Consider the following 125,497-nt stretch of genomic DNA (forward strand, 5'->3'; position numbering starts at 1 on the left):
GGACTTCCTGCAGACTTCCAGGGAGTCCGCTTGGGCTGCAGACTTCACTAGATTTCACTGATTTAACTACCCACAATTCATTGCAATACTGACGTGACATTGTAGAACTTATTATCTAAATATGTCTGTATTATGATGTGGTTGAATATAATTTCTAGCCTAAAGGATCCAAGTAACGTTATAATAAAATTATTGTTTCACACATTCATAGTACGTTCTACAATAGGCTCGTTCGAGATGAACTGCGCCTGACTGTGTGCTATTTATTATATGAATGTGGGCTATTTAGTCTCCACACAGAATGTATTCTGTTAACAGAATAGCCTAAACCTCCAAATTAGACAAATAAGATCAAAATCTCTCCAATTCAGCAAAAATAAAAAGTTTCAACAAAACGTCATGTAGCTGAGTCAACATCTAAGCCAATCAGCTGTTAGATCAGGTGAACGCCAGGCGTTTGCAGTTGGTGGGATAGGCTCGTTCGAGATGAGCCAGGCCTGCGCAGAATCGATCACCGGCGACCGATGAATGCATGCCAGATTTGTGTCCGATTTGATCCCGACTTGCTCTGACGTCATGCACGCGCCGGCAACGATAACCTCACGAGATCAAGGCGGCCGCAGCAGGCGCCGCAGTTGCTCTCCACCGACTGCAAGACCCCAGGGCATGATGGGAAACGCCTGGCTGTCGCCTGATCAAAGAGCTGATTGGCTCTTAGTTAGGACTACAAACACTACGTTTTGTCGAAATTCCTAATTTTCTGTGTAATTGTTATATTTAATGCTAGATTATATGAGGGTTGAATCTGTTAACAAACATATTTTGTGTGGTTGATAATAATAATAATAATAATAATAATAATAATAAAGGTTATTTATATAACACTTATCAAAACGAGCAATCAGTGCTTTACAAGGCAGACAAAAAGAACAAAGGATAGAATACAATGCCAGATACACACATATATAGGCCTACTGTACATAATTACATATATATATATGATCTCGAATGACCATTGTCCGGAGAGTTTACACTCTTTATTTTTTAGGGTTTATTGAGAAAGTGTGATCAGAGCGCAGGCAGGGTTAAACTGAGGCTTACTGGAATCTAACTACAAGGGAGTTTTGAAAATTGAAAGAAACACTGAACATATTCTAAGTAAACTCGTTCCCCTTTTTGTACTGTAATTTCAATATGTGTATTGCATTATGCATACATACATACATACATAATTATTTGTATCTTTTCACCCACTAGCTATAATGAACTAGGGACAGCCTTTGGTCCCGGTCTTGGTTAAGTGACACATGCTTAGCCTTTGATTTGGTTTCTGTTTCTGTAAAATGACAGTAGAGTATTAGAAGCCTAAAGGCCTGTAGTGTTACACATTGTAGGATACCTGTGGAGATTTTATATACCATGAAAAAAGATAGCCTTCTTTGAGATAATGTGCCACATGCCACTTGTGGAGAAACTCACAAAATATAGAGAAAGCATCCAGAAACATAATAATCCAATCATTCATCCATATTAAAAGTATGCCATAATGTTTTAGCAAAATATAATTTATTGATACAAAAATGTAAACAAAATGTACACAGTATTTACAGTACAATCGAATAGCCAACTGCAGATATAAGCATTGTGTTACCACATTCTATTCTGTCAAAGCATACACATTTCAGTTACAAGTGCAGTAAAAAAATAAAAAAGCTGATCATCTTAATATGTGAGCATGGTAATGGTGCTGGTGATATCGCCCACATTATAAATGCAGTATTTTCATAGCTCTGTCTCCTTTATCTCACATTTGGCTGAAGTTTGTCCCTCAGTTTGCTCTTTATTTACAGTCTCTGTTGCTGGCATCACAGTGGTGTTTATTACTGAGGTCATCACTGGTGGTTCTTCAACGATGTACTGTGTAAATGCCGTGTTGAAAAGCCCTGTGAAAAAGACAGAATTTTACAATCAATGACTGATCGCAGAAACAGGGTTTTTACACAGCAGTTATTGATCATTATTATTATTTAAGTCACAAAGCAGTCATGGGAGCAGGAGCAATTCAAGTCCTTGCAGTTGGATTACAGTCTCTGCGAGCACAAATGTTTTTCTGTACATTTATGTATTCCTTACGGTGGAAGCCTTTAAAGGAGTGCTGAGTCATCTGCCTACCTCTTCGCCTTTGTCCTTGGGAGTTCTTCTCTTCCTGGCTTGATTTGGATTTACTGCTCTCCTCAGATGGATCAGAGTCGTCATTCTCTGCAACAATAAAAAGGGTCATATGATTTGAAGTGCTTGGGGCTTTTTGTGTAACTACAAACCTGCAATAACAAAGTCTGTGTATTTTACTGTTCATTACAGCGTTTTCCAGCTATGGAAAGATAGTTCTGGACACGCATGAAGCCAGATTGAAACCATCACAAAAGTTTTGCATAAATGTATGACCCTGACTCAAGTTCAAACTGCAACAGTCTGATGTTGTTGGTTTGATTGTATGACATGCAGAAAATGGGACTATAGTCTGCTTACCTCTTTTCCAGGTGATGTGCGCTCTCCTCAACTTCATGGCAAAAAAAATTACCACCACCAGAAGACCACATATCAGGCATGTCACCAGTAAGACCAGTAAAGATGAATTTCCTTCGGTTCGTGTGTGCGTCTTTGGGCCATCAAACCTTCCTGGGAAGGCATGCTATAAATTAGTTCAGCAAAACCTTAAAGCCCATTGCACATTTCATGTGCATAAGAAAATACAGTTATCACATTATATTTTACACACTGGAGGAACAGAATTTTAGTCTCTACCATGCAGCCACAGGTACTGTTAACAGTGTGAATTTACCTGTTGTGTTTCCCTCTGTATGGTTATAGGATGTGATCACCTCTGTTGTCTCAGAGACTGATGTCCAGCCTTAAAAGCAATTATGAAGAAGGAAGATACAATGATTAACACAGACTTAAAAAAAAAAAAGAAATAAGCTGCTGCAGCCCAAGTCAATCCTGTTTTCTGTGGAGCAACTCAATTATAGTTGTTCAAGATTGCCACTAGATGGCACCAGTCATACTTCTCAATTATGGTTATGCATATAATCTTTCAGTACAAGAAGACTGGATATAATATCTGTTGTTTTTGTTGCATTGCTGATTGTGTCATTCCTACCCTGATTGAGTCTGATAGTACAGAGGCACTTGAGTTATCTACAAAAAAAAGACATTTTGAAAAATAAGCCTCATTAGAAAATAAAAGTCAAAAGGTAAAGGAAAAGCTTAATTCTCAAAGATTGCTTCTGTATTGCATGAAGACACACAGATTTTTTTTTAATCTCAAACAAATTGTTCTATTGTGTTTAAAGTCTAAAACCACTGGGTTCAAATATTTACATTTTCCAAGCTGGTATATCAAATATTTGATGATGCTCTGTATACATATGTGTCATTTACACTGGGGACATGTCCCCACCACTTTTAAAGTGGCCAATTTTGTCAACCCTTTTGAAAGCACAATTAAAAAAATGTCCTTAAAAAAAGCTAGCATCAAGAGATGTTACAAAATGAAATGAAATATATGTGTTTTAAAGACTTCTTTTAAACACAAGGTGATGCCCTTGTCTGTATATCTTGGAAATGCTCTTCACCAACATCAACCCTCACAATTCCACCACCAGAATTTATGAATAGGTTTCACATAACTGAGTTTCACACAATACTCTGAGACATCTGTCACAGGAAACAAACTTTGCGGTATCACAGCTAGTGTGTTGAAACACCTATCTAAATGCATTGTGAAAGCTGTGACACCCCTGGTTTGCATTCAAGGGGTGACATGTTATTTAATATATTAAACATTTAGTTTACAAAGCAATAGATAGGGCATGTAGCATAGAGTGAACCCATTTAAGGTTAATTCATCCCCATAATTGTATTAACGTCGTAGATATTCCTTTCTTCGATACTGTACATCTTTAAAGATTCATGTAGACATTACTATATGCAATCTGTTTTATGAGCATTGTATGTTTGAGGCATGATATCATTTAGAATTTTAACTGATGTGACATTTATTCTTCCATGTAACTTGTTAAAAAAACTTGTGGTTTAAAGGCAGCTTTTGTGCTGTTTGTCCCATCTCTGTACACGCCCATCTGACATGGAATATCTGTCACTTAAAGCCCATGTGCCATGAAAATCCCATACAAATGAAAACACTCACCACTAGTGCTGACATGTGAGCCTGTGGATGTAGCAGGGTTCACAGGTAATCCAGTGGATGCTGTAACCGTTGACACATTTTTGGAGCTCTCTGATGGAGACCCAGTCACATCTCTGGTTGTAAGGTATACTGTTGTTCTCCCATGTAACCAACTGGTTGTTGTTCTCTTCACCTCTGTTGGTCTTTGAGGCTGAGCTGTGGGTGAACTGGTTGTGGTTGTTTGGCTGGACTTTGTTGCTGTTACAGAGAGGGGCCTTACATTAATAATAAGTAGCGACAACATTCAGTTGATGGAACATATATGTAAAAATTCCTGCTGACCAATAAACAATCTGCAAATCACACTGTTTTTCAATCAGAATACAGGAAATCAGACTTTTTACAACATACAGAAAGAGGAAATAATACGTCTGTGTTTTTTTTGGTTGGTCAGTCTGGTGTTGTGAGTCATGGAGCAACTCTTGAGAAAAAACCCTCCTAGTGCATTCCCTGCCTCGTGACGACATAACTACGCTTTTTCACTGTTCCTCAAATATCTGCCTTTATACAGAAGTACTTCAAGTAAACAAGTTTTGGTTAATACATGGGGCATTTACATTTACTTCCTCTGCTGGTGAAAATATTCTGAAGTTATAGCCACAAAAACCACTTCGAGGAAGAGTGAGTGTGAGAGGGACAGAGATAATGAATTGTACTCACAGTTTTTTCCAATTTTGACAAAATCAATCAGAGGTTGTGAGTGCAGGGCTGGATGACGAACAAGGCATTCCACAGTGACTCTGTTCTCCACTGACTGAACACTTAACATAGCCTTCGAGATATATCTTTTTCCTTCCTGCAGGACTTGGGAATTAGCTGTGGAATGGAATAGATGTCATTAGTACCTTTTCTCAGCAGGTGTACCAGCTTCCCTCCGTAGTCAAAGAACAGTCATAACATGACATGGTTGAGCACTTTGATCTAATCACAATTTACATTTTTCAAAGATTTTTAACTACTATCTTCATCGTTAAAGGGGCTCTGTGGAGCTCCTGTGTTATGATGGATGCCGGTCATTAGTCTATGTCAGCAGACTCCATTGCTCTGTTAGTGGAGTGGAGAGAGGCACAGAGACGAGGCACTCGAGGAAGTGTATAGAGTCACATTCTTTGGACTGTCGTGGAAAATCAGACCATAAAGAAATCCACAGAACAGCAGCATTAAACAATTAATAAAATCATCCACAGACTTGTACACACAACCAAGAGACCGTGGAATTTCTTTACGATCTGCTCATATATGGCAAATAAAAAGTGATTACATTTCTACAAGTCTTCACAAGGAGTTCCTTTTAAGGACAATCAAAAACGACTTTTTTAAGGTTGTGGCTGTCATCAGGGCTTGAAATAACATCCGCCAAACCAAAAGCCCATCAAATGTCGGTAAAGATTAAAGTTAAAGTGGAGTGCAGTCCCAATGACCAGCATACATGATATTTTTGTTTTGTATGTATGTGCAACACAATATGCACAAACTTTGATAAAATGAAAAATCAATCAGAAGGTTGTTTCAGCTCTCTAACAGCCGTGACAGCCACAGTGCTACAAGACAAAAATGTCTCCTTACAAAGAGAGCTGAGTGCAGACCACCTTCTTTGAGTAAGAACTTTTTCCCCTGCTGGTTCAGAATAGTCATGCACAAGATACAGCTCCACAAACATGCATCAAAGAGGACAGGTGATACACTTTTGTTAGTCAGGTTATGTTAGACTACATGGCTGTCTTTGGTTTACTTCTTCATTACAATGTAGCTTTTGCTACATAGTTAATACCAACTTACCAAGAATTTCAGGCCCATGATCCAATTTCCAGGAGATCTGGGGAGGATGCTCGTTCCCCTCAGCAAGGCATTTTATGTCAAACCGTCCTCCACGCTTTACTTTGATCATTATGGGATTACCTTTGAAATAATGAACACCAGAGTAAATGTTATTAAAGTATTATGAAATGCTCATCCAACTAACAATGCAATGGTCATGACAAGTCATGGTGAAGGGTATAGCTCTGGCAATAAAGTTACTAAATCATATTCAACAGCATTTCTTTGCTGGTTTCAACAATGATATAATCTGTGACCCAGTCAATACTCACCCAACACCGTCACCTCTATTGTCTTCTCTGTTATATGGGTGTCATAGTGAAAGCATGTGTAGTTGCCTCCATCTTTGAAGGTGACATCAGATATACTGACAGTGAATTCTGACTCGGACAGTTCTTTGATGCTGTAGCGTTGATCCCTTACACCTTTGGACACTTCAGCTGAGGAGTGAAGGAAATTAAAGTAAAAAGTTTAATATCCTTGTTCACAAGTGAGATAATTCCTGCAATTGTGGCCCAAACATTAGATAATTTGCACTGCTACTCCAAGATATGTTGTCTTCACCTTGATTGTGCTTGAAGAACATAATATATCCTTCCGGGGTCTTCCAATCCACACTCTGGTGAGTGTTACTAATTGGGCAGCTTAAGTCGACTGTCTGACCTTTTGTCACAGTCACATGCTGCCGCACCGCAAGTGAAACTGCAAATCAAATAAATAGGAACATCAATTTCTTTCACACTGGGAGCACAATATCATTTCAATGCCATACAGTTTGGTAATACACTAAATATTTGATAAAACATTTTCATAAAATGACACCAGGCAGCTACCCCAATACCCTTTACAAACAGATGAGTAACTATCTTTGGCCTATCAAAAGGTCAAGTACTCCCTCCCTCATACACAGAGGTGTCAGAAGTTAAAAAGTGTTTCTGTGAGTGCATGCAGAGGTGGTGTGACAGGAAAACAAATGTTGTATTGTAGGTATAAAAGAAGCAGCCCCCTGTCACACATCTGATGCATTTCTGATGTGACAGGAAGTAATGTGGTCAGTGCTTTCATGGGGAAAGTGAAAGTAACAGCGAGTGTAAGAGCAAATACATATGCTATGTGGGTTGTTCACGGGGGCCTCGGGTGCTTTTTCTTTCCTATATGGTGAGAATGACGAGCTGTTTGGAAAACACAATTGTGTGGGCAAATTGACGCCAGCAGTAATGATGGTGGGCTTCAAGGACCAGAGGTCATCAAGACTTTTCACACGCGTTGGTTGAGCAAGATGTAAGATTACTTAAACTGAACATTGGAACAAATGACAAACCACTAAAACCAACTTAGATGCAAAACTTGTACTGTGTGGCAACATGTTTTTTAGTTTTCTTTAGACTTTGGTCAGTGGACATTTTTTTTTATTTCTAATGCCTGAAATATAAAGAACATTTCTTTCCACAGGAAACACTAAATGCAATATAAAATATATGCATCACTGACGCAAACAGAGGGGAGTATATACATATATAACTATGCATGCATTCATATATATATATACTGTACTCAAGAAGCAGAATTAAATTCCCTAATTCAATATAAAATCAATATTAAAAGGATAATAAAATATAAAATATAAAATACAACATGGGGAAATCAAATTATAATCCAAATTAGGTACTGATGATTGAATCAAAATTACATATAGAAATACAAATCTAATGTCTCAAATAACGAGCTCAGGCAACGATGCTTTTCATTGAAGACAAATGCAACCATCTGATGTGTCATAAGTTTTGTAATTTTGCCCTACTTTTCGCCAGTAGACATCAGATTTTGAAGCATCACACATTGCCATAGAAAGACGTTACTTTCAGTAGGTTCATTTGTCGGTTTTAGTGATTAGATTTGTTTAGATTTGTTTATCGTCTCAGTTCAGCATTATCTACCTTTCATAACAAAGTATGCCTGTCAACAAGTATTGAAAGTAAAGGACTCACCCTGTATAAGCAGCATGAAGATGCAGAGTGGCAGCTTCTGTTCCATCTCTGTCACTCACTAACGATCACACTTCAACTCTGCTGTGTTTCCTCATCACTTGATCTATTTGTACTGCACCGAGGGACCTTCCATGACATCACAGCCCTGTGGTTTCCACGGAAGTTTTCATTCAAGGGATTTTAATGTGATACCCGTATATAGTACAAGTACAAGGTTCAGTTCAGGTTCATACATTTAGGACTTATATTAGTTGTCTCTGAAACTGAATCGTGTTGTCACACTACCCCTGGCACATTTTAAGTTGTTTAATGACAGAGAGGAAGTGCCTAAAATCCAGTATCTTTATTTAACAACTTTCACAACAAAAAATATGCAGGTTTGTGTTTCATAGCTAAATGGAGGGAAGACATTATCATTGTTTTTTACATTTCTGCTTTTCCTGCTATCACAAGTCAACATGTTCTCCCTCTGACAGCTTAGTTACAACAGAAATACAGTCAAAAGTGAAAGTAAAAAAATATATAAAAAATATTATCAGGGAGCTTGTTTAGCTAAAACGTAATGCTTCAATACATAGAGCATAAAAGTAAACTCCTCTTTAACTTCAGGGTGAGAGGCTGTAATTGTAACCACTAAGCCACCTTGTCACTGAGGTCAACTGCTTTGCGCAGGAGAGGTCTACTTAGCAAAACATCACCTGTGTGAGCTGGAAAGCCTTGTGAAAGCAGAGAGGTGCTAAGGGAGAAACAGAGAGACTGTATTAATTGTTCAAAAAGAATTAATGTAAATGTATCTCATCTTGGGTATAAAATGACCCTTGCTGATGTTGCTCCAGGGATGACGATGTTGGTCATCCACCACTTTAGTCCAGAGACTTTCATGGTGCCCAGAGGATTTATTTGTTGATGTCACCTCTAGTGCCACCATGAGGTTGGCATTTTTGGTCTTTAGTGACAGTTGCTTTTTATTTTTTATTTTATTTTATTTTATTTTTTTCAGGGACAGTGCACACTGATCCACACTGTAATTTTCACTATCTACAAAATTCAATATATTGTCATGAAATTTGGTGCACATTTATGGTGCCCATAGGCCTCCCATCGTATAGACTCCCCCCTACCAGTAAATCAAATTTGAATTAATTTTCTAGGTCAAAGTATGTGGTACTGGTTAGGTGCCATTATATAAAACCCTGGAAACAAATGCCGTCTTGTCATGTAGTTTTACCAATGCATATTAGATATACAGTATACTCTATTCTTTGTAGCAACATTGGCTCAATGAGACTTTTGTCTCGAATCTTTGTCATGTGTACTGGTATGACTAACCTACATAGTCTCTTTGGGCCTACAGGTGACATATGTAGGTAAAGTTGAACCACTAATCCCCCCTTGGCACAACCTCTTGTCCTCCCCTCCCATATTATTTAGGTATATTGATGATTTCCTGACTTTATTGATGTACCGTAAACTTTGATATATATTTTTTGTATCTCATTGTCTTATGTAAAATGGTTATAGTTTTGTAAAGTGGAATTTTGGTCACTGTTGCCTATTGTTGTTGCCTTGCAGCCAAGAGAGAAGCCATGCTGTAGACAGGGTATCTTTAGTTATATGTTGTAAAACTCCTCTTAAGAAGAGCCTAAAAAACAAATGCTTTATCATACACAGACACAAATATACCACTGTTCATCTGAGGTTGACTAGCAACATAAACATTAATTTCAAACATATAAACATAACCTAAACTGAAGAGTACATGTTTTCTGGACCCTCTTGAGTGTTTACTACAACACTGGAAAATATACAGATATTTATCAAAAACACAAATCATTAGAAACCTAAAGTCTTTGATGTTTTACATTTTGAATTGGATAAATTATAGAGGAAACTTTGGAAACTACGTTTATAACTACATTTGGAAACCAAATATTCTTAAACCAATGTATATGTTTAATTTTAGGCAAAATGCACATCTGATTAATACATTTTAGATAGATTCAAGTTTATCTATCAGTTAAAATGTAGTATTATGTAATTAAATCAAATGATATGCTGACAGTGTCTATGCTTGTACTAGATGACAAGGACTACAATGTGTTATATAATTATGCTAATGCAGCAGCACTGTGCAGCTGCTGCTTTACTTGTGAAGTTGGGGTCAGATTAAACAGTTGTAGTTATTATCTATCTGACTTAACTTGTACCTCTGACCACAACACCTACACTAAGGAAAGCCCTAGAACTTTCTCCAGCTGTTTCTGTCTCTACTTTGTCTTGATTCTGAGCATTTTACAGCTGTCCAGGATTTAGCCAATCAGAGGACAACGGCTCAAAGGGAACGTGAAGGCTCATACAGAATGTGCTGGAAGCTTATTGCTGTTCTGCAAACTGATTGGCTAACAGACCACTGGGAAGCTTGTACAGAAGCAGTCAGGCCAGCATCCTCTGTCTGTGTTCATCTGGTGGACAGGGGAGTCAGACTGCAGCTGTCTGGAGCCACAGCATCATCCTGGTAGGACGAGTGTATCTCTCAATAGGACTGTTCATATTGTTCCCAGTCAGCGCTGATGTGCAGTTATGCTTCTTACTGTGAAATAAATCTGACTACACATTTTATGGTACTATAAGTTGTCAGTTGTACTAAAGAGAGTTTATAGTGACATTAATAAAGTTATACTTCCTTTCTATCACTATAATGTTCGTTAGGACACATATAGTGTGATTATGTATTTACTGTATCTGTATTTGCCTACTTCATTGTTGTGATGATGCTCACAAAAATTATAAAAGTGAAAATATGTATTTAAAGCATTAATAAACTGCAGTGGCATGTCAGTCTCACCATCCATACAACTCAGAGACGCAGAGATGTGGGATCAGCTGGATACTGCAGCAGGGGAACTTTGTCCTGCAGTCACAAGTGGTGGGGGCGTTATGAGTGCCTGTCTGTTCCAGATGGTCCTATGTTCAGCAGTTTGAGCATTCAAGTGTGATGCTGTAAAAAAATTACTTTATACCTTAACTATCCTGCTCTGCACAAAAATCTGCTTTATCAACTGAGTGTAGAATGCATGAGAAGTTTTGCTAGGATTCCCACTGATGGATGAGAACAAAGACTTTAAAACTGACTTTTTAATTAGTTGCCTAGACCCATACTCCAAACTGTCTCAGTTCAGGATATGTAGTGTTTCTACAGACTAAGATGGCTGCCTTCCACTGACATCAGATCTGTGCCCGACACTAGACTATTCTATTACACTACACTACAGCCGTCAACTGACAGGTTGCAAAGGCCATCATAGTCAGGGTTAAAGGAAAAATAGGCAGATTTTGTGTTTCCTAAGGCCCACATGAATGTTATATATCAAATGACATACTTACAATGATTGTGTTTAACTGATCAAAAATGTTTCAGGGGATATCTCATTAATCATACACCATTCTAAGGTATGACTTAGACTAAAGTTACTTAGCATAGTAACATACAGATAGACTTCACTGATCATTGAGTGTGATTGCCCCCTGTTGGAATAACATTAACAATGAATTGTTTTACTTTCTCAGAGCAATCATGTCCAAAGGGGCAGCAGTTGGTATTGATCTTGGGACCACCTACTCGTGTATTGGTGTGTTCCAGCATGGCAAAGTGGAAATCATTGCCAATGACCAGGGCAACAGGACCACACCCAGCTATGTTGCCTTCACAGATAGTGAGCGGCTGATTGGAGACGCAGCCAAGAATCAGGTTGCCATGAACCCAACCAACACAGTTTTCGGTGAGATTACACCAGCTTGAAGTGATATTATGTTATGAAATACTATTTTATTCTAATGATCTTGTGATGTGACTGCCAGATCACAGAATGAATACATTAATTATTGTCAAGATGTGACACATTTAAATCAACTACAAGTATCTGAATGAACATATATTATATATATCAAAACATATATTTCTTCCATTTTTCCTGGGGATTGCAGATGCTAAACGTTTGATTGGTAGACGATTTGAGGATCCAGTTGTTCAGTCTGACATGAAGCACTGGCCATTCAATATAATCAGTGATAGTGGACGCCCCAAAGTGGAGGTTGAATACAAAGGTGAAACCAAAACCTTCTACCCAGAAGAGATCTCCTCCATGGTGCTGACAAAGATGAAGGAGATTGCTGAAGCATACCTTGGGAAGGTAAGTTTACAAAATATTAACATGCTGAGCAACTATTCACAGTAGGCAAATGCCACAGTGTTCAAATCACTCTCTTCATTTTTTCAGTCTGTGTCGAATGCTGTTATCACAGTACCTGCATACTTTAATGACTCTCAACGTCAAGCAACCAAGGATGCTGGAACTATCTCTGGTCTGAATGTGTTAAGAATAATTAATGAGCCCACGGCAGCAGCTATTGCTTATGGCTTGGACAAGAAGGTGAGAATCAGGTCATAGTAGATGTGCCATGATTTATGACCAACCATGCATATCCAACTGTGCTCAAACTTTTTTTCTATCCCAGGTTGGGTCTGAAAGGAACGTTCTCATCTTCGATCTTGGTGGAGGCACCTTCGACGTGTCCATCTTGACCATTGAGGATGGTATCTTTGAGGTAAAGTCCACTGCTGGAGATACCCATCTTGGTGGGGAAGATTTCGACAACCGCATGGTCAACCACTTCATCGCAGAGTTCAAGCGCAAGTACAAGAAGGACATCAGCGACAACAAGAGAGCTGTCCGCCGTCTGCGCACCGCCTGTGAGAGGGCAAAGCGCACCCTGTCTTCCAGCACCCAGGCCAGCATTGAAATCGACTCTCTGTATGAGGGAGTTGACTTCTACACCTCAATCACCAGGGCTCGCTTTGAAGAGCTCAATGCTGACCTCTTCCGTGGCACCTTGGACCCCGTGGAGAAGTCTCTCCCTGACGCCAAGATGGATAAAGGGCTGATCCATGACATCGTGTTGGTCGGTGGCTCCACCCGAATCCCCAAGATCCAGAAGCTGCTCCAGGATTTCTTCAATGGAAAGGAGCTCAACAAGAGCATCAATCCAGATGAAGCTGTGGCCTACGGAGCTGGTAAGTGTCTTCAGCTAGATGATGGGCACATTTTATTCCCTTCATTATATGACCTAAACCTGAGTTTCAACTCATGACTTGTTTTTACAGCTGTCCAGGCGGCCATCCTGTCTGGTGACAAGTCTGAGAATGTGCAGGACTTGCTGCTTCTGGACGTCACCCCTCTGTCCCTGGGTATTGAGACCGCTGGAGGTGTCATGACTGTCCTTATCAAACGTAACACCACCATTCCTACCAAGCAGACCCAGACTTTTACCACCTACTCTGACAACCAGCCTGGTGTGCTCGTCCAGGTGAGGACTCTGGTGGACGGCATTCCGTTTTTTGTGCAGTTCATTGTTCTAGCAGATATTACATCCCTATCCGTGCATTTCTGGGACGTTTGAGGAGGTGGCCTACGACATTACTTATCACCCACCTACAATGCAGTACTGAGTTCCCTCCCCAGACAGCTATCAACCACTCACACCTGGGTTCTTCTAGCCCTAGCAACCCACATGAAGGCCGGTTGGGTCGCGATCCACAAGTGGCCCTAACAACTCTGAAAATCAGAGCTCACACGTGTCCTTAACGACTCTGTAAGGACACGCCCACACAGAGTTTAAAAGCCTGCAACTCTCCTCCAGTTAGCTAGAACTGAAGAAGCCTCTTGGATGAGAGGTGAAATGTCTTCAAGAAACTGAAACACGTCCAGTTGCCTACGATACAGCACTTAGAATTACCGTGACCTGGATGACTGAGAACCTTCATCAACAATATAGCTGAGCCTTTAAGTTCTTTGTTAAGTCTCTCCCTCCCCCTCCCTCTCCTTCTCTCTTTCTCCTTCTCTCTCTCCTTCTCTGTCATTCCCTCTCTCTCTCTCTCTCTCTCTCTCTCTCTCTCTCTCTCTCAATTCAATTCAATTCAATTCAATTCAATTCAAAGGGGCTTTATTGGCATGAAAGTTTTACAACAATGTTGCCAAAGCATCAAAACACAACTTGTCCAAACACTCGGGCATAACATAACAAATAACAACACCAAGATTGATTTACATAAATTATATATACAGTATATACAGTGTGTGTGTGTGTGTGTGTGATGTTGATGATCTCTCTCTCTCTCTCAACCCAACCTGTCAAGGCAGATGGCCGCCCACCATAGAGTCCGGTTCTGCTCCGAGGTTTCTGTCTGTTAAAAGGCAGTTTGTTCTCGCGACTGTCCCTACGTGATTGCTCAAGGGGGAAATGTTGGGTCTCTGTAAATACATTAATCAAGGAGTATGGTTTAGACCTGCCCAATTTGGAAAGTGTCATGAGATGACTTTTGTTGTGAATTGGCGCTCTACAATTAAAGATTGATTGATAGATTGAATGATTGATTGATTTAAGTCTATGTGTGACTGAAATTGGCCATATTTCGTAGGCCTAACTATAAAGTCAAATCTCTGAGTGCACTTTAATTTACATTCTTGAATCACATATGCCTACGCATTCCTTGTTCTTAGACTAAAATGAAAAGGCATAGAAAAATATATTTTTATCTTGTCATGTTCCGTGTATAACCAACAGGTCTATGAGGGTGAGCGTGCCATGACAAAGGACAACAACCTGCTGGGCAAGTTTGAGCTGACAGGCATCCCTCCTGCTCCTCGTGGTGTTCCCCAGATCGAGGTGACATTTGACATCGACGCCAATGGAATCCTTAATGTCTCTGCTGTAGACAAGAGCACTGGCAAGGAGAACAAGATCACAATCACCAATGACAAAGGTACAAAAAATTATAAAATACTGCTAAACTTAAATACAGCTGCAGCGTTATCCCAATAACAGATGATTAAATGCTAATCTTGCCTGTTTTATGACAGGTCGTCTCAGTAAGGAGGACATTGAACGCATGGTTCAGGAAGCTGAGAAGTACAAGGCTGAAGACGATGTCCAGCGTGACAAAGTGTCTGCTAAAAATGGCCTGGAGTCTTATGCTTTCAACATGAAGTCTACTGTGGAGGATGAAAAACTTGCTTGCAAAATCAGTGATGACGACAAGCAGAAGATTTTGGACAAATGCAACAAAGTCATCAGCTGGCTGGACAAGAACCAGGTTAGAATATGAGTTGATTTATCAAAGCAACATAGGTTTAAAAATATGAACAACATATGATTTTTTTCCCTTCCCTTGCATCTGAATGACGTGTGTGGATAACTTCCAGCATTGCGTCCGTCTGCCTCCGTTAGTGTAGTATAAGGTCAATATATTAAACTATATTAGTCTATTAGCAGGCAAGCTAAACCCTAAAATACATGCAATCAACAAACTGGGAATAGTAGTAAAATGTGAAGCTGTTGTGGTTCCAACAATCCAAATTTCATAGTTAATAACAATGTTCTAGTAAAACTCTGTAAATCCAGAGCTATAGCATTAACCTATTTATCCCCTGTCTTAAATCTGGGTCTATTCCATTTTATTTAAGTAACAGCAGATCACACGTCAGAGGTCATGTAGCTTCTCTAGGGAGGGGTGGCGACACGATTGGCTGCTTAGTTAGCAAAGAAATGTCAGTTGTCACATCCCATAGGTAAATGTATGTGTGGATTTTCACTTTTGGCCATCTGCCAAATTTTTACTCCTAACAAATAGGTGGCAGCTTATCATTACAGTACCTGTTAACTCAGACTCGGATGTTGGGAACACTTTAACCATATACGTGGCATTTATTAAATTCTTGTTAATTAAGCTTTAGTTAATGGTTATTTCACTGTTAACAACCAATGAAATGCTTTATTAACCATTTATTAAATAATTGTCCATTGTAAAGTCGCAACTGATGTTGACAATACTTTGTAAATGGTAAATACTGTCTTGTTCATCTATAAACATTAATTGGATGGCCATTTTAAAGTTGCAGCTGATGTTTACAAACCTTTACAATTGCTTAATAAATGGTTTATAAAGCATTTCCTATTTTGTGAAATAACCATTCACTAAAGTTTAATTAACTATACATTTTATATACACCATTTATTAACTATATGGTATAAAGTGTTACCCAGATGTTTTCAACATGTAAGAGGATAATAATAGGAAAAAAGCGGTCAAGTGGGTCTAGGATGTAGGAGGTTTAGACGTCTGCTAAGTCATATATTGTAGATATTTAATTCATGCCCTCAGAGAATGGTGATTTCATGTGTAGCCACTGGTGTTTTGTAGGGCTGCATTATCCTTATCTATGTTGCAACAATACCAGCTTAAACTGAACCTTTAAATTGTTCTGTCAAGTAATGTGAACTACTGAATGTGATTTGATTTCTTTGCACTAGACTGCAGAGAAGGATGAATATGAAGACCAGCAACAGGAGCTGGAAAAGGTGTGTAACCCTATCATCACTAAGCTGTACCAGAATGCTGGTGGCATGCCAGGAGGAATGCCCAGTGGAATGCCAGGCAGCTTCCCTACAGCTGGTGTTGCTCCCACCAGTGGAGGATCCTCTGGACCAACCATCGAGGAAGTTGATTAATTATTTTGCCTGGCTCATCCATACCCCTGAATACTAAATGACCATGAACATTCCCAAAGACCTAAAACATGAAGTCAGACTAAGGATAAATTATGTTTCTGTGTGAACAAATGAAGAATGTGAAGAAAACACTGTCTGTGCATTCTGTGTCATGTTTTATCCCAGAACATTAAATTATGACTGAAGCATGGGTCTTTAAAGTTGTGGTTTTTAACATTTCATGTTGCTTTGTGCTCATGTACTGAACACACATAGTTATCCACTGGATTTGAAGCTGCAATATGCAGGAATTTTAGATTAAACAATTAACTAAATTAACCAAAAGAATGTGAGAAATAACTGTTTTGACATTATGTCAAAGATGTGTATTTACTATGTTGCAGAGATATCTATTGAAGTTAGTAAGGGTGGAGCCGAACCCGAATACGGTATTCGGAAAGGCACAAATAACGTGTTTTTTACAAATACTTATTTCGAACAAATACTTTAAAAAATATTTGTATTCGGGAACAAGAAAAGCATCATATCAAAAAGCTACGTTTCCTCATGAGACCGCAGTACATGCCCGGATGAGTGAGTGAGTGACGTTCAGGAGTCGGAGGTGGGGGGGTGGAAACACCGCTGTTCCGACCCCCCCCCCGCCCCCGCAGCTGTCCATGGTGCTGCTGAACCAGGTGACGTTGTTGACACTCTGCGTTGTGGCTTGTCTGTGAAACGCGCGCTGCTCAGGGACTGGGCAGATCTGTCCCACTTGCTTTGTCCCTCACTCCGTTGGGAGATCTTCCACAGAGTAAAAGAAATACACATTGTTTCTCTCCCCCGCTCCGCTCGAGCGCGGCTGAACGCGGCTTGAGCCCACTTCACGGGCGCGAGGCTGCCGCAGCCGCCGACCCTGCTGACAGCAGACCGGGGGGGGAAAGTTTACTAAAAAGACCTGGGGTCCGTTTCACAAAGCAGGTTTAGTGAAAACTCTGAGTCTGTTAACCCTGAAATGAGGGAAACTCTGAGTTTTCCGTTTCACAAAGTGAGGTAACTCACACCAGAGAAAGAGGGGTAACTCTAGCCTGTTTCACAGAGAGAGGTAACTTAAGCTCTCGGTCAGTTACCATGGTAACATACTCTATGAACCTAACCTGGTCGGGACCAGGTTTTTTCTCAACAAACCTCGAGTTTCTCTCTGTCTCCGCCCTCTTTCAGCCACGCACGGTATTTGATTTCCTCATTCATTCAGTCAGCAGGCGAGTTTTGGCGTAATATAGTTCTGCCGTCTGTTTTTTGAGAAAATCATTGTAAAAATCAGTCAGTAGGCGACATTAGAGGTTATATTAGGTGGCGACTATTTTCACTACCATGGCATGTCCTTTTGATAATGATCCCGTGGATGAAGGTGCAGCATTACTGCGCAGAGAATTAAATATTCTTTTAATATTTTTAAATATTATTTTTATTCTGTCTGTTCAACGTCCTCCAACAAGGACGGGTGGTGGTGGGGTTCATAATGTTCACAATGATATTTTATTAGTTGTTGGTGTAACCATGGATGAGGTAATGGCTGTTATGTTATTTTCTTTTCAATGACATTCCTTGTTACATGTTCATTGCTGGATTTATGGAAAAACATCAACCAATATTGCATATCCATAATTATTATAATGGATAATTAAAGAATACTTACACTATAACGAAAATTAGAAGTGTAACTAAAAAAAAAAAAAAAAATGTACGCCTATTTCGAATTTTATTCGAATACAAATACAAATACTTTTCCCCCCTCAACAAATACAAATACAAATACAAATATCAGCTGCTCCGCACACCCCTAGAAGTTAGCATACTAACCAGCTGGCCCCTATCCATTTTGTAACTCATGAGGTGATAGTTCGATAGTAAACAAAACCAACACTTCTCTGGTGCTCCAAGCTTCCAGTGAGGGGAGAGTTGGCTAATATGACTAGCTAAAAGGTTAACTGAACTTCATAGATATCAGCAGCTACAGTCTGAAGTTATTCTGGTGATATGCTGCCCCCTAATTGTTTGATGGAGTGTGATTCGGCAGCTGGCCAATTCTTACCAATTGTAAGTTCTAAAGTTTGTTGTGAACATGTTGGGAATTCAACTCGCTGCCTCCAGTCATTTCAATGAGGTAAGAGCGGCAGAGGCGAAGCGGTTTCAACAACGGTGGTTGGACTGAGAAGCGGTTGCCGCCCATGTGAACTGCGCTAGCCTCATATAACAACCAGAAGAAAAACTGGGCATGGGACGACATTTATCAATTTCTGTTCTGCACATATATTTTAAGATTAGCATGGACATGTAGATCACACAAGGCATAAATAAACTGATTGAGAAAAAAATATCTGGTTGTTATGACATTGACTAAACACCCATCTGTAGGTTTGGTTAACGTTCCGATACCAGTACCCAATGGTACCTTTTTTTCAGTACTTTACTCTCTCTGTAATAACAAAAAATGTCATTTGAGTACTAACCAGTTAAATCATTCACCTCTCGATACAAAATATCATGAGTCATATTTCCAGTAACAATGCACATCACATCTCAGTCAGTCTTTCTAAGTTTTATTTTAGTAGCATCTGGCTATACTGCATATAAATCTGTAAAATAAAATACTTTTTGAATTAAACTGGAGCTTAGCTGTTCCTGCTCATTAACCTAGTGCTATAAGAATACATATAATAGAAAACATAAAGATGTGTATGTGCTGCCCTCTCCTGGCAAGCAACATCTCCACTAGTGGTGGCTGTATTTTAAACCGATTTTGAGTTTGTGTTTTGACCCCTAGAGCTTGCTGTAACGGCTCAGTGTTTCAGTGCTACAGCAGCAGATTGAGTCAACAATGTGAAGTCAGCAGTTATAATTTTGTTTCGGAAGCATATGAAATTATGCCTGTAAATATGAGAAGACTTGCTGCTTTATGTAAAGTATATGAATTAGAAAGTATTGTTTGTAAATATACTTTTTTCACAGTAGAAAATGTTAACCTCTGTTAGCGCGTTATTGAGAATTCCCATTAGATGTTAGCATCGAGCTAACGGGCTGAGTGCTCATTATATCAGATTGATTGGGGAATCAAAGAATTGGTACTGTAATATTTCCTCATAGACAGTGTGCAGTTCACATGCTATTGGTTTCACATACCAAGGTTTCAGACGTACTAACAAACACACTGTTTAGTAAACTAAACAGCATGTTGGTGAGGAATTTCGGACGCGGTGGCTGAGTTTTGGGGAGATGTCTCACTGTCTCTATCTCTCTATAACATTACTGTAAAGAGACAAATCTAAAACAAAGGCCAGATACATTTGACGGAATATGGGGTAATTTGATTGAACATTTGAATACAGCGGACATAGTTGATTGAAGGATCACACCAAAACTAGACGTAGTTGCTGACTAGAGAAATCTAACTATTTATATTTTATTTGACTTTTCCTTTGATCAATTTATCCATGTATTTTCACTATGTATTTTTCTTCGTGTTTTATTTTATTTTATTTTTTTTGCCTATTTTATGTTATGATCCTATTGTACTATAATTTGTATTTAAGTATATCTCTGTAGATATATATACCAGTAATGGGAAATGGGGGGAGGGAGCAGGAGAGAGGCTTGGGTTTAAAAATATGTTCACAATGAGTTACTCGAACACTTGTCTTGAATATGGAAAAATCCAATAAACAGAATGTTAAAAAAAAAAAAAAAAGACGTGTAGACAAAAAAAGAGATAAATAAAAGAAAAAAAACATTGAGACTTTCCAAAGCAGCCCCTGCTCATCATCCTCAGCAGAGGAGTGAAGAGACGTTACAGGACAAAAAAATGGGTTTACAGGTCGTTAATTACATAGTAATATGAAGAAATAGCTAAGTAATAACAAAAGTAAAATCAAGTATAATAACAAGAGTGTAATGAATGTAGAATAAAGAGGTTTGGTTGGAAATGTATTGGAAATTAAGCTAACATAGGCCTACTACTTTGGTAGTTCCTGAGTATTTAGCAGTTGTGTCCATTATAACATCATAAAGACAGGCTGTTAGTAGGTATTACCAAGTTGTGTGGTCTCATATCGCAACTGTCACCATAGTTAACCCATAACTGTCTTTCCACTGACTGTAAAGGGTAGTGCATTGTTTCTTTCAAACATAGGTAGTTTTAACATCGATCAGGGTATGGTATTAAGAACTTAAGCTGTAATTTCCAATGGTCTGTGTAGCCTGCACCATCACCCATTTGGATGAAATATGTAAATATTTTCAAAATACCAGGGGTGGAAGTAAGCAATTACAACTACTAGAATTACTGTAATTAAGTCTTCATTGGGCAGTACTTGTGCTTTTTTCAAGTCTGTAACTGTACTCGTACTTAAGTATACACCATGTAAATCACTTAGTTACTTTTAAAGTCATAATTGAGTACAGAGTACATTTTGAAACAATATCCAGACCTTTCATCTGCAATTCTGTGGCCAGTTAGGCTATCCAATCCCAAACAGGCCAATAAAATCCCTGACACATGGACAGAAGAGAACACCTCTGCAGCAGGCCCAGGTTTGGAGAGGTGACCATGACCACGGAGCAGAACATGCACAGAAGTTGTGACTAATTTAGACTGATGATTTGGAGAAACAGAAACTCTTTTAATTTAATCCCAGTTATTGATAATGCATTAAACACCAACGGTTAAAAAGTAACTAATACTCTAAGTTTAGGCAAGTATTACTTTAATACCAGTCATTTTAATTGTGATTGAGTAATATTTCAGTAATGTACTAATACTTGAACACAGATTTTCAGTTCTCTTTCCAGCACTGCCAAATACCAAATGAAGACAAGGCAGGTATCAAAAGATGCCACTGCTGTCACCTTTCCAAAGCCTGTAAAGTGTATCGTGAACTTTACTGGAACATGCATGTAATTCCCATAGAAAATGACGTAACTTTCACCTTAAATATAAAGTGTACAGTTTCACCCTGAAATGGTAAGTACAAATACATAAGGTTAATTTTGCTGAAGGTACCGATACTCAACTTTTGCAGCTGATGCCAATATTGGGGAGGGGGGGAGATTGAATATTGATATAGCTATATACTTATGCTGTACACACATACTTGCAACAATCCCTCAAATGTGGTTATCAACCACATGAAAGATACATTTGTAATGGAAGCAGGATATTTTAGTTTAACAATGAACTTCATTGTCCAAAATGATATCAGTGCACCAAAACCGTAAACTACACTGGGAATGTAATATTTATAAATTACCCTAAGTGTCTTTTTCTGCATCTTGCTCTGTAAAAAAAAAAAATCTCAGCACATTTCAGACAATATGCCAATACCGCTATATCTGTAAAAGGCCACTACTGGCCAATAATATCATCTAATCAATTAGCAGTTAGCTTCTACTGCTAACTTCAATGGAATTAGTGAATGAAAAAAAACAAATGTGATTGTGTGATTGAGCTACAAACAACACATCATAACACAACTGCCATAAACCTTGAGAAAAGGACTGCCATCATTTCCTTGAACTGAATTTATCCATGAAGGTGAATTAGTAAACCCTCCTGAAGATGAACTGAACCTTATGTGTAAAATGTAGCCTAATTTAACAAGGATCAATGCTTACAAATATGCATGAACTGCGCCTGTTTACAAACCATAATAGCTGCAGCCCATACATGCGCCCCTGTACCGTCTGTTCTCTCACAAAGACCGAGCGCCAAGTCCCCGGATGAAAACAACAAACATACAGACTAGATGGATTTGCCCTGTGCCGAAAGGCCACAGGACATTTATTGAAACAACATGAAACAATAACACATGTGCACGTTTCGTAGCAGCAACTAAAAACAACTTCAGAATTGGTCCACATGAACATGTGATGTTTTTTTTCACAGCCTTAATCATCCCGAGCCTTCACAATGCGACTCCATTTTCCAGAGCCAACGACCCAGCAGTGGCGACTGAGCAGTTTATAAATAGTCCCGATGAAAAGCGAGTTTATGTTGTCATTGTAGAAACAAACACGAAACAACCCCCCATTTGAAAAGTTGCTTATCCAAAAAATGAACACCGACATGAAAAACTGGCTGGCTCCGAGCTGAGCCCTTTGTCCCGGCTCTTTTCGGGCCTGTGGACAGTATTTTACTTGCTCTTCGCTGGTTTCTCCGTCTTCTTAGGGAGGAGGACAGCCTGGATGTTGGGTAGCACTCCTCCTTGAGCGATGGTCACTCCTCCCAGCAGCTTGTTGAGCTCCTCATCGTTGCGCACGGCCAGCTGGAGGTGCCGGGGGATGATCCTGGTCTTCTTGTTGTCCCTTGCTGCGTTGCCTGCTAGCTCCAGAATCTCAGCGGTCAGGTACTCCAGCACGGCCGCCAGATACACCGGAGCTCCAGCGCCGACGCGCTCCGCGTAGTTGCCCTTGCGTAGTAGCCTGTGGACTCGACCCACCGGGAACTGGAGTCCGGCCCGGGAGGAGCGGGATTTAGCCTTTGCTCGGGCTTTGCCTCCGGTTTTCCCTCTACCAGACATGGTTGTGAAATTTGTGTTTATTGACCGAGACGCAACGTTGTCAGACAGCGGATGGAAGAGATTGGACCTTTACGTAATTTGTGTGTGGAAAGGAATATAAACCGCAACGGCTTTTCCGATTGGTCGACTAAACCTGGAACACACAAGCCAATGGTGCAGCGCGTCTTCCCATAATGCCTGTCCTCTAGTGAACGGTGCTCCAATCGCAGAGAAGGAATGGCACACAGACATTTGCACAGCCACGTTATAAATTGGGGACTGGCGAGTGGGCGGTGTCCTGCGCCGTCTCTTCTTGTTGTCAAGTCGACGAAACGAAAGAGAAAATGCCTGATCCTGCAAAATCAGTCCCTGCTCCTAAGAAAGGCTCAAAAAAGGCTGTGACCAAAACCCAGAAGAAAGGAGACAAAAAGCGCCGCAAGACCAGAAAAGAAAGCTATGCTATTTACGTGTACAAGGTACTAAAGCAGGTGCACCCAGACACGGGGATATCTTCCAAGGCTATGGGCATCATGAACTCGTTTGTCAACGACATCTTCGAGCGCATCGCCGGGGAAGCGTCTCGTCTGGCGCACTACAACAAGAGATCCACCATCACCTCGAGGGAGATTCAGACTGCTGTCCGCCTGCTGCTGCCCGGCGAGCTGGCCAAGCACGCTGTGTCCGAGGGCACTAAGGCTGTGACCAAGTACACCAGCTCCAAATAAAGGCGAACAGAAGCTCCACACCAGGGGAACGACAGTCACCGAATCACCAACAAGACAATGTATAAACCACCTTCACTGTGCCAAGTGTTTCCCTACCAAAACTGCATTTGTGATTTTGCACCATCACCGGTTTTTGAAGAGAAATAATGCCGATTTATCCCAGGCCTTATGTTGAATGTCTTGATTCATAGAAACTGTAGCCTGCCATTGTGTTAACACTCAATCTTTCGTTGTTGATTTTTGAGCTGTAACATTTTTAGGAAGTAACTAATTTAATAAATTCAGAATGAATGTAAGTTGGAGCTCTTAAACTGTGAAGGTCTCTTTGCTTTGCACATGATATTTCTATATACAAGCCATTAATAAAATTACAATAGATGCTATTGTATGAACTGGCACAATGAACAAAGATAGAGCTAGCTAGTTAAAGCTGTGACAATAACAGTGAGTAATAATGTTTTTGTTTCATCAACTAAATATATTATAGAAATATAATATTCCCGGAGCTGCTGGAATACAGCGACCCCAGATGGTAGGTGGAGTTAATATGGACAAATGGTGCAGGTGCATGTAGGCTTATCTTGGGGCAAGTACATTTCATAGAATCAAAACTTGCTAAGTGAACATCAATATGGGTTCAGATGGAACTTACAGAAAAAATATCGTCAGCAATAGACAAAAAGGAATACACAGTAGGTGTTTTCATGGACTTACAAAAAGCATTTGACACCATTGATCATAATTTATTAATGAGGAAGCTGGAAAGATATGGGATCAGGGGCATAGCATATACATGATTAAAAAATTATTTAGATAATAGAAAATATGTGCAATTAAATGATGAAAAATCTGACTTGCTGAGGATTACATGTGGGGTCCCACAAGGTTCTGTGCTGGGTCCAAAATTATTTATTATGTACATTGATGATATCTGTAATGTGTCTAAGCTATTACATTTTGTTTTGTTTGCTGATGACACAAATTTACTTTGCTCTGGTAAAGATTTGAGGCACCTTCTGGACACAGTGGAGAGCGAACTTGGAACGATAAAAAGATGGTTTGACATTAATAAACTGTCACTTAACTTAAATAAAACTAAATATATAGTATTTGGATACCGCAAAAATTTAGATCAAACACAAATTAGGATAAATAATATTGAAATAGAAAGAGTTAATATAAATACATTTTTAGGAGTTATTATGGATGACAAACTAAGCTGGAAACCACATATAAATCATATAAAGAACAAAATATCAAAATCTATTACAATATTAAATAAAACAAAATACATCCTCAACAAATACTCATTACATTTATTGTACCAAACATTTGTTGAGCCATATATTACTTATTGCATAGAGGTCTGGGGGCATGCGTATAAAACAATTACAAAACCAATTTTCATATTACAAAAGAGAGCAATAAGGATAATCAACAGGGCTGATTATCGAGACTCAACAAACACATTTTTCATAAACCTACAGACCTTAAAATTCAATGATCTTGTGGACTATAAAACTGCTCAAATTATGTATAAAGTAAATAATAATATGCTTCCAGATGGTGTCCAGAGGATGTTTCAGACTCGAACCAGTAGATATGAACTAAAAGGGACTTATGTGTATACAAAAGCAAAGGTACGAACAAATGTGAAACAAAGATGTATATCAATTAAAGGACTCAATCAATGGAATAATCTAGAATTAGAAATCAAACTGTGCAGCACACTTAACAGATTCAAAAAGTTATTTAAAAATAATATTATTAATAAATATAAAACTGAATTATAAATACCATGTGCTCATAAACTGCTGTATGTAGAATATGCAGGTTTTATGTTCTGTCAAAATTTTTAAAATGAGTGAACGGAAAATGTTAATTTAATAAGGGTAGGCAACATAAGCTGATACTTCAGCCTACACCTTTTCAGTCAAAGTGCATTGTATTGCTTGTTGTGTTTTTGTTCTGATTTGTTCTGATTTGTTATGTTTTGTTATGTTATGTTATGTTATGTTATGTTATGTTATGTTATGTTATGTTATGTTTTGTTTTGTTTTGTATCTATACTTTTATATTTGTCTATTGTATTTGTTTTTTACAAGACCGAAATAAACACACTAAACTAAACTAAGTACTCATGATTTGAGTGTTTACCAAATAAACTCAAAAGCTAATATTGTGTCCAGTGTGCTTTACAACGCTTCTGTTGTGTGGAAGCTAATGCTCGTTTTTCTGTAAATTGATATTTTAAACATGATAATATGGTTTACCAACCTAATTCAAACGTCTTCTCACTACTTAAATGTATGGTACATCCCTTGCCAGTCGGTATTTCCATCTTCCAATCTAAAAGCGTTCCAGTGCATTTGCTCGGAAATACATGGAATCTCGCTGCAACTGTTGTCTGAGTGGAACGTCTGCAAACGTTCACAAGCAACTTCAGTGGGTGATTTAAAAGTTGAGGGCACTTTTTAAAGGGGGGGGGGGCAGGAGGAGTAGGCTCATAACCCACACTCTCAAACTCTCTTCTATTGAGCCAAGACCAACTGTGAAAGTGAAAAGGACAACTACAAAGTTGTATTTACTGTGCTATATAATTATAATTACAATTCAAACTTGAAGAGGTAAAAAGTAATTGTACACTATTTGCGCCGCCTTACTGCTGTGATACACGGATCTTGGCCGAGTTTTCTGACTTGGATGGCTGTTCCATTGCACTTTTCTGTGTTGGAGGGTGTTATATTAAATTCATGACCATTATCACCAGGGAAAGACGGTATTTGTTACAGTATGTTAGCGCACATGGAAGACACAAGACTTAAGTATTAGCATTATTCAATAAAATCTGGGACACGGAAAATTCCAGCAGTTAGGGACAATCAATCATTATCTCAAAACCCGGTAAAGATCCATCAGATCCTTCAAGTTATAGACCAATAGCACTTACCTCACAATTAGGAAAAACTATGGAATGAATGATAACTGAAAGAATAACATATTATCTCAAAAGCAAAGAGCTTTTCTCTCCTTTTCAGAGAGTATTTCGAAAAGGAAGAAGTACAATGGACCCCATCTTATGCTTAGATTCTGACATAAGGAAAGCTCAAGTCAACAAAGAAATAGTTGTAGCTGTATTCTTTGATATTGAAAAAGCAAATGACATGTTATGGAAGGAAGGTCTGTTGATTAAATTAGATGAGTTAGGAGTTGGTGGCAGGTTATATATCTGGGTGTTGGACTTCTTATTTGGAAGGACAGAGGTAAGGGTAGGGACAGAGCATTGTAAAGTTCATCAAGTAGAGAATGCAACCCCACAGGGTAGTGTCTGCAGTCCAGTGTTGTTTAATATTATGATTAATGATGTGTTTTAGCAGGTTGAAAGAGGGATAGGGAAATCACTATATGCGGATGACGGGGCCTCGTGATAAGGGGGTGTAATTTAAAGTATTTACAAAACAAAATGTAGGCTGCAGTTGATAAGGTGGAGGAGTGGGCAAATTAATTGGCTTTTAAACTAGCTGTTGCAAAGTCACAAGTTATATGCTTTTCTAAACGTCACAAGGAAATGCATTTAAAACTATATGGTCAAACACTTGAGCAGGTCATTGTGATTAGGTTTCTTGGAGTTTTATTTCATGAAAACCTGACTTAGAAGCATCATGTTGATAAAATCAAAGACAATTGTAATAATAACCTATTAAGATGCTTGTCACGACGAGAATGTAGAGCGACAGAGGATCATTGCTCAATATTTATCAGGCCTTTATGAGAGCCACGCTAGACTACGGATGTGTAGCTTACTCATCAGCAGCAGTGAGCCATCTCAAGCGTTTAGATGTGGAACAAGCACAAGGTGCAGGTGGAGCATTTAAATCATCACCAGTAGCAGCCATGCAAGTAGACGTTGAATCTGTAGAGCATCTCCTGTTTGAATCCAGGGGCTATGAGGGAGAAGGAGGGTACTGGTGTCAGCATTAAAGGGAGCTAAAGTCAGTTTCACTATAGAAAATCTGATTGGAGACGCATTACAGGGGAATATACAAACACTTGATAATATTTTCACTTGATAAAGGAAACAGGACTGACTGAACGGATGTAGTTGTCTTTTTATTTTGTCTTTTTTTCTTTCTTTCTTTCTTTCCTTTTCTCTTTCTTTGTCTGCCAATCGACTGCTCCACACTCCAGTCTGGTAGGTGGCTGTAATGCACCTTAAGCTGGTTTGCAAACAGCCATTCAAATCAAAAGAAGAAGAAGAACAAACATATAACAGCTTTCTGACAGATAACAGCCACCACAATGACAGATGAAAGCACATTGAAGTGTAAGTACTACGTTCTATGTTCTCCAAAAATATGTGCTGCAACGGATATAGGAGCAAGAGTGTCAAAGCTCAAGGCACACTGTCATGACGAAGTAGTATGTCAGTATGCATACTGCAGGCAACAGTATGTACTTTGCAAGGGCAGCTGTAGTACAGTACGTACTAGAAGGGGAGCTAGGTTAATTAGACAATTAATTTGGGGTAAGTACAGAGGTACTATTTGTAAATAAATATACATAAGAGTCTTCCCCTTCGAAATATAGTACATTTAAATTCTAAAGTAGTATCAGTTGGAAGTATCAAAGTAAAGTTCAGTCACTTATGATGATTTAGTACTCGTGTTGGCAATTTAGTTACCTTCCACCAAAAACAACATAACAGGTGTGAGCAATTCTTATGATGGCACAATCATCGTAGCCTTACGTTTGTGTATAATAAGGTACACTGACTATAGTGATACTGTAGAGATTCAGTGATAGATGACCCAACATCAAACATGAAAAAGTCTGATTTCCAAGTTCCAAATATGAAAGCTTGACAGAAAAGATATACTTTATGATCGCAAAGGTACATTTTGCTTGGCATCTGGTGACACAGTGTATACACCTACAATTAACTTCAAAACACAATACAGAACTGACAAAACAGTAGTATCCAAGACAATGGAAACACCAGAAACACAATGATAAGTTACATACACTTAAATAAACAGATGTAAATATATTGCACATCCTACACGTCCTGTGAGATTAAAACAAATAGGAATAAATATTTATAAATTAGATACCAATCATAAAAAATGGAAAACCATATAACAAACTAAGTGCAACAATGCTTCCTAGCATATAAACTATGTAAGAATTAATCTGAGATAAATCATGAGATTTAAAGTTTTTTAATGGTTAAGTGCTGATGAATTGAGGAGACTCACAGCTGCTCTGTCATGTGGTGGTATGGCAGTAAAACTTTGTCCAGACATTAGGTAAAACAAGAGACCATTTGGCAACACACAAACTTTTCATCATATCAGTGTGTATGGTGTATGGTGCAATTGGAGAAATAACAAGAGAGAAGTGAGTTTGGTAAAACAGGTCAACTGTACATGTTTAATGTCCATACCTTGTATCAAATAAGAAGAACATTTCATAAAAACACATATATGTGAACACTTAAAAGTTAACCATATGAGGATTGTTGGGCATATTGAATATATCTGCCACAGTTTACCTGTTTCTCCAAACTAACTTCTCTCTCATGACATGTGTTCTATAGCACCATACACACTGGGTTGGTGTCATGTCTGGCAAAATGCTCCCTAGTTAGACTTAAATTTGGCTACTTTTAGGCAAGCACAATAAACAAATACCAGATGCAGTATTTCTCCACCAGAATTCAATTTATGTGTGAGTATGGCTGTAAAATATTATTTCAAGGTTCAGTGTGGTTTATTTGTCATTATGTAACACTATGTTGTGTAATGACATAATGATCCAAAGACATGCAAAAAAGTTCGGTACTCTAAATTGTCCATAGGTGTGGATGTGAGCGTGAATGGTTGTTTGTCCCTATATGTCCGCCCTGTAAGACAGCCCTTGTAAGATAGACTTATGTGCTATGTTTGTGTAACATGAAGGCGTTACAAACCTTTCATGTCATTATGCAACCCTGTGTTGTATGATGACAAATGGGTTGCATAATGACAGGAGCTACAAACTTTCATGTCATTATGCAACCCATAATAACTCCTTCATGTTACACAAACATAGCACATAAGTCTATCTACAATTATTTCTGTACACACAGTATATATACACACATATACATCCAGGAAGTAGTTTTGAAGTGCATTGTTTTAAATTTGCGTCTCTATGACTGTAAACAGCACCAACAACATGGTGACATAATATGGTTTTCATCCTCACATTCAAGGCTCAACATCAGGTAAACACTGTCCATCCACTTTGACTGTGTGAGCACCCAGTATCATTGACGTCCACCTCTCCTCGTCCCACCAAGGTCCTGCCAACCATCCATCATCTGAAACAGCTTATCATTTTTAAAGGTCACAGGGGGCTGGAGCCGATCCCAGCTGACATTGGTTGATGGGAGGGTAGACCCTGGATAAGTTGCCAGTGCATCACATGGCTGACATATAGGGACAAACAACCATTCACGCTCACATCCACAGACAATTTAGAGTAACCTAACTATTTTGCAGGAGGAAGCTGGAATACCCAGGAATACCCAGAGAGAACCCCTGTAAACACAGGGAGAACATGCAAACTCCGCACCAGGTCCCGAACCCAGGACCTTTTTGCGCTAACCATTGCACTGCTGTACTGCCCAACTCAGTTCCTGTTGAGAAATAAAATAAAGCTTTCTTTGAGGGTCCATCATTTTGGACAAAATTCTGAAAACCTTACTTTAGTTAGAGTTTTGTAAGCTATGTGTGGTTTATAAGCAGTTGTTGATGTACGATTACATTTACAGAAAATACAAATAAACAGCTAACAGAGTAAAGGAAAAATACACATCTACCTTATTCTGCTTAATAAAAGGTACTAACATTGTATATCCATATTGTCCTTACTTGGCCAGCAAAGGAGCAGAATATGGTAGGATTTTTCAAGTACTGTAATTTGCATTCGATAAGTTATTTTTTTGTCGTATGCACGTTAAAGTCAGACACTGACAATCAAATGGCCAACATCTATTCAATTTATTGACTTGAATTAAGGACATAGGTGACATTAATTGATGGGTACTATTCAACAAAAGCAGAACAGCATTTTTGTGATATCATGTAGATCTTGCTACTGTGGTGTACAATCAACGGAGCAGCTCAGATCAGGAGTTTGGTTTTACTGATGAATGTAGCAGTTGCTCCAGATCTGAGTGAACCAAACATGATTCATGACGGAGGAATTTCTTGTGACATACAAACATCAATATGTTGTGTTTATGCAACATCATTTCCCCCTCAAGCTTTAGCACCCAGGATTAAGAAAAAGTAGATGTCGGAGGATACCTGTGGCTAACAACCAACTCAGATACACTTAGATTAGCAGTAAGTAGATGTGATACCTATCCTTTACATTCAGCAGCTATGTGTAGGCTCATCTCTAATCCATTGTTCTGAGTGGGTCTCATGGTTCCTGAATGGGATCTGGGGGGATTCGTGGTTCAGGTGACAGCTGTCTGAGGTGTTGTTTGTCAGGGCGTAGCTTTTCCTCTCAATGTAAGGTGGTGTGCAAGAGACCTAATTTCTCAACAAAGAGTGGTAGCCCCTGGCAGAAGTGGGGAGGGGGGACAAAAAAACAGCACTTCAATGGAGCAGAATTCATAACGTGGGCTTTTTTTTTAGATGTTCTTACGTCAAAATATGACTGAAACCATTCAGCAGGTATTAAAACATTGGTTAAGTAATGTCTTCAGGATAGGTTGTCTGAGCTTCCTGCTGATATTTGGGGGTTTCATAGTTTCCTGTGGATTTTGTTGTGATTGTATTTGCCTGGTTGTTGTTCTGTTTATTTTCTTATTACGTCTATAAAATACTGTGTTGTATAAAAACCTTCAAATAACTGTATTTTCTAGTCAATATAAAATGATAGTCACAGTCAATCAGTCCACAAGAAGACATAAAAGACTAGCAACAATAATCTTGTCTCAACCCAATGTTTTCCTCCAGATTTCCTTTTTATTATGACTTTTTCTTTAAGAAACAGTTGAGCTCATTGCTGAATAGTTAAATTAATAGCTACTTGACATAATCTTCCAACAAACCAAAGACACTCCGTATAGGTTCACCTATTGTTCCACGTCTGTCAGATGATCCAGCTGTCTTGCTCTCTTACCCTTCCCTTTCTTCTTAGTGGGCTTCCTGTGAACTCTTTTGAGCTGGAAAGGAGGTCAGTATAAATCGTGAAGTCATGAATGTAAGAGCAGACACAGAAAAGACACACTGAGGTACGGCAACACACTGTGGTGGTCCAAGGTAAGAAAGAACTCTGTTAAGCTTTGGGCACAGAGAGAAATCTCATAGCAAGCAATATCATGTTTTTAATTGGTTATAAGATAAATGGATTATAATGTTTTAACGGCCAGTTATAACTCTAATTGGAATTTGATATATTACACAGCCAACCCGCAAAAGTCCATAGTGCTGCCAACTATTGTTTCATTTTCTTTCATAAATATCTCATCCTATGTCAAGCTAAAAATGAACCTAAGAGATCATTTTGATTCCAGTGATGCATCAGAATGTCCTTTCAGGGTGAGTTAGTGTAAAACATTCAGGGCAATGAATGGATTAGTCCCATTTCACAGCATATGTTTCATCCAATGATGCTACACACAGATTCAGAGAAGTCAGTACCTTTGCAATAAGATGCTACAAGCTTTTGAGACTGTCGATTTAAATCACTTGTAGGGCTCATTCAGATATAATTGCACTTGAATGTAATATTTATTTCATCATGTTTATTCTTCTGGCTGATCAGTATCCTATGTTTGAGGAGCTGATATAGGATTTGAAATGTACGAAAGTGTTCGCAATTTGAGTGTTTAAAGTACAGTTTTAAAAGGGTGTTTTCTGAGGTATTGTATCAGTTTGGCATTACTCATGTCTGTAATGCAGTCTTTTTTTACATTAGGTTATAAAATACAGTATAATGTATTAGTAAATATGAAACCTGTGGTTGCCAACATTTTTGCCCTTTGCTTGTGGTTTTGGCTTACAAAGGACAGAACATTACAGCTTGTTGTCAGTTGAATCAAGTAAGTCTACACTTCTCGTATGGTTTGAATTGACTGAAACAACAGTGTGAGTCCTGAAGAGGTAAATTATCCTGTACTTCACAAAAAAAAAACAAATAGACAAAATGACCTAAAAATAAATATGCATTTGTGTATCAGAACTTTAATCATCTCACAACTCATATTTATCGTGTGACCCTATGGAGGTGCCAAACCCATAGGTTGGAAACTAAACTGGGTACCAAACTAGCTAACTGTATATAAATTCGTTAAGAATAGTTCCACCTTGAGCAGACTCAACATTAAAATGCTGCTCTAACAAAGATGCATCAGAATTAACAAATGATTATATCATTATACATTAATCAGTCACAGAATACATTTTACTGCTGAACAAGTGCATCTAATTTATAAACTAACTACAGCTATACTAGTATATAGTATAAGTACATTTTGTTGATAATACTGTGATATTGTCGTGGATTATTTTTACATTGTTGCATTGGTACCTTGTTAAAAGGATTTGAGTACCTCTTCCACCACTGCATCTCTGGGGTGATCAGTAATGGAGTTGGAGGTCTTATACAATTCAGAGAAGATCATGAACACTGTTGATTTATGTCATTTGTCGTTGTTTTTTTCAGCAGTTTGAAGACAATGTGGCTCGCCCTTCTTACGTTTCAACTTGCCAAACTCCTTCTTGCCCAAGGTCAAAATGCCTGCCTGGGACACTCCACATTCAGAAGTCCAGGTCAGTGAAACTATCAGTGCTCACTCTCTTCCTTTTCATCCACCTGCTGCTTTACATTCCCCTCCTCCCACCACTCTTCTTCCTTTCACAACACTCTTTCCCTTGCAACCCAGTAAGCACCTTCACAATTGCAACCTAGCTCTCTGAGGAAAGTGTCTTTATCACTGAGGTTAGGTGTGTTAAGGTTTGGTGTTGACAAAGCTTAACAGTAGAGGGTTAAAGAAGCTAACTTGAGGTATTATTTTCCTGCAGGTGGATTCCTCAAACAAAAAAACACAAAGTGGTTGGAAATGTAACTAATATTCTCAACTACATGCTACTGTAGCTGGATGTTTTCTCACTGTTTTGCATAACTGAAGTTATAATGCGAAGATAGAAATCACAGCAAGATGGGACAAACCTTCAACCCAAAGAAATGTAGATGTTTTGAGTTCATTTTTATGTCATGAAACGTTTATATGAAAATATATAAACATTTCAACTTTTTCAACATATATTCGTATTAAATGGTACACATAAAGCAGTTGATAAACAGAACAAATGTCATTGAAGGGATACTCCAGGGATATATTATTTTAAGCTCTGGAGCTATGTTGCTATAGCTATAAAATATTATGTGCATGTTTTTCAAAATGATGATCAAATCCTGGGAAACATTAATGTGCTTCTGGCATCTAATGTAGGATCCATCTGATAATTAACACTCGTGTTATAGCAGTACCTAGAACAGCTTTTGTGTCTAATCATATCATAATCAGCTGAGGTAATGACTGTTACTATAAGTAATTGTACACTACCACCAAAATAAAGCATTCAAAATGTGGGAGAACACAGCTCCTTTTACATTGTAGATGCTGTGTAATTTGCACTCCTCAACCTAAAGTAAATCTAACTGAACTATTACAGAGGAGCAATAGAAAGCATCCTGACTGGATAATTAAAACCCCACATGTCGTCATTGACAGCTGTCTACCAAGCATCAGTGATGTCAGTGAGATGATTTGCCCACGCAGAGCCCAAAGGATACTAAAAAACAAAACCACAACACGTGTATTGACAACATCCACCACAGCAACAGAAGTACTGTATCTGCTGCCGTACCACTAGACTACAGAACAGCTTCTTTCCCCGGGCTGTGAGACTGCCAAACACACCCTCTGTTTTCTGAGAAGCATAAACTGTACAAGGATACATAATATTAACCTTGTACCTTGTGACCTGTAAAGCAACCATGTCTTTTATAAAGTTGCAAAGTCATAAAGTGTGTTGGTTGGTTCCTGGTTGAAGTGTTTGGCCCATTAATACTCTCATTTCATATCCTTGGTAGAAACAGGACTCTCCTGGATGATGCAACAGTCTTATTGAATTAGTTACGACAATCAGTTCAACTTATTTTGTTTTGAAAAATAATGTTTGATTTTGGCAGACTGGTCTAAATACTACAATAACCATGAGCCTCTGCAGCTGTTGCTATGGAGGATGCCAGTCAAAAACGTGAATCGAGCGATAATGAAATCAAAACTTTGTTGTTGAATAAAACCCACCACTAAATTTGATTCAGATTCCAAAATCAAATGAATATAAACTGCAGATTCTATTGCCAGCTTTTCATGAAAAGTGTAATCTTTAGTTTCAAAGAACCTGATATTTTCTAACACACTTTTTTGTAGTAATCGTTAGTCGCATCACTCACAAAACATTGTCTATGAGTTCAGTTACTTTTACTTCCAAAAATTGATCCTCCTTCATAACTCAGTAAGCCTCCTAAATGCCCACTTCTCTCACCTCAACTCCTCACCTCCAGTTTGTAACGGCTTTTTGTTCAAAATATGTCTTGTGCCCGATCCATTTTTTTTCTTTTTTCTTTACTCAGATTTTAGCTCTTTCTGAGCACTTTAAGACATCATGTAAGTGTTTTTAGTTTTGGAGTAATCTGTCCCTCAGCGACAGTCATGAAAATTCTAAAATGTGACTCTGGTCTCATCCCCACTCTGTTTAGCTCCTTCAGACATTGAGGTGCACTGTGGATCTCAGACAGTGGACCTGGAGATCCTCCTGTGTCCCATCTATTTCAATGGATACAACGAGTCACTGCTGGCCCTCAACTCAGAGCACTCCAAACACCAGTGTAAAGGGACTACTGACTGGACGGTGGACCCGCCCGTTGTTAAATTCAATTTCTCCATCACAGAGGAGGCAATCTCTGCCTGCTCCAACCTGCTGACAGTAGGTCATCTAAACTTAAAAACTAATCAATCGATTAAAAATATTTAATTTAATCACGATTGTCCATAGTTAATCTGTGATTAATCGCAAATTAATGGCACACATTTTATCTGTTCTAAATGTACCTAAAAGGGATATTTCTCAAGTTCTTAATACTGTGATCAACATGAGAGTGGACAAATCTGTTTGCTTTATGCAAATGTATGTTTGTTATTATTGCAACAATCCAAAACAATGACAAATACTGTCCAGAATATTCTCCAGAATAACCTCAAAGGTACTGCATGCTCCAAAAAATATGCTGCTAGCAAAACATGGCAAACTCAAGCCCAACAAGCAACAACAGATGGGCATACTGACCTGAATGTAACATTCCTTAGTAATACTAACACAATGTAGTGTCCAACTTTACACTTGTAAAGGTTAACTAAACAATGTTCAATATTGACATTAAAAGCAAATAACTTTGTTCTTGTGGAGAGAACTGTCTGGCAGGGCTCTGAAGCTGAACTTGCCATTCGAAAAAAAAAACTTTTCTTTATCCATTTCTGCTCAATGAGGTTTGTTTCTGCTGCCATCCACAACGTTAGGCCGATTAACACACACACGTTAATCGCATGTCAAAAAAATTAACGACGTTAAGAGGAATTTGCGTTAACGCGTTACTATCATGTTAACTTTGACAGCCCTATTAAAGACACCCGGGAGATGCCACTAACATAACAGATTCTTCCACAAAAAATCTTTTCCTCAAAGGTCACTCAGGAGGCAGGAACTGGACAGTTTGCAGATTACTCCAACGTCCAGTACGTCACCATCTCAGGCATGGTGTGCTCTGAGGATCCCACCACAGGAGCCATCACCTATCATCAAGAGGTTATGTACAGGTTCTCCTGCCGCTACCCACTGCAGTACCTGGTCAACAATACTCAGATGGGCGTGTAAGTGTCTTTCACAGTTTAAAAGTGCATACTTAATTACTATTCTCAGTTTTTCTGTTCTCCCCATGGTATGCTCCAAAACTGTGCTCTTGCATTGCTAAGATAAATTTGGTTTGGTCCTTTGTTTGTGGGTGAAATTGTATTTCTTTCTCTATTTACATTTCAATACAGTATGCAAGAGTTTATATGTCTGTGTGCACTGTATTTCAATTTTCGTTTGACGTTCCCTCTGTGGGCAACAGCTAATGTTCTAGGGCTTGGCTACATGCAACCAAAGCCCAATGAAATGTGATTGTCAATACTACTTTGAATACAAATGGACTACAAACAGAAACCAGAATGCTTTAGATTCCCAAATCTTGTTCTGATAGATTACACAATCATATGCAGATATCTGTTCATAGAGATCACTTGGGTCCCCTACTGGCCAGTTAAGATGAGTGAGAAGTCAGCAGTCAATGGCATGTAGAACAGAGCAGTCAATAATTTACGTTTTTCAAAAATTATGAATCACTGCAACATAGGAGTTCCTTGGGCATGTAACACAAACACATGACCAAATGATGACCAAAGTAGCATGGGTCTGAAAGGTCCATAAGTCATGTTTCTGATTTCTTATTTTAAAACGTGCAGAAGTTGACTGTAGATGAATGAACCTTAGCTCAGCTTAACCGTGTGTAGGATGGTATCAAGTTATTGCCATGGACTGCCCTCCTCTCACCTCCATGCATATCAATACACCAAAGGCATGCCGTTTACATGGACCCTAGTTTTCATAAATGTTAATCAATAACCCCATGTTTACTTTGCACATCACAACAACTGTTTTCTCTTGATGTCGACATTTTTTTCTTATCAACATCATGCATCATGTTTTTCCTGTCATATTCTTCACTGTCACACTTGTCATATTTCAATATTTTTTGTTTGTTTGTTAGTTTTAAAGAAAGTATCAAGTTACCATATTTGGTTCTGTCTCATGTAGCCAGTGTCGTCAGAGGTGTCTGTTACTCTTGTGAATAGTTTTAGAAGGGCTTGAATCTCACCTTGCTGTGTTGTTCCCTCATGTATCAGATAAAAGATGACCTGTTTCTTGACGACTTGGGTTTTTCCCGTTACGAGTGTTCGTACATTTACTGAATGAATATTTTGTCTCTCCAACAGGTCCGGTGTCAGCCTGGCAGTCAGAGACAATAATGGCAGTTTTATCAGCACACTGAGCATGCAGCTGTACTCGGTATGAAGGGGGGGGATTAAGCTGCAAAAATGTGCAAAAACGCAGCTTAATCAAACCAGCACAATATATCCCACTTATTAACAGCAATAAAATAACTCTAATATGCAACAAAAAATATTATACTGTATACACTAGGGTGGTACGTTTGTGCTTTCTTGTTTAAATGTGTAAAGGATACACATTCCAGGTCCTGGTACCACAGAAGCAAGCGCTCAGTTTGTATTGTAGTCTCCAAGGCACAGAAAAACAAGGAACTATTATTTACATCAAAAAGGTTATCATCTGAATATTGCCCAGAGACAAATGGCCTTTTTTTATGAATTATATTTTGACATGTCATAGTGTATGTATAACCTTAATGATGCATGCCAGAATTCCATTTAGCTGCTTTAGTTTCAGGGTCCTGATATTGTGTGTGCTGGCTGGTTGTCACGCTGTCATGAACTATTGGGACAGTGAGGGAGCCATTGTTACTGTTATTAGTAGCACCTGTGCTTTTCCTACTCTGACAGGTCAAAATGTTTGACCAGAAAAAGGCCAATGAATATCTGATCTTCATTAGATGTTTTTTTTTTTCAGTCAAAATGGCTTCTTTAGTGGATTTTGTCAGGAATATATTTTGAATCTGAAGACGTCAGCAATTACTTGATCGAAGGAATGGTTCAAAATGTTAGGACTTTCTTGCCGAGAGTTACTTGAGAGATGGATACCATTCATCCTGTCTTCAAGCTGAATATGAAGCTGGATTAAGCTTATTTAAGATTAAAGACTTGCTAGCCTGATTCTGTCCAAAGGTAACAAAATCCACCTGCCAGCAGATTTGAAGCTTGCTTGTTAACACATTCTATCTCATTTGTTTAATCTGTACAAACCTCAAGGTGTAAAATGAACAACTCAGTTGTGGTTTAACAGGGAGTGATGTGCTGGACTATTTCTTGGAGAGCATAGTTACTTGCTTGTGTCTCTGGAATCTTCTCATTGAGCTCCTGGTATGAAAATGAATGAGCATATTTTCAAATACATCGAACAATCTTTCAGGCCAGAAATGCTTTTTTGTTCTCAGAAATTACTTTCTCTGTTAGTATAATATGAATTTTCAGCAATTTTTAGCTAACCCTGCCTTTAGCGATAATTCAGCCATGAAATGATCATAAAAATCACTGCTTTGAAATTGTCTTTATTTTGTAATTCAGTAATTACTTAGTAATTATTCAATAAAGAAACTAGGCTGAGATTCTTTCAATGAGTATTCATTTCAATATGAGTATTAATCTAAACATTCTTTCTCTTTCTGAAAGGATAATGATTACTCCTCCGCAATGCAGATCCCAGCAGGAGGCCTAGAGCTAAAGACAAGGATCTTTGTAGAAGTGAAGGCATCCAACCTCACTAACAGGTACTCCACACAAGTTTTAGCACTACAAGTATAAAGACGGTATGATTTTTTAAAATCTATAAACATTCATAAAGAACATAACGACATTTCAATTCTCTATATCTGACAGAAAATGTGCGCTCTCTTTTGAGCACATAGTGACTGAACTAAATAGGTCAATTATCAGCATTTCCTAAAACAACATAGATCACCGTCTGACTGTTGCAGCCTAAAAGCAACACACATACCTGACCTTTTTTTACTTTTACAGTTACCTTATGTATGTGATGTTACTTAACTATGTTAGTGAGTTGAATGAAAGTCCTGTGCTTGTTTAACCCAACCGTCCACCCCTTCCTCCTTTGTCAGCTAAATTTTTCAATATATAACACTTGTCTCACTTCGTCCTTTGCAGCTGTAATAATTACAACAGCCACTAGAGGTTATCACTTAACAACAAACATAGCCTACCTACTGTATATGTTTGTTCTAATTTTTCTGATGAGGATGGGCTCAGGCATACCTAATCAAAATTCTAAACAGGTACAAAACCCCACCTGTGCCAATAACCGTAGCAAAGATTATTCAGTCACTACATTTATTTGACAACTGTAGTTACTATTTACTTTGTAGATTACATGCTGCATCAGAGCCAAAGTGCACTTTTAAATGCATTTAAATGACTTTATTTTATCTGCAATTGTAAAAAACAACAACACTGGTATCTGATCTGATCAGCCAGACCAATAATCAGTCAAACCATAGTATACAGTCTGTATTGAACATACATGTAAATATTTGTATAATTTACTTTTACTTATACTTTGGATACTTAAGTATGTTTATTGACAGAAAATTACTTTCGGGTACATTCATACTTGAAGTACTTCACTTTGCCTTAAGGTACTTTTACTCTAGTACTATTTGTATGGGTGACTTTCACTTTTACCAAAGTAATTTTATAACATGATATCTTTACTTTTACTCGAGTATGACTTTTGGGTACTTTTTACAACACTCCTTCTTGCAGATTCAATGTACTCCTGGACCGATGTTACGCAACAGCCTCCCCTTTTCCCATCAACACCACATATCATGATCTCTTTGTTGGGTGAGTTATCAGCTTACAGACTCAGTTTTAGATAAAAATACAAAGCTTTTTGACACAGAGATAATATGGATGCACTCAATAGCTTTGAACAGTATTCAGCCACATCTCATGGTCTTCAATGATGAATTGGGCTGGCTCAGGTGTTGATTCTTTATGATATTTTCATCCACAGGAATTGGATTTGAAGTTTAGAAAATAAAATGTAATAGGTCAACTACCATTACAGATAGCTGCCTCATTTTTCATTATCCAAATGTGAAGTTCCCCGTGTAATTAGATTATGCATGATCAACTTTTAAAAGGAAGAGGGTCTCATTATCAAGTGGTAAAAGCGTCTGTGAACCAGGCCTATAAGTGTCCTGTCTCTTGGTCAGAATCTCTGAGTTGTTGTCAGACTAAAAGCTGGTAGAATACTCTGACGAACAGGACAAAACAATCCCCTTCTGTTTTCGTCAAGGTGTAACCGTGATGGCCAGACAGTAATGGGAATCAACGGACAGCAGCAGAAAGCTCGCTTCTCCTTTGAGGCTTTCCGCTTTGTCCAGTTCACAGGATCAACCCTCTCCACCTACTATGTTCACTGTGCCACCAGACTCTGTGTGAACTCCTTCTGCTCCACCCTCACTCAGGTCAGAATCTGCCTCCAGTGGCAACACACATCATAAATGCAATCCTTTTGCCCAACATCCAATGCCACTCGGTCTTTGCATTGGATGTACACATTGAGGTGCACATCAATCCATTATGGACATAATTGCTTGGGATAACAATCTGCACAAATTATTTCATGCTATGAATCTAGGGATACATTTTTATTGTACAGCGAGGCGCAATTTTGTGGAAAGCTGTGACAGAAATTAGAAGAGTTCTTCATTTTTACTGCTACTTCTCAAATAAAAATGTAATTTTAACTAGTGTTAACACTTTATTTGTAATTGTAACTAGGTTGCTTTATTTTTTCTTGGAAACTGTCTTAACCAAAATGACATGACCCAATTCACATGCAGAACTGCACCACTGGCTCAAGAAGACGCCGCAGCATCAACAACAACCAAGACACCACAGTGAGCGACATAGCCACCATCAGCTCAGGTCCCATCATTACTCGCCAAGACAATGGTAAGAATGTGATTAGTCTTTATAGGTTGACATTTCAGAATTCTGAGATACTCAAGTAATGAAGACAACATTTTTATACACTGCTCAAAAAAATAAAGTTTAACACCAAGTCAGTTAAACTTCAGGGATATCAATCTGTCCATTTAGGAAGCACAAGTGATTGTGAATCAATCATCTGCTTTGGTGCAAATGAAAGTGACAACAGGTGAAATGGAGAGACAAAAGCAAGACAACCCCCAAAAAGGGATTGGTTTTGGATGTGGTGGCCATAGACAATTGCTCTCTCCCGATCCTTCCCGGCTGTTTCTTCTGTGGTTCTGTGTTCTGCTAGTGTCCTTGTCACTACCAGTAGCATGAGGCGGAAGCTGCAGCCCAATCAGGTTGCACAGGTAGTCCAGCTCCTCCGGGATGGCACATCCATACATGCGGTCGCAAAATGGTTTGTTGTCACTCCCAGCACAGTCTCAAGAGCATGGAGGGGATACCAGGAGACCGGCCGTTAAACGAGGAGAGCTGGACAGAGCCATAGTAGGGCATCAACCCAGCAGTAGGACCGGTATCTGCTCCTTTGTGCAAGGAGAAGAAGGAGGAACACTGCCAGAGCCTTACAAAATGACCTCTAGCAGGCTACTGGTGTGCATGTTTCTGACCAAACTATCGGAAACAGACTCCATGTGGGTGCCACCAGAATTGGCAGGTCCTCCATTGGCGCCTCGTTCTCTTCACATATGAGAGTAGGTTCACACTGACCACAGGTTCACACTGACAGGCATGAAAGAGTCTGGAGATGCCATGCTGTATGTTATGCTGGCTGTAACATCATTCAGCATGACCGGTTTGGCGGTGGGTCTGTGATGGTCTGGGGAGGCATATCCTTGGAGGGTCGCACAGAGCTCCATGTCATAACCAACGGTACCCTGACTGCTGTTAGTTACTGTGATGAAATCCTCAGAGTTATTGTCAGACCTTACACTGCTGCAGTGGACCCTGGGTTCCTCCTAGTGCAGGACAATGCCCAGCCTCATGTGGGTATAGTGTGTAGGCAGTTCCTGGATGACGAAGGCATTGATGCCATTGACTGGCCCCTTCTGTTCACCTGACCTAAGTCCATTTAAGCACCTATGGGACATTATGTAGCGGTGCATCTGACACCGCCAAATACAGTCACAGGTGCTCACTGATGCCCTGATCCAGGTCTGGGAGGAGATCCCCCAGGACACCATTCACTCATCAAGATCTGATGTGTGATTAAAGTGTTCCCTTAATTTGTTTTAGCAGTGTATTTGCTGAGTTTGCTGGGTTTCTCTTGCTCTCTCACATGGTAACTGATGGCATCTGGAGGTATGCATATACTGCCAACATGAGTTAATTCCCTGTATTCCTCTATTTTTTGAACAAAACAGATGACAAGAATATGGGAGACAAAGTAAAAGTTACTAAGGCTCCCAGCGAATAATAGGTGAAGCATGTGTGAAACTGTCCAAAGTGAAGGGTCGGAAAAGGAATACTTACCTGGTACATGGAAACAAAATGTATTGACTATAATTTCTGTTATAAAGAAATGAGGTACACATACAGTATGGGATATCATGCCCCTGTGTGGCCTGATCGTGAAAACGTCTATTCACATTTTCAGGCAGATGACCCGCCGTGTCATCTGTGAGGCCCTGACTGCACATTTATACTTCAATCATTCCGGTTATCTCTCAGGTCACAATAGCTGCTGCTCTCAAGTTGCACAGCAAGGCAACCAAGTGTTAAATGTCGTGTAGTACTAGCCAGAACATGGCTTTTCAGAACTGGACCAAAATGTCTCAGAGCTAAGAACGTCACTGGCAGCTCCACGTACAGTACCAGTCAAAAGTTTGGACACACCTTCTCATTCAATGGTTTTTCTTTATTTTTATTATTTTCTACATTGTAAATTAATACTAAAGACATCAAAACTATGAAGGAACACATGGAATTATGTAGTAAACAAAAAAGTGTTAAACAAACCAGAATATGTTTTATATTTTATATTCTTCAAAGTAGTCACCTTTTGCTTTGATGACAGCTTTGCACACTCGGTGGTCGGTTGGGTGATTGTGGAGGCCAGGTCATCTGACGCAGCACTCCATCACTCTCCTTCTTGGTCAGATAGCCATTACGAAGCCTGGAGGTGTGTTTGGGGTCATTGTCCTGTTGAAAAACAAATGACAGTTCCACTCAGCGCAAATCAGATGGGATGGCATGTGCTGCAGAATGCTGTGGTACCCATGCTGGTTAAGTGCGCCTTGAATTTTGAATAAATCAGCAACAGTGTCATCACCCCCACACCATCACACATCCTACTCCATGCTTCATGGTGGGAACCACACATGTAGAAACCATCCGCTCACCTTTTCTGCGTCTGACAAAGACATGGCGGGTGGAACCAAAAATCTCAAATTTGGACACAGTACAGATTTCCACTGTTCTAATGTCCATTCCTTGTGTTTCTTGGCCCAAACACCTCTCTTCTTCTTCTTGTTATTCCTCAGTAGTGGCTTTTTTGCAGCAATTCGACCATGAAGGCCTGATTCACGCAGTCTCCTCTGAACAGTTGATGTTGATATATGTCTGCTACTTGTGGGCTCTAATCTGAGGTGCAGTTAATTTGCGGTCTCTGAGGCTGGTAACTCTAATGAACTTATCCTCTGCAGCAGAGGTAACTCTTGGTCTTCCTTTTCTGGGGCGGTCCTCATGAGAGCAAGTTTCATCATGTGTTTGATGGTTTTTGCGACTGCACATGAAAATACATTCAAAGTTCTTGAAATTTTCCAGATTGACTGACCTTCATGTCTTAAAGTAATGATGGGCTGTCGTTTCTCTTTACTTAGCTGAGTGGTTCTTGCCATAATATGGATTAGAACAGTAGTCAAATAGGGCTATTCACTGTATAGAACCGTGTACCAGCTCTTCTTCTGCGCAACACTTTGAAGAATATAAAATATAAAACATATTCTGGTTTGTTTAACACTTTTTTGTTTACTACATAATTCGATATGTGTTCTTTCTTAGTTTGGATGTTTTCATGTTAATCTACAATGTAGAAAATAATAAAAATAAAGAGAAAGCATTGAATGAGAAGGTGTGTCCAAACTTGACTGGTAGTGTAGCTGATGTTAAGGTTACATTGTGGAGACGTCCAGACCCCTCCAGCCATCATACAGAGCCCCCACATCTGTTTACACCAACTAGAGAAAAGACACCCTTCCGATAGGGAAGCCTGGCTTAGCAAACCAGGGTCCCTTCAAGGGAGGGAGTGCAACAGAACTAGCACCGTGCCACTGGCTGCTTTCTGGTTAAGGTGCAGGGGGTTAGAGACAGGCCAAATGGTAGCACCTGGTATCTGAAGGCTGTGCCTTTGAATGCAAACCAGAAACAACCTGTGTTTCACATGTATTGCTACATGAAGCTAAGCATCTACGAGATTGATTGTTGTCAACAAATCCCCCATAGCTGCTGGAGTGTTAACATTTTGATTTCATATATATTTAGGAATTTGTTTAGCACTCACGGATGTAGAATAGGCTGGACCAACTTCTGTACACCTCTGAAGCAGGAATAACTTGGACTGATGTCACAAGCTTTATAAAAGAGCATATTTGAAAAATATTGTTGCATAAGCTCATTAACTGCTACTTGCCACGATTGGGAGGGTTACTTTAATCATCAATTCCAATACCAATTACCTAAAAAAAAAAAAAAAAAAATGTAGTCTAACATAATGCAAGTATCACAATATGAAAGTAATGCAACTTGATTACTTTCAATTACTTTTGGATTACTTCAATACCAAACATATGCAAATAAAGACTAGCGAAGAGAAGTATCAATAAGATCATTTTCAATTCATATTAAAAACAAATATGTATTCTGTAAAAATACTACAAATCTGTGTATTTGGTAGACCAATGCGATGTTGTGTGGGACTCATGAAGTGTTGTAATGTGTGCACATGTGCATGTTTACAGACTTACATACCATTCTTTATTTCAAAATTGGAATCCTGTAAGTAATCCTCTTTTTTACTGAATGTATCTGAAATCTACTTAAATTTTTTTTCTGTAACTTGACTGGAATACAGATACCTTTTTTTGTATCCTGCTTAGGTAATCATGTTACATGTTTTCCATTACTCCCAAAGCCTGCCACTCGCACAACATAGGTCTTCATGCACAAATTCAGCTGCAAGCTAAAAACAAAGCATAGAAGGAGGCAAAAAATGGCACAGGTGTGTACAGAACTAAGTAGCAAGCATCGTGCATGTTTAAAAAGCACCGAGTGCTGCTGTAACTCTACCCTCGTAACTTGAGTTCTGCTTGCACGACTCAACCTGACTTTTAACAATCTGGTGAGGAAACCACTGGTAGTACAGGCCCTCATATGATTGGTCCTATTCAATGCAATCACACCCACATGGACCTCCTAATTGACAGATTCTGTTATCTGTCTATTTGCAGACAGCTTGGTCAGGAAACACAGTTAAATACATAAATGTTATACATATATAGCTTTCATCATGCTTATCAGTATAATACTGCTTTTTATGGTTTAATACTTGGTATCTCTTTCCTTTCCAGGTGTTCAGCAGACTCAAATGAACAGCAGCGTGGTGGCTGTTTCCGTTGTAGCAAGCATTGTTGGGTCCATCTGCCTTACTCTGGTGGCTTTCATTGTGCACCATATGTACAACTCTAAGATCAGTATCAACAAGACAACTCTGTCTTGATTCTGTCCTGTTTCATCCACTCATACAGTTTACAAGACCAGGGGAGTATTGTAATAAATGAGTCAGAGCTCTGACCTTTGCATTAACTATTGGTATTGTACAGTACTAGTTTCTTAATAAGGCATAAGCGAGGGAAAATATCAGTAAGTTGTGTCTTTTAATCTATCAATACAACCTTAAAGGGACACTTGACCCCCAAATCAAATGTTTTTCCTGTAGTGCCAATATTGGTTTAGATTGTTTTGTTGTGAATTGCTGAGCTTTGGAGATATTGTTTGTTGAGATGTCTGCTTTCTCTCAATTATGATGGAACTCAGCTTGTGGTGCCATCAATAATACATTTCATCCATCCATCCATTGTCTGTGACTGCTTATCCTTTTCAGGGTCACAGGGCGGCTGGAGCCGATCCCAGCTGACATTGGGCGGGCGGCAGGGTACACCCTGGATAAGTCGCCAGTTCATCACAGGGCTGACATATTAGGACAAACAACCATTCACGCTCAAAATCACACCTACGGACAATTTAGAGTAACCGATTAATTTGCATGTCTTTGGATTGTGGGAGGAAGCCAGAGTAAACCCACGCAGACACAGGGAGACCATGCAAACTCTGCACAGAATGGCCCTGCCTCAGCTAGGTCTCAAACCAAGGACCTTCTTGCTGTGGGGCAACAGCGCTAACCACTGTGCAAAATACATTTGAAAAACAGCAATGTCTCTTTCCAGAAATCATGTCCCAGTTACTCAAGATAATCCACAGACCTTGTTGTGAGCAGTTTCACAGAGGAACTATTTTCTTTTTACTTAACTACTCATGGACGAGAGGCTCATGCTCTTGACAGTGAGCAATGTGAACATCAAGGCATCCTCCTCAGCTGTAAGGTAAGCTAGAAAATAGGAAAGAAAAAGAAAGAAAGAAAGAAAGATAATAGTTCCTACAAGAAACAAAGCAAAGGTCTGTGGATTATTTTGAGTGACTGGTTCATGATTAACCATTAATATGAAATTAATACTAACACTGTAGGCAAACAGAATTGCCCCTCATATGAATTCCTGACCTGTTCTAACCCTGACAACTCCCCACGCCTCAGGCAAAGGGGACCTAACCTCCTCTCACATCCTGATATGTTCTAATCCATACATTGATTTCTAAATCTAAAACTTTTCCCACATAAGTCATACAGAAACAACAACACTGTACATGCATTCAAAAAGCCTTGGAACTGAGGGCATTGATCATTTGTAACTTAAATTCAGGTTTTTTCGGTTGTTTTTTTTATAATTCTATATCTATTGAAGGTTCAGAACTTTTTGTATTTCTATTGATTATGAAGGCATTAAACAAAAACATATATGGTTGTTATTATTTATGGTTTATAAGTGTTATGGTGCTTCTTTCTTTTTTTTCTTTGAGAATATGTCACAAAACTGATGTATGAAGCTACGGTACTGGACTTTTATATTGTTTTTTCAAATAAAAGTATGTTATTTTGTCTGCATGTTTCACACTTTTCGTACTAAGTGCGTACAGCTGCATTTGACATAATTATTTAAGAAAAACGTTTAAATTCCTTCAGTGCAGATAATTTGCTGTACAAGGAACTGATGTTCTCTGTAAAGCAGAGCTGGCCCTTGGCATAGGCTGTATAGGCAAATGCTAAGGGCGCCGTCATCCACGGGGGGTGCCGCAAATGGGGGGAGAAAAAAAAAAAATTACCAGTGCTATTACTACTATTATTTCGAAATATTATATAAGCCCACAGCGACATAACTTCATAGCAAAGCCTATTAAATAATGGAGAGGCCTTTTTTCTGGGTTCCTGGCTGGCTCGTTGCACTGTACCTGCCCTCTGTGAGGGTGGGGGGCGGGGTCGAGTAGCAGTAACATCAATGTGATGAAGTAAATGAAACTAATAGTTTAATGCATCGTAGTTACCGTTGTTGGAGCAGAGTGTTAACTTGCTAGCTTACTTCAGACGATAGTGGCATTGTTTAATAATCAGTAAATAGCTGAGTTGATGTAAGTTAATGTTACTCCACCTTAAATTCATCAGGGACATTTGGAAAGTTAACGTCAGGCCTGTTCAGGTGTTATTTTAACCTGTTGGCTGTGTTTTCCTGCTTGTATGTCAGTTAAAATGCTATTAGTTTTCCATCCCCTTTATAAGTAATAGGGCAGTTGACACAGTTTATGTTTGTTAAAGTTTACATCAGTGTTAAAGTGCAGTTTATTTCACTGCACTTTGCTGATTTTTGCACTCTGGTTGGACTGAATTGCATTGCAATGAAGATAAAATTGAATGAATCTCATCGTGTTTTCATTATTAGTCTATATTAGTCTTATGTATAGCACACACCAAGCATCTGTTTTTTTATTAAAATGTAACATCCAGTGGTCACATATACTTCTCCTCTCTCTTGAGATGCACTTTTAAAATATTGAATACGTATACAGTTTCTGTTAGAGTGTATGAAAATTGATTGTGAAATTGACTGCGATGCAAGGGGGCGCCAGCTAAAATCTTGCCTAGGGCACCAAATCTGTCAGGGCCGGCACCGCTGTAAAGCCTGGGTAAAGTCCTATTTTGTCAAGTGGACGTGTTTAGAAATCCATGATACACAGTCTGCTGTATATACATTAGCTGAGTGCCTGGTTCAGGGGTGCAGGTGGCCTGCTCAGTTGTGAAAACTACCTATACCCTAGTACTTAAGTGTAATTTTGACGTACTTTTAGATGTAATTTACCCATACTTATTAACCTACATTTGGTAAATGGAATTGCATTTCTATAGTGCTTATCCAGCCTGCTGACCACAGCCGCAGGCTGTGCCACAGCAGCCCCATTTCCACAGGCAATAGTATACTCGACTACAATTATTTGGCAGCTACATTTACCAGTTACTCTTCAGAAGCTTTTACATAAAAAAAATCATAAGTTTATAAAATACTGTTAGGTAATAATGATAAATCCACTGATTCCAAACCTTTTCAGCTTATGACCCCCCTAAGCCCTGTCTACTTCTGGGCTATTTTCACGTTTCAGAGGTCTGTTTGTTGTTAGTCCACAGCCACATATGGATTTGAAATATATCAAAGTTTGTATCTTCACGGCTCCAGTTTTAAAAAAGGGGGTTTCAAAAGGCATCATGTCTGTAACAAAGTGTCTCTCAGCCTCTGCAGAAAGGTGTGGTAACTGTGTCAACTATATTGTTCAGGGGGCCACATTTTCAGAAGGCTAAGGGCCGGGGGACGGATATTTCCCTGAGCAATTATTCTTATTATGTATGTACACTTGACACAATGCACCACCACATTTTTAAAACTTTTATTTTGCTATATTGCAAAGCTAGTGCAATCATAAGTTAAAGAATAACATAAATAGGCTTTCTTTTTAGTAATTACATCAAGTACTTATTTTTCTTTGTAAAAAGAAAAGCTGTAATATAGCCCCAAAAGTAAACACATATCTAAAACAAATGTATTCTACACCACATCGTGTCAGCCAATTGCTAAAATTGTTCAAGTCTGACATTTCTTACCTAGCTACATCACAAAAAAGAGTAACTGAACTTGTCAGTGTATTTGATGCCACACACTTAGTTACACGTCTATTCATACAGAGACAGGACAAAAAATGAGCTTGTGTGGCAGAAAGTGAGCGAGGAAGTTGGACTACCTGGCATTTTCTTTGCGTTTGGTCTGAACGTACCATCAGAGTTTGGATTTTCTGCTGGTGAACTTATGAACCCGCCAGATAAATTTCATCAAAGCTGGGGTGTTTTGTTTTGAAGTGCCTGTGGCAGGTTATAATCCAATGGAGGTGCACTCATTGCAGAGCAAACACATTGGCTTGCGCTCAGCAGCTTAGATGTACAAATATTTCCCAGCCTAGTCGCTGTTGGATTTCCGATTTTCGGCATCACCCTTCCTTAGAACGGACAGTGACAATATGCCATATTGGTTTTCTGGATACTCCTGCTAGCTAGCTACAATTCTGTGACAATAGCACAGTGCGCAAAGGCGGTCTTTCGTCATCAACAATGCAAATTTTTGATAGGCTTCTGATTATAGCACAGGACCATAGATCTTCTATATGACAGGAGCGCGTTGCTGGTTTGAGGGATTTATTGGGGCAAAAATGTCAATCATTCAAAATATTTTTTTTTTCAAGTTTAAAATTTTATATAATTGTAAATAGAATTGATCAGTGGGCCAGACTGATTTAATCAGATCATCAGGCTGCCAGTTGAATAGGCTTGCCTTAGGCTGGAAAGCAGGGTTTGGTAGAACACGGACCATCCACAGAAAGAGCACCCACCTCACTCACCTGCTTGGCTGAAGCAAAAGCCAATAGGAAAACAGTCTTCCAGCAAAGAAGTTGATTGTCAAGACTGGACATCGGCTCAAATGGGGGCAGACAAAGGGCTCTTAGAACCACCTGGAGGTCCTTGGAGGGCAGCAGAGGCTTTCGGGATGGGTGACTCTGCCTCATTCATATTTGAAATTGTGCAGCCAGGGGATGTGCTCCTGGAGCCATCGCACTTCTCATGAACAGCAGAAACTGTTGCAAGGTAACCCCTGGTAGTTGATTCTGCCCAACCCAGGGCAAAGAGGTGCTGGAGGAAGGAGAGTATTACAGAGATGTGACAAGCCAAGGGATCCTCCCCCTTAGCACAACATCAATCGCTAAACATCCTATACTTGACTTCTTCACTTTCCACTTGATTTCACTGTACTGCAGCCAAGTGGAGGGGGCCCGCAAGACCTGCAAGGTGTCCACCACCACCCTGTCTAGGCCAAGTGAGCGCAAACGCTGCTGCTCAAGAGCCACATGTGAAGTCTTTGGGTCCGGGGCTCCAAAGCCTGCCCTGCACCTGTAACAGCATATCGCGTCTGACTGGAGGACGCCACAGGTGGCCCTCCAGCATTTTGTGGATCTCTGCCATCCATGGTCTCTGTGGCAAAAGGCTCAGGGCGTTCATCCCCAGTGGTCCTGACGGGCCGTGCATAGACGACCACAGAGGACAGTGAGTGTTCTTCACTGTGGGATGGTCTACCTCCACCCGATCAAAGCATAGGTATATCTGGCCCACTATCTGTGGGTACAACCAGCACTTGCCAGGATGGGGACCTTCCCATGACAGCAGATCTGCTCTGCATTCGGGGGCCCCGGAAGATAGAATGTCCTAAGGACCAGACCCTTGGACTGAGCCCACAAAAGCATGTGCATGTGTTCCCTTTTGCATGCAGGGAATGTGACCTCAACCCACCCACGGTTGAGGTCTCTATCCCAGACAGCACAGCAGGTCACAGGTCACAGGTCCCTCCCCAGACTAAGTGGGAGGACGTGGTTTAGGGCTTTAAGTTTTAAGTAAACTGCCTCCATCTCAAGGAGTTTAACATGCCAACCTGCTATGCAGGACACAAGTGACCCTCAACAGACCTGCCCTCCTAGACTGTGCCCTAGCCTGACTGGGAGGCATCGGTTGTTATGGCCACCCTGCAGCCCCCCTGGCTCAGGGGAACACCCTCTCAGACATCATGTGACTGCCTCCACCATGTGAGGGCCGTGAGGCCTCCCTGGGACAAGGTAAGTGTTCCTTGGCAGGTAGACCTTTTGGTTGCAGCTGCTGCAAAGAGGCCCAACATCCTCTGGCACTGCATTACTGACACCGTCTTGTGTGAAATTTAGTCCATGATGCACTCCATGATTGCCGCCTTGAACAGGCTGTCCATGGTGGTCAAGTCCAGAGTGAGCCCCAAATACTTGATTGACCTGGTTAGGACCAGGTGGCTCTTCTCTGCATTTAGATGCAACCCTAGGGAAATCTGTGTGGCCTCGTGCCAGGCTCTCTGATGGTACACACACCAGCCAGTCATCCAGATAGTTGAAAACCTGAATGCCTTTCCTCTGCAGAGGAATAAGTGCAGTGTCTATGCATTTGTGAACCTTCAGGTTGACAGAGACCTCCAAAAGGGAGGACCTTGCAATTGAAAGCCCTACCCCGGATGGCGAACCAGAGGTTGTATTGCACCTTTCCCAAGAACAGCAGAACGACATTTGTCCTGTGCTCTTGTCTCAAGAACTCCTCGAATGCAAGGGGGGTGGAACCTGAACTGCAGGCAGTACCCAAACTGCAGAGTACTGATCACCCACGTGTAAGAGGTGCACTGACACCAAACAGAGTCACATTTGGTGTGCTCCTGAGAGCGGGGGCAGAAAAGCTGGTGGCCCTGCACCTGCTGCGGGGGAAACCCCTGCCTTATGTTCCCTGAACTCCAAAATGAGCCCTGTTCCACAAAGTGAGGTTGCTGGAGACTGCCTGCCTCTCTGGAGGTCCCTGACCCTCCACTGTTAGCCCAAACACCTCACCAGGAGGTCTATTGCGGCCTCCAAGACAGCCGCCTGGTCTGTATCTGCCAATCCAGACTGACTCAGCCAAATATGCTGCTGGGCCATGGTCAACTGTGCCAAGGAATGCCTCTGGCTCCTAGGATCACTGTCCAGTGCAGAGGATCTTGGTGGAAAAGGTGGTGAAGGAAGCCTGGCAGCCACTGCCGAGAGAGCAGAGCCTCAACAGAAAAAGCACCAGACTCAAGGCGTCCTTACCCACCTGAGAGTCAGTGCTAACCACATCATCCTGAGGCAGCAATGGATAAAGACATATATGGAGGAGCCTGGTGTGGCATATCCAACAAGTGGTGCTGAGTTGCAACCATGCATGGTCTTACACATATCCTCGCACTGCCTTTGCATCACAGATCTGGTCCTGATGTAGTTCACTGAGCTGTTTAACGCAAAACTAAATATATGATATTTTTAGGTATTTCACTTTAATAACGACAAACTGCGACTTCCTTGACTTGAAAATGTATCTTTAAAATTGACAAACATGATTTGTGTAGTTCATGGCGCAAATCATGCAGGATCAAAAAATTATTTGCCTTTGTCCATTCACTACCATACAAAGTTTTTCTGAAATAAGGTCCCATGGGGTCCACCGGAAGGGGCGTGACTTTGGCACTGTATAGGCTTGTTCAAGGGTACATTCCATTTAACCTAAATTGTATCCACAAGAGTTGAAGTAAAGTGATGTGCAGCGTGTGTAATGGTGTACCATTATAATTAATTTTGTGCAAACAAAGCTTCTGTTATACACATGAAACTTATTCTGGATTTTTTTCTAATTTATATATAACATATATTTGATATTTTATATATATCATACATATATTCATACCCACCACCATCCATTTCATAGACACCCCATCCATCACAGAAGGATGGCAATGGACTGTTATCAACAAGGGCATAAAAAGACACAGAGGGGAGAAGTGGCATTAGCATGTTACAAACGCAGGATCAGGAGATCCCAAAAGGACATAATATCTAAACTTGACACAACAGAGCAGGTGATGAGGAAAAAGAGACAATTGTTTGAACAAAATGATTGGAAACCCTGGGGGTTCCTGCTAGTGAACTAATTGATAAAAAAATAGTTGGTACTCCTTCATCAGGCAGCTGAAGAGTAGGATGTACAGTGCCAACCTGACTGTCTTAGCCATTCAGAGTCCTCCAGCAAATTGGCATTCTCTATTCCAACTTGAGGTGAGACATTGTCCTTGTTTAGATCCAATTGTTAGGTAAGGCCAGTATTTTGCTAACCATCCGCACATGGCTGAGGGCACACGATAGTATTGCAAGTTCTCTCACTATACATGGTATAATGCCAGTAGGACACTATATGACTGCATACAAATCAAGTTCTGGTAGCACTAAGATCACATTTAGAAAAAGAGAAACTGTGGTAGTTAATGATTTTCTTAAAGCTCCTGCGTATAAAGGCATACCTATTGGGATTTTTATTGGTTGTGTGGCAATAAGGCATTCAATTTCTAACCTCCAGGATGGTCTGGATGTTGTTATTTTGTTAACCTCACCATTACAAACTTAGCATCACTCCCTATAAACCTAAAACAACATTCAAAGCGTTGGTCACATTGACAAACGGGCATTGACACAGTTATCTAACATTGCATCTTACCACTGCCGTATTTCTTTAGGTGAAAAAAATGGGTATTGGTTTATTCACATGGTATGGTGTAACATTCCTGGCTGACCACATAAATAATGTAACTTATTCAGTGTCTGCTTTTGCGAAACGGTAAAGGGTTTCCAGTATTTAACTGCAAAAGATAAATCCCACAGATTAACTCTGTTAAAATATTAGATGGCGTTTGATTTTATTTTTTGGAAAAAAACAGAGGTCTACGCATGTCACTAAATTTTACTGGTGAGGCATGTGTCACACTCATCCCTGATAATTCAGACAATATTACCAGTGTGATCACAGCACTTTTTCTTTTAGTATGATTAGTTTTAGCGTGGTTTGTTGTATTTTTCTTTTTACTGTAACAAAGAGTCAGAATTTTGAGGTCAAATGAATTTTTTGATTTTTTGTTGTTGTTAATGGTTTTGTTTTATTGGAATTCTGAATGTAATTCCCAGAAATGTTGTGTTGAAACTAAAAAGGGAGGAATGTGGGAATTAAATAGTTTTGAATTCAGATATCAATGTATGGTAGAGAACATATCAGGATGTGAGAAGAGGGGAGATTCCCCTTCACCTAAGTTGTGGGGGTTTGTTAGTATTATAACAGGTCAGGAAGTCATGAGTGGCAATTCTCTCTGCCTGAGGTGTTACTGGAAGGTAGATAGGATGACATTTACTGTCCTAATGAAACATCAAAGGGTCACTGTCCTGGGAAAGGCATGATCACCCCAAACATCAGGGGGTCATTGTTTGGGGAAGGGATAATTACCAACTGTCGTAAAAGTATGTTACCCCTACTCTGTTGTATTTAAGTCAGAAACATTTGGACGACTGTAGAGAACACTGTGGGTCTTCTCACCATGCAGCATGTATTAAAGAGATCTGATTCATCATGCTGGGATTGTAATTCTTCAGAGAATTAGCAACTCTCTACCTCAACAAGGAGAATTTCCCTTACACCTGGCCAAAAGCATATAGTTACAATGTTTTATTCTTTATCATCTGACATATTTGGTCATATATTTAAGTGTGTGTAAAATTCAATGAATTTACTTTAAATATGTCATTCCTGGGCATAGGGAACTACAGGGAAACCTCAACTTACAAAGTACAAATATAAAGCTGAGCAGTACTAGCTTAAAGCCAGCAATTTACCTCTCTGTTGGCCCTGTTTAAAGCCATGCCAGGGGTTGGGTACTGTATATCTACAGACAATCCGATTGCCAGACTAAATGTTGGCAATGTATGTTTCTGCAAAAACCATGGATATTTTGAAACTTTACATTCCTTTTAGTTGCAAGCTTTACATTTTATGTTGTGCTCATGGTCTGGTTGTGTTTGGGCACAAAAAACACTTGGTTAAGATTAAGACTCAAAATACCTGTTTTGCTGCAACAAACACGGCTGGACATTATCCAGAAGTCTCTTTAAAAATATCCAGTGGTGTAATACAAATGTTGAAACATAGTGTCAAACTGTGGTCTGTGGCTTGGCAACCTTGATGCCAAACCCCACCACTATCCCCTCAACCTCCTGATATAAAAGTCAGGTCATAAACATGTAATGTAAACATGATATGACACATTTTGTAGAAATGTCAAGCCACAAACCAGTGGTTTGCAGAAACGTTAACTGCCAACATTTTTTTCTGGCGAGTGAAGAGCAGCATCTCGGGCAAGAGCAGTAACTAAGCACAAATGCTTGATCCTGGGTTGTGTGCTTCAAAGCACCAACACCAATGTATAATCTATTAACCATGTTGTTACATAAACAAAATATATAAATTAAAAACAAAAAGAACAATTTTTATTAACAGTTTAAAAACACATTGTTTTCATCTCCCATTCCTGACTTTTGTCTTCATCAGTTCCCCCTCCAAATAATCCCGAGTGCAGTGATGCAAACACAGAAGCACACAGCTGCCCCCCCAATCCCCATTTCAAGCAGAAAAATTGAGCCAACATCTGAGCAAGCATCACAGGCATGTTGAGGTAAAGAGCAGTGACAACACTAATACACCGCCTCTTCTATGATGTTTAGCAGCTTATGACACAAAATGATGGAGTTTGACCACTTTCACTAAAACGTCAGTCAGTCAGTAGAAAAAAATTATTCATGGGCCACTTTAGATCATCCAGCTGTATCAGAAGGATGAAGGGAAGCAGATATGTGGAGATGCAATATTGAAGTATCCCTATGTGACAGCTCAGTTTTATAACTAGTTCTCAGTATGCACATACAAGAGCACCTGAGCACTCTATCACCAGCATGAATTTCTACATGATAGACCCAAGCATTTCTTTTTTGAGCTGTCAGGAGAGGTACTCAGGTTTCTATAAAGCCAGTAATTGTAAAAAAAAAAAAAAAAAAAAGAACTTCAAGGGGTGCATAATGTCTTTTTGTAATGTTTTCTGCAAATATAGCAGCAAATTTTACAGCCAATAAAATCTGGATTGGAGGACTCTCCATGGATAGAGCCTTGTCTTCAAAGGACTGTAAACCTAACCATACCTTCTGCAAGGGCTGGGCAATATATTAGTATTATATCATTATCATGATATGCGACTACATATGGTGTTAGATTTTTGATATTGTTATATGGCATATGTTTTGTCTTTTCCTGGTTTCTAAAGCTGCTTTACAGTAAAGATGTCATTTCCTAACTAACCAGACTGTTCTAAAATACTTTATTCATATTACTGATGACTTTTTTTAATCAAAAAACTAATTGTGTACATATTTTGTTACAGCAATAATACTCATCCTTACAACATTGTTGCAATATTGTGATATTTTAATTTGTTGCCAAGTCCTAGCATTTATGAAGTGCTTTTGAAAAATATTTCAAAATAATGAGATGGATATTGTGTACCATGATACACGTGATATCACCATTATTTTGAGGCCATATTGCCCAGCCCTACCAAACGCTGAGGCCAACACCATTAGGTAGTGCACTTACTCAGTGGCCATGGGAAGTCAGTAAAACTGCAAGTGTTAGACAAACAGTGACTTTACAACAGCACACCATGACTGAGGATACAGTGCAGAGGACAAAGAAGGAAATAACATTTTCATGAATGACAAACCATGGTAAAACAGCATTCATCCTTGTCAAACATCCAGTTTTGTTTGCACTGTGTCGGTGTGTCACAGCACCATGCAGTCAGGGGCCTTAATTTTCTTGAACTGCTTCTCTTATTGGTATTTCAGTTTCTGTTGCTTACAGAATCCATGACAGTCAGAAGTGATAAATAGCACAGACGAAGAAAAGGGGCAAAATGAGTGGTCTTGAATTGTTATCCAATCTGCTTCCAGCAGTTCAATGAACAGGTAGAAAAAGAGAAAAAAAAAAAAAGAACAGAAAAAAACAGGGTGAGAAGAAACTTGAACATTTATACACTGTCAATAAATAGTGATTTTTCCCAGTTCCAGCTGTTATAATTCATCCCCTATGTGGTTTTCGGGTTGGGCCTTGTCTGTTGGCTCTGGAAATGAAGATAGAGAGGGGAAAAACATGAATACTTTGTGTATGTGGGATGATTTTCAAGTTCATTAGTACAAAAAAAGAACAAGCTCTATAGCAAGCATGTGTCCTCGCCAGTTTACAGCTACAATTGCTGAGTAACTCAAGCCCATGTTCACTGACTTAATGAGAAACACGAAAAGCTGTTGCTATGGCAAAGCCTGTTCGCTGAGACTGAATGGCTGTGACATTTGAAAAAGCCTTGGCTGGAAGGACAGGGGAAAAATCCAGACCTGGCTTGTCATCTTACCCACTCTGCTGACGTTAAAATACTCACATCATGCCATGTCTGATTGTCCCTTTGAGAAATACTTTTGTAGCCATTTTAAAGAAGTATTAGAATCATTCTTGAAATCTGATTATTTGTATTTTCCATTTTAAAGCTTGGGCAGTTACATTTCACATTTGAAATGTCAATGAGAGAAAACTGAGGTTCAACTTTGCGTTTATCAGTTTCAGCACCAGCAAAGTAGAAGACTGCTGCCTTCTCCTTCTATTACAGAATTCACCCAGTAAAAGCAAATTATGGAATTACTTTCAAATTGCAAATCATGATGCTTTGGATAGGTCTCGTGATTCTCAAAATCCAAGATTAAATCTTACTTTTGAATTTAAGGTCAAGATTCAATAAAATGTGCATTTTAAACTTTTTATTTTCAGCACTTAAAGAAAAAAACATTTTCTAATACTTCTTCAAAAGATAGGTTACATGGTGTCAAGTGTGATTTACCGTCCCATTTTTATTTTATTTCTTTTTTTAAACCACACTTATGGCCAGTTTTGGGGGTAACTTGTTAAGAAGTAATCCTTTAGAGTACTTGGATTACTTTTTTTTTTTTAATAACATAGTAGCAACGTAACGCGTTAGTTCTGCAATTCAAGTAATCCATTATTTAGTTTATTTCCCCCCCAAGTTATCCGTTACTGGAAAAAAATGCTGTTTTTCCTTTCCTTTTGTCATCACAAAAATAGAAGAGAATCCCTGAAGAATTTGCTGCGTGCCAGAGGAAGGTAAACCTACAGTTGTGTCAGTTAATTCAATGTGGCGAGATGGCAGAGAGAGGACAGCATTAACTTTGTGCAAATATTCCCATTATTTAGAATTTTTGGGCGAAAGGGACTAGAACAACAACACGGTGAAATGCAAGTTTAATTGTTTGTATGTGGGTATGTGTTTTGAAAACAAAAAAGCCCAAGTGGTTTCATCAGATTTGTGCTTTTATCGTTTCTACGTAAGCACTCATAGTTTACGGGTTCATTAGTTGCATTTTTAATCATCATTTACTAAGCTAAAGAGCCGTGTTGTAGTGTTTTCATGTAAACAGCTGTGCCTAATACTGTCTGCCTCTGTCTGCACAGTTCACTGTCAGATTGTTGGCTAAATAAAGAGCTGTAAATGTTATATTGTATCTGTCATTCCCATTAGGCTGCGGAGTTACAGATTGTGGGTCGTAAAGACAACAAAATGACGGTAATGACAGAGTCAATACAATAAAAGCTACATGTAAACTTGGCTACATGCCGTCAGGACAATATAACCGACATGCGCAACGAGTCAAAAAGGCATTTTACCATAACTTTTGGTAAATCTAAAGTACTCTAACGCGTTACTTTTATCAGTAGATAACACAGTAACATAAAAAGTTACTTTTTAATGGCAGTAATCTTTTAACGCAACGTTACCCAACACTGCTAACAGCATATATTAACAGTAATGTATAAGGATTAGAGTCAGGGGCAGGGTTAACCATACCCTAGATCCTGCTTTTGATTTCGATTATCGAAATTGAAGGCTAATTTTGATCAATTTTCAATGTAAAAATCAGCCCCTTGGCTGTTCTAAAATCACTGTGCCAACAGCCACGTGGGTGTATTGCTTTTATAGAATGGTTACAGCCTACACATGGAAAAGATTCATAAACTTACACACAGCAACAAAAATGCAATAATTTATTTATCAATCTTCTGCCAAGCAATATTTTTTTCAGCGACATTTTGCAGTAAGGTTGCCAAGCAACAAACAGATGCAGCAACAACACAGGCGCAGTGGTAAGCATGTTGAAGATTAGGGTGATTAATAAAAGGTGTACTTTGTAAAACATTACCAGAATTCAAAGGTAGCTTCAAAACTATGGGGGGCAGCATAACCACTTACTGCTGCTCACTATACACTTTGATGAGCGTCTAGCTGCCAATTAAGCTAGCTCAATTATCCACAGAGCTAAGTGGCCCCATTATCTTGCAGTAATAATGATGTAACGTGGTCACAGGTGAATATTTTACAATGGCTTTGAAAGCGGTTTGCTCAGCCAATCATAATCAAGGACCGGAACTATCAATTTTATAATTACAATTTTAAGTTCCTTATTTAAGAACAAAATTAATTTACTTTTTTCATGTGCAAATTACCATTATCTATTTACAGTAGTTTGCAGATAATTAAAAACCTCCTGAGGTTGGCCCACGACTTGGTAAAAGGTGCAAAGCTTTTAATGCTTAATGTAGCAGCTGAAGTTATAACACATCATGTGACAAAAATGGCACCCTAGAGGATGAAGGAGCTTATACTGTAGCTGTACACAAGGCTACATTTCACACATACTCATACCTCAACTGGACCTAACATTGTTACTGGACAAAGTAACAGAATGACTGACAAGTGAATGCGGTCCATTACAATGGTCTGGTAGTAATATAATGTTCAATTTCTGTTGAGACACTGAGTCAGCAAGGAGTTCACTCAGTTCAGTGGAGATTTCTGAGCATGTAGTTTAGTTTAGTTGTATTTAATGTGTTCCAATTATTTTGTCCACCCCCTAAAGTTCTCCAGCATCATCGACAACAGGTATGTCAGACAGACCTGTAGTTGTTCTTTCTTCTGTGGACTGTGATTGGCTGTCAGAGCTCTCTGTGTGTTCAGTGCTCTTGTCGGTGGGCGGGGCTTCACCCGGCTGCACTTCCTCTGGGCTTTCTGTGTTTGAATCAAAATACACATGACAAGTTTATTTAAGCCTTACAATTCTATTTTTTTTCATATTCACAAGGAAACAATAACAGTCACATGTGAGTTTTGCAGTTTGACGCACCACTCTTTGTGTCCTTGCTCTCCGTTGTGGGAGGAATGACTTTCTCCTCGGCTGTGCTGTTGGCCTTGCTGCTTTTATCAGAGCTGGTGCTATTCTTCGCTTTGGCCTTGGCCTTCGGCTTGGCAAACTTGGCTTTATTGAGCAGGTAGTTGACCTCTCGATCCAGCAGAGCCAGCTTGGACTCGAGGTCTTTGGAGAGTAGGATAGGTCGCTCCTTCGGAGAGCGTTTCTCCTGCTCTGCTACAGTCTCATTCTTCCATGTCTGGAGCAAACGGAGACAATTTAACACATGAACGTCAGTTAACTCAATTTGATAATAATTGGTCACCCCACACCCAACTTTACACAGTTGATCATCATCAAGGACCTCACTCACCCCCACAACAGCCAAGACTCCTCAACAAATAACACAATCCAACTATCAGTGCAATATCTGACCAATGAATGTACATCATGTGCCTTACTGCCACCATCGCTGCTGCACCTTCAATCAATCAATCAATCAATCAATCAATCAATCAATCAATACACATGATCACTTTTATTGCCGTTTTGCTTCATTTCTATCTTTGCACAACAATACACCCTGGTTGCTTTTCAATCTGTAATTACATTTGTGTCTCATGTAAACTGTCCGTTTACTCAAAGTTAACTAGTAGTAGTAGTAGAAGTAGTAGTAGTAGTAGTAGTATATAATATACACATGCACCTTATCCTTGCCGTCTATATTTTTATTCTGCATACATAATAATTATAATAATAATCAATCAATTTGTTTAATTTTATTGTGATATATACAATTTATTTACTAATTACTATTTACCATTACTGTAGTGGAGTCTTGAAGCAAAAGACTTTCACACAAGTGTACTTGTACAACCGGAGTGACAATTAACATCTTGAATCTTGAACATGGCCATTACACATATTGCAACCTCAATGGGAAACGTCATCACATATCCACTCAACATCCACCTCACCCCACTGCCCTCAGGGCCAAGGTATGGACCACTGAAGTGCAGAAGGGCTCACTTTGGGATAAAGCCTGATCCCTGTAGCCATAGCTGCCCTATGCAATAGGCCTAGCAGAACAGGCCAGAGTGTGCATTGTAACTGCTGTTTGGTATCGTTTGTTCTTACTGTGTGCCGTTTTATACTGTCTGTCTGATGGGTATGATGCTGTGAAAAGGAATTTCCACTTGCATTAACAAAGTTTAAATCTAATTTAAGGAGAACTACTCAGTGCTGGGTATCGCCACTGATTCCCCAAATTGATTTGATTCCAATTCAAGAGGGCCTAATTTAATTAGATCATTATTTGATTGATAGTCAATAATGAATAGAAAATCTATTATTGATGAAAGAGAAAACAGACACTGTACATTTTACAAGGATGATGATGCATTATGAAAAATACGAATGTTTACATAAAGAATTGAACAGTTTTGGAGATTTGTGGTTAAAACTTGTCTACGGGGAAAAAAGTGGAATATTGTCATGATTTTAGCTTTTGATTATTAAAAATAAGTAAAGGAAAATAAGAAAGAACATTGAAATTCTCCTGTTTTAAACATCCTCCATGGCCATTCGAGTATACATTTCTGAGTTAACTAGGTGCACTTGAATGGCTCAGTCCATGCAGTCCTTGTCCCTGTGCGGTGTGAATGAAATTTCAACACAGACAGTAGGAGGACAGCATAGCAGTGCGTCCATACATAAAATCAAAACATGGTATAGACTCCTAGCATAGTTTTTACTTACATGACTGTTTTGGTAAAAACCTTTATGCACCAGTGTGGCAGACAGCCTTCACAGATTAACTTGGAACATCTACCCACATTTGGTGCTTGCTAAGTATTAATATCAGACCCTCATCTACAGGAAAAGGCATATTGAAAGACCGATCTTGGGGGTTTCAGAATCAATATCAGATCATTCAAATGAAGACTGATTGTTTTTTTAAACCCAGCCCCACTACTCAGCCTATTAAAACAGTTATACCCATCTCTTTATGAACTCTGAAAGGAACTTTCTAAAGCCTGAGAAAATAACCCTGATGATGTCAAAGTTATGTCATCAGACTCATCTATAGACGATCACTACCCAGTTGGGAAATGCACGATCCAGATTTTTGGAATTTGACCCATACTAGAGACTAAAAGTCGGGATATCTAGGTTTCTGCTCATTCAATTTTGACAACTCTAATCTTCAATCTGTCTTTAGTAAGTTTCCCTTTAAGATAACAACCGTCATGCAAAGTAGTCTTCAGTGGTGTGATGACAGCGAGACAATGTTAATACTAGGGTTTAATGAGTACTCTGCTGAAACGAGTAACTGGTACAGATAATTTATTTTACAAGTATCATCTAAGTAAACGTGTTAATATCTGAACTCATGGTGAAGGAAACTCCTCAATGGGTCGCTGACTGAAGATTATTCATTCAAATTTATAAAATAATTCTCTTCCACTTGTCATCAAAAATATTGACTAGAAGCTCAATTCTGAGCCTGTTGTGCAAATAGTTTTATAATAAAAAATAAGTATGCTACTTTTGATCAACCCGTATCAATTTAAACGTCTAGTTAGTCCAAACTTAAGCTACACACATTTCCGCCTGGCCGCTCAGAGTACGGATACACATTATTTAAGTAGTTGGACATTTAGAAAACAAACAGACAATAGTGTACCTGCTCATCCCTACTTACTACAATGATCACCTACCATTGTTTCATTGATCACTTTTTCTAACATATTCAGCTCAACTTCAGTGAAGATTTGGTCATCCTCTGGAATCATTTTGGCACTCCTTTAAAAGAAAAATAACAATTAGTCTATACACAACTACTAACCCATCACAGAAGCCTTTTCTCTCCAACTTCTTTACACCTTCTTCTCAACACCCACCTCAAGAAGAAGCTGGAGGTGTTGAGCATACTGTCCAGAGCAGCCAGGCGGTCCGGCCACTTGCGTCTCTCCTCCACCCTGAAAAACATGTCCTTGCAGAGGCTCTTCAGCTGAGACAGCTTCTCTCTCAGCTGCTTCGTGGTGGCCCCGTAACCGTCTTCGTCCATCCACTCCGATACCTCTTTCAGCTTGGCGGAGATCTGCTCCATCTCCTCCTCCGACACCACCAGCTGGTAATCCTCCTGGTACAGCTTGTCCTGGAGAAAGAGCCAAAGTGTGTTTTACTCTTACTCATACTCTTTTCTGTCTTGCAGCATTCTTTCTGATTACAGTGGTCGGATCTTTACAGGATTAATGTTGGCTTCTTCTATTCCCTCTAAGCTGCATTTGCAACTCCAGTTTGCTTACTTAAAAACAAGGACAGAAAAAAAGATAAAACTGAAAATATAAAAACTTCAGAAGCCTCTGTTGCTTACCTGTGTCTCAAAAATAAAAGCTTCCAAACTGTTAAGTGTCTTTTCCCTTTCCTGTTTGGCCAGATCTCTGTCTGTCAAATCCTGCAACCTGAGAAGATACAAAGTTGTTTTAGACAATAAAACTGAGAACCAAACACCAATTGGACTGAAAAGAAACAAAAATTGCTGCTTTACTTCTTCTTAGAGGAAGTGACATCATCTGCAGTGGGATCCAGGATGTCATTGATGACAAGAGTCACTGTGATGTCTTCAGAGATCTTGCTCTTTTTCTGAGGTTTCGCCTTCTTCTCCACATCTTTCTCGGACTCAGCGTTTCCAGATTTTTCTCCATCCATTTCCTCCTTTACCAGCAGACATATGATGTTGATATAATTTGAACCGCTCAACCAACAGACTTCCTACATTAGCTTTAAATTCATACAACAGTGTTTCTCAGAGAGATTACGATGACAGATCTTACCTTGGCGTCCGTCTTGCCGTCTGCCTCCTCTGTCTTCTCCTGGCTTTTCTCTTCACCTTCACTTTTCTCTGAATCGCCTTGCTTGTTCTTGGCAGCTTCATCATTCTGGGCCTCTTCCTTACCATCCTTGCTCTCATCCTTGGTGTCCTTTCCAGACTCTGGAGGCACTTCCTCCTCGTCCTGGAAATGAAAAATCAGGGAACAATGTGGGCTATGATCTCAGGCCAGGCATGCATGGCCAATACTGCCCGACACTTGTGTGCACATTCAGTTTCATCAATTACTTTCTGTTACAGAAAAGCTACAGCATGAAGGTACAGCAGTTTATCCCAACGTTCATTCAGTTACTGTGTTTTCTTAATAAACATATCCCTAATTAAACTGCAAGTACCTGGACAGGTTCAGTTACATTCGGGGTGGGTTCTGATGATCCGCCACCAAACAAGGTGGAAATGGTGTTACCCAGCTCTGAAAGACAGCAAAGTGTTGGCTTAATTGTGTAATAATGAATACCTTACACTGTAGTACAGTTTGTAGTGTTGCAATTCACATTACATGTTTAATATGCAGCACTTTCACAGAGTTATCCATCTATAGACAAATGCAGACCACATTATACATTCTTATTATTACTTCTGCAAAGGAGGTCATGTTTTCACCCCATTTGTTTGCTGGTTGGTTGGTTTGTTAGCAGGATTACACAAAAACTACTGAACAAATATCCACAAAACTCAGTTGGAGGACGGGTCTCACCCCAGAATAGACCCAGTTAACTTTTGGTGCAGATGCAGGAATTTCTAACTTTCTTTAACATTGTAAGATAGTTTCATCTCAATTTGATCTCAATGGGACTAACCTGGTTAAATAAAGGCTAAATACATAAAAATGACATACCCTTCATTTCACCTGCTAAAAGAACATGAAAAACCCGACAGGCCCTCTCCAGGGCCAGTTTTTCGTATTTCCATTTTGGGCTACAATAGAAATATGGCAGTGCAACATGGCAAACTCTGTGGGAGAGGACCTGCTCACTCTGTAGATATAAAACGCTCATTCTAAGGTAACAAAACCAACCTTCTTAGTTTCAGGTGCCAATAGATTGAGCTAAATCCCACACACTGGACCTTTGCATCTACTGGTTCATTTACAGTTCAAGCATTACTAAAAGTTGCTGAGCATCTGCTCCAAGTATTAAGTAGCTCTTGCTGAACACGTGACTTTGTTTTGAGAAGATGTCTAAGAAAAATGCCCATATTCAAACAAAATACATACAACTCGCTTTGCGCTGCCTCATTTGAATGAACCTCCCCACCGGTTTCTTCCTCTCTTCCCACATGTGCACCATGCGCTGCACACCAAAATATCACACAGACAGGCAAAGCCAAGTTCAAGGTAGAGATAGAAGAAATGGTCAGAGCACTGGTTGTTGCGCCTTAACAAAAGCACAGCCTGAAGAAGCTGCACGTCATCGGGAAAAACTGACATTACCGTTTTCTTTTTCAATATATATTGTGAAATGGAAAAAAATACAGGAATTATAAGATATTATCAAGCAGAAATACAATAGCTCCAAAACAATGACGCAAACTGCAAGTAGCAATGTGTCTCAGGAGGTAGAGCGGTCTTCCACCCACTGGAAGCTTGTGGTTCAAGCTAGTGGAGATGTTGCTTGCCAGGAGAGGGCGGCACATATCTTTATGTTTCCTATTGTATTTACTGTATTCTTATAGCACTAGGTTGATGAGCAGGAACAGCTTAGTTCCAGTTTACTTCAAAAAGTATTTTATATGCAGTATAAACAGATGCTAGTGAAATAAAACTTAGAAAGATGGACTGACATATTATGTGCATTGTTACTGGAAATATGACTCATGATATTTTGTATCTAGAAGCAAATGATTTAACTGGTTAGAACTCAAATTACATTTCTTGTTATTATGGAGAGAGTAAAGTGCTGAAAAAAGGTACCGTTGGGTATTCCAGGTACCGGAACCGGAACCTTTATTTGTTCAAACGGGAAAGGTACCCAACCCTAGTAGGTAGAGCACTGGGAGCTATTCTTAATAAGGTTAAGTTAAGTAGGGATCTTGGTTATAAAACATATGCACAGTATTATACATCTTTTTTTCATCTGTGTCTGTCCTATTTCTGATTATGCTGCAGGGATGTGGGGTTATTGTAAGCTGTTCAGAACAGAGCTATACACTGTTTTCTGGGAGTTGTATAAACTTTCCCCAAAACTTGCAGTATGTGGTGACATGGGATGGGAGCCATTTGAAGTGTGACATAAGGATGATATGTACCCTATACAGTTCAGTTCCAAAAAAATGACAACTCAAGAGACTTCTCCAGATTTTACTGCAGATCCCCATAAAAACAGCTCAAGGTAACTTCTGAGGAAACTCAGACCAGGAAAAGACACACATCCATCATATTCCTCTTCCTCACACAGACTCCAGAGTCATGTCTTGTTTTTTACCATGAGCTGGCTACAGTGATGGAGACTAAAATGTGATATGATGCTGAGGACACCTGGCATATCTCTCCCTTACTGACCAAAGTTCACTGGTGGCTCGGCAGCACTTGTTGTGCATGCAGTATCAGCATGCCACTCATTAGGAACAAACACAATAATTCCATTAAATCAGATTAAATTATGATAGACTTCTCCTCCATTACTCAGAAAATCAGACCCATGCATTTTTTCCTTTTTGTATCAAGCAGCAAAATAGTTGTAGCAGGATGCATTTGACTTCAGCCTTTTTCTGAAGTGCACTCTTCTAACACCGATCATAGATTTTGGACACCGGAGGTTGCATATGTTTGCAAAACCTACTTGTTAATGTTGATTCCTCTTCTTTCTCCTCTACAATAGTTTCAAAGACAGACTCCACCTGTGGATGAAAATTACAACAAAGGATTGTTAATTTGACTGACGAAAAGTAAATCAATAAAACAAAGATCAGTTGATTTGAAATGTAGCCTCCTTTTTATTTGAGCTACAGCCCAATGCTTCTATAATGGTCATTATTTTCTGCTGAGTGTCTGCAAGTATGTGATGAATGTACCGACAGCCCGACTGCCTCATTGTGCAGCATACATGTATTGCTTAGCTGAGTTATTACTCAAAGCATCATGTTATGTTTGAGCCAAAAAATAACAAAGCTGTATTGCAAATGTTCTGTAAATTTGAAAATTGTGCAGGTTATTATGTGATTAGGTGCCCATAAATACTTAAGAGATTCATTTAGGTAAAAAACAATCATTTAACACTTAAGCACATTTTCTTGTAGTGTTTTTAGCTTGATTTCAGTAAGCCTTGCCGAGTTTGATTGAGGTTTGATTGTGTGAATGTTCAATAAGAAAGCTGAATAGGTAAAGTAGAACTGACACGATCCAGGAGGAGGACTCCACTTTCATCCATGTTGAAATGGGCTTTGATGCCTTTTGACTCTGCGTCTGCATGCTTCTCAAAGCTTCTGTCTACTCCAGACAGTTTGACTGTGGTCAGGTTCAAAGAGCCAAACACACTGAAAAGAGGAGAGGAGGACTTGCAGTCAAATACATTTAAATCATGAAGGAATACAGTGACACATCAATAAACAACTAGTCGCAGTAGCAGTGCCATTTAACATGTCTAATCCCTTTAGTGTCTGTCAAAATAATCTTGAAACCTTTCCAGCATAAACAATCATCCGATCAACCAAGTAGATGCAAGTGTAAAGTTTTTGACTATGTTCGAAATTTTGTGAGAGACTGAGGATTCGAACCACTGACCATGAGCTATGTGCTTTACCAATTCTACCACAGAGACACTGAAGAAGTGACCAATCAAAACCAATCATTCAATCAACCACCTGCATGTATGTGTTAAGTTTGTAACTACTTTAGAATTTCTTCTTAAAATGAGGGGCTGAGAAATCAAACCCCTGACCATTTGATTATGAGCCATGTGCTTTACCCATTTTTGCCAGAGAGTAGCAGAAGAAACTAAGGTAGGTGTAATCAGTCATATAATCAACCATGTGTATGCGTGTGCAAGTTTGCAAATATGTTGGAAATTATGCTTAAAGCAGGAAAAAGGGTACTCGAACCCACGGCCATGGCTTCATGAGCCACGGGGCAACAGGTGTCACACAGTCTGATCAGGGTCTGAAATAGGGCTGCTCCACTACTCATAATACTGCACAGCTCCACCAAACATGTTCATATTCAGTTCTTGTGAAAGCTGTAGTAGTGCTAGTAACTGTAGCAGTAGTTTAGCAGTAGCTGTAGAAGCAGTAGTAGTAGCAGTAGCCATAGCAGTAGTAGTACAAGTAGTAGCAGTAGTAGTTTCAAGGCTGTACTAGTAGTAGTCGCAGTAGCAGTAGTCATAGTTAAGGTTGTAGTAATAGCCAGAGGCAGGATTCGAACAGCCAGCCTTGCCATCATGTGCCTCTCCTCATTCTCTATGGCAAAATTTTGTTGAAAAAAGCTTAATATTTCAAAAAGTATATTAGGTATAAAGTTAAGTGTAAAGTACACAACTCCTTAAATTTGAACATTTTGATATTTCAATGGTTTCTGTAGCTGAAAGCACGCAGTAGTTGAAAACTGCCAAAAACGTACCGAATTGGAATAATAACTGCGAAATACAGTGTGAATGCTGACAGCCGATCTGAGTCCGAAAATACAGCTAAAAAGCCAGAAATGTGAAATGAATTGCTAGAAACATCATAAAACTAATGTGCATTGCACTACACTGCTGAATAACCCTCAAGTCAAACTGCTTTAGCTGGAGAAGGTAAGAGATGAAAACGCATTGCTTGAAGCTGGGAGGTAACTGTAATAATGTCAAAGCTGGAAATTCAAATGAGGTACCTAAGAACGCCAAAACTGAAGGAAAGAAGAATAAGTTCAACAAAGCTTAATATTTTAAAAAGAATAAAAGGAAGAAAATGTGTAATAGTTATAGTAGTAGTACTGGCAATATTAGTAGTAGTAGTGGGACCAGTAGTAGTAGTAGGAGTAATATATATAATATATAAAAAAAACACCTCCCAAATTCCTGCTTGTGTTGAAAATACTGTAATGGCTATTGCCTATTACTCACATCATGAGTGAAAGGAGAACCTGCTGAACGTGTTGATGTATATTTTATTTTTGTGAGTAAAAAATGAGGGAATGAAAGAGAGTTAGAACACTGTTGCTGTCTGCTTTCCAAATGAAATGTAAGCTCAAAATCAACCATGGACCTTATGAGGTAGTTGGCTGGAGTCCTTGACTCTTGAAAGCTTATACAGCCAAAAGTGTCCAAAAGTCCTATTTCTATAACAAGTACATTTGCTAAAAGATTTTCCAACAGTTGTATGTTTAAATGTGTAAAATTGAGGAATGGACAAAGTTAAAAAAAAAATTTCAAAAAAGAAAGTTTCAGTGTGCAGCATTACAGGTGTTGTGAATCACCTTAACGAAAGCAATACACACCCATTATGAAATCTGAAAAGGAGTTTTAAAAAAAAGCATAAAACTAAAACAGTAATATTTCAAAAACTGTAAAAGATTTGAGAAAGCTGAATACAAGTTTAATAATTTAAAGTCATGTGACCTGTTTAAAGTTTAAATGACTTATGTAGCTCAAACTATGTTAAAGCAGTAGTACCTCAAAGTGGGGTGGGTTTAAAGAGGATTTGAAGATTTCTCCATTTACTTCCATTGTACATTCATTGTTAAAAATCTTCATATTTTAAAAAAGTATCAAATGTAGAAACTTTTAGTGAAAAGTAATAGCCACCATCTCTTTAAAGAGCTGAAAATTTTGATATTTAAATGGTTTCTGTAGCCTGAGGGCGTTGAAAAGTGCTAAAAAAATAAATCATTCCAGAAGAATGGTGTGAATGCTAGATCAGCATTCACATTAACAATAAAGATTAGAATAACTGGAGTGTGAATGTGTCCACATTTACACAAATTAATTGAAAGCCATCACATTTAAGTCAAATGCCATAATGCAAATTTTCTGTAAACTTTGGTTTCTCCTACTTAACATTTTATTATCAGTCCAGAGATATCATTAACACTCTTCTAGTGATTTCATTTCTGCACAGAAAATCTTTCTCAAGAACTCCAGCAAGCACAAAAAAAAAAAAAAAGGAAAGAAAAAAAGCAAGCCGCTGTCTAACCTGATCTCATCCTGACTCAGGAAGCTGAGGTCGCCGTAGTTGATGTCGAAAGCAAAGTCAGCATTGTAGCGGTTGAATGTAATGACCTTGCGCTGGGGGTAGGGCGCCATCCTCTGGAAGAGGATACGCTTGTTGTGTTTCAGAGTCTTCAACCCCTCTTCCTCCGCCTCACGGGTGAACTCCACCTTATGGATTGAAAGAACATGTAGCTAGGGTTATCATGGCTTATGTTCAGGCTTTATTTTTACATCTAATTTTGCAACAGTTAACAATGGCATCCTATTTTGATTTTAGTCCTGCTCAAAAATTCTTCACAACAGAGTAAAAATTAGGGACACTAAATGGAAAACACCTTATATCCATTTTGGACACACACAGCTAAGTGTTGTCGACATAGAGACACCACCAGTTTCCTCACCAAGGATTAATCTTCTATCAGCAAAGCTGTTAGAAAGTTCCAATGATTTTCTACAGTGATGTTATTTAAGTAAGTAAGTATAAGTAAGTAGTAAGTTAAGTATGGAGGACCACAGTGTGTCACAGAAATAGTAACAAAACCTTGAACTTGTTGTACAATAAATGTAGGCATTAATAAATTAGTTTACAAATTAAAGTATTAATCTATTAATAAATAGACTAAATTGCTAAGTAATTCATTATTTGATATTTTAATGGCCAATAAAAAGAGGAATTATAAATACAATTAACAAATTAAATATATCCATCAATAAATAGTTCAAATTAAAATGGGATTTTCAAAAACAACATTAAACAGTCAATATGTACATCATTTAAAAATACAATAATGAATTCATAGATAAAAAATGGAATTTAAAAATCTATTTGAAAATACAGTTTAAAAAGAGAAATAAATGGCTGGATTCACAAATTGAATTAAGAAAAGGGATTTTAATCAGGCATTTAAAAGGGCAATTTCCTTTTCTATCTGCATTTCCATTTAGCTGCTGCTTTCCCTTTATTACTATTTCCATGACACTTGTGGTCCTCCATACATAAGGCAGTAAAATGACCTGCACTGACCTGAATGGGGAAGACGGCTGCATCTCGGACCAGGAAAGGTTTGACCTTAAAGGCCTTACTGAGGGCAGCAGCCTGGTACACGGCACCCATGGCTGCTGCCTCATCTGCATTGATGTTCTTCCCCAGCTCCTCTCTGCATCGAAAAAAAAATGTGAAAATTACAACTGCAGGTCTCCTCAGTCCAGCCAAACCCACTGAACTAAAACTCAAATTTCTCTAGTGACAATGTGGAATCAAAGTACAAATTGTGGAAGAATGTAGTTCATTTTTTTGAAATTGAGACATATTCAAATGACAGCGACATCTCTGTGGTTGACACTTACTTCCCAACAGCTTTGAGCAGCACTTCCTGAACCTTGGGGACACGGATGGAGCCACCCACCAAAATCACCTGTTCAATTTCATCCTGTTGGCAGAAATATAAGAACTCCGATTCACTGTTGTGATGATTTATGTATAGTCACTGCTCATACCATGAATAATAACAATGATAACAATACCAATTTTTGGTATAGCTTCAAAGGAAGCTGCATGAAAAGTGATACATTTGCTACTCAATTGGTGTTTTTGCATTGTGGGTAATGTAGGAACGATGTTTTAAAAAGGAAGAAAAATGTGTTGATTAAAAAAGGTGATATCTCTGGTTCTGCTGAATCAACTTGATCAACTTTTTTTTTTTTTTTTTTTAAATATTGGGCATGTTAGCGCAATGCATTCTCGCTGTAATTCAAAACTTTAGAAATGATTTCCAATTCTAAGACCTCCTCCATTCACAAAAGTGTTTTGCTGATTGTTTGGTCACTGTGATGTTTGAGCCTGTGCAGGATGACAGGTGTGCAGTTATTCTGTCCTCATCTTAAACCCCAGTTTAACATTTTGGTTGTGATTCACAAAATCTGTTTGTACATCAGTCTGGAAGCCAAAAAAAACACAAAACTTTCAGTGCACATACACTGAGAATGGACTTCTAGTTTACTGTTGACATGACTTGCTGGTCTATCCAGCTTTTATGTTTCCTGCATCTGCAGAGACCTACAGCCAAACTTCTCCACAGGGATCATTAAAGTTTCAGGGTATCCTTGAGTCTCACAATAAGAATACTGACCAGCTTCATTTCTGCGGCAGTGAGGGCATCCTGCACAGGGCGAGGCACTCTTTGGAAAAGATCAGCACACAGCTCTTCAAACTCAGTCCTGGTCACCTTAGATTTAAAGTCAATGTCATCCATCAAACCTTCCACCTGAAAAAGAAAAACAAAAAACACATTTATCACTGCAATGGTACTGCATCCAAGATTATCTGCACAGGGGTCTGTATTCCTGATGTGATTTCTTAGAAATACCATAAAACTGCAACATTTCTCAGAATTTTACATTTTAAAAAACAATCTTAACATTTTAAGTCATTTTCATGGTGCTGCAGATGGTTTATCACTTTGGTTTTAGTTGTGACATACATCATTACTGTTAAACGTACAACCAGCAGGATAGACTGAGGGCTTCAGGTTCACGTCCCTGGACTCACCTGAGCCATGAACTCCATGTTTGCACTAAGCACTGTCTTGAGCCTCTGAGCCTCTTTGAGGAGCTTGGCCATGGCCCGGTGGTTCTCCCTCACATCCTTCTTGCTCTTCTTCTGCTCATTGAACAGTTTGGCCAGGTGGTCCCGGAGCCGCAGGTCCATCTCAAAGCCCCCCAATCCACGGTCAAACCTACAGCCAAAACAAGAGAAGGACAACTCACTCTGATTTTACAATTTTAAAATGTGGTTTGGTGTTTTAAATCATCTGACAATCAAAAGCAGGATGCATTTAATAAATTTTATATTATTTTATATTATTATAACACTTCAGGGTAATAAAAACCCAACATGAAGTGTATTTAACACTTTATTTGCGGATATTATGAGCTTTAACGCCTCAGGCAGGAAGAGCCATTAAAACTCTCACCTATCAAGAAAAAGAAATGAAGAAATTACAAACAAAACAGGTTTTATCATTAAAACCTGACAATCATTCCATTACACTTTTACACCTTTACTTAGAACTATGCTAAGGGCATTAAATTACCGCATTGGCTAGACCAGCTATTTTCTTGTTTATTTGTTCATGTATATATTGTGCACTATTAATTCTTACAATTTTTTGTTATTTCATCATATCAAATTCATTCAATAAATAACACTTCAGGAGTTAGTATACTAAAGACATAGGTAACTTTAAAAAAGGTGCTATATGTGAGAATTGGCTCCCTGTCAAATTCATACTCTAAACAAATTGAGGACAGCATATTACAAAATAACCTGTAGCTGCTGTACTGGTCTAACTGAATTAACTAGCTATTCAGTTAGCCATGCAGCTAGCGGTCCTATATGACTTGGCTCTGATTAGGAGCTCGGAGCACCTGTGTTGGTTTTTACACTACAAGCACACAAGGTTTGGGCAACCAGTAGGAAGTGGTTTTCTGGTTTGTGCCGGACAGACACGGCAGGGAATGTAAGTGGGGAATGGCACCATAATTGGCAACAGAGCCAACTGGCAAAGGAGCCCTCTCCCTATGAATACGGCCAGACTGGGACCGGCCAGACTGGGACCAAACACAGCCCCCCCCCCCCCCCCCACCCCAGCCACTACCGATCCCCTGTTAGCTTACCGAGGTGATTTGATGGACAGAGGTCATACTGTACACTATAATGACCAACAGTGGCAAGGGCTAGCTGGTTAGAATGCTAACGGCAGTATAATGCACCTTTAAAATACATTATACAAATGTGCACACCTAAAACTGACCTCTTATGTGCACATCATCAAGTTTTGACATATTTTAGAATGTCTTTCTGAAACCCGTTAGTGAGACGCTGGTCTCTCTGTACCATTAGACAGAATCAACACTTTACTGATAGAACCATTCTCTGTGGCAAAGTCACTTCATACATCAGTGGACTCACCCAACACCTCTTATCTGCAACTGGGGCTGGGTGCCAGACTCCTTGGTTTTGACTGTCTGATAAGAGACGATGGTGGCAGTTGTGCTGCCGGACCCCATGTCATAAAACATCACATTCTGAAAGAGAACAAGATCACAATTTCAGGAAATTGTAGTCACTTATTAGTGAATCATTAATCATGTTAATCGATCATTCATATAGTCTAAATATAATGCGGCTTTAAACAGTCTAAACAATATCAAATACAAGATTCTTAACAAGTGCTCAACTAGTACATGGTACAATACATTTAAGGACAGAGCTGTCAATCTTCTATATATCTGTTATAGTCAACTTATCTTTTTAAAAGACCACACCCAACAATGTGTTAGTCCACCTCTGAATACTCTGATTTCCCTAACTTGTCTGTGGAATCCAACTCTAAGGTGAAGATGTGATTCTGAAAAGGATTTCATTTGATTTCCTAAAAGAGCTGGTTACTGTAATTTGTAAACAAACGTAACTCAAACGGGAGGAAATAGCACATCCACATTTGATGCTTTAGTAAGTATTTAAGCTATCAATGTGGTTTATGCAGGATTGAGTCAAAACAAACTACAGCGTCAGTAGGTTCATGATAACAGATAGGAACTAATTTTTGGACAACAAAAGAGCTTTTTGGCACAGAGGAAAAAGATACATCAGCGTTTAAATAAACACAAAATATTTGTTAGCAGGAATGGGGACATGACTAGGGTTGGTTACCCAACTGTGTACTTTTAAGGGCACCGACCAAAGTTCCCCGTTTGCGGCACTAATAAAGGAAATTCTGATTCTGAAATAAAACTTAGACAGACTGACAGGTGAGGTGCATTGTTACCAGAAATATGACTCATGATATATTGCTTTAGTGCAATATATTCACAGCAGCTTTGTAGCAAATCAGTGCAATATGCTCTTGTGATCTTGCAAATCCAGTTGCCTCATAATATGATTTGAGCAGTAGGACTGCCCACCAAACTTTTACATGATGAGAGAGCAACAGTTGTGGTGGTGATGAGCATTTCAGCTGGTTTGACAACTGCTGCAGATGATGAGTGACAAGATAACATGGAAGAGACTGAAATTGTAAATACAGCACAGGAGGCATTAAAGCATCTATTTTGAAAGAATGTCAGTTTTACTGTTCTGAGTCTTTTGTTTTCAAGTCAAATGTCTCATGTGAGGCAAATGTTTTTTTCTGCATGGAAGTTCCACATATAAGAAGAAAATAATCAAATGTGATGAGGTACGGAACAGGATGGTTATTTTTAATGCAGCGTGATATCTTCCATTTCCATTATATAAAATTACACATCCAATGATGGAAGATTTTGGCCATATTGTCCACCCCTACATGTAAGTGCTATACAATCATGGTTACTTGGGTCTGCACATGGGATACCTGGATAATAAGATAGGTAAATATAAAAAATAATAATAAAAAATATAGATATACAATAAAATACATATAGAATATAACCAGACTTATTCTTTAAAATGTGTATTTGGGAGTAATGCTGGATGTGCACCTTAGGTGTGCTGTCTATATCTTTCCTCCTGAAGACTCCGTAGTTCAAGGCCACAGCAGTGTTGTCATTAATGAGTTGAAGAACCTTTAGACCTGCCATTTGCGCAGCCTGCAGGACTGCCCTGCGCTCTGCCTGGTTGAAGAAGGCTGGGACAGTTATCACTGCATCTTTGATTGGTTGTTCTGTCAGTTGCAAAGATTGGAAGGAGGAAGAAACAAATTAATATGCTTCACATACTCGAACATACCACACAACAATGCACCTTCTTTCACAAGCAGACTGACCTGCAAAGTCCTGAGCCAGTCCACAAGAATAATTAAGAACCATCCCAAGGAGCTCTTCAGGCATGTACTGCATTTCCCTGGTAGGAAAAAGGCAGACAGACAGGTCAGCTGTCCCTGTCTACAATAGTGTTTCTTCCTATATTCTATTGATTTTGTTTTTGCAGGTGGTACTCTGATTCTGATGTTTCCATGACAACATGCTCCCAAAGGAAAGCTTCAGTACCTCATCATTTGACATGTTATTAGAAAAGATCTGTGATTATCAGCAATGAAAAACACCCTTTTCTTTTTAATTATCACGTCTGCATGGTAAGGAACACAACCAGATAGCATATTACTGCAAATACTGTTTAGAGACTCAATGATAAACAAACAACTCCTTGTGACTTTGAGGTCAGGGAGATCACATGCAAACTACTCAATATTACAAATAATGTAAATATTAGGAAATTGGAAGAATGAGGCAGGGAACAAATAAAGAGACTCACTCTGAGTTTTTAAAGGAAACTGTGCCTCTAACTGGGTCCTCCTGAAGCTGATGCTCAGGAAAATGTTTCTGGTAGTGTGCCACCTGGAGATTGTTGTGCTTTTTACCCAGGAGGCTTTGGAGGCGTCTATAAACAGTCTTGGGGTTTTTCACAGACTGAAATGTACACAATTTGTGATTGTTAATAGCATACAAGTAAAAGATTTACATTATTTGTTAGGTCATTTTGATATTTGAATAGTCCATTTACTGTGCAAATGATATTCATCAGATTACTATGGTATTTGAAAAGAAGTCATACCACTCCTAATGCACCGTCTCCAAAAAGTCTTTCATTATCTTTGAGACATACAGCCGTGGGTGTTTTCCTCCTCGACTCCCTGAAGAAAAAGACAATACAAACATAGTTCAGAGTTCAATTCTGAAATGTAGCTACCTCCACCAAGGACGTTATGTTTTCACCAGTGTTCATTTGTTTGTTGGTTGGTTTGTCGGTTTGTCAGCAGGATTACACAAGAAACTACTAACAGATTTCTGCCAAACTTGGATGGAGGATGGGTCTCTGACCAGAATAGACACCACTGACTTTTGATGTGGATCCAATGACTTTTGGTGTAGATGCAGATAAAGGGACAGATCAAGGAATTTTTTCTCAACATTTTCATTCATTTCTCAGGGAATAATACATTGATCTTGATGAAAAAAGTCAAGTGTATGTAGGTGGTATCTATGAGTGAGTACAATTTGATGCAGATCCTAGATCTGGTAAGCTTAAATTATTGTTAAGCAGTTATGGGTGGTTTAAACTTTTGAGTGATACAGGGGTATCAAGTTTGATATTGGATTAGGTTTGACTGGAAAAGGGGAATGTTGGGCGTTAACAAGGTATGTGCTCTACTGAGTACAATTCTATGGGGCTTTTAGACGTGCCAAGTCATACAGTGCAGTGCTGATTTGCTGTTCCACTACCAGTTTTACTGTGCCGAGCCGCACCACATCCGAAATGGACCTTTTCCAGAGTGCTGGCAAAAGTCTGCCAACCCATGACAAGGCCCTGCGTCCCCCTAAAACAAGCCTGTGTTTTGCGATACTCAACTCATGTCTGTTTATGAGAAAGGGGTTTTGAAAAGTCTGTGTTCGACTCCTGCCTTCCAATTTAATATCTTAAATTGCTCTCCTGCGTCCCCGTTTCTCATTTCAGATATCTGCTGTATTTTACCGTTTCATCATTTTCACCTTTAGCTGTTTTGGAAGTCGTGTCAAGTTACCGCTGGGGAAAACAACAACATCTCCTGATTTTGCTGCTTCATAATACAAGCTTTTATAAAACCTAAATTAAATGTGTTTACAACCGAACTAGCAGAGCTTTGTTAGCAGCTATTCTGTGATAGTACTGCCGGGAGGAAGTGTTTACAGCTGCTCCTGTGGCCACTAACCAAGTACATCATCTGTTAAAGACACACCTTCAACTAGACAGCTCTCTTGTAATGGAGATGCAAATCCCTGCCATACTGGGCCGACATGATAAGTCAAACAGAGTCAAGTCGAGCAAGCCAACCAGCACATATGGAAAAGCCCCATTAGTTTCCCGTTGTATACATTTCAGTTTCTTTTGTATTTCGATTGTTCATTAATTGAGCATGCTCTTAAAGTAAAAAACTGTGCACACTCACTATTATACCTGCTTGTATACTCACTTGTTGAGAACAATCTCCATTGGCACACCAGGTTTCACTATTGCTATTTTCATCCACTCACTGCCCAAGTCCACTGACATGACAGCTACAGTCACTGCAAACACAAAGACATGCGTTACATAAGCTGGTATGGTAAGATCCTGAGGTGCAGTAGTGTTCCATTATTGACCTAGGTCATCTTTTTCCAAACACCAATCATTAACAGCTGTATGTATTTATCAGTATGGCTGTAAAACTAGGCTATAGCTAAACAGTCAGCATGTCTTTACCAGATAAATCTTTTTGGTTAACAGGACTGCTCATCACAACAACTACAGCTTAATTTTAGAAAAATATGTAAGTATATGTTGATTACCTGTGTGAGAAGGCAACATTGCCAGGACAAGGCAGAAGAGAGCAATCAGCACCAGCTTCCTGTCCCCCATGATGAGCTGTAAAGACGAACAAATAAAAAACACTTAAAATCGTCTGAGTGGGTCATTCCTGTCCTAACCTTGTTCATATATGGCCAGCATACCAAATCCTCAGCTTTGAGCCTTCTCTTACAGTAACCTCATCACACAGCACCATCAATACCGAACACCTTTTATGTCCTGCTCATCTTTGTCCATCCACCTGCAGCGCACTGTAAAGAAGCTGTTTTTGTCCAGTGGTGTTACTTGTTCTCTTCATTCACCGTATGGGAGCAGGTTTAACCTCCACACTGTCATTTGATAAATGTCCAATCACCATTAATGTTTCTTCAGTGCTAATGTGACTGCAATTACCCTAGAGCAGGATCAGTTTACCACCAGGTAATGGCATTTGCCCAAGGATATGCAAATCGTCTAATACACCAGACCCACCCACACAGGTACACACAGTTTGCAAACACGTGGCGTTACTACCATTGTCAAACTTTAATATTTGCCTAAAATCTTACCATTTTCAAGTAACCACCCTGCACTCAGAAAAGAGAATGCGTCTTGTTAAGAACAGGGAAAACTCATATTGTAGCTTTACAATTCAGATTGAGTCCATTAAAAATCCAAAACACTGTTTGTGTTTGAGGGAGAGAACAACAGGCATCTGCGCAGAGACCTCTAGCCCCAGTTGAGGCAGTGACGCATGAATGCAAAATGGATGCACAACTCAAACCCTCATCATTCAGCACAGATGTTTTAGCCTCCAAAAATCACTTGGATGACCTGGCTAGTCAAAGGATACGTTGCTAATGTGTATTAGCGATATAGCTAAGTTAGCTACAACAAATCATTTTAGCGTTACACCATTAACGATTCAATTCAAAACAACTGGGAAATGTGGACCATCTTTGGACCTTTATAATTAAAATTCTAGCACTATGAAGAAAAAGCTCTTTTATAAGTTGACAGCTACTGTTTGCTAGCTCACTGACAACCATCAATATAAAAGCATGATTGACACACTGTGCTGTGGGATGAACTTACCTTTTCTTCAGCCGGCACAAACTTAGAAGGGGCTACCAACCGACTGTGCTTCTCCGGTCAAGTTGTGGGAATAGTGTCCCTGATTTTGTCTTAACCCTCTTTGTTGTCACACTTGGTAGTTTCTAGTTCCCCTTATTACCGGCTTGCTCTCGGCAGTCGGCCCCGGAACGCGGCGTCACCTCATTGGATCTACTCAAGCCGCTACTGGGAGAGGAAACCACTGTCAAGGTAGCAACAACCGAATATACTGTTTCCGGCTAGCATTTAAGAGCAAAACATACCGTAGACGAAAGGACAGGTGTGAAAGACTATCAGTTATTTTTGACTGAGTATCAAATTGACGATAAATAAACATGTGAATACGGCTCTTAAAAAATAAAATGTGTAAAGCACTTAAACATAATAAAATGCTGTGACTGTAATTTCAAATGAATAAAATTCAGAATTGTGCTGTAGTAACTTCATCTGGCCCAAAGGAAAAACAAACACTAATCAGGGAGACATGTTCAAGACTGTGCGGTAAAGGCATGCCGTCTTGGATATGCCATTTCAGAACTACAGCAAAACTGTTAGCAATACACGACAACAACCAAACTACTAGCTATGTACGTGCTCTTGTTTTGAAGGGTGGACTCCCTTGCTTCCGCAAATTAACTACGGTTGCTGTGACGCCTGGTGCAACTCCAAGCCGCTCCACGCACTGCCCCATGATTGGTCCACGTGAGGTGAGTGACGTCGAAAGCGACTTCTGTCTACATCCAATTGGTCCACGTCCAGATAGTGGGCGTAAATTAAATGACGACATTTCCAGGTAAAGTCTGAGCAAACCGTATGTTTTACCTAGAATGAGATGATTTCGTTAATTGTTTTTTCACTCACTTTATTTTGATTGAACCCAACGTTACTTCCATTAACAGTGTATGTTGTTTACTGTAAAATCGAAAGTATTTTCGGTATAAAGCATTTCTCCTGACTTATATATTTAGGTCTATTTCTGCATTTTTAAGGTGAGAAAAATGCTGAAAAGTAGAAATATCTTTTGTTTAAGCTCTAAATCGATGCAAAATTAATGTTCCACTTTTAAAAAGTTAATTGCAGCAAAACTGTTCTTTATATTAATATGACTTTTTGAAAGGAGAAACAGATATGACTGATAAATGGTCAGTCATATCCATGAGGCTTTTCATTTAGATTCAGTCCGTGTCTCCTTTCAAGAAGTCATATTAATATTAGTATTACAGTGAAAATGTGAATAGGGTTCTGAACACGAAGGCGTTTGTGTTCTGAGGATACACAGCAGTCAGCCACAACCTTGAAACTACGGACACTTCAAGTGAATAACATTAGTCAGCTTGTTACAATGCAACATTCTGCCCAGAAACCTTGGGTCCTGGCATTCATGTGGTTGCCACTTGACATGCACCACCCAGCCAAACATTGTCGCAGACGAAGTACATCCCTCATTTGCAACGGCACTCCCCAGGTCCTGCCTCACTGCAAAAACTGCTCAGGGATGACCAGAGGAATGTGACATAGAGCTGAAGACGTCAACCCTGACTCCAATTTCCTCAGATTCCAGTCCAATCAAGAATCAGTAGGAAGTGGTGCAACAAGTCGCATGAATGCCCCACCTCACACCCCAAAGGGCACAATGATCTGCCAGGGTTGTCCTGTGGTACCAGACACCACAGGACAACCCCAGAGGTCCTGTTTCCATGCCGACAGGTCAGAACCAAGTCTGATCCACAATGGGGTCTCCATGGATCAGGCTTATTTTGGGACGACCCACAGATGCTCAATCGGATTGGCATTTGGCAAATTTGGAGACTAGAGCACATTCCTGAGCATTTTTTATGGTGTGGCAGGGCGCACTGTCCAACTCAGGGTGTCACTGCCATTGTGGAGTGCTGTTGTGTGCTTGGTCTGCGACAATGTTTGGGTGAGTGCTGGTGTCAGGTGGCATCCACATGAATGTCAGGACCCAAGATTTCCCAGCAGAACATTGCATTGTAACAACATTATCATTATTCACTTCACATGTCAGTGGTTTTAATGTAGTGGCTGATTGGTGTATTGCACCTGTGTAAATAACACTGCTAAAGTGCATATACTGAGTGTTATATTTTACAAATAGACACCATGTAATGCTGTATGATTTGATATGATAATCATATAGTAATGCAATATATGATGTCATCATATGAAAAGTTAAGTTTATTTTTAAAGGGCCCCACTGACAGAAGACACAAAGGCAAACCCCATCAAGTCCACAGACAAATCTACATCAAGAAAATGCACTTAATGACTTTATTAATAATTTCAATCCTCAAGGTGGAGTGACAGACATCAAATACTTTGATTAATGACAGACAGTTTAACTATATGTGCAAGTTCGCATCAAGAGTACAAGCAAACACACTAAAGCAAAATTCTCCAAGGTGTAATTCAGCAAGGTTTTAGTACAAAGTATTGTATGTGTTAAGCTTAAGTGCATTTAAAGAGTTCCCACTGAATTGTGTCTTCGAATAGGAACACAAATAGGTCCATCACAGTTGCTAAAAGCATGAAGTTGCATTTGCTGTTGTATAAAGTGGCACCCCCTGCAACAAAGCATGTGTTTGAGAGCCAGGTTTGATGTGAAGCTGATCACAAAGTTTCTGCTCAGGTAGAATTCAGACCATAATCGCAAGATGAGGCTTCTAGCAGTTTCTCTTGGTGTGGATTAGAAGGTCTCGCTGCAGGTTAACTTCTAGACTTCCAACAGTTTTGCTCCCAGGCAGGTCGGTGACCAGAGTCAGTTTGTTAAACACTCCTCGACCAAAATAGTCAGCCACGACAGAGAAGCCATCATTCGAGCTGCGTAACTGAAATCCATAGAAAAGACACAAGAACTTGCATTTACCAACATACCTGTGGAGTTAAGGATGTGACATGCACAGCAGACAACTGGTAAAAGAAAACAGTATGAGCTAATTACGCCCATGGAGGTACGTAAAGTAGACTATCGATTGGATTAAAACAGATGATGAAAAATCATGATGCATGAAAAAAATTGAATGATTCAACACAGGCCCTCACAAATAAATTATGCAAGTAAATAAAAATACCACCAGCTAGCTATCCTGTCCTTCTTTATTCACAATTTACGCTCCATCAGCAGATTTCTGAAGGGCTTATATTATATAAGCCAGCCAGTAGTGGAGCTTCTGGGGTATCAGCTCTACTACTGGCTGGCTTATATAAGTGAGTCATAGTTGCCCTGATAATCACAGCAACCAATTTGGCTGTTGCAAGTACAGTGTCTCTGGGCTCTGAGGTAGAGCAAACAGGCCAGGTGGCAGAGTAGTGACAGGGCCCTGCAGACAGCTGGCCTGTCCACTCTCCCTAATGAGCCCAGAGACAGTCCTGCAGCGAAGAGCAGCTCTAGAGGATGAGTGACCCCAAAGAGGAGTAGCAGAATACTGGGGCAGAGGCCAAAGAGCTAGGTGTGTTTACCAGTGAAACTACAGCTCATAAACTGCCTTGTTAGACCGCAAGAAAAGCAGACATTACCAAAGCTACTGTGTAAGTTAACAGTTTTACAGGCGGTATATATTAAATGAGCCAGGGCACAGGTGGGATTTGTCTGTTAAATGCTGCTCACGTGTCGCTAGTAGCACGCTCCATTATGAAGGGATATGACAGGGTGTATTCGTTGTGTGTGTATGTGCTTTGCATTTAATGCATACACATGAAACTACTGAACATTTTATCAAACTATTGTGTTATTGGTATCGATGACATGGCTATCGCTGATACATATACATAACTTCTATTGTTTCCTTCTCATTAAAGCTTAAGTACTGTTACCTGTCTGTTGAAGTGGTCATGCAGGTCCCGTTTCTGGTCCTGTGCACGCAGCATGTCCATGACTTTGCGGTTCTCTGGAGTGCAAGTTGGGCACTCAGCCTCACTCTCAGCGTAGCTTTCAAAGCAGTGTTGGTGGAAGGAGTGGCTGCACAGGAAATGAACAGATGGCAACTCCAGGGGGCTGTTGCACATGTTACACTTGGTCTTCTGGAATATCTTGGCACTGTGTGGAAATATTGGGCTAAAGATTTAAACTCATACAAAAAAGCAATTTTATTCATAATTGACTTCTGCAGGTCACATCAGCTCAAATTGTTTGCTAGCCCTCGTCCAATGGGCTGCAGTGCCTATAACTGACAGAAGCAACATTACATCAAAAATTAGGATGACAGAATTGCAGTGAGAACCTAATAAACCTGGTGGTTAAGTAAATTTCATGGAAAATCCCCCTTTCATACAACTCACCTCGTTTTGAGCTCCTGGATCTCAGAGCGAAGGTTGGCAGTTTCTTCACGGTACTGGCGGATTTTGCGTTCATCATCCTCAATCTGCTGGCTCTCCCTCTGCAGCTTGTTGATGAGGTAGTCCTTGATGACGGACAGAGTGGCTGTCGAGTTGTGTGCCAGTGTCTGCACCACTATGGCAGATTGTAAAAAGAAAAATCATGGATTTAATGCTGTGGTTCCTTTCAATAATTATCCTACTGATGCTAAGAGTTCTAAACGTGAGTCACTAAACCCTTTTCTAGCCTCTCAAACTGTCCCTTCTTGGCACTGTGATGTATGTATTATGAGTACTGACATCATCTGAGTGAAATAATGAATACATCCCATCTGTAATATAAATTATAAAAAATAAAATAAAATATATATAGATCCTATTAATCATATCCTACATGTAGAGGGGGCTTTACAAAAAACATTCAGAACACTGCAGTTTTCACACTGTATATGTCTGAGCCTCATCTTATCACTGTTCACACTATATAATAAACACAGTCCTGACATGTTCTAATAAAAACAATGTGTCTAAACTAAAGTAACTGCCCTGCCACACCTTTGTCTTTTTAGGAGCAGAATTCCAGTCCAGCCACCCCCAGTGATGAATTACCACCCTGCCCTTTATTCTCAACTGCAGGTGGTCTCAGTGGATGTCTGTCTCTCCAGTGGATGTCTCATACATTACATCTGCTGACATCTTTGACCATCATCCCATGAGATATATTTCCTATACTGTGAACTTTTGCACATTCTATGATGAAGAGGTTTGCACACAACTGTATAGCTTTGTGAGTCTAAAACATACACACTAGCTATAGTATTTGTTATAGCATTTCCTTTTATTCTTATTGTAATTTTTCTGTGCTCTATATTTATGTTCTTGACTGTTGCAGTAATTGGCTTGCATTTATAATGCACCAGACACAAAGGGAATTCCTTCCTCTCTAAAGTATGTTAGTCTTCACTATTGCACTGATATTTTTGTAAATGTTGTTAACTTTGTAATAAATGGCAAAACATGAAAGGCTGTTTGTGTTGACAATAACTGAAATGAAACATTCCAACCTGCTGGAAAGGCTTTTGTGCCAGCTAAACAAATGTGGGTTACAGGAGTTATTTAGTATACCTGCCAACACAGATCTGTATTTGTTACATTAGAATGAGCTGATCTCAGAATTTTATATCACTGTATTCCTCCAAGTTCTATTTAGCACTTATTGTGTAACAAAAGAATACAACTGAGAAATGTTGAATATATGGGTAAATAAATATATACATCGTAGTAGTTATTTTGGTCTTTACAAATTGAACAGTGTGCAATAATGAATTTGCATGGAAACAAATTAAATATATAACATAAATGGCAAAAAGGGTTTGACCTAAATTTTGAGAAAGGGGGAAATACTGCTGCCCATTCGTTTGAAGCTGGTGGCTGGAATTTATAGGTCCTTTAGAGGCAGCTTTTTAAAAAAAAATAAAAATTTAATGCTGGTATGTTTGTAGCTGTTTTTTAAAATGAAATTGAGAATTGCAACAATAGTTATGATTTTTGTTTGTTTGTTTTTAATCACACACACATACTGTCTATCTCTGATTTCATTAAACATCATACTTGGTATTTTAAATAAAACTTTCATACAATGTTTAAAAGAGTTTTATTCATAAACTATTCTCTTTATCACATCCACTTGTTCCTCAACAATGTTGCAGTGCAAAACAGTTTACCCTAGCTATTCCATTATGCAGAACATCAGGGAATGGCTTTGAAAAGTCTTTAATATTTGGTGAATGTGAGACATGCCTGTCATGTCTGCATCTTAACAACCAGAACCAAGGAATTTCCATGGAAGTCCATGAATGACTCAATGTTTTTGTATTCCTCAAACTCGCAGTGCAATTGGTCAAATTTGTGGAGATGTTTGTGCAGAATTCAAACAGATTGGTTGAATTTGTGTTTATTGCTGAGAAGGCAACATTACAGCTTCCCAGATGAACTGCTAATATTTTTGCTTAAAATCCAAACAAGCATGCATTAAGTATTAAATAGCTCACCAAGTAATGGAGGCATGAGGTTGTTTTGGTCAATGTGATGTAGGACCTCACTGATGTAGGCCTTGCAGTCCTCTTCTTTTCTGGCAAAGTATCCCAGTGCCTGCTCCCAAAGACAACCCTCTTGGTCCCCATAGCGCTTGCAGGCCTCTATCACTTTCCCGTATTCCTCATTCTGCATGTGGTAGTGCATTATCTGTTGGTACCTGCCCACAAACACAAATCATGTCAAATTTGAATCCACAGTGATGTTATTCAAACTTTACGTATGTTGGATCAAATTTTGTAGCTCAACGGCTAGAGGAACTGAAAAACCAAACTATTTCATATATTTCTCTGTCACACATACATTTATGAGTTGACTTGGGCACCACAAGCCTTTATAGTAAAAATGTAAGGGACAATATCAAATGAAGTTATCAGTTATGACATTAATTCCTGATTATGGACACCTCGCAGGGCATTATCCCGCTTCAACCATGGTCACTTGCCAGAAAAAAAAAAAAAAAGACTATTACTTTATATTTTCATGCATTTTGTGATCAAAATATAAAGTTTTTATTTGCCATAACTCCGTTTCCCTGGCAACAACTGGTTGTTTGACTAACAGCTGGAACAATCATTATAATCCCATAAGGTTCTTGTGGTTTTTCACGACTCCACTGTAACTTTAGATACGACTTAGCAACACAAGATAAACTATTCAGCTCTGCTCATAGAACCCTTTGACTCGGCCTTTAGCCACATAGCTAATATTATGATGAAAAGAATCAAAGTAAATAACTCTGAATATAATTGACAAAGAGTATGTGCAAGTATGTTTAAAATTAAGTCTAGCTTCCCAGCCATGTCATTGTCATAAAATCAATATCAATATTTTCAAGAGCAAATGATAGTCCATGTTTACTGTCGGCGGCAGCCTGAAGTCATGAGTTGAATAGTGAACAGGATGTGAGATGATTACTTGTGATCAGGGTCCCTCTACTTCTTATGCGACTTCCTGCAGCTGTGTGTTAGAGGCGCCATCCTGTGGTGTTCAGAGGATGATGCACTGAAGGACCACAGTCAGTGTTGTAATTTATTTCTAATGATGAGGTGTCTGCAGCCAGCTGATGCTAATACCTCCCATTTTAGATACAGGCTGAATCAAAGCACACCGATTTCAAATAGTGAACAGTTTCGCTCCTGAGGTGTCCACATATCAGGATTTAATTTAACATCCTGTAGCCAATTAGAGTAGTATTTACCCAGACCATTGTGTATGAAACTATAAATGAGTTGATGGATTCACCTGAACATTTTTAATGGTCCAATAAAGACATTCATTTGATTAAAGACTTAGTCTTAATTAAACAAACCTATATCATTCATCATCTGTTACCTATTTATCACCATTAAAGTTTGCACCAGTGTGAATGCATATTAATCATCTATCATCATGATCAATCAATATCATTAACAATCAACAGACTAATGACAGGGTTCCCACTCTTTTAATGAGATGATTTTCAAGGACTTTTCCGAGACATTTTCAGTGACGATCTAGCTACTATGACAGACAGGCGGCTCCGATCAGTGAAGAGCATCGCTGAACTTACAATAAACATCACAATCTCATGACACCACTGAAAATGCCCAGAGTCATAACCTACAGGATTCCACTCAATCAAGGCAAGAGCATCGATTTTTAAATCAGTCGTTCCGTGTCAAACTGTGTTGCACTTGAGTGAAACCCAGAGCACATCTGTCTTGTCTTTTCCGTGCTGCTCAGCATCGAGATTTAGGAAATCAATAATATAAAAATAACAAAGATGGTAAAACTGTATTTCACTATATGATGGTTAAAAAACGTAACTTCGACTCTGAAGTTTGTGTCGAGTTTGCTTAGAGTATGAACTGCAACTGACTGATCAGTTTAACAAAACATACTTCAACCCCTTTACTAATTATATTAGGTGGACTCTTTAATGAGGCACCCACCCACCAACTATGAGACGCCGCTACAAAAGTTAAACATTTCATACCATGCTACGTTCCATTTACCGTAACAGTGCAGCATTATATTTGAAGAGACAATACTAGCAAAGTGAAAAAGTAGCATTAGCTAGTACTATGCCAGTATTTGACATGCATATACTGCCATTCATAATTTTAACCCCGGCGTCCCATTCATCAACATCAAACTCTCTGAACAATGCCATTGCTCCTAGCCAGAGTTGAATATCAAACCTTAAACCTTTGCAGGCAAAACAAGCTAGCACGCATGCAGCCTACTCAAAGTACTCTTGTCCATAAACAAACGTTACCATTTGAACGTTAATATGATCCTTAATTTAGCCCTTTCAGATGACATGTCATCCGTTTTGGGGAGCTCTGATAGAATATTGGAAAAACAGTTTAAATACATTTCTAGGACAACACAAGATTTTCCAGGACATTTTGCTTTTTCTCTGTTTTCCATGAATGGAAAGTTTGCCTACTATTTTCCAGGTTTTCCAGGACGCATGGGAACCCTGAAAGTGCTTTTTTATCGCATCAACTGTCTTCATACATATTCAGACACTGTTCTTTGTCTCCCACACTTACAGTTTGCCCTTCTCATAAAGGTAGAGAATGCCTTCTTTGAAGTTGTGCATCTGGCATAGGACCAGGGCCTTATCAAACACAGTGTTGTCACTCCGCAACAGCGACACAGCCTCGCCCTGCAGGACCTTTTTTCTCTGCCAAACATAGGAATTAGAGAAAAAAAAAAGATAAATTATTTTTCCCTTGTTAAATAAAAGTTTGTGACAAAATCGCACAGCAACCTTTGTCTACTGCAAACCATTTTATATATTTACTCTGTAAAGAGTCATAGCTAGTCTGTGTGTGACTGACCTCAGGGTCCTGTTCATGTGCCCAATCTTGCAGCCGGAGCTCCAGTAGTGTGTCATATACACCTTGAGGAGAATGAGAGTCCACCTCAATCATGTGTTCCAAGAAGGCTTTCAGCTCCCGTGGGTTGTTGGCAAAAATTGGGATGAATTCCTCAGAGTTGGCCTTAAACCAAAACAAATATGGACAGTCATTTATAAGGAAATCTTATAAATCTGATTATTCTGGTAATTTTAGGATCAAAAGCCTATCACACCATCATGTGAAAATTAGTTAGTCTTTCACAGAAACAAGATGAAATGTTCTGAAGACTGACCTTATTGATCTGACCCCTATCCAGGCTCTCTTTTTCAGCAGTGTCTCTGCTGGGTAGGTAGTTGGTGCACAAGCCCTTCAGGAGAAGTGTGGTACCTTCAGGAACATGGTGCATCAGTGTCTTGCCGTAACGTTTCATGTTGCTCTCAGCTTGTTCGAAAGGCAGACGTCCAATGTAACGCAGCCCTTCCTGATAGTTCTGGGTTTTGGAGAGAAACAAGGTGAAACTCATTTCAGACATAATTCATAAATGGCTAACCGTGGAAGTGGTAATGATGCTTGTACATGTGTGCCTCGATCCACAGTGACTGAAATGTATCAAATGGAACCATGCGTATGTGCTACTCTATAAATCTGACAAACAAAATGCATATGTATATCAACATCTTTGTGTGTACAAACAGCAGTGGACAAAGACTTTTGTCTGTTCTCCAAGAGGCTGCATCAGGGATCGATTTTAAAACTGCTGTCAAAGCCTAACTAATGACCACTTCTTACAGTAAACCTACCAATTTATTTTTCACATGAACGGCGTTATTTACCATTATTAGAGAGCAAATACCGTCTGTCTGCCTGTTTTACAATATCCAATAGTGCACAAGCACTTAATGACAGGGTACCATGTTTGGACTCTCCTTTCATCCCGTTTTCTTACAGGGTATATGAAGCGTTTTGCTGGATATTCAATTATTCAGCCACCCAGTTGACCTACAGTTGAGATCAAAAGTTTACATACACTTGTAAAGAAAATGTATAGGTGTATGTCAAAACATTTTGATATCATGGAAAAGTTTTTTTTTTTTCTTAATCTAATTCAAAAAGTGAAACTTTCATATATTCTACATTCATCACACATAAAGTGAACTATTAACTACTATTATTCATGCAAAAGGAGCCAAGGACCAAGTACTGAGTGCATAAATGAACATACTTTTCAGAAAGTCGACATTTCTGTATTATAAATCCCTTTTTGTTTGTTCCTGGGAACAGCAAAGGAAATGTCCAGTACAGATAAACAACTACACAATATTGTTTAGGTTTGCAAGATTCAAGTTTTTGCAGAGTTTTTCTGTATAAAAACTGCAAATACTGTGTTCTTGGCCAATTCTCCTCGAGATGAGTCCATATGGATATGTCTGATTCTTGGAATCAGGATAAATCTTTGGAAAGTCAAGACCCCATGAACATGGGTCCTTTCTCACCTATTGTTGTCTTAAAAACTGGAACAACAGTGTAAATGATGATGAGTTGGGGTATCCAATTACTTGGATTACACTGGACAAGCTGTGTGCAGTTCTTTGGTTGTTTTTTACGTTTTAAGTAAAAGTCCCCAACTACTTCAGTTGTTTAGGAAAATTCTGCAACACTATTTTGTCCTGAAGCTCCAGAAACGTTTTGTGGAGCACGAAACTTCACATGACTTTCCACTAGCATGGGAGTGAGAAGATAATGACAGTATTTTCATTTTTGGATGAACTGTTGCTTTAATCTCTTTTGTCTCAGTCACACCATGAGGTCAGTCTTATCGACTGATCTGATCAGAAAAGAATGAGGCTCCTCAGCAACTTAAAATTGACTTTCACAGTGTTTCATAGTTTATTAAACTGATTTTTATTACATTTATTACATTGATATTAGAAGATGATACCAGACACACTCTATGTGCGCATGTTTTACCTTTTGTTGCAGCAACCTTTACGTTACTCTAACATTGTTCTCACGTGATTCTGGCATCAATCATACTTGTGCCGTGTTACAAACATGTTGTCATGTCCTACCTAGTAAGGCTATTGCCATGACTTTTATGTAAAAGTAACCAGGCATGAGGCGCCCCAGTAGCTCAGTTGGTAGAGCACATGCCCCATGTACAGAGGCTATGTCCTCGCTACTGCAGCCCAGGGTTGGAATCAGAACTGTGGCTCTTGGATGCCTATCTCCCCCTCATCTCTCCCCCCCCATTCTACCCATGTTAGAGAATTGACTTTATAATTCTACTGTTGGTTAATAAAACAGGCATAGGGCCAAAATACATTTCAGATCTGCCACCTCCCACCTTCTTCAGTCTCCACAGTCAAAATTACACTTGGAGAAGCAGCATCAAGTTTTTATGCAACACATTTCTGAAACAAACTTCAGATCTGCTCCAACTATCAGTTATTTTAAATCTGGTCTGAAGAGTCTTTTGTTTGCCACTGCATTACATGAAATCATTTCTGGGACTTATTCATATCTATCACTGCAATGTAACTATATAGGACTTTTATTCTACTGTTTAATCTGTCTAATTCTATTTAAGCGTATTTTTATTTTCCATTTTACTCTGTATTAATCCTTGGAAATCATTTATATGCATGTCTGTTTATATTGTCTTTTATATTGCATTGTTTTTCTTTAATGGCTGTCTTAACCCCCCCCCTGAAACCCTGTGTCCTTACATGGGGACATTACATTTTGGGTATTCTGCACCTTATACTTAATTCTGCTTAACCTTTGGTTGAAACTACTTTATGTGGGATAAAAATGGGATAATTAATTAGCAGGCTAGGATGGATCTGAATAGAAAGTGCTCATTAAAGGTCATTGGGATCTTATTATCGTTCACATAAAGTGAAAGTAAAAGAAAGATAACAGCTTGGGTAGATTTGTGAAGAAATCAACAGTTTACAAGAGTATAAATTGTTTTTGCATGAAGTACAAATATTGATTTGTATTTCTTTATTGCCAAGTGATTTATTTATATTGTATTTTTCTCTGTCAAGAGCAGAAAGATAGCTGAATGCATCAGTAGGACAAAACTCAGAGGTGAGAGATTTGTGATGGTGATGCTGATGTGGAACAACTAAGTGATCAAAATTATAAATGACAATGAGCAGTTTTATATTTGTTTATACTGTTACACACAGGTAACTTTGAAAAGCGATGTATTCCTATGCATTGCAATGTAAACGCATCTGTTTTTGCAGCATTTCAGACAGGCCAATAGATGTTACGAACTGTTCCGATACACAAAAAGGACATTTTTTATTCTCATTCTTAAGACTTTATTATGTTTTACAGTAAAATAAAGCCATTGTCCACATATGAGGACATCATACTTTCCGGTTTAAGGATGATGCTTACATTTACCCTACTAATTCCAAAAAGGAAATTAAAGATGCATACAAGACAAGAGCTCCAGTCTCAGGAGGTTAATGCTTTTATGTTTTATGTAAAGCATTTGAATTGTCTTGTCATTGAAAGGTGCAATAAAAATACATTTGCATTGCCCTGCACAACAAATCTGGCGAAAACTGCTTAAAAAGGTTTTTAGGATGATACTCACTGAATGTCTGAATATTAAACTTTGAGCTATCTGCATCTGTATGTTTTGACCTACAGCCGACATTTTGGTGAACCTGCATCATGGAAAGTCCTGCTGCTTGGTCTACTAGCTGTTCCTGTTCAAACTGTACCAACAACAATAACCTGATGATTATGAGACAACAGAAGTGTAATAAGTTGCCCCTTTGCTCCATGATTTTAAACAGATTTATGAAAGTTTGTCCCCAATAGATATCAGATATGACGTTTGTGTGTTTAGTTTTGGGTTGAGTTATGTGGTGTGACATTTGGGGGCATACTGTGACGGGGGGAAGAAACTATTTTACAGCACAAAGTTGGATGCGACTGTATTTGTAACGATTCAGAGCGCATTATCTGTTCATAGGAAAATACTGTATTTGTATTTGTTTATAACCCTAGTGGGTGCATTCTTTAGAGTATGGGAGAATAACAAGTGCACACCTAGAGCACCAGTAACATCTTTCAGCCTGTCAAGATAGTTAACAGATTATTCAAGGACAGTCAAACAGGTTCTCAACAGCCCTAGGATCTGATTTTGACCAGATCTTCCTCTAATGGTGATCTAGATACAGTACATCTAACACGGGTCTGTACATCAGCTTTTACCTTGAGGTCTTCCAGCTGGATTTTTAGGTACCATTCATGGTGCATGTGTTTCTCAGCCAAAAAAACAGCATGGCTGTGGTAGCCGGCCTGTCGAAGAACCTTGATGGCGATCTCAACATCAAAGTGGACTTCACTTTCACTGCTCTGTTCAGTGCAGGGGGAGAGTGGTGTTAGAATATGGCAGCCATTGGTGAACTGTTCATAATGAAACTTAGTCTTTAAATTATCTGTTGTACTGTTCCTGAGACTTATCTTTCTTTCACCACTTAATTGTTTCCCTACCGTCATGGTAAAATAAATAAATAATTTCGTATTTTTACAGTAGGATCCCCTTCACTATTTTATTTGCAATTAACACTAAAATCCATCAGCACTTACTTTTACCCATCACTCACCTTAATGAACTCTTCCAGCTTGGAGCTGTCCTTCAGCTTGGTGTAACAGTTGAGCAGCAGTGTGGTATGGTCTGCATTGGCCAGCGATTGCCTGTGCAGGGCTTGCAGATATGCTGTTAGGTTGTGGATCCTCTGAGCGTCCAGGAATTTCCTGATGACGTACGATGGCTCCAGTTTCCCAATGGTGCTGTGGGAAAATATAGTCATATTTTTGGAGTAGTTGTTATTAATGGAGAGACCGATCAGCAGTCAAGTCTATCAAAGCTCGCTTTTCTCTGGCATATCTTTAACATTTCTACATGGGATTAAAGTAAGTAAAACACTCACAGTATAACACTCCAATCAAAGACAACAACATGACTATATGGCAAATATAATACAGTCTATTACTGTATATAACGCATATATACAATATAAGGCAAATGTTTTGAATGTTTAAAGTGATGTCATTACCGAATGTACTGCTGGATGGCGCCATCATGATCTCCCTTCAGGTAAAGGTGATCACCGTACTGTCTGAAGATCTCAGACAGTCCGTCACTGTCCAAGTGCTGGCTCTTAGCCAGGTTTATCGCCATCACAAACAGGTTCTTCTTAAACAGCATCTAAACAAAAAAAAAAAACAAGGAGGTGACGACCCTGATCCACAGTAATAATAGTCAGTGAACTGATCTTTAATAAAGTTATTAATCAGCAGTTAAAGGCAGTTAGCCTATGGACTCACTTCCAGTTTGGTCTGTGTGTCTTTCTCCTGAAGAACAAACATTTTCCCATCTCTGGTCAGGATGTAGAAGGAGCCCCACTCTGCCACCACATCAATGACATCATCAAAAGCGGCACTGTAGGCGATGAACTTGTTGTCCAGATCATATATGGTCAGAAGCTGTTTGTCTGATGGAAAGCTCTCCCTGCTGCCAAACTCTGTCCTGATTAGAAAAGTAACACCAACAGTCAGGACATTAGTTTTTCACTGAGACTTTGGTAAGCTGCTATTAATTACTTGGACTAAACCTGGATAAACACACTTGATTTTGAGAAATAAAATACTGGCACAGCCATACCTGCTGCACTGCTCTCAATGGGGTAAAACTTTAAAGCACATTAGCACTTGTGTTTACAGGCCAGAATGTGATGCACAGCGCATTTTCTGCTCGATGCAGTGTCCCCAATGTAAAGGTATCAGTAAGATATCAGTAACAGGCATTTGCAAAATGTGACATTAGTCATTGCAATACAACAGAGAACATGACTGCCACAAATACAGATACAAGCCAATACATTAAGAAGTAAAAGAAAACATGTCTCAAGGATTTTAAAAAGCCAGCCAATTCATTGTAAATACTTGAATCACATGAGCGGATCATAAAAACTTGAGTAAACAATATTTTGCCAGCAGAATCAAATTATTTACAGGATATTGAACCTTTTCTTTATTACAATATGTTTGACTTTGACCAAATTATTTACTTCTTTCTTCACAAGGATTGTATAATAGTGATAAATTATGTTCATGAACGGACATGGGTTTACAATTCATCACAATTCCTCCTCGGCATTGAGGCGCTGTAAAGCAGAGCCATGGATCGAACAAGGGATACAGCTTCGGAGGTGGAGCCCCATTCATTCCAATGAAAGTTGCTCAGTAGCGAATGAGGCCTGAAAACGCTCCACTTCCTTGGTATAAAATAACCTGGGGTACATCCCTTTCTCCCTTATTTATTCGCTCTTAATTGCTCACTTGAACCATTAGTCCTTCTTGTCCTCCATCTTGCAGGCTGTCCCAAAGCTCTTATTTGTGCTCCAAAGAGCAAGGAGTGACCCTGAGGAGCAATGAGCGAGGACAAATGAGTTTTACATTTTGTTTATTTTCTGATTCACTACTGAGTTTAATGTTCCAGCCTGATTGTACCAAAGGACCATAAACATTCTTCATTCATTAGAAACATTTTTCTTGTCATGGTTTTGAACATCTGAGGCTGATCATTCCTGAGCATCAGGTTTGGTATGTTACATCATTCAATTTTCCCTGAAACATTTAGCTCAAAAATTGTTTACAGTGTTCAAAAGACACCATAATTACATTCTGGGCTATTAAATGATGATTTCACAATCAGAATATCAAGGAACACAGATGCAAATATTGAATAAATAGTATAATATAATATAATATAATACAATATAATATAGGTTTTCAGTCTCCTTGATTTCTAATAATTGGTATTGGCGCCGAAAAAGCCATATCAGTTGACCCCTAAACTTAAGTTCAACATCCAGAAAAACACTGTCCACCAACTTTTTGCACCAATCATTGTTGTAAGCCAACCTTGCCTCATCCCTCTGTGGTGGAGACAGGTCTCTGTGGGCACAACAGTCCCTGATTCCCCGTTGTTTTGCCAGCCTGAGTCCGATTGTGTCCATTTCCTTTTCCTGTGACCATTAGCCACTAGCAGCCTTAAACCAAACTGGATTAGCATGGCTCTTATTCTGACTCTATTCTTCCCTGGGGTGGTCCAAACGGTTGGGTTGGTGGGTGGGCCGTGATGGTCTCAAAGTCTGCTGCTCTAAATCCAAAACATCTGCTTCCTTCTCCAATGATGATGACAGTATTTCCGCCATTGGCATTATGTGTTTTAGCAATACGATTTTAGGAGAAGCTGCTATGATGTTATGCTACTAGCATGCTGGTCTAGCTACTAGTGATAGTTTGTCCACATCAACAATAACAGTAAACAACCAGGATGCGAGGCAGATCATTATGGTGTGTTTTTTAAAATGGGGCACAAGATCAAGCCTAGTGAAACATAAGGCTATACACAAAGAAACATCCATTGTGTTCCCTCTGCAGCATTAAGCCATGCTAAATAGCAGCTATGTTCTGATCTGCAGGTCATGCCTCTGACAGTGTAGGTTAAGCATGCTGGACCTACAGTGATCGACAGCATCCACAGATGGAAAAAAAAAAAAGTATTTCAAAATGGTGCACAATGCTAAAGAGTTAACACACATGACACATTATGTTAAACTCCACTGTGGTTTTAGTCATTCATGCTGCTAGTCCAATTGCTGGAGACTGTCCACTGCAACATGACGCCGGGCTGCGTTTCTCCAAAAGTTTAGTCTATTTCAACTTTTTCACCACAGCTGGCTGCCTTTTTTTCCCCAGGCCCCCTGCGGAAAGCTCCACAGCAGCCAAACGCACTACCCTCATTCAAATGAATGAAGACCTGCATTTTTGCCGCAACGGCAGATTTGGAGTGAATTAGCCTAAGACACAAGGAATAGATGCAAGTGAGGGAAACATGGATGCATTTTAGGTGAAATGGGATGTATCAATGGATCTTCCACACGGTGGGGCCCATGTAGCGTATGCAATAGCGACCATCAGCTGAGCTGGCTAATTTGAGGAAAAAATTATTTAATCATTCTGGACTTTCCAAATGTTATGGCAGTGAAAAGAGTCATTTCACGGGGGTTGTAGTGCTAAAAAAAATGTCATCCAACATTTTTACAGCTGCTTCTTTTACAATGTAAGCTTACGGGAAAAAGTCTTATTGGGCCCTTGTGCGTCATCTGATGTTGTAATTACATGGTTTGGCCACTATGTAAAACTCACGGACAGTCTTTGGCGTTTATATGGCTGGCCCCACTTTGCAGCGTTCAGACCAAAGACAGCGTTTAACAACACTGCAATGCACAGTGTGCCATGCCACTAACAGCCAGGGTATGTTTTACCGAAACTGCTGCAAATTACCTTTGCTGGAATCTTGCATCACCGCAAATTTTCAATTTTGCAATCATTAATTAAGATTATGGATGTAAATGAGCCAAGCTGCAGTTGATTTGATTAGCATTAAATGACACTAAATAAGCTCTGATACGATTGACATGTAACCAAAACCTTTTACTGAATTTCCATGACCAAAAGAAATTATTTTATCTCAATGGGACCACCAAAAACTAATTATCGTAACACTAAGTAAAATTAGGTTTACATTTGAAATGTATGGTGCCTCTCTAAACAAAAACACGCCAGACAGGCACACTTAGATACATTTTCTCATATTTTAATTCCAACGGTTTTTTGTCAATGTCTCAAGAGATAAAAATGCCATCACATTTTCTGTCAGAGATAAACAGAGAGAAATAGTGCATTGGGGTAGGAGTGCCAGTGCTAAGTCATTACCCAGTAATCAGTACGTCATGGGTCAGTGTCTTTTGCCAGCCATAATTGGTATTTATCCTTAAAAAGCCATGTATTATTGAAGCTGCACTTCCCTGGCATTTTGTCGGCATTGTCCGTTTGCTAGCAGAAGCAACTCCAGGCTAGTGGGTGGGCCTGCAGTTCCTACACGCTTTGCATGCTGCATGCCCAGTAACACAGACTGAGCCAGATTGAATAAACTTTACACAGCACCAAAATATCATGACGGTCCGTGGCAATTTACATTTTATTACGACACATCGATTTTGTTTGGAGTAATTGCTGAAACTTTAAATATATTTCCATGACTTTTCCAAAACTTCTGAAAAAATATTATTTTCCATAACTTTTCCAGGGCCTGGAAATTGCATTTTAAAATTCCATGACTTTTCCAGGTTTTTCATGACCGTAAGAACCCTGTAGTAATAGGTAAATAGGTTAGATAACTTATTTTGATGGTTAAGCACCTACAGAAGCACTCGAATCCTTACTAAATATCCCCCTTGAACTATGGTATGTGTATCTGTACATATTTTGCCATTAACTGAAGATATTACCATGTGAGCATATAAAGTGACACAAACACAGCTTCAATTTTGTCAATAAACTCACTCCACCACTATTTTATCCAATGATGAGCTCTTTTCATTTATTCAATGCTGTCTTGGGCCTGCACAAAATGCTAAAAAAGTCGTACTGAAATTATGTTGAAAGATATTGAAATATGATTTGCAGTTAGTGGGGATGATCATTTTGCATAACAATTTTCATTAGCACAAACAAACATGTTTTCTTACATTTGGAGAACAAGCTTTTAAGCCACGACATCTCCGCAGCACTACAGTACTGCTTTGTAATGCTGTTTGTCAAACAGTTCATCTTTTTCTAAAAATTGCATCTTCTCAATTTTTATATTGCACTTGACCATATTGCAATCTCGATAATACATCGATTAATTGGATAGCCCAATGGTTGTCCTTACTTGTTGGGTGACTTGGCGTCCCTGATGAGTAAAAACAGATATCCACGGTGCCAGTGGGCCAACAGCTTGTGTCCTTCGAAGGCAAAGCAAGGACCACGTTCATCAGGTTGGTACAGGTACACGCATTCATCACCAGCTACAATGAATTGGGAATCCTGGGAGGGATCTGCCAAGGAGGAGCAGCACAGTGCACATCCGTGTGTATCCAACTCTACTTTAGGATACTCCTTGATGGACAGCGTGTAGCACTGAGCAAGGGGAGACAAGAGGGCAGTGAGTAGGAGTACAAAACGGCAGCCTCTAAAACAGAGTCATAGACTACAATTACCACATAATATATCTTACTAGAATTAATAAATGCAGATCAGACTAAGTAATTTCACAAAAAGGAATGCATTTTGTGACTTGACGCAGAATTCAAAAACTTCCCACTAGACCAAGGGTCTCAAACTCCCAGCCCCCGGGCCATTTCCCTACAGGTTGCAGGCCAGGTATCCATCTGGCCCGCAACCTGATGTCAAAAATATATTGTAATCCAGCCCACAGAATTATTTTTTTAACATGATTATTTTTTGAGTTGTTCAACACCAATTTGGGGTGCAGTCACACTTGGCCCAGTTGCTTTGTACGATTGGCCCTCCTCCCACGTCCCCCGCTGGCCTGTACTCACACTGCTCCAGCCGCAAACGGGTCTGAGCCCAGTTACCTATTGTACATACGTCATAACATTGTAGCGAGGTCGTGGTACAATGGAGAACATCACAGAGAACATGACTAACTTTACTGACTTTTTTGTAGCTTATTTAGTGTGGTTTTGGTCCCAGACTGCCCTCTCACATTCCTGGATTTCTTGATTATGCAAGGCAGCGTAATACGCATGATTATACTTCATGTCCACGTTGCGCACCTGTGCTTGTGCTCGTGCATGAACAACCGTACCGTGCCTAAGCACACCTCTTCCAACCGTGCCAGGGCCAAGAGAGTGTACCATGCTTGAGCACGGTACAGAGCGCTCACACAAGTCAACTGAGGGTCAAATGTGCTTGGGCACGGTATGGATTGCCTAGTGTGAGTTTGCCCTCAAACTGCCCCTTCATATGCAATTGAAATAAAAAAAGAAAACAACTGTATTTTAAAAAATGTATTTAACGTGAAGTAAATATGTAAAGGCAAGCTGCACAGGTGCCCGCACATGTCCATGCAGTTTCTGATGAGAAGAAAGACGGCTCGGAGTTGTACTTGTTTGGCTATAAAAACCAAAGTTATGTGGTGGGTGAATTAATTGCCAAAGTGGGAAAGCCATTTACCGAAGGGCCGTTTCAGAAGGATTGCATGTTGCAATCACTGATATTCTATGTCCAAAAAAGAAGAACTTGTTTAACAGTATCTCTCCATCGGCAAACACAGTGGCAGAGCAGATTAACTTGTTATCAAGTGACATTTATGAACAGTTACGTGACAATGCCAGAAGTTTTACTGCGTACTCTGTGCCCCATGATGAAAGCACAGGCCAGACCAGAAATGTACAGCTAGCCATTTTCATCAGGGTTATTAACAACAACAACAACACGAGGTGATGGAAAAGCTGCTGAATTTGTGAGCTAAAGACTAAATTCAGAGAGGCGCAAGGAAAAGCAGACATGACTGGACAATTTCTGAGAGAACTCCCTCTATCCTCCCCAGAGCTGTCCAAAGTGTTGAGTTGGATAATGTGCCTTTTTGGAAGCACATATCTGTGTGAGAAACTGTTCTCATCTATGAACTTTAATAAACACAAGTACAGTTCCAGGCTGACTGATGCTCATCTTGAAGCTGTACTTGGGGTTTCAACAGTGACCTCCGTAAAAGTATACATAATGGTGATTGCATTTTAGTATTATTCTGTTAATGACAGAAATAACACAAAATGTTCAGAAATATTGCGCTTTCTTGTAGTACCAGAACGCTGAAGTGGCCCTCCTACGAGATAACAATACCAGCTGTGGCCCCGAGCTCATTTGAGTTTGAGACCCCTGCATTAGACATTCCTGCGATACTGCATTTATGAGAACGGGATGTAGATAAGTGCCTCTGGACATGGCTGTTGCTGGTGCAGAGGCATAAAAAAACCTCCTAACTTCAGCTCCAATACTATACAGTATGGTCATCTACAGGCTGAGAAAATGCTGTCATTAGGTTCTCTTTAAAACTTGCTGGATGAACTAACAAATGACGGTTAAGCTGAAAGTAAGGCTCCAGCAGTTAAGAGGGTTTATGTTCTGCACATACCCGAATATTCTGGGAGTGACCAGACTTACATGGACTTTCTCCAGAGTGGCAACAAACAGATGTGTGACCTTTGCCACTTGGCGGAAAGCGAGGCCAGTGACTGGGCTGGTTCCCTCATGCAAAGTCAGAGTTTTACTGTGACGATCTCTGGTGATGTCACCTTTTGTCAAAACCACACTGCCATCTGTGAAGCCTGTCAAGAAACACAGCATCTATTATAAACAGGGAAGAGAAAACTCTATGTAAACTAATGGGCAAAAAATAAGCCCTTTCTTTGCGTCTTACCTATGGCCATGAAGTTGAGGTTTTCATGTACACAGAGGCAAGACACTTCAGTCGGTTTGTTGCCAGGAATGGCGGGGAAAATCCTAGTGCAGAGAGGATTTCCACTGTCTCTTTTGTCGAGGTTCCAGACCTTTACCTGAAAAGAGTGTAGTTATGGTCCATTAAAAATCTCTTACACAATTGTGATTGTTTGGTCTTTTCAGAGGCGCTGCACACTTACTAGAGGGTTTATTCCGTGTTCATCCTGCCCCACTGACACAAGGATGCTGTGCTGCTTCAGCTGGTAGAGGTGTGTTACGCGCAACTTGTAAGCCTGAAAAGATGTCAACTGCAGGGAGCGTGTCAAAAGCCAGATCCTGCCATCCATATGTAACATTCTGGAAGTTAAGAACAACTATATACAGTTGTTGTAAGAGAAGGAGTAGGCAGGGCATGTATGCCAGTTCTAGAGTGGTTATTCCTATAGTAGTTTTAGATATGGGAATCATAATTCAATTCTAACCATTCTCATCAATTATATAATAGTATTTCTGTAAGGTAGAGTTGTATAAAGGTCTTTAGCGGTGTTTTATGTGCTCTAAATATACAAAAGCTGTGCATGCATGTTCACCCAAAAATGTCTGAATTGTCAACTCACCCCTAGGCTGATGGAGAGTAGGATAAAGTTTCATAGTCCACAAAACATTTCTGGTGCTTGACAGCAAAACAGGGCTCCAAGCATTCTCATTAACAACTGAAGCAGCTGGGGACTTGTTTTAAAACATAAAACACAACAGAATTTTTTTTTTATATATATATAAAATGGCTCTACACAGCTTGTCCTGTGTAATCAAAGTCTCCAGGAGCCGCGAGATACCAAATAGATTTAAAAAGATGTTATTAACACCCTTTTTTAACCCAAAATCTTCACTGTAGCCTATAAACTAAAAGCATTAGCGTGCACCACATACGAAGTGATGTTGAGGGTGTAAATATTGTCTTTTCAAATCAATTTGGGATCTAGGGGCTCTCAAACACTTGGATTATGCTGGACGAGCTGTATGGAGCCATTCTATGTTTAGGTTTGTTTTACATTTTTAAAAAATTCCACAGCTACTTCAGTTGTTTTGGAGAATGCTACAACGCCGTTTTGCTGTGAATCTCCAGAAATGTTTTGTGGACAATGAAACCTCACTTGATTTTCCACAGGGTTGAGTATATAATGACTGAATTTTCACTTCTGGGTGAACTGTTCCTTTAATTAAGTCCGTCTGTGAATAAACTGTAACTTGTATATTCACTCTAACATAAATCTCCATGTTAATTACTTTCTTGTTCATACGCTCCATACACTTAGTAGGTAATTCACCTAGTGTATGCTTGCTTATCACGTAATAATACTGCCACACCTAAACCTCGGACATAGACTGGTTACTGGAAAACTCAACACACAGACGACCCCAAAAGCAGAATTATCATTTCAATAAAAGGTCCACCTTTAACCTGGATCACGCGGTTCGATCGCCTGCCTGGAGTTGGAAAGTTTGCCAATTTAGCGTTACAATGGAGGCAGCTTAGCGGACTTTTGAGTATCAATAGTCACCCCTTAGCTTACTATTTTACTGTTCAGTGTATAGATTCAGAAAATGGAAAGTACCTCCCAACCACACACAAAGTGAAACGTCAAGTAATTACTCTCAGTCCACACTTAATTGATAGATTGTTTTAACAGCTTGGAGTGACGCTATGTCCAATATCAGAAACCGAAACATAGCCCGAAGCTACCGTTCAGTCTTCAACTTGTTGTTTCGATTAACTGTTAAGGTAAAGTTATTACAGGTACCGAATTACATCAGGTTTGCTTTCACATTTGCTGAGTCGGGGCTAGCATTAGCTGTCAGTAACCTGGAATAACATTAGCTCAGCTAGCTAATTAGCATAGTGCTGTTAAAGGATATCTCCCAGAACAATATGACCTCGACCAGAGTCACAAGCCGATATTCCGCTTGGAAGAGCGAAGTTTTTCCCAGTATCCACCGGATCCTTCACCGTGTCTTTATCAAAGAAGACAAATTTTCTCCACTGTAAGAACGCTGCCATTTTGTTAGCGTTAGCACTGCAACTACAACAGGGCGTTGTCATGTGACACAAAAGTCACGTGAACAAACCGGCTTCAACTGTGGGTACACACACACACACACACACACACACACGTATATATATATATATATATATACACACACACACACACACACACACACACACATACACTTTCAATGGTCAATACTTTAGACATTCCTGGACAAAACTGTACAGATGTCCCAGTTTATATAACATTGTTTTGAAGTACCAGCCCTTTATCTTTCTTAACATTTTTCTACTTACTGTGTTTATTGTTATGCACCAAAACACAAATTCAAATGGAGGAAAACTGCTTGGCAAAAAATGTGATTCTGATTAGGGCACTTGTGTGTCCAAGTTACATGCCTGGTCAATATACTGTACAAACACAAATAGTTGTAGGTGGTGTTTATCAGGAAAAAAAGCACCAGTAATGTTCTACTTTAGATGCTGACCTGCTCATGTGCAATCCTTTGAACAACTGCTCCTTGACCTGTCGCACTCCCACATCCACGTCCAAGGCCTCTGCCTCACTCGGACACTGCTGGTTGCCCTCCTGTCGTCCTCTGACGCTCTGGCATGTCCTCGTCATCAGAGTCAACTATACTCTCATCGTGGAAGATCTGACATGCAAAACATCATATCATCATGAGTCCAATACAACAGTTCATCTGTGAATCACTGAGGGAAACAAAAAAAACAGTAGAAATACACAGTAGAAATACGCAGCACATAGCAGAAATACACAAAAGAAACACACAGTAGAAACACACAGGAGAAATACACAAAAACACAGTAGAGACACACAGCACACAGTAGAAATACACATCACACAGTAGAAATACTCAAAAGAAACACAGTAGAGACACACAGCACACAGTAGAAATACACATCACACAGTAGAAATACACAAAAGAAACACAGTAGAGACACACAGCATACAGTAGAAATACACAATAGGAATACACGGCACACAGCAGAAATTCCCAAAAGAAACACACAGTAGAAATACACATCACACAGTAGAAATACACCAAAAAAAACACAGTAGAAACACACACCACACAACAGAAATACACAAGAAACACACAGTAGAAACACACAGCACACAGTAGAAATACACAACAGAAACACACATCACACAGTAGAAATACACATCACACAGTAGAAATACAATGTAGAAATACACATCACACAGTAGAAATACACAGCAGAAATGCACAGTAGAAATACACAGCACACAGTAGAAATACACAAGAAACACACATCACACAGTAGAAATACACAAGAAATACACAGTAGAAATACGCAGCACATAGCAGAAATACACAAAAGAAACACAGTAGAGACACACAGCACACAGTAGAAATACACATCACACAGTAGAAATACACAAAAGAAACACAGTAGAGACACACAGCATACAGTAGAAATACACAACCAACACACCAACTAGAATCAACAAAAATAAAAATGGAGGATCATCATCTAAATGTATAGATCTCTTTTTTACTAATAGGCCTGAACAGTGCTCTAAAGCAGTGTCAGTTGTGCTTGGTTTTAGCGATCACAATTTAATTGCACTAAAAAGGAAAACAAAGGTTCCCAAAACAGCTGGTAGGATTATATATAAAAGAGCATATAAGCACTTTCAGCAGGAGCATTTTGTGGAGGATGTAAAGAACACTAACTGGTCAACTGTGTGTAATGAGGAGGACCCAGATTCAGCATTGAGTATTTTCATGAGATTATTTATGCCAATAGCACACAAACATGTACCTTTGACAAAGACAACTGTAAGGGCAAAAGGTGCACCATGGATAAATTGTGAATTAAAAAATCAAATGGCTCAACAGAATGCAGCTAAAAGAGTGGCTGATTCAAGTGGCTTGACATGTGATCGAGAGAATAGATGCAAAAAGAAAGAATATTACCAAAGAAAAATTAATGACTCTAAAAATGACAGTAAAATACTATGGAAAACATTGAATGAGATAATGGGAAGGTCTTCACACCAGACAAATTCATTTATAGAAAATAACAGTGTTTTCTTAACAAAACCTGTTGAAATTGCAAATTATTTTAATAATTATTTTCTAAGCAAGGTTGGTCTCAGGAAAGGCTTAATGCCAAGCGATGGCTCCTCCTCATGTACACTAATTGAGAAATGTATGATGAAGAATAAAAACTGTAAATGTTTCTTTGCACAGACTGCTGTCCCTGGCATAAATAAACTATTACTATCCCTACCAATTGAAAAACCTGCTAGTACAGACAACCTAGACGGTAAACTGCTACGACTTGCAGCTGCTCACAGATCAGCTCCGATTTGTCACATCTTTAATAGATGTTTAACTAACGGGGTTTGTCCAAAGATTTGGAAAGAGGCTAAGATAATTCCAATACCAAATGACAATAAATCTAACTTGACAGGTGCAAACAGCCGTCCAATAAGCGTGCTTCCGGTTTTGAGCAAATTATTAGAAAATATAGTTTTTAAGCAAATCCAAAATTACTTTATTACAAATAATTTGACTACAAGTGCACAGCATGCATACAGAGAGTGTCATTCAACCACCACAGCTCTAGCCCAGCTAACTGATGACTGGCTGAAACATATGGATAATGGGGAAATGGTAGGCAGAGTCCTACTTGATTTCAGTGCTGCTTTTGATGTATTAGATCACAACATATTGATCACTAAATTAGACAGATATGGATTTAGCCATACAGCACTCTCTTGGATGATCAGTTATCTATCTGAGAGATCACAGAGAGTCTTTTTTAATGGTAGCCTTTCGGACTCTAAGAAGATTAGCTGTGGAGTTCCACAAGGGAGCTGCCTTGGCCCTTTACTCTACTCTACTCTATTTACACAAACGATCTACCTCTTGCAATACAAAAGTCCACTGTGGTTATGTACGCGGATGATACAACTCTGTACAGCACTGCTTCAACCATAAATGAACTAGAAACCATGGTGAATCAGGATCTAGAGAGGGTATCTAGCTGGGTGAAAAATAACAAACTGGTCCTAAACATCTCTAAAACAAAATGTATTCTTTTTGGCTCGAGAAGTATGCTTATTGGTGGCCCACAGCTACATCTATCAATATCAGGTACGGCAATAGAGCAGGTCAAGAAAACTAAACTACTTGGTGTAATGCTGGATGAACAGTTGTCATGGTCTGATCACATTGATAGTACTGTGTCCAAAATGGGAAGAGGCCTAGCATCGATTAGAAAATGCTCTCATTATTTGTCATCCTCTCTGATTAGTCAGGTAATACAGTCCTTGGTTTTCTGTCATCTGCAATACTGTTCTGTTATATGGTCTGCAGCAGCTAAGAAAGAAATACATAAATTGCAACTGGTTCAAAACAGAGCTGCCAGACTGGCACTTCACTGCTCAACACGTACAAATATAGCTTATATGCACTTCCGACTTTCCTAGTTCACAGTTGAAGTTAAACTCAGCTACGACATTCTGATCTTTTTTAGAAACATCATATTCAATCAGACACCTGCATATTTTCTTTACCAATTATTGAAGACTAGAGACAGACATAACCATTACACCAGAAATGCCAGCTCTGGTTGCCTGATACTTCCAACTCCGAGAACTAATCTACGCAAACACTATGTGATCTATCATTCAATAATGTCCTGGAACTCTACCTCCTCATATATATCTCACTCACAAAACAACTTAACCTTTAAAAAACTACTCAAGGCTCACCTAATGCAGCTGACCATATGACTGGGAATTCATTATTGGTATTACAATTAGGATTATTATGAAAGTAGTGACAGAAATTATATTACAAATGTAGGGCATTAATATATGATATATATTAATTATGATGTCTTTGATATATTGTGGTAGTATGCATGTATAAGTGTTTATTATATGTGAAGTGTAGTTATGATTGGAATGTATGACTGTATGTATTGATGTCTGGGTACATCATTGATGTTACACTGTACTATGTACCCTATGGACCCCAGGAAGATTAGTGGTCGCCAAGGCGGCAGTTAATGGGGATCCTTCTAATAAACAAACAAACAATAAACAAACAGTAGAAATACACATCACACTGTAGAACTACACAACAGAAACACACAGCAAACAGTAGAAGTACACATCACACAATAGAAATACAATGTAGAAATACACATCACACAGTAAACTGTAGAAATACACACACAGTAGAACCACACAGCAGAAATGCACAGTAGAAATACACAGCACACAGCAGAAATGCACAGTAGAAATACACATTACACAGTAGAAATACACAGAAGAAATACACAGCACAAATACACATCACACTGTAGAACTACACAACAGAAACACACGGCAGAAATACACATCACACAATAGAAATACAATGTAGGATTACAGCGATGGGTCGGTCCGGGCTATTTTTGGCAAATTTAGGCAACTCTGAGGCTGAGCAACAAAGTGTAGAACAGGAAGACAGACAGTTGACATCATAATGTTCATTTTGCATTAGTTGAGGCTTGAACTCACAACCTTTGACACCTAAGTCCATCTTCTATCTCACTTAGTTAACTGGCTAGTGACAGATCATGTGAGGCTTCACAAAGTGAGTAAGCTATACACTGTCATGCAGGCATATTTGTAACCACTGTAAAAATAAAAAAAATCTCTGCCTCCACATTTCCTGTCTCTCACTGTATTATCCATATAGGCAAAAATGCCCCCCAAAAAGATTGGTTTGAAATACTGCTCTCTTGATTTAATCTTTGTTTTGCTGTGATTTTTTTATATATATGTTTCCCACTCACTGAACTAGATCACTGATCCTGTCTCCTACTCTCAGCTGGATCAACTTTAAGTGATTCTCCTTCTTCAGTTTAAATGGAGGGTGTCAATCAGCATTAAAGCACATTACCGCCACCTATGTTTGGACTGGAATTACATCACCACAAAACAAACACAAAGTAATAAAAAATTCAGTTATTAGGAAAAAAATCTGAAAATACACATATTGCATCTAGACAGCATGGAGATGTTGGTAATTTGTTTTTAAAAATGATTGATTTGCTCCATAAGTGAATAACTGATGTTTAGCTATGTCATTACTGCATTGACTCCAATTGTTCACATGAAAGAAAAATTTAAAATGCTGTGAAAAATTTAGTTTTTGAGGCTCAATTTTTCATAAATCAAAGGAGGAGAGAGGAAATAGGTTTAAGAAGTTTTACAGTTTTTGAAAAAAAACTGAGTGATGTACTTCATGATTTTTAATAGGTTTAAATGTACAAAAGTTTCTTCAATATTGAGTTCTGAAGCTGCAGCAAGTATGGTTGATTTGTTATGATTTTTCAAAGTTTTGAACTTTAGACGCTTGCTGTAGCACCACCATCAGGACTATTGGCTTGGGTTTACAGCTGAGGTAATCTGGCATGAGACTGGACCTTTGTGCAAAATCGGTTAGCTTTCATCCATGGTCCAGTCCAAGCTATTTGTTTTTATTTAATTTAGAGGCTTGCTGTGATGCCACCGTCAGGACAATTGTCTTGTGTTTCATGTTGAGGACATCTGATATTTTGATCTGTCATCATCATCATCCTTGCTGGTTCTTGAACCCACAACCCCTGACACCAAGCACCAGCTCCTAACTCACTGAGCTAATTGGCTGGAAGTGAGACCTGCTGTGTGGCTTCATTTGTCGACTCAGGGAGTCACTGTCCGGGCAGCTGTTGTCAAGGCAGATTTCAAAAATGGTCAAAATGTCAGAAATTCTGTTACCTGAACAAAAATCTGATAATACATAAATTGCATCTTGACAGCATGGAAATGTTGGTGATTTGTTTTTAACCTAAAGTGTTTTGCTACATAAGAGAAAATCTGATGTTTAAAAATGCCACTCTTACATTGACTCCAGTTGTTCCCATGAGAGCAGAATTCAAAATGTTCTCAAAAATTCAGTTTTTGAGATAAAATTCTGATTTTTGCCAAACTCCATCAACCATGACTGGAAAATATTCTCAATTTTTTTCAGGAAGATAGATAGAAAGAAAGATAGAAAGATAGAAAGAAAGAAAGAAAGAAAGAAATCCTAGGAATACAATAGTGTCCTGGCAGCTTAGCTGCCCGGACCTTAAATACACATCACACAGTAGAAATACACAGCAGAAATACACAGCACAAAGTAGAAATACACAAGAAACACACATCACACAGAAGAAATACACATCACACAGTAGAACTACACAGCAGAAATGCACAGTAGAAATACACAGCACACAGCAGAAATACACAGTAGAAATACACAGCAGAAATACACAAGAAACACACATCACACAGTAGAAATACACAATAAACACACTAGAAACACAGCACACAGTAGACATGCACATCACACAATAGGAATACAATGTAGAAATACACATCACACAGTAGAAATTTACTGTAGAAGTACACACAGTAGAAATACACAGCAGAAGTGCACAGTAGAAATACACATCACACAGTAGAAATACTCAGTAGAAATACACAAAAGAAACAGTAGAAACACACATCACACAGAAGAAATACACAGTAGAAATACACATCACACAGTAGAAATACACAAGAAACACACAGTAGAAATACACAACAGAAACACACAGCACACAGTAGAAATACACAGCACACAGTAGAAATACACAAGAAACACACGTCACACAGTAGAAATACACAGCAGAGATGCACAGCAGAAATACACCACACAGTAGAAATACTCAGTAGAAATACACAGCACACAGTAGAAATACACATCACACAGTAGAAATACACAGTAGAAATACACATCACACAGTAGAAACACAGCACACAGTAGAAATACACAGTAGAAACACACATCACACAGTAGAAATACACAGCAGAGATGCACAGTAGAAATACACAAGAAACACACATCACACAGTAGAACTACACAACAGAAACACACAGCAGAAATACACCACACAGTAGAAATACTCAGTAGAAATACACAGCACACAGTAGAAATACACAGTAGAAATACACATCACACAGTAGAAATACACAAGAAACACACAGTAGAAACACAGCACACAGTAGAAATACACAGTAGAAACACACATCACACAGTAGAAATACAATGTAGAAATACACAAGAAACACACATCACACATTAGAAATACACAGCAGAAATGCACAGTAGAAATAAACAGCACACAGTAGAAATACACAAGAAACACACATCACACAGTAGAAATACACAAGAAACACACAATAGAAATACACAACAGAAACACACATCACACAGTGGAAATACACAACAGAAACACAGTAGAAACACACAATAAACACACACAGTAGAAATACACAAGAAGAAACACACAGTAGAAACACACAGCACTCACTAGAAATATACAAGACACGCAAAATAGAAACACAAAGCACACAGTAGAAATACACATACAGTAGAAACACACAGCAGAAATACACATCACACAGTAGAAATACACAAAAGAAAAACAGTAGAAACACATTACACTGTAGAAATACACAAAAGAAACATAGTAGAAATACACAGCAAGCACACACAGTAGAAATACACAGCACAGCAGAAATACACAGTAGAAATACACGTCACAGTAGAAATACACACAGTAGAAACACACAAAAGAAACACAGTAGAAATACACATCACATAGTAGAAACACACAAAAGGAACACAGTAGAGACACAGAGCACAGAAGAAATACACAGTAGAAATACACATCACACGGTAGAAATACACAAGAAACACATCACACAGTAGAAATACACAAGAAACACAGTAGAAACACAGCACACAGTAGAAATACACAACAGAAACACACATCACACAGTAGAAATGCACAACAGAAACACACATCACACAGTAGAAATGCACAACAGAAACACACATCACACAGTAGAAATGCACATCACACTGTAGAACTATGCAACAGAAACACACAGCAAACAGTAGAAATACACATCACACAATAGAAATATACTGTAGAAATAGACACACAGTAGAAATACACAGCAGAAATGCACAGTAGAAATACACATCACACAGTAGAAATATACTGTAGAAATAGACATAGAGTAGAAATACACAGCAGAAATGCACAGTAGAAATACACATCACACAGTAGAAATACACAGTAAAAATACACATCACACAGTAGAAATACACAAGAAACACACAATAGAAAATACTCAGTAGAAAGAAAGCCAGTGTCACAGAGGAGTTATGTTCAAAAGTAGCATTATTTTTTCTTCAGAAGGGGAACAAGGCCAACACAACAAACAAAATAATCTGTTAACCCTAACTGCCTGCAGCAAATCAAAAATATAAACAAAAGACAAAATACCGGATCTGAGTTACTTACAACTGGTATACGTCACAAGCAGAAACACTAGTCAAACTAGACACTGGTCCATGTTGGAAGTGGAAGATTGGTGGAGCGGAAGATTGCAGTCAGCTGGCGGTTCAAAAAGGGCTCCTCTCCTCCCTCTGACCAATCCAGTGTGAGCAATCAAGCTGAGCAAGCCAATGAGCAGGTCCAACCTGCTCTCAATCAGAAACATACACACACACACACACACACACACACACACACACTCAGAAAGAGACTGATCACAAACTACATTGAGGAGGAGAGACAGATCAGCAGCAAATATAAACACAATAATGACTCAGGGTCATAACAATAAACAGCAAAAATATACAGTACACAATATTAATACACAGTACACAGTATAAATACACAGTTTAAATACACAGTACACAGTATAAATACACAGCACACAGTATAAATACACAGTACACAGTATAAATACACTGTACACAGTATGAATACACATGTAGCCCTGGCTAAAATACATGTAGACATCTGGAGATAAACAATTAATGAAGACACATCAGCATTAAAAATAGTTTAAAAAATGTTTAAATATGGTTAAAACATAAATAAAGTTTTAGAATTTAACTTCAAAGGTTTAAAAATATGTAGAAATATAAGAGTCTTAATCTTTATTAGTCAAAGTTTGTAGTTCATGCAAAGTAGCATAGTTTGTTTGAAATGTAAGAGTCAGTGAGCCTGCACGTGTTTTAAACCTTACAGTCTAACTTGCTTTACAACCCAATATGTCAATCTTGTGTTTTATTTATTTTAATTTGAATGTCCTAAAACAAACAGCCAACCCAATTCCATTCTCAGGTAGAGGGGCGGGGCTTAGTCGTAGCTGCTAGGTCTTGGGTCTTGGGTTTTGGAGAGATGCAGAAGCTGATTATCACCGCAGAGTGAACAGGAAAATTAACGAGAGTCATAACATCTACAAACTGCAGGGATTGACGACCAGTTATCCTAAGGGTTTTGATGTTAATGATCTACAAGAGGTAACTATGAGTGTTTGTATGGTTTTATAAACTGTGACTACATGTTATGGTGTAAAACGATGTGTGTCACTAATCACAATTAGCCATTAGCCTAGCATAACTGTCAATAGTTTTGCTTTCAAACTGTTAGCTTTGCATTTTAAGAAATTGGTTAAAACAAGCTACTGTAAAATCGCCAAGAAATGGCATATGGACTTGTTGCTTAGCTGATTCAGGTGATTCAGGACACGGACAGTTGTGACTGTGCGAGGACCAGGATAGCTCCTCTGGACCACTGTGGAGAACAGTTTCCCTCCTGCTGGTGTGCGCTGCTGCTGTGGAATGTCGCTGCTGTTTTCTTCTATGGAGGTTTTTCTTCTGACGGGTTTATTCTGCTGAGCGGGTTTTCATCTGCGCTCTACTGGACATCCATTATCCTGTTCCCCATTCCTACCTTGACTATTACTGGATTCGTGAGTGCCTATATTGACAAGACAAAAATATCAAACAAAAGGTATACTATAGTATATATTTTTTATCTAATTGGAGGCACCGGTTGTTTTAATTGTTGCCGTTTTAACTCTTTAAAGCACTTTGCGCTACATTATGATGTATGAAAAGGGCTCTACAAATAAAGTCACAAAATAAAGATTTGATGAAAATATGCGATTGCGATTATTGTGGACTATATTGCGATTTGCAATTGCGATTACGATATTATAAATAAATGGTGTCATGAGTCTACTTGCTTGAATATCCAGGACAACACAGAGAATTACAATAGTTAATATATTTCTCAACTCAAACCATACAAATATGACACAAAAAATACAAAACCTGAAGTTTACAGCACTGTATTTTTCCCCAAATAACTTAATATCAAAAAATAAATAAAAGTTTGAAAATAAAGGTATTTCTGCAAATTGCACAATGTCATTATTGTAAACTCAAATGCTTTTCTGCTGGCATTTATGTAAGTAAGTACTACTGAAAAAAAAAATTCCTTGTGTCTTTTCGAGGTATTTTCGTATGGTTTGACACTTGCAAATGTATCCATAATTGTGCATTGTTGTGGTCGTTTCAGGCGTTTGTGAAATGCATCCCAGGGGCCAGAGCGGGCGACATCGAATCAAATTTGAAACTGCTGGCTAAAGCTAAACGTAAATATAGTAAGATCATAATACATGTCAGCGGTAATGACTCCCGGCTACGCCAGTCGGAAGTCACTAAGATTAATGTTGAGTCGGTGTGTAACTAAAACAATGTCGGACTCCGTAGTTTTCTCTGGGCCCCTGCCAAACCTAACCAGTGATGACATGTTTAGCCGCATGTCATCATTCAACCGCTGGCTGTCGAGGTGGTGTCCAGCAAACGATGTGGGCTTTGTTGATAATTGGCGGACTTTCTGGGGAAAACCTGGTCTGATTAGGAGATACGGCATCCATCCCACTTTGGACGGAGCGGCTCTCATCTCTAGAAATTTAACCCATTTCATTAGCCAACAACCAGCCTGACAACCCAGAGTTGAGACCAGGAGGCAGAGCTGCACTCTTTCACATACTTCTCTGAGCTTCCATTAGATCAGTTGCACACCCAAAACTTCATTGAGACTGTGTCTGCCCCCCAACCACCTAAATTAATTAAATGAATCAAATCAAAAGTCCACAGAAGAGGAGTTGTGTATGAAAATCTAATAAAAATTAACAGCAACTCTGCAATTTCAAAACAAGACAAGAGAATTAAATGTGGACTCCTAAACATCAGATCCCTGTCATCGAAAGCTGTATTAGTAAATGACTTAATTTCAGATTGTAATATTGATTTATTCTGTTTTACTGAAACCTGGCTGCATCCTGAAGAATATGTCAGCCTGAATGAATCCACTCCCCCTAGTCATATTAATACTCACATTCCTCGAGGCTCCGGCCGAGGAGGTGGTGTTGCAGCTATTTATGACTTAAGTCTGTCAATCAATCCTAAACCTAAATTAAATTATAACTCATTTGAAAGCCTTGTTCTTAGTCTTTCACATCCAACGTGGAAAACTGACAGCCAGTTCTATTTGTTGTAGTGTATCGAGCACCTGGTCCTTACTCAGAATTTTTATCTGAATTCCCTGAGTTTTTATCAAGTCTAGTCCTCAAATCAGATAAAGTAATTATTGTAGGTGATTTTAATATTCATGTGGATGTCGTTAATGATAGCCTTAGTAGTGCATTTATCACATTATTAGACTCTATTGGCTTCTCTCAGTGTGTACATAAACCAACTCACTGTTTTGACCACACCCTTGACCTTGTTCTAGCTTATGGTATCGAGATTGACACAGTTGAACAGTTTCTCCACAGAATCCTCTTTTATCAGACCATCACTTAATAACTTTTGAAGTTCTGTTACTGGACTACACACCATTAGGCAAAAACTCCTTCACTAGATGTCTATCTGATAGTGCTGTAGCTAAATTTAAGGAAATTATACCGCTGGCACTAAATTCAATGCCATGTCTTAATATAATAGAGGACTCCTCCGCTAACCTCAGTTCCTCACAAATTGATCATCTTGTTGATAGCACTGCAGGCTCATTGCGAACAACACTGGACTCTATTGCCCCTCTGAAAAAGAAACCTATAAAACACAGGAGGTTAGCACCCTGGTATAACTCGGATACCTGCAAATTGAAGCAAACATCACGGAAATTTGAAAGGAAATGGCGTTCCACTAATTTGGAAGAATCCCGCTTAGCCTGGAAAGATAGCCTTAAAATATATAGGAAGGCCCTCCGCAATGCCAGAGCAAGCTATTACTCGTCATTAATAGAGGAAAACAAAAACAACACCAGGTTTCTTTTCAGCACTGTAGCCAGGCTGACAGAAAGTCACAGCTCTACTGAACCATGTATTCCTACAACGCTCAGTAGTAATGACTTCATGAGCTTCTTTAATGATAAAATTTTAACTATTAGAGACAAAATCCATCATCGCTTGCCCTCAACTGGCACTATTGTATCTTTAAACACAGGAACCTCAGAAACAGTTGTACATTCTGACTTATATTTAGACTGCTTCTCTCCCATTGACCTCCACCAACTAACTTCGATGGTTTCTTCATCTAGACCAACAACTTGTCTCCTAGACCCCATCCCAACTAGGTTGCTGAAAGAAACTTTACCTTTTATTAGCACATCTCTACTAGAAATGATCAACCTGTCTCTATTAACAGGATACATACCACAGTCCTTTAAACTAGCTGTAATTAGACCGCTTCTTAAAAAGCCTAATCTTGATCCAGAAGCTTTAGCCAACTATAGACCTATATCCAACCTCCCTTTCCTCTCCAAGATCCTTGAGAAAGCAGTCGCCAACCAGCTATGTGACTTTCTTCATAACAATAGTTTATATGAGGATTTTCAATCAGGTTTTAGAACACATCATAGCACAGAGACGGCACTGGTGAAAGTTAAAAATGACCTCCTAATCGCTTCTGACAAAGGACTTGTCTCTGTCCTGGTCTTACTAGATCTTAGTGCTGCATTTGATACCATTGATCATCACATTCTACTACAGAGACTGGAACACTTAATTGGCAATAAAGGACCCGCATTAAACTGGTTTAAGTCCTATTTATCGGATCGATTTCAGTTTGTACATGTTAATGATGAGATGATACATCCCTGTATACCAAGGTTAGTCATGGTGTTCCTCAAGGCTCCGTGCTTGGACCCATACTATTCACATTATATATGCTCCCTCTAGGAAATATAATTCGGAAACACTCCATAAACTTTCATTGTTATGCAGATGATACCCAGTTATACCTATCAATAAAGCCAGATGAAACTAATCAGCTTACTAAACTCCATGCATGTCTCAAGGACATTAAGACCTGGATGACCTGCAATTTTCTGCTGTTAAATTCAGATAAAACCGAAGTTATAGTACTTGGTCCTAAACACCTTAGAGATGCATTATCTAATGATATAGCTAGTTTGGATGGCATTAACTTGGCAACTCACCTCGATAACGATAAATGAACGATAAGTCCAAATCCCCCCCCCCCCCCCCCCGACGCCTAAAAAAAAAGGTAGTGTCACTTGTAAACAAATAATAAATAATGTAATGAACAATAATGTCAATAAAACACTGACAAAACTATTGCAAATAACACTGCTATGTGACAGGTGACAACTTTAAACTCTTTTAAACAAATAAGAGCACTGATGATTAAGAATAAGAGGGGCTTGAACAGGGCACTTCAAAGAGGAGCAGCAGACTTGGTATCCTGACCTGTTTACTCAGACTAGTGTTGTAGATGTGAGTCTGACTCATGGTTGCATGTGATCACTCTACTCTACACACTAGTGTTTACTCCAGGTTCTTGCTAAGAAACACTAGCATGTTTACCATTTCAGGTTTCAGGCAGGATCTGAGGCATGTAACAATGTTCCTGAAAAAGCCACTTTTAAGATTCACCGTAGTTTCGTTTCCAGGTCAAACTCATTTACAATGGAGGTGCACGGGTCAACTTTTCTGTAGCATCAAAATCACTATTTTTAAAACACTAAGAAGACTCGACACAACATGAAACTTTGCTCGTAGTATCACCAGGGTCCCTACACCTGAACACGAGCATTGAGAACATCGTTTGTGGACACAAAGTTTGCTAAAAAGAAGGTTTTTGAACAACTCACGTTAGCATTAGCAGTAGCAGTCCTGCCAGTCGCGATGCGTCGATCCCCGAGTGCGGCGTAACATGAAGGAGAAAGCTCCATGTTACATCGGGGATCGGGGATCGACGCATCTCGACTGGCAGGACGGCTAAGCTAACGCGAATTGTTCAAAAACCTTCTTTTTAGCAAACTTTGTGTCCACAAACGATGTTCTCAATGCTCGTGTTCAGGTGTAGAGACCCTGGTGATGCTACGAGCAGAGTTTCATGTTGTGTCGAGTCTTCTTAGTGATTTAAAAATGGCGATTTTGATGCTACAGAAAAGTTGACCCGTGCACCTCCATTGTAAATGAGTTTGACCTGGAAACGAAACTACGGTGAATCTTAAAAGTGGCTTTTTCGTCGTAATTATGCTTTTACACAAAGGTTTGACTCGTGTTCATTCACAAAATAAGCCGAGGTTGCATTTTGGCAACAGTTACACATGAATATACCAGTAGCCTACCCACACACACACACAGCCAAACAAGACAAAAACGACTTTTTTTTTTTTTTTTTTTACACACCGAATATACCGACATGGGCAAAATGACGTCGGTTATCGTCGTAAATTTCGGTATCGGTAAATTTTCGGTTTATCGCCCAGGCCTACTTCAGCACCACCGTCAGGAATCTGGGAGTTATCTTTGATCAAGATATGTCCTTCAACTCCCACATAAAACAAATGTCGAGGTCTGCATTTTGTCATCTATGTAACATTGCAAAAATCAGGCCCATCCTGTCTCAAAAAGACGCAGAAAAGCTTGTCCATGCATTTGTTACTTCCAGGCTGGACTATTGTAATTCTCTATTATCAGGCTGCCCTAACAAGTCTCTAAAGAGTCTCCAGCTGGTCCAGAATGCTGCAGCACATGTACTGACAGGAACTAAGAAAAGAGATCATATTACTCCTGTATTGGCCTCTCTGCACTGGCTCCCTGTAAAATCAAGAATAGAGTTTAAAATCCTTCTCCTCACTTACAAAGCTATTAATGGTCAGGCACCATCATATCTCCAGGAGCTCATACTACCCTATCACCCAACTAGAGCATTACGCTCCCAGTACGCAGGATTACTTGTAGTTCCTAAAGTCTCCAAAAGCAGAATGGGAGCCAGAGCCTTCAGTTATCAAGCTCCTCTTCTGTGGAACCATCTTCCTGTTTTGGTCCGGGAGGCGGACACCCTCTCTACCTTTAAGAGTAGACTTAAGACCTTCCTTTTCGATAGAGCTTATAGTTAGGGCTGGCCCAGGCCTGTCTTGGACCAGCTCTTAGTTATGCTGCTATAGGCCCAGTCCGGGGGCAAATGACACACTGAGCTTCTCTCTCCTCCTCTCCTCTCCATCTGTATACATTATGCCTGTATACATGCCCCATCTCTGCATGTCACTGACTTCACTTCTTCCCCGGAGTCCTTGTGCTTTCTAGTCCTACAGGCTCTCATGGATCCTGGCCGCGCCCGGGTCGTGGATCGTGGATGCGCCTACTGCTATGGCCCTGCCTGATCATGGATGCGCCTACTGCCATGGCCCTGCCTGACACCCACCACTACTGTCGCTAATATTAGTCATATCTCTGTTACATACGTTCCACTACTATTATTGTAATGCATTACTACATACTATCTTTACCGTTAACCACTACTACTGTTATCACTAGTAATCACATTTCCATGTGCATTTCATTATTATTGCTGTAATACCTCTTTATGTACTTTCATTCCTGTCAACCATCCATTATAATTGTATACATTGTGATCTCGTTGATCTGCTCTGTACATGCGACATCTATTGCACGTCTGTCCGTCCTAGGAGAGGGATCCCTCCTCTGTGGCTCTTCCTGAGGTTTCTTCCGCATTTTTTTTTTCCCTGTTAAAAGGGCTTTTTTTTGGGGCAAGTTTTTCCTCACTTGAATCGAGGGTCGAAGGACAAAGGGTGTCGTCTCTGTACAGATTGTAAAGCCCTCTGAGGCAAACTGTGATTTGTGAATTTGGGCTATACAAATAAAATTTGATTTGATTTGATTTGAATTTGATTTTCAGTTGTATCTTTCACGTTACTTTGTTGGGCTTTCATTTGAATGCATTCTTCGTATTTTTCTTTGTGGTGTTTCAAGTGTTGATATAGATTGGTCGTATTGCCGCGGGACGTAGTGACTTTAGCTTTGCATGTTTTACATAGCACATCTTGCTGTTCAGTGTCGTCGTACCTGAATCCAAAGTATCGCCATATAATAGAAGTTGCATTTTTTTTTCGGCACCAACTGAGCTTGTCCCTCCTCGAGTTCCTCTTTGGCGTCCATGTCGGCTGCTCTGCTCTGCTGAAAGCCGTGTAGTCACGTGACTATACCTGCAGCTGCAGCTGCACACAGTGTGGATGTGGCGTCACCGTGCGGGAGATAGTCCTGTTCATTGTAATATTTGTACTGATATGACTCTATTTTCATGTAGGCTACATGTTGAATGTCTGTATTTTTCAAAATGTTAGATAAAGATTTTCATTAAAAAAGAGAGAGAGAGTCCTGTTCACAGGCACACACATGCACATTTGTTTACATTAAATCGCAAATCGCAGTCTTCATCTGTGGCTATATTTGTAAATAAATAGCCTATCAATTAACTCAGTTCCTCTAAAACTACACTCATAAAGTAAATAACAAGGTTTTTTGAACATTTGACTTGTATTTTTCAAAGACACAAGTATTTTATTTTATGACTATGTAAACATTTGCACTTTGACCTACTTAACTTTGACCAGGGAAAGCTCCACTTGCAGGAGAGCCCCCTCTATTGGCGGAAAACACTGAAAACAGTCAAGCCCTGGCAGTCAAGCCCCAAGCCCCTTTAATGAGGCGTAAACATGTGACGTGACGTGGCGTGAAGCACGAAGTTGGGCAGTGATCAGTGACAACAAAGTTGTCTTCAAAATAAGAGCTTTACATTGCACCCCATTGCATTTTAGAACTGGGTTCTTAGCGGGGGGCTTTTAATTTGAAAGTAGCGACCGTTCGTAGCTTGCCGCTACACAACAGCTGACTGTCAGCAGCCACTAGCTGTTTGGTTGTGTCCGCTAGCTGTCAGCTACAGAGACCGAGGAGACGGTAGCATCTCCCGGATCTCAGCGGCTTTCCAGTTGCTCATCTTGACATCCGTGGATAAAGTGATGAACTGACTGCTGTGATCAGCTGTTTCCTGGTTTTAAAACTCCCGGCTGCGGGTCGCACAACAGTGCACGTTATCGACACCTCCGCCCATGTCCCGCAATTGCCGGCACATTGACGCCTCGGATTTAGATAGCAATGGAGGCGGCAGTAAGTGTACCCTCAGAGGCGTCAAATTCGCGGACCAAAACAGACCGCCAATTCACCGCCTTCTGTCTAAATGCGCGGACCTAGCAAAGCATCGACGTTAATTAATCGATGCCGAATCGTCACGTGAAGCATCGCGATGCATCGCCACATCGATGAATTGCACCCACCTCTACCCAGTACACAGTATAAATGCACAGCATGCAGAATAAATACACTGTACACAATATAAATAACAGTACACAGTATAAATACACTGTACAGAGTATAAAAACAGTACACAGTATAAATACACATTACACAGTATAAAGACACAGTACACAGTATAAATTACCATTACACAGATTAAATACACAGTATACATACACAGCACACAGTATAAATACACAGTATACATAGACATTACACAGTATACACAGTACACAGTATAAATACACAGTACAGAGTTTAAATATCCCTGATGCTGACAGACAGCAGGACTAAATCTGGACGACAGACAGCAGGACTCCAGCTGGATGAGGAGAGGCTGACTCTGGGTTCACATGTCTGGCACCATGGCATTTTATAGTGGATCCTCTGGGTCCTGTATGTTGGGGGGTGGGGCCTCCATGGGTCAGACCTGCTCCAGCACGTCTTACAGATGCTCGATCAGATTGGGATCTGGGGAATTTGGAGGCCCGGTCAACACCTTGGGCCCTTTATTGTGTTCCTCGAGCTGTTCCTGAGCAGTGTTTGTGTGTGTCAGGGCACATTGTCCTGCTGGGGGGCCACTGCCATCGGGTAGTGTTGTTGTGATGAGGGGGTGTACTTGGTCCACAACAGTGTTTGGTTGGCTGGTGCGTGTCAAGTGTCATTCACATGAATGCCAGCACCCAAGGTTTCCCAGCAGAACATCGCATTGTGATGATATTATCAATGTTATTCACGTCACCTGTCAGTGGTTTTAATGTTGTGGCAGATCAGTGTATATATCTCTATATATATGTGTATATATTAGGGCTGTCAAAATTAACGTGTTAACACGAGATGATTCATTTGTGGATTTAACGCGATAACTTTTTTAATGCATTAACGAATGCGCAGAATGACCCGCCCCATATATCCCATAATTCATCCAACTCCGTTCACTCGTCGTCGCTCTAAAGTTATGGCTGATTGTGACCTGAACGAGATGGAGGAATCCGAAGAACCTGTTGGCCCTTTGGATGGAAAGTTCGAGTATAAGAAAAACAAAGATGGAACAATCAATAAACACGTTGTGATTTGCACACACTGCAGGGAGGAGTTTTCGTTTCACCGTAGCACCTCAAGCTTAAAGTATCATCTCAACGCCAAGCATGTATTTGTCGGGGCTTCAATCTTCAGGTGTAACGCCTGGCTTGCGGCAGACCACCCTCACCGAACACAGGGCATTAAGTAAGTCTACCTCTGACAAGTTGACTGACACGATTGCCAAATGGATTGCCAAGGACTGTAGACCGATTAATGTTGACTAACTGTCGAGGACATGGGCTTTAGAGAAGTTCTGAAAGTTGCAACTCTCAAAGCATTCTACAAGCCACTAGTGGTGCAACGGATCATCATTGATCCGTGATCCGTTCGGATCAATATCTTCGGTTCGGCACACACGTGATCCGCAGATTGATTTATGAAAAAAAAAAAGTTGTGCGCATGTTCAATCCACACACTTGTGCAGTGTGGTCATGGCGAGCGGAGGAATGGAGGAGCTTGAACGCCCCGCGTCATTTAAATCCCCTGTATGGGAGCATTTTGGCTTCCCTGTCAAATATAATGATGAAGGAAAGAGGTCAGGGCCGTAGCCACCATTGAGGACACCGAGGTCATGTCCTCGGTATTTTTTTCCTTAAGTTTCGTTTCATTAAAACCGAAAGTAAACACGGTCGCGATGTGACTGCAGGTCTATTTTTTAGAACGGCAATTAAATGAATCACGCAAAGATGCAACGTAGTGGTAAGAGGCTGCATCAATCCAAGTTATCATTTGTTGCAGCAAGAAAGGCAGAGGATGATCAGGCAAAGAGGGACAATTCTCACCTTCAGAGAAGGTGAGAATTGTAATAAGCTAAGAGAATGAGAAAAATAGTGAACGAGCCTACAGATGCAACAGATAGCCAATAGAGATGCTAAACTGTAACCTACTGTAAATGTAGCCTAGGCTGAAAAATGAAAGGACATGCAATGAATCAGAATATTTTAAGGCCATGTTCAGTCACAGTATGAATTATCCATCAATAATAATATTTGGATGTTTGGATGGATAAGTAATAATGTGACTAAACATGGCATTAAAATATTAGGTCAAATTATAGTTATCATGACTCAGTAGTATACTTAGACTTTTCATTTTAAAAATTCAACAGAGGATGAGACAGGAGAGAGAGATGAAGAGGTTGAAGGGACAGAGACAGGAGGAGAGGAGAGAGAATTACATAATAAACGAAAGAGAAAGTTATGTTTATTTGTCTTGTCTTTTTTTTTTTGCTGATCCGAAAAATCCGCCCCTACAAGCCACCGTCAAGAGGCACAGTAATGACTAAAATCCACTATGAAGCTAAAAAGAAAACTAAGGAAGAGGATTTGGCTTCAGCGGATTATGTCGCCCTGACAGGAGACCACTGGACCTCTATGAGTAACAATAATTATCTGGGTGTAACTGCACATCACATCACTTAAAACCTGGGAACTGAAGTCTTCTGCACTAACCTTAATGAAAACAGAAGAGCGTCACTTTGCAGAGGCATGTACAGAACAGTTTCAAACAGTGGAGAGGCCTACGTCTCCTGGTCAGTAGTACTGCCTGCCCTCTGCCACTTGCGTCATGTAATGGAAGTCTCTGATGAAGACCCTGCATATGTGGTGAGATTTAAGACGACATTCAAGGAAGACCTAGCCTCCCGCCAAGAAAATACCAACAATGCATGGCTCAAGCTTGCAACGGTGCTGGATCCACGCTTCAAAGACTCGAAGAGCCTGCCTAAGAGTGAAAGAGAAGAGGTGTGGACCACACTTGGAGGCATGCTGCATGAACAATCACCCAGAAGGTCCCTGCAGACCTCTCAAGATGGGCCACCCTGAAAGAAAATGAGCCTTCTACAGATGGGCTCAGATTCAGAATCAGATGAAGAGGTGCAGCCTGACAGAGCCATACACAGGTACAGAACAGAGCCGAGCATCAGTATGGAGGACTGCCCCTTGCAGTGGTGGCCTGCTCATTCAGGCGCCCATGACAAGCTGGTCCTGCTTGCCCGCAAATATCTAGCCACTCCTGCATCCAAGGTTCCATGTGAAAGACTCTTCTCAGTTGCAGGCCACATTGTTCACAAGAAACGGTCAGCTTTACATTTAGAAACTGTTAACCAGTTAGTTTGCCTCAGCAACTGGCTAAAAGAAGAATAGGAAAAAGGGCCACATTTAATTGTGTGAAAGTGCAGTTGTTTGTTCAAAAAAAAAGAAAAAAGTTTCATCCATCCATCCTATATTTGCTAAAAAAAACAGAGCAATGGCTAAGATGCCCAAATTGTTTAGAATTAAGGTTATCTTTTAGTTTGATTAAAAAAAATGTAAAAAAATCTGAATAACACATCCTGTATTCGCTAAGATGCATAGGAGAAAGCCAAACTGAGTTATTTTTCAATCTCAATAATAACATCATTTGGATTTGTTATAAATAAAAAACAAATGTTAAACATATATATCCGCCTCCTGTCATTTATCTTTCCGT

At 39.4% G+C, this 125,497-nt stretch overlaps 7 protein-coding genes across 10 annotated transcripts; 3 read left to right on the forward strand and 4 right to left on the reverse strand.

Annotated features, from left to right (window-relative positions):
• Positions 1 to 1,610: 1,610 nt before the first annotated feature.
• crtam (cytotoxic and regulatory T cell molecule) lies at positions 1,611 to 8,143 on the reverse strand. The gene is made up of 10 exons (XM_084373582.1): positions 8,056 to 8,143; positions 6,632 to 6,769; positions 6,340 to 6,507; positions 6,029 to 6,148; positions 4,910 to 5,065; positions 4,211 to 4,447; positions 2,843 to 2,911; positions 2,530 to 2,679; positions 2,173 to 2,259; positions 1,611 to 1,943 (listed from the first exon to the last, which is right to left on the reverse strand). The coding sequence occupies exons 1-10, from the start codon at positions 8,099 to 8,101 to the stop codon at positions 1,783 to 1,785; spliced, it is 1,332 nt and encodes a 443-aa protein (XP_084229708.1). The 5' UTR covers positions 8,102 to 8,143; the 3' UTR covers positions 1,611 to 1,782.
• A 3,479-nt stretch (positions 8,144 to 11,622) lies between these two features.
• On the forward strand, positions 11,623 to 16,635 carry LOC311269579 (heat shock cognate 71 kDa protein-like). The gene is made up of 8 exons (XM_084373793.1): positions 11,623 to 11,834; positions 12,040 to 12,245; positions 12,333 to 12,485; positions 12,571 to 13,126; positions 13,217 to 13,419; positions 14,677 to 14,875; positions 14,973 to 15,205; positions 16,423 to 16,635. Exons 1-8 carry the CDS (start codon positions 11,630 to 11,632, stop codon positions 16,618 to 16,620), a joined length of 1,953 nt encoding a protein of 650 aa, XP_084229919.1. The 5' UTR covers positions 11,623 to 11,629; the 3' UTR covers positions 16,621 to 16,635.
• Positions 16,636 to 17,746: 1,111 nt separating this feature from the next.
• On the forward strand, positions 17,747 to 47,966 carry LOC311269414 (zona pellucida-like domain-containing protein 1). 4 transcript variants are annotated; one of them, XM_084373551.1, is made up of 11 exons: positions 17,747 to 17,826; positions 32,072 to 32,193; positions 33,599 to 33,705; positions 35,705 to 35,931; positions 36,688 to 36,872; positions 38,037 to 38,109; positions 39,408 to 39,505; positions 40,515 to 40,595; positions 41,053 to 41,224; positions 41,603 to 41,714; positions 46,322 to 47,966. In XM_084373551.1, exons 3-11 carry the CDS (start codon positions 33,612 to 33,614, stop codon positions 46,468 to 46,470), a joined length of 1,191 nt encoding a protein of 396 aa, XP_084229677.1. In that variant the 5' UTR covers positions 17,747 to 17,826; positions 32,072 to 32,193; positions 33,599 to 33,611; the 3' UTR covers positions 46,471 to 47,966. The 4 variants fall into 4 exon arrangements, with proteins under 4 accessions (XP_084229677.1, XP_084229679.1, XP_084229680.1 ...); XM_084373552.1 differs by lacking the exon at positions 17,747 to 17,826 and adding an exon at positions 28,061 to 28,199; XM_084373553.1 differs by lacking the exon at positions 32,072 to 32,193.
• Positions 22,399 to 23,273, reverse strand: h2ax1 (H2A.X variant histone family member 1). Its single transcript, XM_084372872.1, has one exon. It carries the CDS (start codon positions 23,169 to 23,171, stop codon positions 22,785 to 22,787), a length of 387 nt encoding a protein of 128 aa, XP_084228998.1. The 5' UTR covers positions 23,172 to 23,273; the 3' UTR covers positions 22,399 to 22,784.
• hist2h2l (histone 2, H2, like) lies at positions 23,374 to 24,177 on the forward strand. Its single transcript, XM_084372873.1, has one exon. The coding sequence runs from the start codon at positions 23,495 to 23,497 to the stop codon at positions 23,873 to 23,875; it is 381 nt and encodes a 126-aa protein (XP_084228999.1). The 5' UTR covers positions 23,374 to 23,494; the 3' UTR covers positions 23,876 to 24,177.
• An 8,338-nt stretch (positions 47,967 to 56,304) lies between the features above and the next one.
• hyou1 (hypoxia up-regulated 1) lies at positions 56,305 to 80,811 on the reverse strand. The gene is made up of 24 exons (XM_084374634.1): positions 80,593 to 80,811; positions 79,500 to 79,575; positions 79,145 to 79,238; positions 77,749 to 77,827; positions 77,449 to 77,603; positions 76,961 to 77,037; positions 76,677 to 76,858; positions 75,127 to 75,242; positions 73,705 to 73,891; positions 73,286 to 73,420; positions 72,504 to 72,586; positions 72,181 to 72,313; positions 71,140 to 71,324; positions 68,370 to 68,508; positions 67,815 to 67,872; positions 65,370 to 65,446; positions 64,979 to 65,158; positions 64,693 to 64,859; positions 64,519 to 64,606; positions 64,043 to 64,299; positions 63,860 to 63,944; positions 61,137 to 61,398; positions 60,911 to 61,021; positions 56,305 to 58,012 (listed from the first exon to the last, which is right to left on the reverse strand). The coding sequence occupies exons 2-24, from the start codon at positions 79,567 to 79,569 to the stop codon at positions 57,963 to 57,965; spliced, it is 2,970 nt and encodes a 989-aa protein (XP_084230760.1). The 5' UTR covers positions 79,570 to 79,575; positions 80,593 to 80,811; the 3' UTR covers positions 56,305 to 57,962.
• A 2,074-nt stretch (positions 80,812 to 82,885) lies between these two features.
• vps11 (VPS11 core subunit of CORVET and HOPS complexes) lies at positions 82,886 to 104,965 on the reverse strand. The gene is made up of 16 exons (XM_084373330.1): positions 104,814 to 104,965; positions 102,479 to 102,635; positions 102,259 to 102,394; positions 102,003 to 102,166; positions 99,706 to 99,953; positions 95,247 to 95,448; positions 94,976 to 95,127; positions 94,523 to 94,709; positions 94,128 to 94,271; positions 90,181 to 90,378; positions 89,868 to 90,029; positions 89,577 to 89,710; positions 86,994 to 87,196; positions 84,907 to 85,078; positions 84,442 to 84,664; positions 82,886 to 83,456 (listed from the first exon to the last, which is right to left on the reverse strand). The coding sequence occupies exons 1-16, from the start codon at positions 104,948 to 104,950 to the stop codon at positions 83,292 to 83,294; spliced, it is 2,784 nt and encodes a 927-aa protein (XP_084229456.1). The 5' UTR covers positions 104,951 to 104,965; the 3' UTR covers positions 82,886 to 83,291.
• Between the last annotated feature and the right edge of the window lie 20,532 nt (positions 104,966 to 125,497).

This window comes from Pagrus pagrus, assembly GCF_965226575.1.
Source record: "Pagrus pagrus genome assembly, chromosome: 14".
In the NCBI taxonomy this organism is placed as follows: domain Eukaryota; kingdom Metazoa; phylum Chordata; class Actinopteri; order Spariformes; family Sparidae; genus Pagrus; species Pagrus pagrus.

Bases quoted from the DNA above. Each gene is read 5' to 3' on its own strand.
- LOC311269579 (XM_084373793.1), top strand. From the start codon at position 11,630: ATGTCCAAAGGGGCAGCAGTTGGTATTGATCTTGGGACCACCTACTCG. The intron at 12,246-12,332 runs GTAAGTTTACAA...TCATTTTTTCAG, and splicing joins CTGAAGCATACCTTGGGAAG to TCTGTGTCGAATGCTGTTAT. The intron at 13,127-13,216 runs GTAAGTGTCTTC...TTGTTTTTACAG, and splicing joins AGCTGTGGCCTACGGAGCTG to CTGTCCAGGCGGCCATCCTG.
- h2ax1 (XM_084372872.1), bottom strand. From the start codon at position 23,171: ATGTCTGGTAGAGGGAAAACCGGAGGCAAAGCCCGAGCAAAGGCTAAA.
- vps11 (XM_084373330.1), bottom strand. From the start codon at position 104,950: ATGACGAGGACATGCCAGAGCGTCAGAGGACGACAGGAGGGCAACCAG. The intron at 99,954-102,002 runs GTAAGTCTGGTC...CCCCTTGCTCAG, and splicing joins CCACTCTGGAGAAAGTCCAT to TGCTACACGCTGTCCATCAA. The intron at 94,272-94,522 runs GTGAGTGATGGG...TGCACTGAACAG, and splicing joins AGCTGGAAGAGTTCATTAAG to AGCAGTGAAAGTGAAGTCCA.
- crtam (XM_084373582.1), bottom strand. From the start codon at position 8,101: ATGGAACAGAAGCTGCCACTCTGCATCTTCATGCTGCTTATACAGG. The intron at 6,508-6,631 runs GTGAAGACAACA...TTCACTCCTCAG, and splicing joins GTTCTTCAAGCACAATCAAG to CTGAAGTGTCCAAAGGTGTA. The intron at 2,912-4,210 runs GTGAGTGTTTTC...ATTGCTTTTAAG, and splicing joins CTCACATGTCAGCACTAGTG to GCTGGACATCAGTCTCTGAG.
- hist2h2l (XM_084372873.1), top strand. From the start codon at position 23,495: ATGCCTGATCCTGCAAAATCAGTCCCTGCTCCTAAGAAAGGCTCAAAA.
- LOC311269414 (XM_084373551.1), top strand. From the start codon at position 33,612: ATGTGGCTCGCCCTTCTTACGTTTCAACTTGCCAAACTCCTTCTTGCC. The intron at 33,706-35,704 runs GTCAGTGAAACT...CACTCTGTTTAG, and splicing joins CTCCACATTCAGAAGTCCAG to CTCCTTCAGACATTGAGGTG. The intron at 38,110-39,407 runs GTATGAAGGGGG...TCTTTCTGAAAG, and splicing joins TGAGCATGCAGCTGTACTCG to GATAATGATTACTCCTCCGC.
- hyou1 (XM_084374634.1), bottom strand. From the start codon at position 79,569: ATGGGGGACAGGAAGCTGGTGCTGATTGCTCTCTTCTGCCTTGTCCTG. The intron at 73,421-73,704 runs GTGAGTCCAGGG...TTTCTTTTTCAG, and splicing joins ACATGGAGTTCATGGCTCAG to GTGGAAGGTTTGATGGATGA. The intron at 65,159-65,369 runs GTACTTGCAGTT...TTTCATTTCCAG, and splicing joins ATGTAACTGAACCTGTCCAG to GACGAGGAGGAAGTGCCTCC.